The sequence below is a fragment of the Empidonax traillii genome, unplaced genomic scaffold (assembly GCF_003031625.1).
Source record: "Empidonax traillii isolate 1590-97213 ecotype Southwest subspecies unplaced genomic scaffold, ASM303162v1 scaffold844:size270376, whole genome shotgun sequence".
NCBI classification, from domain to species: Eukaryota; Metazoa; Chordata; class Aves; order Passeriformes; family Tyrannidae; genus Empidonax; species Empidonax traillii.
The window spans coordinates 127,566-231,206 of record NW_020956037.1 but is presented as its reverse complement, the minus strand read 5'-3'; the positions used below and the strand labels follow the sequence as shown (position 1 = coordinate 231,206).

The window sequence follows — 103,641 nt, the reverse complement described above, 5'->3', positions numbered from 1 at the left end:
CTGGACCAACATATTCATCGAATACAGTTGGGTTTCTAAAGGCCCACTTTTATCTTCATTCAGAAGCGATTCAACCAGCAGCACTCCACCACCTGATTGAATGAAGAGCAATGAAGAACATGCTGAGCTCTGAGAAGCTGAGCTATTTTGGAGCTGTTACTAGGACAGATCCTAACCTTTAGTTTCAGGAAAGAGCAGCCTCTATGTTGAGTCATATTTCAGCATCACAGAAGACAATGGAAGAACAAAAGCATTGAATCATGTCTCTGCTTGGCTATGTAGGTACTGATGTCCCAGGGCTGAAGGGGATGCTATTGTTGGGATAGATATTTCCCCCCAACTGCAATCCACAGGAGTTTACTGATTTTGCTGAGAATCTGGCTCTGTACGCAGTGCTTTTGAAGCTCTGAGGATTCAATGTAATGCTTAATGGGACTTTTACTATGACGTATACACCTACCAAAACAATACCCAAAATCCTCAGTCCTTACACCCAAATGCCTTGAAAGAGGAGTTCCTGTAGAGAAGACGACAAAAACTGGAAGCCAGAAAAAGAGATCTTAGATCAGGCCCTATTTGGCTCTGTTTCACATGGATGGCTTAGGAAAGCAAAAGACCAAACCAAGAAGCCCTTGCGCTGAAACTCTGCCACCCCAATCGAGAACTAAGACTGGTGTGTTTCCCATTACTGATAGGCAAGAGTCTCTCTACTCTCTACAAGCTTACACCTACCAGGTTTGCAAGCTTTGTAGACTTTTGCCAGCAGCTGTTTGCATTTGTCATCATCCCAATCATGCAGTATCTTGGATAAAATATACAGTTCAGCTTCAGGAATTGAATCATTAAAAAAATCTCCTGTAAAGCAACAACACATAAGCAAATATTTTCAGTTCTGGGCTTGCCATGTCTATCACACATATCAGACAGCAATGGAATTACCAGCTGGAGAGCAATGATGCACAGCATAGGGAACTTTGCTCTTGTTCAATCTCAAGATATGAAACATTTAAAAGCAGCAGCTCATCCTGAAACAGCCTTTGAGGCAAAGGAAAGCATTTGAGTTTAGGTTTTCTCCAGTGATATAAATTCAGATTCATAAAGCACTAAGGAACATGTTTTCATGGTTTCTGTCATGAAAAAAAAGGAAAGAATACTCCCTTATCCAAGAAAATTTTTGAAGACCTTCAGTAATCAGAGAATTACCTAATAAATACATAAGTAAGAATACACACCTCTCACTTCCTAGCACTAGCTTCATCATCATGCTTTTTGTTTAGCACCTGGTATACTGCATTCAGATTTTTCTCTCAGCATTTTACTTTGTCATTTCTTCTCCCACTTTGTTGCATCTTTGTTTTTATACATTCCTTTCTTTCCTCAAGGCTTCTTTTCTCTCTCTGAGCATCAAGTAACAATAAGCCATTCCAACACTTTAAAAGTTTTTGTAAACATTAAAAATAAGATCCCCCTACACTAATTTTTGTCACAGATGGTAAAAAGACGATGAAGGATCAATGGAATGGGCAGAAGGAACATGAGTTAGCTCATTCACTTTTATGATCTGAAATGTATTAGGGCTTGAAAGTCAATCGTGACCAGACAAAGAAAACCTTCTTCCTTGGAGCAGGCGTGGCATCCCTCGCATCTGTCAAAAGGTTTTCACAGGAGGAAAGGGGAGTGCCAGGAAAATTTATAACAAGGCATGGCAGATTTCAAAATCGCAGGATGCTTTTTTTTTTTTTGTTAATGTACCCTTGTACTGAAAAAAAATCAAATAGTTATGTTCAGGAATAAAGAGCTTCTGTGTTGCTGAACAACTGAGTTGTGTCTCTGACAGTTGCAGATGCTTACCTGGGACAGCTGCAGACCTGGGTTCGGGGGGCTGCAGCCTGGGACACAGAGCAACAGCTGCGGAAACGCTACCCCACCTCCACACCCACCTTCATGGAATGCGATCTGACGCTCCTCAGGGGAAACAAATTGCTCTTTGGCCACTTGCACAACTTTTGGTAGGTCATAAATTGTGACTGTGGAATTGGGATACAAAGAAACACACTCCCGGGCCAAAGCTCCTCCACCTCCTTTGGGGAAAGCAAAAGAAGGTTAGTGCTGACACAAAACCAACCTGTTCAGCAACACCCCCATGAAACCATGCAAGCAATGATGGATTCAGCCTAAGGGAACCTGGCAATACACATTTGCTTCTCATGTGCTGCTGAAAGGGAAGAAGGGGGGATGATAGAGGCCACTGTCTCCATTTGTTCTGGGTCAGCCCCACCCCTTAAAGCTCTCCCACACCCTCCCTGCCAGACCCAGCTGTGAGTGCTGGAAAGTGAAAAATGAAAAACAACCACTAAAGCAGGTGCTGAGGAAGAAGTGATGGAGGTGGATCTTGACCCATCCTGGCAGCACTGAGCACTGCTTGGACAGCAGGGTGCTGCAGGATAACAGGCTCTAGACAGTATCTCAATGACAGTGACTGAAGAGGAGGAGGGAAAGAGTCTGGCACTGGAAAAATGTATCAAGCAAGGCATGAAAAATTGCCAAAGCGGAAACATACACAAGGGGATGGCTGACTGCTCACTCTGTAGAGAAAAGCATTTAGCTTCCTTGCTCTCATCACTCTCACTTTTTTTTTTTTTCAACCCAACCAAATCAGGAAAATGTTTCTTTTATTGCTGAAATGTGTCCTGCTTTCCATTGTTTTGCCCATCATATAACATAGAAGTTATTTTTCTTTTCAAAGCTTGTAAAAGACAGTGAGGAGGCTAGTTAAAGAAGATCTACAGACACTCACCTCCCAGGTCATAAATCTGCGTGAAAGAAGAAAGGTCAAATGCAGCAAGAACATCTCTGCCACATATACTCCATATTGAGTTCTGGCCAGCCATGAATTTTGACATTTCTTCTTCTGATCTAGTAATACAAAGAGACATAGCACATAGAGAAGGTTACTTACCACATCCTTGGTGATTCCTATCATATAACTTATTACAAGTTTTAGCATAAATACTAATCTCTGCTTTTACTGACACAGAATATGTTATCTTTGCATATAAAGCTTCCTTGAATATTACTGTATCAGGAGAGTACAGCTATGAATTCATGCATTACAATAGGGAATTAGACTAGTGAAATCCAACATTTAACATGTATTTTGCTTCTAATTCTCAGGCTTCCAAGGGATTTTTTTTTTTCTTCAACTACCATTGCCTCTGTCAGAGATCTGGGATATGTTTTTCAGATTAGGAAATTATATACTTCTTTTCAAAATATCAGAGTGTCTCAGTAATTGATATTGTTGAGAAAGGAAAACACTGCATGACAGTTCTGATGAGAGGGATTCTCAAATCAATATATTTAATTGTCCTGAGCCATAATTAAAAACATTATTTTTACCTACAATAAGAAAAACAAAATTTCTGTAAATATACTAATAGTTACCTGTACATTGCTCCAAAAGGATCTTTAGATGAAATGCCAAAAGTTCTTTCATATTGGTTTCTTCCTTCTCTGAAATAGCAGTCAAAAACGCGTATGAGTGTGGATTTTTTTCTTTTACCCCAAACATACCTCAGGGCTGCAGTTTCATCAAGAGCATCACTGTGGAAGGTACTCAACTTTGTACAGAATATACGTCAGTCTGTTTGCACTGTCTCTAGAGGCACCCTCACTTGCCCCTCCAAAACATGCTGATATATTTCTCAACCTTTCACTAGAACAACTGGTTCTTTTCAAGGTCACACTGGGATGACACTTTGAACAACCTGATCTAGTAAGTGGTATCCCTGTCCATGGTAGGAAAGCTGGAATGAGATGTTCTTTAGAGTCTTTTCCAACACAAAACATTCTAGGAATCTGTGATTTCTGGGAACACAACTCAGGTAAAGGTACAAGACTGGTGCAATCATCATCATACACCCCATTTTTGGTCATCAGTTGCATGGACTGGAACAAGTAAGACTTTAGATCTATATTAAACCAATCCTATTAACCTTTGCAACAAAAGCATACCTAGCCATCATTACTCATAATTTACTTTGTTGATGCCTCCTCAAGTAAGAACCACTGTAATGATAAAGTGTTTTCCTGAGGGTGAAACAGACAGAAATCTGATTTCTGGATTATCTCTATAATCAGAGGGAAAAAGAAAACAAGAACACACACACACACAAAAGGGGTGTGTGTGGGGGGGGTTGGTTGTGGTGAAGAACACATATCAGCCATGTCAACAGCTGAAATTATCTGCTGGTTTTAATTTCTGAGAACCAGCCAGCGTCTTCATTGAGCCCTTTCCCAGAAACACACCACTCAGAGCAGCCATGCAGACACTGCAAAGCAGGCTGCACCGTAGGGCATGCAACACTCCCCCTTACCTCACAGCTTCAGTCAGGTGCTGCCAGCACGAGTAGACTGTATTGGAATAATACATCATCATATGATACTGAGACTTTGGGCTTGATTTTGTAAGGTAGATGTTGGAAATTTCTGTGTTTCTGTAGAGAGCTAAAGGGTGAAACAAGTATATTTACTAGCATATATGATATACAGCCTTGCTAAGTCTATTGTACAGCATGGTATTTTGTTGGAAGTTCACTGCAAGAAATATATTCTTGGTGGAGAAAAATCCTCCACCAAGCCCTCTTCCTATCTGCTGATTGTAACCCCTACGCTCATTGGCCCTGTTAATTAAAATTTATAGCTTTTCCCTGTCCTTCTCACCCATATTAGGATGTGTTTAGCTTAATTTCTCCATATATAGACACTTCCTTGTATGAAACTCCCTAAAATCCTCCCAAATTCCACACATTCCAAGCTCTACCCCATAAAAGCTAGCTGACCCCCTGAAATAAATGCGCTCTCTCGCTCTCTTGTCCATTCTGTCTCGCTGTATGTGATTTCTAGCAGAATGGAACATGATCTTAATATTTTTGGAGGTGTCACAGCTCTTGCCTCTAATAGTATTTATTGCAAGAGGATGCCTAGACACAAAGAAAATGCCAAGGACACAACAACGTTGCTTCTACAATCAAATCCTTCCACTGCAATGAGCAGTGGGTGAGGGCTGCTGAAATCTGTGTCGCCCCATTCAATCTGAGTATCTCCTTACACTCCACTCCAGAACCAAACATTTCTTTCAAGAAGTGCAAAAACAATGCCTTACGAGTGCCATTATCTACCTATAGGCTTTTGTGCTCAGAGGAAGATTTCAGTGTGTTCCATCTAAATAAGAACTCTTTGCAGAGAAGTCTTTTTCTGATAATCAAAGTCAGCAACTGGGAGACAAGTCCCCAAAACAGCATGCCAGCTACACCTACCTTCTCTCAGTTCACTAGGGCAGGACCTTCTGCAGACAGAAGAACGCCTAAAGGACTCTCAGAAATCTCCCGTATCCTCCAATGCATCTGCAATGGTATTGCTCATCCACAGGTTCAGCATACCAAAGGAATATAAAAGATAAATCCTGCTCTCCCTAAACTCACTGGGCAACAGCTATAAGCCCTAACAAAGAGCACAGCAACACAAGCTAGAACAGGGGACACAATTTATAACACTGGGTAGTCCTGACCAGCAGTCCGGTGGCCAGAAATCCCTTCTGTTCAAGTGAAATCAATGATTCTGATGCAAGAACAAACTTATGTTACCTCTCAGTTTTGATGAAAATAGTTCACGTGATGGTTAAAAGCCAAAGAAAACCAAAACCTGTTTTTAAATCATGCTGCTGCCTATCCACCCTGGCATTTTGTTTTAAGGTTTAAAATCATGCCCATACCTCAGAGATTTCTTGAGACTAGCTCTGAATAGATCCTGAATATGCCTCCAAGGTCACATGAGGCTCTTGCACAAAGAAGTTTAGGGATATAGAGCCCTTCACCAGGATTTTACTTTACACCTGTGATCATGCTGACATTTGCCACTTCTCTTTCAGCTGAAGTGTGAATCTCAAATGATTCCCTCCTTCTTCCAGCTACATTAACTGATCTTTGCCCACACATCTTACCTCACTTTCAAAACCATCAGACATTTAAGTCTTTTAGTTTATTCCCCTTCCTCTTCCTCTGCCTTTATTACCTCCTTTTTGTGTCACCTCTACTGCCAAGAGCTTCAGTCCCACACAGGCCTCCAGCAGTCTTTCCATCCCGGTTGTGCTGGTATCCAAGCATGCAGCAATGGAATCTGAAGACAGAGGTTCTCCTGATTCCAGCAGAAGATCAAACACCCCCAACTCACAGGCAGTGAACATAACCTGGGGGTAAGGAAAGGTGGGATTGAGGAATCAGGTGAAATCAGTAAAGCCTACTGAGTTTCTCAAGCTGCATTATTCAAGAAAAGATACACAAAATAATTTTTTTTCCATGTAAAATTTCATTTCATACAAACAAGTCCAGTTATTAAAATGTAGTTGATCTGAGCACTGATATAACATACAGGGCATGAAATGCACTTTTTGTTCATGTTTTTCTTTTCCTTTTTGGCTGAAGCCAGACAATGCTTTTGGCTCACTGAAGTCCACATTTAGAGTTGAGGTTTTGGGTGTAAATATTCCTGCCTCTTCCCTAGTTTTGGAGCACTTTTTTACAGTATCTCTTGCTTTTTGCCTGGAAAGAACAAGGGCAAGACTGGATGGTGGTGACTGTTCTCTGTTTATGTTTTTGTTCTTTAACTAAGGATCTAATGCTAAGCATGCTCCACTGAACCCTGGAGACCTTCCTATGGCTTGCAGTAGGAGGAATATCCCGCTCTATGAACCCTGTTTTCTGGGACTGATGTGAAGGACTCTGGTGGTCTCCCAGAAGGAGGGAATCTCCTCTCAGCCAGAAGAACTGCTTCATTCAGGCCAGCAGAATTGCCCTCTGTTTCCATAGAGAAGGTGTGAAACTTCTCCAGAAACAACCTGCAACTTCCAGACAGACATACATACGAAATAACCTGCAACTTCCAGACAGACATACATAAGAAAAGCATCCTTCTTTAGCTGTACACAGTGAACTTTACAAATATTACTCTGGTCACACAAACACTCCTAAAACAGCAACAAAGGCATTAACTAAGTTGACTGCCTGTATACACAATGATTTGATCTGCAAGGATTCCTATGCAGCAAAGCTCATTTTACCCTGAGTAAAGCGTGGCTTATTCAAAGATGACATTGTTTCTCAAAAACATAGTACTATGTTAATTTGGAAAGCATTGGGTGCTCCTCTTTCTCATAAAGTAAAGTAATTTTTCATTATCTGTTTTTCCTCTCTTTACTGTCAGCTCTATCTTTAATGAGCGTTAAGATGCAACGGTATTTGTACAACCCAAAGAGCGTTCCTTCTCTTACTGTGTTTGCTACAGGTGCAGCAAGGGACAATAAGAAAAGTAACTAAATAGTAAATTTAGGAAAAAAATGTCCATTTCACTATATATTATAGTTTTATGCCCACGCGCTTACACACAGAGAAAGGTAAATAACGTAAACAATACTGAGAATGGAAGTATTAGTTCTACCTTTGTGCCTTAATAAAATGCTGGTTGGAAAAACAATCATTATGCCAGACTCTTTCTTTCACTGCTTCCAAAGATTTCCATTCAGGATCTAAAGTGAAATCTTTGCATGTTTCTCTCTGCATTTTAAGACTGAGTTATATTTCTTACCTTTGAGACTAAAAATCCACTGCTGTATTGCATAATGATTTGAGGATAGTCAAGGTCTTCTGTGCAACCCATCTTCTTTCTGGATTGAGACACAGATTCCCTGGCCCTCTTAATTTAAATAAGCTTCTTTTCACCAGGCACAAAGCATGCCAGCTGATCCACTTAATCCTATTGCTTGTGAGAAACACACTGGTTACAAAATGTGTTAGCTGAGTTATTCGGATTTGATGGGTTTTTCTACCCAGTTCAGCTGTTTCTTTGGATCTTCCATCATCAAGTATAAGTCTAAAGAAGCAGTGTGGATTAAAGCTTGTATTGTCAGTTCATCAGTCAGTTAAGATGCTGGTACTTCAGAAGCACTTGAAAGCTTGTAATAAGCAAAGCAGGAATCGGTACAGAAGAGTATCAAGAACCTGAACTCAGCACGATGAACCAGAGTCCATAAACCAAAGCGAAGTCTTACTTGGGTCTTGAAACTTGCTGTGAAGGGCACAGGTCTAGGGGACCCCGGGCCTGGCAGTAGGGGAGATTCCATCCCTAAATGCAGAAGCAGGCAGTTCAAAGAGAAGCTGGAAGAGCCTGCGTGCTGCTTTGTTTGCTGTGACTAGTTTTCTCTGACAGTGATCACTCAGGTGAAGCCTATGGGGAATTAAATCTACTCTTGTTACTTTTCTGTATTTTCCAGGTCCCTCCCCCCTGTTTCAGCTTAGAAATCAATACCTGTTTGATAGCAACAGAACAGCAGGAGTGTCCTACTTGTGCTTTGCCACGTTTTGGCAGAGCAGGGTGCTGAGGGATGACAAAATGTTCTGCATTTTCCAGCTGGCTGCTACTGTCTTCCTCACCTTCTCTGGAAAACTAACCATGGGCATGCAGAAAGCCCTTGGGAAGAAACTGCCAAGTGCAAGAGGTGGCATAGACTTCAACTTCATGCAGGACATATCTCATAGGTATTTCATAAGAAAATGAAACCTCTGGATTACTTTCCTGAAATCTTTCTGCCCTGTTGTCCATCTCTCCAGTTTGTAAATGCCTAACACCTTGCCCATCTTGCCTTTTTGGGCAGATGTTGCAACTCTCAGATCAGAAAGGATCCTTTCCATCAAGGAAAAGACTTACAGTTTTTATATCACACATTTAGAGATCCTTCAGGCAACAAAGCTAAATGAGACTTGACTTAGGTAATACAGTGATGGCAAAATTTTACAAACTATTATTTTTTCAGTGGCAGCTTTCCTCATGCTTCAGTGATTAAGAGGCAAAACTTCAGCAATACAGAAATCAAGATGCTACTCATTTTTTTATGCATCAACTTAATGTACATTTAAAGACTGCACTTCATGACTTTGTCCCAACACAACATTTTCATATTATCTTCCTTTCCTAGGAAGTAGGCTTGAATTTATATACTGAAGCTGAAGGTTAGTCGTGTGTTTCTCCTTTGAACCTGCCTCATTTGAGAAGAAACAGGCCAGTATAAAGTTGTCACACATTCTTTTTTGATGATTTTGTGGATGCAGTGGAATTTTTTCAACTGAAAGATTCCACGATATAATCCTTCTGTGAATCTGAATTTTCCATTCAGATCCTTGCATTTAAGCCAAAAGAGATTCTATTTCTTTTAGCCAGTAGTGAAGTAGCAACTTAATTTAAGAGTTACTTGTTACAGTTAGCCAAGAAGATTTCAGCTTTTTTCCCCTCTGTACACAAATTCAGCAACAGTACCCTTTCCTCCAGCTCTAACACCTCAGGGTCTCCTGTGTTTCTAGAGTAGTAGGTCTGAACATACAAAAGTTACAGCAAACACCTATCTATAAAAACATGTAGCTCCTCATCCTGGCCAACACAGCCTATAAATATATAGCTACTGTCTTGCTAGTGCACCAGACTTCACTGTTCAGTACAGCTTAGACACTAATTTTCTGTGTATTTTTCACTGTAGAGGCTGGAGATCACAACGCACCTCTCTGCCAGAGTGACTGTGAATCTGTGCAGCTTGCACTTAACAAGACACTGAAGGTTTCAAGAACACAGCTACATTCATAATGAACACTTTCCCCTGCTATCCCTACCTCAAGGAGAGCACATAAGCTCAGTTACTTTTCAGGAACTTCCATCTAAATACCCAAGAAATTAATCTGAAGAGTTCATTCACTGGACAAATCTAGACACTCTCTTGGTGAACACGCTACAAATTTTTCAGTGCCTGGGATTCATTTCAAAGACAGCTCTTCAGGAAAAGAAAGTTTAAAAATTTCTCACTAAGTTTCCATCTGTATGGGTAACCAAATTAACTTTTTTTCCTCAATAGCTTTCCATCTCCTCCAATGAAAACAGAGAAATAAACAGAGGGATTATTCACACATCACTAGCCAAAGATAAACACTGTTAGCCAAAAAGACTAGAAAGTTGTAAGAAAATAAAAAAAAAAAGAAATATTTCTCTGCTAAAGTCAAATTCTGCCTGCTACTGAGAAACAAAATGCAATTCTTGTAATTTCATGTAAGCCTAGAGATTTCCCACTCCTGTGATCATAACAACTATTCAGCCCCAGGCTATCAGCCACACTGGAAGCAAAAGCTCCCCACACATTTCTCTTCTGTTGAGCTAAACGAAACAAGGCTAAGAAGAGCTAGATGTTGCTCACCAGCTTACAGAACACTTTCCTCAAATGACTCAGCCACAGACTGGTAATCAGGTATTTCACTGACATTTAGTACAGCTGCATTAGAGATTCATGAGTACAAAAATGCTCAACCCTTGATTCTTGCAGTTTTGACTAAATAACAGACATGTATGTGCATTATTGCAGACTAGCACATCTTAACTGGCCAAAAACGCATTTCACTTAAGGCAAAGTTAAAGGGTACAAGAGTCTCCAGTAATAAAATGACCACCCAGTTAACTGAACCCACTTGAAGTTCTTTCTCAGTTATGACTAAATCTGTCTGTTGAGAACACCAGACATAATCATCTAATGAGATTACTACTGGTAGCGAGATATAGGGGTGGAGGGTTGCAAATAACCCACACCAGACTGATGCAAAGCCACATGCAGTATGTTGCTGTTTCCAAGTAAATTGTCAGTGAGGCTTAAATTTTAAGCTCCTTTTAGGCTCCTAATGCATTTAGGAAGATGAAATTGTAATGGCTTGCTTTGTCTGAAAACCCCATCAAGGTTTCCCTCATAGGGCTTAGACCATGTGCAGGTTAAAGCCGTTGCTTTACCTCCACAGTTTTATTTCGGTGATAAATTTTGCTTTGCCTAACTGACTCAGTACAGACAAATGCTACACAAAAAAAAAAACAAACAAAAAACCACCACCACCAACAACAACAACAAAAAAACCCAACAAAAAACAAGGGAAAAATCATATAATTTTTGCATAACATTTGAAAGTAAGAAATTGTGTATGAAAAAAGGACAACTGTGCCTCACTATCATTATTAAGCCTCTAAGTATGCCCAGCTTACAAGAGATGGCCTGGAAATACACTAAGATGATACAGTTTGTGGCCTTTTTTTTAACAATCCTAAAAAGCCAAGATGGTCAGTATCATACTTTTAATTTGAAATATAAAGTCCGGTTTTAAAAAAATGTTCATTTTCTTTTTTGCAATCTCACATTTTACAACAGATGTATTTTCCTAGTAACATATCTATTTTTCTATCATTTTTTAACACTAACTAATTTCATTTTTTTTCCTGTTTACAATACTTGGAGTGAGCAGGAAATCCTGTAATTTAGCTCATTCTCCCTTCTATTCAGTTTTACTTTCAGTAAAAACTCTGGCTGAGAATGTCTTTTAAAGTCCATCTTAAGCAATCCAGAGTTGTTCTTGGTTTAACTTGTGATCTGCAAATAATCTCTCAGCAAATAACTCAACCAAATAATCACTGAGATAGATCTCAGTCAGAGGTAGGCGGCACTATATAAGAGGCATAGACTCCCCGGGGATAGCAAAGTTCACTAGCAAAGAATGGTAGATGCTTTAAAGAGAGAGAGAAATGCAAAAAGAAAACTAAGATGGATAGCAGCTAAGGTAGGCTCTGATTTCAGAAATTGCTTGTTCTCTATCAAGCATCACAAAGGAAAACTGTGGACAAGCAATTGCCTTACATAGGCCATTTTAGAGGCTCGGCTTTCCTGGAGATGAGATGAACATCTGCCTGCTTGTGGGAAATGGTGAATGAATTCCTTATTTTGCTTTTGCTTTACTTTAAACTTTCTTTAACTCAACCCATGAGTTTTCTCACTTTTACTCTCCCAATTCTCTCCCCCACCCCACCAAGGGAAGAATGAGTGAGCAGCTGCATGGAGTTGAGTTGCCAGCTGAGGTTAAACCATGGCAGCAAGCCACGGGCAATTGCAGGGAAAATCTAGTCTGAAGGTGATTTATTCTTTTTCAGATACTGTGTTGACAGTGTCTGGGAGTGATATATTCCTTCATACTGTCCTACAAATAGTCCAATTTCACAGACAGCACCCCTGTACATCCCATCCAGAGCAGGTAGAGCTCACTTTGCAGGTGCCACAGTGCACATCCAGCTAGATTAGGTATCAATTAGAGAGCAATTCCAATCAGACTCAGCCCTTCAAAAGTTTTATCACATATTAGTATGGCAAAGCATTAGCTTGAGCTACTCTGTGATATTTTTTTTTTCTTAGTGAGGCAGCAGATGCACTCAAGGCGTGCAGGGGGAATAAAAACCAGAGGCACATTTCCTTTTAACAACAACAATACATGTACAAGTAGGAACATAAGTTACTCCATGAATCTGTTCTGTGCACCCAGTTCTGAAGAATCAACTGCAACTGGATTTCTGCTTTATAGAAACACTAGAGACAGCTTTGCAAATTTATTGTGAAGCAGAAAAAGACACATTCTGCAAGTAACATGTTCATGAGGCTGGGGAAGGGCCAGATCAACAAAATGTGATGTAAGCTTAATGAAATATGTGTTGTATCCAGAAAAATCCAACCTCAAAGGCAGGATACCAGTTCAAAACTCAGAGAATACATATACTTCATCTTTAGTATAATAAAGACAAATTTGCTTTGTACAAGACATCATTGGTCAATTTTGCCCACCCATTTATAAATTAAGGAATTTGTCAAGCTACTAGGTTGGATTGCTGTCTTATATAAAATGTAACAACATCTCTACCTCTGCTGTCAAACATGAGCAGCCACAATAGTCTGTTACGTGATACTGTACAAGTTCAAGAACTGCTCTAAAGCTGACACTACTGTGATGACCAGATAGCCCTGATCAGCAATCAATTCTCATTAGTTTGTGTTTATAGCCTTGTGGCAGTGAATCCTGCTCTCACAATTTTGGAAGCAACTGCAAAAATTCCCATTTTGTCTGTTTGTTTTGAGGATGATGCTTCCAGATAACATATCAAATGTTTTTTATATGCATTCCTAATTATGCCCATTCCCTTATTCTAGGTCACTGAATAGATTACAAAGATAGAGCCAATTAGAAAAAGAATATGGATATGGTCACAGTTTTGGTAATAATTTTTTATTAGTATCAATTACTTCCAACAATTTGACTTGAATGTTATGAAAATTACTTTCCCAGAGCAGGCAGTAAGCAGATGGAAAGCATCACAATAATCATATTAAAGGGCTTGGCCTTGCTCTTGTGACAAAGCTCTAGTTTGAATAAGCTGCTTCCTGAGTCACCTAGTGCAGCCTGAGGCCAGGAGAAAAAACAAAGAAAATTGCAGGCCAAACGGCTTTTAAGTACAGAGGCTCACTGGGCCTCAGATCGATACACGAGGAGACATTTTCCTTTAAGGACAAGAACAGGAATATGTGGTAACACTGTCCATAGCAGGAACCTAGATGTCTTAGCCTCTTGAGACTCCTGTTCCTTGCTTCTCAAGGGCTGGAGGAAAACCACTCCTGGTTGCCACTGCCAACAGCCACAGTGAGACAACCATGTGCAAACCTCCTACCCTCCAGCTCAGACCTTGCTCAAAGCAGTCTATGATAAGCAGGGTTCTCCTCCTCAAACAAGAAGAAATCTCATGCTCCCTTGTATCATTAGATAATTAATACACTCTAGAACCCTACACAACCTCAAGAGCAAGGGGGGTTCCCACTTGATCCTGTTCTCCTGGCACCTCTGCAAGGACAAAAGGGAGACTTGGTGATAGACGTGAAATCTCTCCTGGAGCTGAGTGCAACAAGAGAGGTGCATCCTCACAACTGAGAAAACTCTCCTCGTCTCTCATCATGTGATTTAGGACTCAAGAAAGGAGGCAGAACATGGGAAGAAACCCTGGGCATTTCTTGGGACTCAGTATGTGGAATAGGGCTCAGGTCTCTTTCACAGCTGCCAAGGCTTTCCAGTAGGTGTGAACATACTGCTGGAGCATGAAGTTGCCCAATCCATGGCTTAATGGGATACACACTCTGTATTTATACCACACTAGTCATGCTTATTGGGGAAATTTTTCCACTACTGAAGGAAAAAACATACCAGTTAAGAGTGAACCTGAGCCTTCCCCAGCAACAAAGCCTGATTTTAAAGTAAGCTTAAAGTTGACAGGTATAGGTGCCTGACACAGGGCAAGAATATTTGGGAGAACCCAAGAACATTGGATTCTATTTGAGTTCTTGGCTTTGCAATGGCATAGGAAGAGCTCCAGATTTTGAAAGCAGGACGCAAAAAAAATGAAGTCAAATGCATGGGATAAGCTTAACACTTTCGGAAGAATGAGAAGTACTGAAGTCTTCCACCATTGTCAAGGATTTGACTACCCTATACCCTTGGGGCTTCAACTTTTCAAACAGTAGTCTAATGGAGAAGTAACAAAGACTTACAGTTACAAGAAGAAACACCAACTAATTTTATCTCCTTTTAGACAGGTCCTAAAAGTCAGTTGAGCAAATCCAAGCAGTTAGGTAAGATTTATGCAATTAGCATCTAAAAATGTTGCGACCCACCCCACAAAGGGGAAGGCAACACAGGTTCTTATTAATAAATCCCTTGGGGTGGATTAGAGTGAAACAACACTGAATAATTGGTGTTTGAAAACATACACATGTAGAGTCTATTTTCAAACAATTTTGTTTCAAAGGTAAATAGCATGTTGCCATTTTGGGTGTTATCATCTGTATCTGTCATCTATACCAATATGGAAAAAAAAATAACCTTTAGGGAAAATGCATAAGGGAGAGAAAAGGAAAAACAGGATAAGGGTAAGGGAGAGTAAGGAAAAGAAAGAATAAGGGTGGAAAAATGTATATAGTCACCGCCCTCTGGATGCAGTGACAGAACTTGGTAGTTGTAGAAGTGATGCTCTTGATCCGCTGGGGTTGGGGGAGGGAAGCCCACACCCTCGAAGTTATGAGTTATTATATACTTCCAGAACAACTCGTATCTCCCCGGGATGGGGACTTTTACCATGGAATAGTGTCACAGGCTGTGCCACAAGCCAACCCACTGGGTGAGCAGCTGCCTCTTCCCAGCTTGTAAAAGTCCCCTGGTGATCCTAGACTGTGTAAATCATTAACCTTTTCAGTCTCTGACACAGCAGTCTTCCAAAGTAGGGGAAAACATCAGTAGCTTTGTACTTCAGCTTCTAGCATCCATTATAAAACCTGCTGGCATCTTTGGTTCTTTCATTTGAAACACTAAAGACCCTGAGAAGACACTTGGTAGAAATGGATTGACTGAAAATCAATGCAGAACAAAGAGCAATTTTTTGCTATCAGAAATTATATTCTTTAAATTATTGCATCAGAAGTTTTTGCAGTAGTACAAGCACATACCTCATCCACAATAAAACCCTGAATAAACTATATCAGGCATGACATAATTTATACTTGTGATCTTATTAAGATTACAGTTTCAATTGTTTCTCAAGTTTCCTTGCCATCATCACTGAAGACCACAAGCAGAGTGATGCCCATCAGTGGTCACTATGGAAAGACAAACCCACCCCCCCTCCCTCCCACACCCCATTATTATTGTTGAGCATGATGATATATGGCAAAGGACATCCCTTGGTCAGATGGGGTCAGCTGTGTCCCCTCCCAGCCTCAGCCCACCCATTCAGGGAGGGGTGTGTACAATATGGAAAATGAAGCAGCTTAACTACATCATTGCCAGACCCAGTACAAAGACACACAACAAAATATCCATACCGCACTGAAACAACTCAAATAATGCCTTATTTTGCAAAGCTATCAGTGGTGAACTGAGAGAGGGTGTTATGCTACTTTTTTGTTGAATTATGCTAAAACCAATCTGACTCATCAACCCAAGTTAAACATCCAGATAGCGAGGTGAAGATGTGGCAGACCTGGTAAAGTATTCTTATCTAAAAATGCTAAGCTGACACAGCTGGCCTGGAGTCATATGACTGACAGTCAATCACTTTATACTATAAAAGTTCAGTCCCCCTTTCTAACTTTATGAAGTTCTTCTAACATATCCCTTTCTTGAAGTGTGTGAGAGGAGATTCCTCCCTTGGGTCAGGACGCCCCTCAAGGTTACTCCTCGAAGCCAAGCCTTTTTTTGTATCAACTATCTGTTGGATTCTTCTGACTCCAACACTTTTTGGTAACTACCACTGCTTTAACTGTTTCTACTCCGTGGCAACACTGCATTCATAGCTTTATGACTTACTGAAAGTAGCACTATAACACTTCGCTGATAATCTCGCTGACATTATCAAGACCTCCACCCAAGATATCAATCTGGGCAAGCTTGGTGCTGTGCCCATTTCTCCAGGGAGCCTGTTCCAGTGCCCAACCACCCTCTGGGTGAAGAACCTTTTCCTAAAATCTAACCTAAACCCTTCCCTGACACAACTTCAGGTTATTCCCTCGGGTCCTGTCACTGTTCAACAGAGAGATCAGTGCCTGCCCCTCCAGTTTCCCCCATGAGGAAGTTTTAGACTGTGATGAGGTTTCCCCTCAGTCTCTTCTCAAGTGACCTCAGCTGCTCCTCATACAGCTTCCCCTCAAGGCCCTTCACCCTCTTCATAGCCCTACTTTGGATGGTACTTTGTACTGTGATGCCCAAAACTGTATGCAGCCCTCAAGGTGAGCAGAGTAGAGGACAATCACCTCTCTCAGCTCAGGAGGTGTCCCTCCAACAGCTGGTGATGCTGTGCCTGACACCCCCCAGAACACGGTTGGCCCTCCTGGCTGCCAGGGCACTGCGGACTCATATTCAACTTCACATCAACCACGACCCCCAGATCTCTTTCTGGAGGGCTACTCTCCAGCGTCTCATTCCCCAGTCTGGACACACAACCAAGGTTGCCCAATCCCAGGTGCAGAATCCAGCACTCGTCATTGCTAAACTTCATACAGTTGGTGATTGCCCAGCCCACTAATTTGTCTAAGGCCTCTCTGTCTTCAAAGGACACAACAGCTCCTCACAATTTAGTGTCATAAATGACAACCCTTTCTGTTCACAGCTAGTAATTACAAAGATTTCAGCGGCATGGTCTAGTCCAAAACAAATCCCACGTGAGTTCACTGAAGTTACACAGAAGCTCAGCCAGCCAGGGTTCCAGCTGAGCTGCAGCACCAGTGTGCTCCTCTGACACTCCAGGAAAACGGACACACTTCGACTTCATGCATCAGTGTGAGGAAAATGTTATCTGAAGGCTGTAGATACAGAGCACGTGTCCTGTTGAATTAAAAGCTGACATAGCTGTAACAAAACAGAGCCATCAAGAAGAGTGGCTCAACCTCAATACTCAAATGTGTTGAGTGATATTTTCAACAAACAGGTTCTTATACAGCACTTCTGCAAATTTTAATATACTGACATATGAAAACAGCAACTTCAGTTCACTGGAAAGTTTTCTTTTTAATTTTACCATAAAAATGCAAAATAAACTCTTTCACTGTAATGTTATAGCTTTTAATATTCCTGAGCTGCATTTTAGAAGCAAAAGTATTCTTAAATGGATTGAACAAGAGACACTGCAGCCTTACTTTTAACACCACAAGTAAAAATAATTTAACAAGAAGGCCCCTTTTTCAAGACAATGTATAGCTCTTTATATACCTGAAAAAATGTTTCAAGTAGCTCTATGCCACCTGAAATAATTACAAAGCCAAATATGTCAACAAAATATTGGAACAACTTTCAACAATTTTACCACTGCTTCTTACTTCCTACACCAGTGTGCCTCTCTTACATGGAAAGTATAACTATACAAAGGCATTACATATCAGAATAATTTGGGCCACAAAGCTTGGCATCATAAAGACATATGAAGGAATCACAGCAATTTAAAAGGTATCCTGCATATCTTTATAGTCAGTTTTAAGAAAAATATGAAAGTCCTGCTATCCACCTCAATCAGTAAAAACTCTACTTTGTTAAAACATGTTTTCATTTAATAAACCAGAAAACACTTAAAATCAAATCTGTATGTAATAGCTTGTCACCTCTGTAGTTCCTGTAACTGGCATCCATGTATTTCTCAAGCCAAATTAGGTGATACAGAGATTAAAACTAAACACACTAAAATTAAGGTTTAGAAAACTGGAAGTGAAGAAAACAGACTGGCTTTTAGCACAAGCACAGGTGGTTACACCTACATTGTGGTAGAAACATAGAGACAACAAAGGTCATAAAAATCAGGTATCTATGTTCTTGATTTCAGGGACTTGATGCAACCTAAGCATTGGTGAAACAAACGTGTTTTCTATAGCAGTCACACCGATGAGGTCTGGTTCACAACTTTCTGGCCCTTTTGTCCAACCACAGCCTTCCAAAGGAGTCAAGGCCTCCACTACCCACTCCAAGTGCTCCTTTGCTTACTTCGTGATCACCTCCGGTGCCTTCGTCTCCTGCTCGCACTTCTGCGACTACGACTTCTTTCCCTTCTGTCTCGTCTACGTTCCCTACTGCGAGTTCTCCTGTAACGCGAACGCCTGGGGCTGACACTTCTCCGACGAGGACTGCGGCTTCGTCGAGGGCTGTAACTTCTGCTGGAGCGTCGATAATACCTCCTTTCTTTCCTGTGCTTCTCATTCCGGTAACTCTCATCTCTTCTGTGTCTGCTGCTCTCTCGCTTACCCTTACTCTCATCACTATTTATGCTACTACATGAACGGCTCTTTCTTCTCCTTGGCTCTGTGCTACGTTTGTCCTGCTCACAGTGAGAGCCCTTCCTGTGTGTGTTCTGGTCACAGCTAGAGAGGCTCTTCTGGTCCTGGGGATTGGTGGGAACACATGACAGTACCCCTGAACCTCTTTTCTCAGAACACCTCTCTGAGTTTGTAGTATGAAGATTCTGACCTTCTTTGATGTGAACTTTGTCATGAATGTTGCCATTTAAGTACTTGCATTGAGTGTTTACACCTTCAGGGGATGCTACTTCTACTTGAGAGCCGGGAGCCAGTTTGCCAGAAACGGCCTGTCCTGAGGTAGAAGTGATGCAGCTGGATGACACAGTGTGTGAAACACCACTAGGGTTTTTCAGCATGTCAGACTGAGGTGCTTCAAGTTCTTCTTTGTTTTGATTAACTGCATCCATTTTCTTGCTCAGAAGATTATTCAGTAGTTTCTCCCTCAGTTCCTTTTCTCTTCTCTGCAACCCCAGTGCTCTCTCTTTTTCCTCTTCCACACGTTTAAGCTCAGCCTCCTGGAGCCTTCGTCTCTCCTCTAGCTGCTGAAGACAAATCTTTTCTTCATTCTGTTCTTGCTCCAAAAGCTTTACTGTCTGAAAGACAGTCAAAGGGAAGATAAGAATAAACAAAGGAACATTTATATACCTGCTCAGGCTTCCAAGTTGTACCATAACAGAAAAGCAGCAATATGGCAGGAAAATAAAATCTGACAAACAGAACTTAACCATCCCAAAATAAAACGGAGTTTCCTTAACGGAAAAAAAAAACAAACCAATCAACCAACAAAACCCACTAACACACAACTTTTTAAGATGAAACGTTATTGGTTCATGATTCATGAGTGTTAATTGCTTCTAGCTGTTTCACACAGCAAAAACAAAGCTTGGTCTGTATGCCTCCTTAATATAACAACAGTAACAAGAGCTAGAACAACATGTGAAATCTGCAATACTGAAATACATTTATCAGGGCCAACACTTGAAGGTTTCAGTCAAATTTAAAATTTTAAAAAAAATCAGCCAAATTTAAAATGTTTTAAGTTTCACTGAGAACTGCTCTTAGATTATTGCAATCTGCAGTTTGTAGACGACTTTACAGTGAATTCATAAAAAAACAGCAATTAAACAGACAAATATTACATAGAAACTGATTCCCATTTTGTCAACCAGTTTAGAAACTCACGATACTGAAAAAGACAGTTTAAACATCTTTTTTATACTGACCCAATCAAACAGCTTAGCGTAGACCTTAGAATTCTCCAAGTGACAGAAACACACGCCCTGTTTCATCAGGCAACCTTTCTATTCTGCAACAACAGCCTTTTAAAAGCCTGCAAAAAGCATTTCTCCCTTTTTCCAGTGTATAACTGGCCTGTACACAGCACTGTATGAGTTCAAAAACACTCCTGAGGCACACCGGCATCAAGGAAAAAAAACGTGCTTTGCCACACAGCTTTCATTTCTGCAGAAAATACTTGTCATCCATCACATCCTAACAGGACTTTAACCATGTCTTAAACTTCACTCTTTCAGTGAAAAAATAACACTGTTAGAGATATGAGACCTAACATTTAAATCCTTTGCTGACAGTTCTTTTTCTACAGAAAAATAATTCTTCACATTTTCAAATATTGACTAATGGAAGTTTTAGTTCACTTTATCATGCTCACACATTCATTTATGGGATTTAAGAGCAAGCCTGCCAAGTAATATACAGGTAAAAAATGCTATTCAGAACTACAGGTTCAAGTTCACTCTTCCATTCACTTATATGTGCATAATTTGCCAAGGAAGAACTACTGTTTCACTGTGCCTTTTTGATTTTTTGGTCTAAGGAATAGCATCCAGAGAGGTAGTAAACCTGTTGTTTAATGAACAGTGCTCCCCCCCCCCACCCCAGTCAGGCTTTGTTGTGCTGCTTTCTTCATGAGCTTCTGAAATAAATATTGAAGTTACCTTTACTCTGCTTAGCAGTTCTGCAATTAATCTAATGGACTGAAGATTTCTCTGAGCCAGCAGGAGCTTCCTTTCTTCTAGCTTTATCTTCTCTTGCAGTTTTTTCTGTTCTTCAGCTTGAAGCTTTTCAAGCTGCTTTTTGTTTCGTCGAACCTCACGATCTTTCTGTTTCTGTTCTCTCTTGCGCAACTTCTCTTCTCTTTTTCTCTCTCTCTCATACTCTTCAAGTTCTCTCTGCTTCCTAAAAGGAGATGAATATTTTTACCTTATCTAGGCCAGCTACAGTTTTAGATTCCTATGTAAAAATACCTTTCATATTTAATTTCTTTTTAAGTAACTTGTATTGATTACTGAAGAACAAAAGCAGAAAACTGAACATGTTAACTATTAATTTTTAGAGCAAGCAGTCATCAGCCTGCTGTTTTTTAAAAACAAAGACAAAATATGGCTACAAACCTATTTGACCAGAGACAATAACAAGGCATCAGGCAAGGGGACAGAGAATGATCATGGTGAGAAGTGAAATAATGGCCAGTCTCTTCACGAACGAAGAACCGGGGAAGGTCTTTACACCTTCCAGCCCGCGCATTGGATTTTTTAGGTGAGATACAGTGTGTGTGGAACTGAGCCCACCCTTTAATCCTGAGGTTCATCTGCCGGGGCCAAGCACGCTTGGACGGTGGCAGCGAGGTCCTCAGGACGTAGATGGATTGCCTTACAGGGCTAACGAGCTCCATCTGCCCAGGGAGTGGCCCCGACCGGGAATCGAACCCGGGTCTCTGTGGTGACAGTGCAGCGCCTTTACCCTCTAGACCACCAGGGGCTCCCAAGAAGTGAAATACCAAGCCAATTAATGTGTGCAGGGGTGGTGGTTTTTATTTCAGTCATTAGGACAAAATGGTAGCTTATGCTAAAGGCCAAGGGTTTCTGAGATCAGGTGTCTAACGGCACAATTTTTGGGAAATTGAGTATGTTGCAGGTTTAGAGTTTTGAAATGAACATAAGCACAGGTTATAACCTAAATAACCCCATTCAGCATTAAGTGCTTCACTTTAGCTAAATGAAACTTGTGTTTAGTTATTTTCTGTCATTTGACACTGATATGAAGGAGCAACAATAGTTTTTGATATGCCTGATAGTTAAAAATATAACTGAGCAAGAAGCAATAAATACCTTTCTTCCTCCTTTTGTTTTTCCTCAGCTTCTTTCTCTTTACGCTTTTGTTCTTCCCTTTGTTTTTCAAGCTCTTGAAGCTTTTGCCTTTCAAGCTGACGTTTCTTAATTGATGCATCACTGAGGTGTTTTGTTGAGTCAAAAGAAACCTTTACAGGATATAATTGAAAACAAAGAGACAGAATTAAAAATCTCTGACAACCTACACAATTTTAACCTAGACCTCGGTGTCAGTACAATCAGAAATACAAAATCTTTTTTAAAAGAAAAGAGAACTTCTCCACTACCCAGAGCAAGCACCAGCTACTGTAACTAGGTAACTGAGTACTCAATGCATTTCTACTAGCAAAATCAGATACCACTTTACACTTGTGTGTCTCACAACCAAAAATAAACCCCAGTTGTGGTTTAGGCTGTGGCTGCCCAATGCTTTCAACATGTCAGAATAGGCACACACAGAGCTCTTAATTTATGCATGCTGTGAGGGACTGTACAGCACTAGGTAGAAATTGGTCTAAACACAAATTCTTAAATTTAGTAAATGAAACAGTTCTACAACATTCAGTGCCTGGTTTAAGCAAGTGCCCCACCACCAGTTCCAACACCAAGATTCCCAAACTGAGGTACATTGGGCTGAAGATCCAAAGTTATGAGAACAGAACAGAAAAGGAAGATACACACATCTGAGCAATAAGACCTCAAAAAAACCCCACTAAACTTCCAGGACACATGAACACACCTTGACCATGTCCAGCTGCATGTTGGAACAGGACACCAGTAGACATCACAGCCCTGGTGTCCTTATCTCTCATTCTGAGTGGAGCCAGGTGTTTATAAAACATTCCTGGTCATGAAACATGGGGAAGAGAACAAGGGGCAGATGCTCTGCCATTTAATTTTACCCAGGCTCTAAGTAAAATGATGTTTCACCAACAGGCTGAAAGGACAGATAGGTAGAAACACACAAGGTGTTGTGACCTTGTATGACAGAGATCTGCCCTGACAGGGCAGCTGCCAGGAAGACAGGCTTCCTCTTGCACAGCCGAACTAAATTTGGGAACCCTGATCCTCTGCGTGCAAGTGACAGTTTGAATTTCACTGGGTCAAGGCACAGTTTTTATGCTGCAACAAGATAAAAAATTACAGCATTTTACTTACACTGGCTAAACTTGCATAAATATTTGCATGTTCCCACATTATGCAAAGGAATACTCTAACTTTTTTTTTCCTGAAATGCAGTTTCTGGTTTGATGAATGACTATTGGGCATATTGAAATACACTGACAAACAGTCAACCAACATGTAAATGCTCAAACCACCTCCAGAGTAAGTTTTCTTGCAGCCATGTTTTCATAGATACTACATCTGAACTGTCTTGATCTCTCCTGTCATAGCTGTAATTTCTAAGACAAATAGGTTACAGAAAAATAGTTATAACCTAAAGTTATAACACAGTACATGAAACATTAGAAATATTAATTATATTAATATTATAAATCAAGCATAGTGCGTTCACATGGAACTGTCTAGAGATCACCACTCCCACTTAAATTTTTGTGGGGTCCTTCTGTATGTGAGGTACCCTAATGATTAACTGTGTATTCCCCAGGACATATAAGCCATTAAACTTCAGAGTTCTAACACTTGTCTGGTAGACTTCATTGTCAATACAGGGACAAAATACAGAAGCTGTGAAACTTCCACCCCTCTCCAAGTTCCAATTTGTACTGAACACAAGAAAGAGCAATCAATGCACTTTAAAGTCAACCTTTCGGTGAAATCTGTCTGAACTTGTTCAAAATTAGAATTCTAAGTGAAAACACAGTATTTATGGACACATATTACTTTCTAAAATTATTTAGAAAGTGATGTTTGTAAACTTGATCCTTCCATCAGCAGTTCTCATTTCTGGAACTCTGTTGTTAAGAAAGAAGCTCACACAGTCTAACAACACATTTTTCTGCCAACATTTTCCATCAAATATTGTATTAGGGCTGTTCCATGAAGCTACATCAGTGCTGTCAAGGTAACCTGTTGTCATCACTACAGTTCACAGAGGTAGGTTTCAAGCACTATGGAAATAACATTTATTTGTATTCGGTCTTTCGTAGGGGTTCCCATAAAAAAAACCAAAACTGCAGTTTCTCACCTTGATATTGCAAGCCACTGCTTTGCCATCATCACCTTTGTACATGAGCTTCATCCCTCGCAGGGCGTTCATGGCCTCGATGAAACCCGCGTACTCCCGGTACTGGACATAAGCTTCAAAGTTTAAATGGCCTCCAAAACTGAAAGTGTGGAAATTTCTGCCAGTCATTTCTTCCCTGTAAGGGTCCAGCATGGGTATGTCCACGTTACGGATTTCTCCGAATTTCTGGAAAACTTTTATCAGGACTTCTTCGCTTGGCTTTTCCGAGCCAGTCTCCTTTGCCGCGAACCACTTGCAAGGCAAGCCCTCCAAGTGAATGGTGTCCGGCCTTTCCCCCGGCAAAGTTTCGTTCATGTCCTTCGCATCGCGGAAAAACGAGTCCCAGTCGTGTCTGGTAGGAAAGTCAATCTTATACTCTGCAGCACGCACTTTCAAAATGTCAGAGAAGCCACTCAGCTTTATTGTCTTGCCATCAAGGCACGCCAGGAAAGATTTAACCAAACTTTTGTTCTCAACCTCTCCTTCAAACCGGATGAAATCCATCGTGCTTTTAGAAATCCGCAGAGTGGAAAACTGGTGGGTTTGCACCATCCCCTTCAGTCTTTCCATCACTTCCCAGTTCGAAATGGATTTTCCCGGTTGCTTCAGCTGAGGAAGTGCCACACTGATGGTCATTTTTGTAATGGGCTTAAGGTATAACCCACAGGGAGCACAGAGCTCTACAGCTTCTGATGTATCATGAACTATTGTTGCAGCAGCCATAACAAAGAAAAAGCATAGGATAAAAAAATAAAAGATGCAAGTTTAAGTTGCAGGCCAACAGTATTCAAATAAAATAGCCCTTATCCATAAATAATTTAATTCTTTGGTGATTTAACCATTCCCAAGTTAAAACGATGTCTCTTAATACAGGAGTGAATTAGATAATTAAAACCGAGTAGTACAAACATCTTAAATTACTTTATAACCGCCAGAGCCTATAAGTAATTAAACCTCTGTAAGGCCTCAGAACAGAAAGCAAGAAGCTGATGACAATCTTAGGAATACATGAGGTTGGTATGTGATGGCTCAGAAAGCAGCTACCCTTTCTCAGGAGGGAGGGAAGGGGCTGGCGGCGCGACGATGTCACACCGCTCCCAAGTCTACTTAACAACCAGTGAACCCCAGCAGGCTGGCGCCGAGGCAGATCTCACGTTCTCCGGAAGGAAGACCTGGGGAGTGTCTGCAACGAGAGAAGAGCGCTGCTTTGATTTAAGAGCCCGACGCCGCGCCGCGCCGCCCCGTCCCCGCCGGCAGCGCTGAGCGGGCCCTGCGGGACAGGGCCGCGAGCGCCGCCAGTCCCTCCGCACGGCCCGCCGGCACCTGCCCCGGGGCGGCTCCGCGGGAAGGCCGCCGCCGGTCCCAGGGTCACCCGCAACCCACCCCCCCCGCCGCTGGCTCCCCGGAGCGCTCCGCTCCCCGGCAGTGGATCCCAGCCCCCTCTCCCTCTCCCTGTCCCTCCGTCCCTGTCCCGCTCCCGGACGGGACGCCCCTCCCGCCTCACCCGCGGCTGCCGGGACGGCATCGCTTCCGCTTCCGCCTCCTGGCGGCGCGGGCGGGCCGCGCTCTATGGTAGCGCCTCGGCAGGGCGGGAGCGCCGCCCGGCGGCGGGGAGGGACGGCGGCGGGTCAGGGGGGAGGTGTTTGCACCCCGTGTGGGTGAGAGCTCGGCCCGCGGTTCGTGCTGTGCCACAGGGACACACACTGTGGACAGCTGTGTTTGCCAGTACGGCAGTTTTCCCCTTATCACAGATTCACAGGTTGGAATTAGGTGGGAAACTACTGAGTCCGGCCCATGACTGAACACCACCACGTCAGCTAGACCCTGGCACTAAGTGCCACGTCCGGTCTTTCCTTAAACAGTTCCAAGGACTGTGACTTCCTGGGCAGTCCACTCCCATATCTAATCGCTGGTTTTGTGAAGAAATTCTTCCTAATGTCCAGCCTAAACCTCCCATGGCACAGCTTGCAAGTATGTCCTCTTGTCCTAACTGCTTGGGAGAAGAGGCTGACCCCCTCCCCGCTACAACCTCCTCTCAGGTAGCTGTAGAGAGTCATGAGCTCTCCTCCTCTCCAGCAAAAACAGCCCCTCAGCCACTCCTCACAGGACATGCGCACCATAGGACATGCACTCCATAGGACGTGCGCTCCATAGGACATGTTTCCCTCTGTCAGCTCAGGACACCAAGGGCACAGCCACCTTGCCCAAGGCCACCTAGTCCTGGGAGGGCAGAGCAGGGGTGACTGGGGTCATTGGTGGCTGAGGGAGATAGGCTCTGCCTTGCTACTTACCATATCTTTCCAATACTTTGTGCTGTGTTTGAAAACAAACCCAGACTCTGTATTTGTAAAAAAAGAACAAAAATCGACAAGACATAATGTAGTTCAAGAGCAGGAGTAACTCGTGCTGTTTGAGGTATTGTCAGATATCCAAAATATCCATACAAGGGTCTGGAAAATATGCCATGTGACCCACAAGGAGACTTGACAACTGTGTCATCTGGAAGTTGTGCCGAATAACGTACAGCATCCCCAGTGACAGGGAGCATGTGAGTTAGAAAACTGAATTGAGCCTCCTGGGTCATCTTAGGGGCATGATGTCTAAGTCCTACTGGGCTTTCAGCTGCCACGTTAGCAGGGTGTGAGCCTTCTCAAATCCTGGGTTGAACCTACTGCACCTCAGCTGCCATCTCCAATTTTCTAGAGCATCTCCCTGGACTCCTACAGCGGAAAGCTGAATCCTGGTTACACGTTGGCAGCAAACTTGAGACTTCTACACAACCACTTGTTTGGCATCAAAGATCACCTTTTTTTCTGCAGATTTTATTCAGCATTTCTATGAGAATAGCATAGCAATATGTTGATCCTCAAGTACTGTTTTTAAATGATCTTATACTATTTTGCAGTTAACTCATTGGACCTTCTCACTGCAGCTTTATAATCATCAGATTCCTTATACTTGGGCTTACAGCAAGTGAAAGATGCAGAAGTTGCCACATACATACAGGTGATGGCCTGGCTCCATTAGCTCCAGATATGTGTTCCCATGTTCTCAGAGTACCCAAGTTTCAACACTGTGACTGTAGTTGCATGCCCCCACCTACTTCTTTCAATTTCCTGCTGCTTATCCCTTGCCCTTGCGCTGTTCCTATTGCTGCTGCCAGCCTCCTACCCTCATCCAGCAGCTCAACCACTACAGCACCTTGCTGCCCCTGCTCCAGCATTTTAAAACAGCCACCAGGTTCCACCTGAGATAAACTCCCACCCCTTGAGAAACTGGGACAGCGGTAACCTTCAACAGCAGGCTGGATGGAAATAATGACTTCAGACTCATTCATCTCAGTGCAGGAGGTCACCATCAATCCAGAAGCTGCAGCGAGGCCACAGCTGTTGTGCAGAAGTGCTATTTCACATTGCAGATGCTTGTAACTGCTGGCCCTACTCTGTCTCATTTGTGGTTAAGCAGTAGTGTAAACATAGAATCAGGAACTCCAGCTACCATACAACTGTTAGAAACAGTGTGTGGTTTATGGTCTGAGAGCCCCTGCGTGGTGTGTCGCCTTCTGCTACAAGCTTGCAAGTGCAAGCGCACAAAGCTGACCTGAGTACATTCTGGAGGGTTTAAGCAGCAGCACAGCGAGACGCTGCATATGACAACGGTTTTGAACCCTGTGTATGATAGCCCTACCCCCTGAGACTCTGCCAGAAATCAATATTCTGTATTTTAAACTCAGAGACTAGGACAATGCCCTAAAAAGTTACAAAATACCAGAACTGAGGTTACCCGTGACACAACATCAGCCCCAACCTTGAGAGCTATCAGAGGCTACTTTTTCCAATGTGCTGGAAAGAACTTTATTAATATTCCAATATGCTGGAAAGAACAAGCATTACATTTAATGATATTGTAAAATAAGAAGAGGTAGTGATAATGTACATAACTTTTAAAAGATGTAGTCAAGCATCAATACTGCAGTGCAGCAAGTGTAAACAGTTTATCTGCTGAAATGCAGTCCTTCGCCTTGGGCAGGTGTGTTGTTGGTATTATTATTTTTTCACTGTAGTGAGATAACTAAATGAGTAAATGAAATGTGTCCCTCTGGCTTTCAGAGTTTGAAGTAAACATCAGTAAAAAAAGCATATCACACCTACAGGGAAGAAGGTTGAAAGGTTGAACCAGAAATGTAAACATCAGTATCTGAGTGCAACTGTGTATGTAAATCTGGTTTTTTAATGTAAGACATTGACTCTCCCCAACTCTCTCAAATACATTGTGCTAATGACCTAAAAAAACCTTCTAGTATGTCTAAAAGCTTGTACCTTTTTTTCTGACTTCAAACAGTCTTATAGAAGATCTCACTTCTACCTAAAATCTTTCTCATATGTACCTTCATTAGTTAAAACACCAAATCCCAGAATATCTCACTAGAGGGAGTGCTTGTTATTTATTTTATGTAACAGATCTAGTCATAAACACAATTAAAATAGTCTATAAACAACAGATACTACGTTTTGTATTCACATCATATTCCTTGCTTGGAAGAGGATATAATTCTCCCAACTATGCATGTTCCTATCTGTGTACTTCTGCTCTTCCTGAAATCCACCATTTTCTTGACCTTAATGGTCATTTGTGATAATGCACACAGGATGTTATGTGGGTGTTTACATAAAGTAAAACAACAACCCAGCACAATTCCATTTTCCTTCCTTTCATCTTCTTTCCTCTCCAAAACACACCAAAGAAGATGAAAAACCTACTTTTAGTTTAAAACATAGCTGTATCTGTTGGGGAATAATTTGTCTCCCATGCCCATCCAAATCTTTTCTACTATATAATATCCAGAAATACTCCTGGTACATATCTTCTTAGAAACAGTGTATGTGGCACCCTGTGGTTTCTTTGGATGTGATTATGTTTTCTGTTGTCACTGAACAGGGGACATCTCCTTATTCTCTCCCACACTGAGGGAAAACGAAATGATTCACTGTGCAGTTGAACAGTTTATGAATGGTATTTTGAAATGGAGGCAGCAGCACAGAAAAATCTCTCAAATGAAGAGATAGTGTAACTGTTGAAGAGACATTGCAATGTTGGTTTCAGACTCTAAAATCAAAATTAATCCCACAAAGCAAAATTAATCCCTGAAGTGGGTAGGAACAGAGGAATGAACCTGAAATGCATAGGTTTATTTTCCATGGTAAGAAATGGCTCCACAAATAATGCAATTTCCTTTCATTAGTTCTACTCTTTATTATTTGGAGGCTTATTGTTATTTTTTTTAATCTAACTGAATTCTGTATGTCTTTGAAGTGTGTGGGTGTGACAGATTTTCTGCCCTGGAAAGAATATATAATATTGGAAGTAATACATATGCTGATGTGGGGCAATTTCAATTCACTAGAATTAATCATCACCTCCTGTGGCTGGTTCTCATTAGGTCTAATTATTGTATTCTGTTTAAAGCAATAGATTAGGACAATATACAGAGAGTTTTACTCTATCTAATTCAGCCTTATGGCAGAGAATTACTCTTGTTTGCACAGAGTAGGAGCACACAGTGCAGAGCAGATAAATTTCTAATAATTTACCTCTGTGAACGGGCTCACTGCCATCTATCTTACACTGAACAGAAATTTCTGCATTTTGCTTTCACTGAGGCAGAATTAGCATCTGTTGTGGTACTGGTTTATGAACTGTGTGGTCAAACCATAGTCTGTTGTAGCCTATAAAACAAACAAACAAAAATAGATTTAATTGAAAAACACATTGTACTATGCTCATTAGCAAGACGTGTTTTAAATAGCTTTAGTACCATGCTGTCAGATGCATTACTGATAATTTCGCTTTCTATACTGGCAACCATGAGATTCTTTCACTTCAGAGACAGATTTCAATAGTTATCACTTAAAGTAAGTCAAAGTCTAAAAGATCTGGAGTTTTTTCTACTTTTTTTTTCCATTACATGTTTAGGGGGAAATATTTGAATTTGATTCAAATTAACACTTGAAAATTAAATATTTTCTCCATAGTATTACACATTACAGGTTGATACCAATCATAAAATCATCTCCTGTTTTAATGTACACTTTTTAAATCCAAAAATTTTCTTAGTAATTTATGGAGTGAAAAGCAAGAGCTGATGGCTTTTCTGAAGCAGAAAAGAGCAATGGCTTAATACCACTAACCTTCCTCAATAGTATATTTCTCTCTACAAACTACACAAGATTAAGTATGAGAGCAACTGTTGACACCCCAAAGACTCTTTTTAAAAGAGGTGAAACTGTATTATTGCCACTATAGAACTATACATTCCTGAAGAAGACAAGATCTTTTAAGGACCAAAATCACCTCAGTATGTTCAGCCTGTTCTCCTCACTTATGTTTCATTTAAACCAGAAAGACCAGAGATACTTTGGTAGATCTGGCATAAGTGGCTATGGCATCAGTTCCATGCTTCAGCAGCAATGCCTGTAGCCCAGAAGCCTTGCTTCCCAACATACTCAGCAGAGATGTCAGGGGAATCTGTGGTAGAATGCTATGCTGAGTTTTTGCTATTTTTGCTTTTTGCTCCTGGCAATCCTTCTTCCTCATTTCCCAGGGTCTGATTATGAAATCTGATAAGCTAGACAAAAGAAGGATGACCAAGCCTAGTCACATTTGATTTGCTCATAACTCTGCTCTTTTCATGCATATAGGTACTGCCAATATGTCTCAGAATGTGCTGTCAGGCTCATTCATTTTAAGCTTTACATCTTAAAAAATATCTTCTAGTCATTTCTATTACCAGATAGTGGGTTTATACTAAGATGCAGATTAAGGCAGTTGAAATAATCATCAGATCACCTAAATCACTGACGAAGTTGTATCAAGGTTTGTTTCAGGACTACAATATATATATACTTCTATATCTTTCGCTATATACGAATCTATATAAGCAAACATACATACATGTTTACATACAACAAACTAATTTCCCCCTAAGCTCTTTCTGCAGCTGGCAGAGACACAGGTTTGTGTCGGGAAAGTCCTCAGGTGGTCTGCTGATTCTGTGCTAGAGAATGAAAAATCACACTAGCATTACTTTGTAAATACTCTCCTCCCTTCTCTTCCCAGATATACCAGTAGGTAAAGAGACAGTTTAGATTTAAAAAAAAAAGCTTTGGTAGTCAAAATGGAATTCTAAAGTCATGTAGGTACCACATATTGGACAGCAATCAACTTCCAGCCAGAGAGTGAAAGCCTGAAAAAAAGGTTAAGTTTTTGAACTTACTACAAATGAGCAGATATTCAGGTACTGTTACCTGATGTATTATTAGGAAGTGGTAGAAAATGTAAAAGTAGGAGAAATAATGCTAATAACTCCAGTTTAGTAACATCAACTTCATTTGTAGAGTGGTTTCTCTTGAGCTGCACCACAAAAAATTTTGACACATCATCTGTGTAGGATTTACTTATTCTGTCAATGTCTAGACGCTTATATAAATTCTGGGAGTTTCCAGTATTCTGGCTATCAGATCCATAACAGTGCCAACCCACTGCAGGTGAGCTATTTTTCCTAAGAGTGCAATGGAATAAATTTTTTTCCGTTAGTTTTCTATTTAACCTGCACTTTCCTGTTCTGTTTGCAGTAATATTATTGTCATGATAGAAAGAGGAGACAGAAGGAGAAGGGAGGTTGCCATGTATTTCATATCTTTGGGCAGGAATTATCTTTAATATAATGACAGCCCTGTTTTAAGGATAAAATGACAGTTTGCTGCAAGTGAGGATAGAATGCAATGATTTTTGTCAAGTAATTTTATCTGTAAAAATAATTAATTCTAAGTTAACAGTGTGTTTTCAGCTACTTAAACTATAGCTTAACTGTTGTCTTACTTTTAATGAAATAACCACATGAAGCAAGCTTTGCACCAAAGGAAGAGAAACATTATTTAGGTTAGTGCAAGGGGACCTAACTGTGAGTCATAGGGTTTCATTTAGAAAGGGAAAATGTCATGACTGCAAGATCCTTTGACCTATATGAAGGGGAAGGCCTCATAACAGTCCGATTGTTTTGCTTGAGAGACTGTGTGGGAACTAAATTTGTCTGGGCAAAGCTGCAAAGCCAAAAACCTTTTTGTCTTTAGCTTCAACTGCCCACTTTACCCTTTGTAAAGGGTAAAATAGGTGGTACAAAAAATTAGTATCTCCACTAGATTTCAGTGATATTTCTCTGGCTTCACATGCTTGCTGGTGTTCCAGAGCATTTGCTAATTCTTTTAGAAAGCCTTTGCTTATTGAGCTAAGGGATGGAATTTTTTAATGTTTCTTTCCTTCTGGCCTTGCACCTGGGTTGGAGCAATTCCAAGCACAAATACAGGCTGTGCAGAGAATTGACTGAGAGTAGTCCTGAGAAGACAGACTTGAGGGTGTAGGTGTATGAAAAGCTGAACGTGACCTGTCAATGTGCACTTGCATCCCAGAAAGCCAGCTGCATCCTGGGCTGCATCAAAAACAGCATGGACAGCAGGTCAAGGAAGGGGATTCCGCTCCTCTACTCAGCTCTCATGACACCCCACACAGAGTATTGCACCCAGTTCTGGAGCTCTCAGCACAGGAAAGACATGAACCTATTGGAATGGATGATCAGAGGGCTGGAGCACCTCTCCTATGAAGACTGGCTGAGAGAGTTGGGATTGTTCAGCCTGGAGAAGAGAAGGCTCTGGGGAGACCTTCCAGTACCTAAGGGTGCCTTCAAGAAAACTGGAGAGGGACTTTTTACAAGAGCATGTAGTGATAGGACAAGGGGGAATAGTTTTAAAGTGAAAGAGAATATGTTTCAATTAGATATAAGGAGGAAATTCTTCACTAGACCAGATTGCCCAGAGAAGTTGTGGTGCCCCATCCCTGGGAATGTTCAAGGTCAAGTGGGATGGGGCTTTGAGCAACCTGGTCCAGTGGAAGGTGTCCCTGTCCATTGCAGCAGGTTGGAATTAGACAGTCTTTAAAGTACCTTCCAATCCAAGCCATTCTGTGATTCCACAATGTGTTTAAATATTTTACATATATATGGCACAATGGTCACAATAGTGCATATTGTGGATTATGGTTTTGTAAGAGGACTTGAAGATTTTAAATTCTACAACAATGATTTTCTACGACTTTATCACCCTTCCCTACAGAGCTGAACTACCCCAATTTTCTTCACAAAGATGGATGTCGTTCCTGTGATCTTCACCAGTTTTTTAGGGACCATGACTCTTTTTAAGCAAGTTCTTCTGACCATGAAATTGCATGGAAGAATAGTTTTAGGCAAACATTTGAAGTTGCCCTGACTCTCCTCTCAGCAGTCTTTCACTGACATTCTGACCTGTTCTTACTAAAACAGTGAGTTTAGGGAGATGGCTCATCAGTTTGAAAGTAAAGCAGCATCTTTGTAAGGACAAACTCTGAAGGCCTGCTAAGACTAACTGATAATAACATTGTCCAGTGTGCAGAAGAAAGCAAGTTGATCGTTGATCTGCTTGTCCAACAGACTGAAGTTGAATTTCCTTCCCTGTTAAAACTTTTCTGTAAAGACTTTCCAGCTAAAGGAATTACACACAGTGGTACTTAAAATTTAAGCGTGAAGCTACTGCTTTATATGGGCATACCTGCTCACAGTGGATGGAGGGAGTCAAACAGCTTAGGTGAGGCTCTAAACAGCCAGCTGGGAGGAGCCTAAACTACTCAAGACTGAAGTCAGGTATGGATTTCAGGTTTTCATCTCAGCTCTCTGCAGGAGAAAAGTGCTGAATCTCTCTCTCCCAAGGATCAAACAGTTGATTTTTTGTCCTTAGGATCCTTTTCAGTAGGAAGATTACAGGATCTTCATGATTCATAGGTTTCTTCAGGTGAGGTGGGAAGCCTAAGCTTATTTCCTATTTCAGCCCAGAGGGAAACAAACCCACATCCAAAATTGTCGGGGCACATTTTTACAACATAGTCAAAACAGAATGTTTTTAACACAAAAGCAACTGCTCACTGTTATGAACCTGAGGTATTTGGTTTCTAGCAAGATCTATCTTTCAGCCCAGTCTCTGGGCATCAGAAATGTGGTCATGTTTATTAACTGATGAGTTTAAAAGATAAAGCAAATTTGGTTTAACATCTAAGTTACCCAGAACGCAAAATTTGTTGTGATGCCTTTCTCAAATGTCTGATGTTCAGCCAGCAGTTACTTGTTGGATGTTCCTTGTAAGAGGTATAATGATGGTGGAGAAAAACCTGTGAAGAAGAAGAGAACTGAAGAGAAGACAGCTTTGGAATGCAGCTAAACTGCTGGACAACAGATAACTTCCTACCTCAGAGACTGCTTTTCATGTTATGAAAGTGTTATGTTTATTCAATTTAGTAACAATGTCGTTAGAAAAAAAACTCACTTCATATGTAATCTGCAGTTTCAATTATTGTTAGCCCCGTCCCTATTTGTGGATTGTAACCCCTCTGCTTATTGATCCCTGATAGTTAAAATTGATAACTTTTCCCTTTCTTTCTATCTCCCCTTACCCACATTTGGATGTGATTAGCTCAATTTCTCCATACATAGACAGCGCCTTGCATGAAACTCCCTTAATTCCTCCCAAATTCCACACAGGAATAAACCCACATGATGTTACTTGTAAGGAGTACTTGGGGAGATTTTATTTGCATACACAGTGTTTTTCACTTGGTTTCACATTGGCCTAAACTCTTATTTAGGTATTTTATTTTAGATTATATCCAGGCATCCTCTGCTGAGCTCCTATGCTGGTCAAAGACAACTGTGTCTGGTGATCTGTCAGTGAAGCACGTCCTATGAGCTCTTGTACATGCAGAAGACAAATGCCAGTCAGCCAGCTCCAGCCTAGCTGACATAGCTGATTTTTTCTGTGGTAATGGGGAGTCTTGTCCTGTACCTTCTTCCCCCAGCCGGAGTCAGGCAGAAGTTACTACCTCAGGTTAAGGTGTTATAAGCTGTACCAATCTGTTTTGCCTCTCTGCTGGAGATTAAATACCACAAGCAGAGTTAGGAAAAATCAGTATTGGTTTACACCTCTGCTGCCCTCGTGCACAGCCCAACTTCTGTAACAACATAGTTAAAGGAGCTTGGGCACGTGCCACATTTTAGTCTGCTGCAGCCACCACTTGCAACTCTTGACCCAAAAAGTGCCCTGGTGTATATACTGAGCAATTGAGGTCAATGCTTCTGTGTGTGACTGGGTTCTGCACTGCTGCTAGATTCAAAATAACATTAGTTAAGTTGAGCACTAATTTAAAGCAGATCTGAGAAACACTAGAAAGACAAAACTTACATGGTTCTTTCTCCATCTCCCTCTCACCACTTCTGTTTGCAGGAAACTGGATGCAAACTTTGACCAAAGTTTCACCAAATCAAAGAAAATTTCTTGTATGAAGAACTGGTTTTTAGGAAGGCTTCTGTACACAGACTGTGTTGCTCTCTTTGTTGATTTCCGTCTATAATCTAAAAACCACAAGAGTTCAAGCAGTATGCTTGAGTAACTAGGCTCTCACAGCAACAGGTGAAAAGAACTGTATTTGACTTATGATCAAACAAGAATCATAGAATATCTTTAGTTGGAAGGGACCCCCAAGGATCATCAAAGCCCAATTCCTCCGTAGGCCCCAGGAATCACACCACATGCCTGAGTATTGTCCAAAGGCTTCATGAACTCTGGCAGGCTTGGTGCTGTGACCACTTCCCTGGGGAGCCTGTTCCAGTGCCACATTGAAGAGTAATGTAATACAGACAATACACAAAGAACTCATAGATAACTACAGAATAAAATTTAGCTTATACATGTAATGGCTAAGCAAGAAGACAAATATTAATATTCAAAGCTGAAGTTTCACCTTGAAGATCACTAACAGGAGAACAGCCTAACAGCAGAAAAATTTAATGTAACTTCAACTGAGTGACCAAACCTCAGAGGGGTGAGGAGTGCTAGGCATGAGTGCTGTAGCATAGACTCTAGCCCAATGAAAGAGAGAGGGATGTATCTGGAAGCAAAACACTTCTTTTGTTAATCAGAACTGTATTAGTTAGGGAAAACTATTACCAACACTATTTTTACCAAGAATTTCTAATTGTTATCAAAAGTAACACATCTAAAACTAGCACTGAAGTTTTGATTCTATATTAAGAACTCTGAATATCTACTGACGTTAATCATCAGCCTTTCTGACTTCTGCTTCTTGGAAAGCCCCAGCTTACTTCTCATTTCTGAATATTTTCACCTCTGGTGCTTTCAGGTTGTTGCATTTCTTATAAGCATGAACAAAGACAAGCTGGATATATGTAATTTTTTTTCATTTTCACTAATGCTAAGAAAGCTTCTCTGTATATTAGTACCCCAATCTATTTTGCTGCTATCTTCTACTATTTAATATATGAAGTTTTCTTAGAGGAGCCCATGTTAAATGATCAATCTGCTAAGGAGCAAATGAATAGCTGAGCTAATAATTTCTTTCAGCATCCCTGCTAGATCTTGACATTTGCACTAATCAGGAAGGATTTTTATGTGATCTAATTATCATGGGGCATTGCTGCGAGTGCAAGTTCTCTGGCTTAATGAAAGAGGAAAACAAATGCAAAAGCTATAATTTAGGAAGAAGCCTTAACATAGAATGGATTTTACAAGCACAACAGAGGTCTACTAAGAATCCTGTAGCCATCCTTGGCATTACCTAATATGATGTCTTTGTCAGTTGTCTCTGAAACAGGGTGCTTGTACCTCAAGGAGCGTGTAAGACAATTCACTGGAGTGCAGAAAGAATACATTTTTGTACCATTAGCAAATAAAATTAAAATATGAGTTTTTAAAATAGTGTTTATTTTATCTTTATCTCATCCTTTTAATTTCTATTTTTTGTAGGTTTTATAATGTACATAATATATCAGTTCAATAGTACACCTGTATAACTTTTTTATAAATAAAAATAAATATACTGAGGAGTTGTGCTCAAAGATTTTTTTACTTGAGGTGCATGATCAAAGAAATTTGGAGACCTGTGTGATATTGGAGCCATCTTCCACTGAACATTTGTCTGATCAGCTGAAGAGTATGAGCCTCAGTACAGTTTAGGACTCATCATGTGGCTAACCTCAAGTAGCACTATTGAAACAGGTTACCTGCTTTCTCCACTATGGAAAATTACTCTTATGGATGAATGACAGTGACAGATCAGGCTGCTAATATGCAGACAACATATTGCCTTCCTCTTATTTATATTCATCTTCTGCTTGGATTACACTTAATATTTTTAAAAATTCTTTGCAGCTTCCCTTTCTGTAAAGAGAAGGTGGTTATACATTGGAATTTCAGCATTTCAAATCATTTGTCAATTCTGGGAAAATACCTCTGTTTGTAACTCCAGCATACGTGATGTAAGGTGAGTAAAAAGCTGTACAACACTCCATGAGTAATGGGTTCATCATGCAAAAAACGTTTTTGAATTGGGGAAAAAATATGTATCCTTTTAGGAAATATTCTAAAATAGCTTTGTCGGTGATTAAAAGAAATGACAAGAGGAAGTAGGTGCAGCAGTTTAACATGTTTGTATTGGCATCCTACAGCAGAAATGCATTCAGTGAGAAAAGTCTGAGGAAATCCAAATGTGTGTTAAATTATAAGGTAAGAAAATAATTTACCTATTTAGTATTTATAAAGTCTTTAGGAGCAGAAGTAACTCTTTCCACAGTCTATTTGACTGACAGGAGCATTTGATTTGTGGTTGTATTTGATCAGTCTTTGTAGTTTGAAAAGACTGAGTTTGTTTAGCCTTAAAGAAGAAAAATGTTTGGAGGGCTTATGTAGGAGGGAGCTCATTCTCTGTGCTTAGGGTGGGTAAGACAGGAGTCCTCAGGCTCCAGACTGAGTAAAAAAGAGTCACATCTGGAAGATTTTTTTTTTTCTTATTTATAGCTGACACTTGAACATATGCCTGAAAAAAATTATTCTATTGTTTTTTCTAAAAAGAACGTACATTTATTGTTAGAAATATAACTGAGTCTGCCATAGGGAAAGGATGTGAACAAATAAGACTCCTTTCAGTCCTATTTGTTTTGTGAAACTGTGGCTGCTATTCCTTACATTGTTTTTTTGAGGTATATGAGGCTAAATCTGGGTTTTCATGTTTCAGTGAGACAAATTCCAGGACAATAAACCTCTCAGACAAATATTTGATTTATAAATTGCCTAAAGTCCCATGGATTATAAGTTATGTGGTTTTATTTTGCTATATTGCTCTTATAATTATGTAAAATTATGCTGAACTGAGTACTGTAACAAGCACATTTTCCTGAAAATGTCTGTATGGAATTCGGGTTTGGCCATGGTTAAAAAAAGGTGTGAAAGATTTCTCTGTTTAAGGCAACAGCTCTTTTCTGAAAACAGGATATCAGTGTTATAATTAGCAATCTAGTTAATTTATTTAGCTAATTGAGCTCTTGCTCAGTCTTCTAATTAATTCCACTTGTGTTTTATGATGCCAAGTACTTTACATACATATGTCCTTGTCAGGAAAAGGCTGAAGTGTTCAGAATCTCTTGTAATTTAAGAGCTCAAGTCAGATTTTGTCTTCTGAAGTCACTTAGGCTTCATAAAAAAAACCATTTTCCTCAGCATCTCTTTCCAAACATCTGCTAGTGTGAAAAGTGAGCAAGGTGCCCACAACAGTAGAAGTGAGTAGGACGAGGACTGTGTGACAACGAAAACCAAAAGTCAGACAGCTGTTCCGTTTATTTTGCTTGTGCTTCATGGGTTTGCTGCAGGGAAAAAGGGCTGTCCTTGTCCATCCACGTGCACATGCACTCAACAAGCTGCAGAGAGAGGAAGTAAAACTGGGGTGGTGAGAGAGAGGGAAGGTGGGTGAGATGTGGATGTGAGTTGTAGGAACAGTGGGGTAGAGGGAAGGGACGTGTACTGGTGTTGACACACCATGGCCAGCTGGTTAATGTGGGGAGAAAATGGGCTTTTCTGTGGAAAGCTTTCACTGTTCTGGACAGACACATGTGACTTTAGACATTGTGAAGAAGCATCTGCACATTTGTGCAAAGCTGGAAAAGTCATTATTGAATTCGTACTCACTGCATTCAAGAACTTACGAATACTTAGGCTGACAATATACAGAGCTCTTCAAGTATTTCAGACAAAGAAATCAATTATGATTAGGCAAAAAGGTTCTTTCCACAGAGAAAGTCTAGTGCAGAAGTGACTTTTTTGTAGCTGTTTCTCTTGTGGAACAGTTAGTGTGAAAAACTCTGGGTTTTGTCTTCACTGTTTTCCTAACAGGGCAATTACTTGACAGATTAGGATAAACCCCAGGGAGCCACTGAAAAAGTCCAGTGGTTTTCACTGGGTTTTATATGAGTTTTTTGAGAAGAATAACATTTTATGTAAGGAAATTGATACCATCTGAAAAAACCTATCATTAAAGGATTAAAGCAAAGCCTGAAGTCTTATATATTTTCCTCACCATTTTTGTTTGATATGGTGCCATAGCCAGTGAGTTCATGTCATAGCCTAATACTTGTACCTCTCTGCTGAAAGGATAAGTCCTAATGAGAAATGTCCAAAACACTTCCTTTTTTCTGTTCAGCTGTGCTCTTTGGATCAAGTGCTTGTATCTTCACACATACACAGAGTAGCTGTATTCGATTTTTTTTTTTTCTCGGATTTGTGCCCTACCTTTTACTTATAAAATTTCTGGAACCTGTAAAACCAGGTATGTACAGAAATGTCAGTAGCTGAGAAGTGAGCAGGAGAGTGCCCTTTCTGCTTTACTGTTCTGTAAGGATGTCACAGGGGCTGTGAGTGTGGGCTGCCCCACCAGAACCAAGCCAGGAGCCAAGAGTGGGCATGAGGCTGATGGGGCTATCTATGCCCTCCTCTATGAGGGTCAATGCATCAGCACCTAGCAAGGGAGACAGGGTTGGTGATTATGGCCAGCCCAGAGCCCTGCAACCATCTGGCAAAGCCACAGTGATGGGGCAGGTGCAAATTCCAATGGGTGCAGTAGGTGATGGTCAGCAGGTACAGACTGGGCACAGACTGTGGTGTAGCTCAGGCAAGGGCCACAGCTGAGGTCACAGATGCATTTCCCAAGAAAAGGGGTGACATAAAGCTACCCCAGTGATAATCTTGGTTCTTTCTGCCCTGACTCTTTCCCAGCCATGTGAACCTGGGGTGCAGAGGCAGGAGCAACACTTGCAGTCTAGGAGAATGGGGGCTCAGCAGCAGAGCTGGACTGATTTATTTCTGTGAGTATCACTGAGAAATGCTGTTGTTTTACCTAAAGTGTTTTCTTGGAAGCATATTGCATTATCAGCAAAGCTTCTGCACTCCAAATGGGGCTCCTGAGGTCCTGGAGCAGGGGGCCAGCAGTGTGAAAAAGCTTTAGGGTCTATCAGGGGCCAGCATGACCATGATCTGAGGAGACTGTACAGGGAGTGGAGGTTTCAAGTGTTAGTCTGTGCAGCAGGCAATGAGCAGCGGCTCAGTAAAACTCAGCAGCTCATTAAAAATCTTGAGGGTTCACTACACCAAATAAACATGAAACTTCAACCTCCTGGAACAAGAGCAGCACCAAGATATGTTTCATCTGTGGAAACTTCATAATTTCTTGAAATCTTTGGTTTGTGAAAAATCCTTGGTTTGTGAGAAATTAAGAAAAACAAATATCTATGTGCGCGTAGGGTTTTGTTCTGACTCAGACAAAACCAAGTTTTAACAGTGCCTGAACTTCCCAGAAACCTCAGAATTCTTTCTCATCATCTCTGGAAGGAGAGATGCCACTCACCATTTTTTTCCTTAGAATAAAAAAGTTGAGTTCTACACACGTCCTTTTTAGGAAGCACATTGTTCTTTTGTGGCTGTGGCTGAACTTTTCAGAACAAAATGTAAAACAAAAAAAGACTTCCATAGTAGAGAAGAGAGAGTAGTCTAAAGCTGTAATGCAGCAGCATAGATGGGAGCAGGTAAAAGAGTTGAATGTTGAGAACATCTCCCTTATTTGCATTTACTTCATACAGCCACAAAGATAGTGACTTTTAGCATTGTGGTATGGACTTCCTGCTCCCAGGAGAGGATAAAGGCAGACAGTTTTAAAATATCTCTCTCCAGACAGTGGTTAGACCAAGAGGATGGGCAGGCACTGATCTCCTCTCTGTGTTGAACAGTGAGAGGGAATGACCTGAAGTTGTGTCAGGGGAGGTTTAGGTTGGATATTAGAAAAAGGTTCTTCACACAGAGGGTGGTTGGACACTGGAACAGGCTCCCCAGGGAAGTGGTCACAGCACCAAGCCTGACATAGTTGAAGAAGCGTTTAAACAATGTTCTCAGGCAGAGGGTGTTTCAGGTGCTTTATTACTGTCACTAGAACAGTAATATGGGAGTGAGCTTTCAGTTAGAACCCTCTGCTTGGGGGTCAGAAACCCCCCATATCAAAGCTATGGCATTATGTCCTTCCTGCCCTGTCTTGGGAGCAATTCCCTGGAAATGAGCAACAGAATTTTCAGCAGGTGCCCCTTCCTCGGCTTCAGGAATCCAAAACTGACTCAGCAGCATCTCTTGCTATGACCCTGCTCAACCTGAGTAGCTAAGATGGGGGCACTTGCCCCTCTGTCCTCAAGTCTCAGGCACCTTCATCCCAGGATCTCCTCTGACATGAAGCCAAGCACTGAGCCCTGGGCCTGGTACTGTGTCCCTGGAGCTCTGAGGTAGGTACAAGTGTTTTACTTTCAACATCTGGAAACTCTGTCACCCTTTAGCTGGAAATTTAGGATCCTACTTCACAAAGGCTATATTCATGTTATCCCAATGACTTGCATGCGTGCTGACCCCTTGCAGCATTTGTAAATTGGACTGGCTCCCTTTGAAGTTGTTCATTGGACAGTACTGAACTTTGAAAGCTTTATTGTGGGCCATTTCTTCTTGGGTTTTAAGACTTTTCACTTTTTTTTTTTAAGCTTTTTGAGTTATACTTCAGGGCTATCTGGGTGAAACTATAAGTATTCAACCGTTTTTTCCTAACTCACTTCCTCTCATTTGCATCAAATCTCCAAACAGCCCAAAGAGCCCCCCAAAGGTGACAGGTATTGAAAATCCCTTCTCATCCTCTACCTCTACTCCACTATTTATCTCCTGCCTCCAGAAGTGCCAGATTTTCCTGCTGCTTGTGGCACCTCAGCCCTAAGGATCAGCTGTATCCGGAATGGGAAATCAGAGACAGTGGATACCTTAGGAAGAATGAGTCAAATGGAAAAGGGGCAAAAGGAAGTCAAATGCTTGGTATAGATGAGTAAACAGTCCTCTTTGGGATGTTCAGAAGGGAGATGGAAGACCAAGGATTGAAGATAACTTTTTGGTTTTTAAAAATGGTTTTTAAGAGGGGAGAGCGGGAAGGAGTGGAAGAAGGGCAGGGCATGGCAGTAAAAATAATTGTGAGGACAAGTGGAAGGAAGAGAGAGTATTACTGGATGTCAGAGGCCACTTCCCGTTCTGGGACGGCATTTATACATTTCTATCCCAAGCTATGTTCTGTCAGTCTTGATACCTGCTGACCAAACCCCAAATTTTTTCATTATTGTAACAGCAGTTTTTCTGCGCATGGGTGATAAGCATAAGCTTTTCAACTCTGAAACATCAACTGAAACTTTTATCTCAGAACTGAATACATGTCTCTTCAATGCTGAAAGAAAAGTATGTAGAGATAGTGTCAAAAAATTATTAATCATATCAATATTTTCTTTCATGTTTTTTTCTTTGTGATTATTTTATATTTTTTCTTGAATAATAAAATAAAGCTCTAAAGAGCAGGGTAGAAACAGAGTTGCAGAGTTGCAAGAATTATTTCTTAGGCTGATTTCTGCTAAAGAAGGCTTATCTGTGGAATAACTCACATTTCTACTGAGTCTGGAGGAGCACAAGGTCCTGGCTAGAAGTACCACAGTAAACCAGTGACAGTAATTCTTATGCTTCCATGGCACCACCTGGTGGGTAGCTGCTCATCACTGCGTGTTTCAAGCCCTACAAGTGTGATGGCAGCTCCTGGGCAATTTTTTTGCATTTTGGCTACAACTGGACTTGCACTCAAGCCCAGATGCACCCATACACCAGTCCACGGTCAGCCACAGGTGTAGTTCAGTCTCTAAACCTATCTCAGTGTCCCTCCCTTCTCCAGGTTTCAGAAGGTTGGGGCAGAGGTGAGGTCGAGTGTACCCCAGGCTGGTCCCCTTGCAAATGTTTGAGTCGGTTTATCTATAGATATAGAGCCAGAGCAGCGCCTAGTTTTGTGTGCAGGTACAAAAGGAATTGTGTTCTAGGGCTGGGAGTGCATAAATGCAGCTCCTGCTTCAATGAGCATTATCAACAAAACTTGATTTTATAGCATGTATGCTTGGCATTAGAAGTCCTTTACATGCATACAAGCAAGTAGAGCTGAGGTAGCCTCAAAACACCACCCTCTGACTGAGGCAGATAGAGGAGTGAAAAGGGGGAATATGGTTCTGTACTTAAAAAGCAAACTTCCTCACCATGTTTGTGCAGGGGGGGAGTGGTTTTCATGCTATTATCTCCTGGTTTCCACAATTTGACATTCCAAACTACTTTTTAAAATGTCATTTTACATTTAATGAATGTTCAGTTTCCTTTGGCTTTTTCTGGAAATATTTAGCTATCAGCCTGTATCTCCATGCTGCAGCTGCAACAATATCCTTCAGAGAAGGATTCACCTTCATCTTGCTCAAGCAGCATGATGTGGCAGTTTAGCTGCCTGAGATTCTTCCACCTGGTCATACTCAAAATAGCTGATGGTGTTGGTTTTTTCTCTTTTCCCTGGAGGGAATTTTTTTACGGTTAAATGAAGCTGGTTTTCATTCAATTCCAGGTCGCCCTAGATCCTTTTTTTTGTTATATTAATTGTTTCCTTTTAACTAGAACTTGAACTTTCTTCTTCACCTTTTCTTGCTCTTAAGAGAAAGCTTTTTATCCCCATAATAGCAAAAAAAGATTTGAAGATAGGAATCTCAGTGAATGGCAACCCATTATTTAAGATATAATGTGATGTTTAAAACAATATCTTAGTTCTTATCACATTTAGGATTTCTAGATGCATTAGACTGGCAGTTGGACTTCAAGGTAAAATTGTGAAGGAATAAAAGTACTATGTTAGTTTCTGGTCCCATTCTCTAATTCTCCCACATTTAATTTGAAAGATCCGTATGCATAGATATCAATATTCTAGTTTACAGTTTGAGCTCTGCCAGGGGAGGTTAAGTTGAATATTAGGAAGAAATTTTTTACAGAGGTAGTAATCAGACATTGGAATGGGCTGCCCAGGGAGATGGTGGATTCACTGTCCTTGGAGGATTTTAAAACGAGACTGGATGTGGCACTTAGTGCCGTGGTCTAGTAACCATGGCAGTGATGGAGGAAGGGTTGGACTTGATGATCTCAGAGGTCTTTTCCAAGTCGGTTGGTTCTATGATTCTGTGATTCTAGACTTAATCTGCTAGAGCATCAGTTGCACCAGTTGATACTAATTCAGACTCATGTTTCAATTGTTCTAACCTGTACACCCACAGCAATATCACTTTATGAGAAATGGGGGGAGGGGGAGATAATCACTTTGATCCTCATCTGTTATCAGATTTTATCCAAGCTTCACTCTAAAATAGTTTATTTTCCTATACTTAGTATACCAAGCCCTGTTTTGGGAAGCTACATGTTGGATATATGCTCAGCAATGGCAGCAATGAGTTTAACTCATTAAAATACCTATGATTTAAAACTTGCCTTTCTGGAGTAAGTCACAGAGATGGGATTCAGCTCATGTAAATTAAACAGTCTAAAATGTGTCTGGGTTAATCTTGTCAACTGGGGAGTGATAGGCACTTCTCGTAAAGAGATTTAATTTTTTGCCAAGGGGTGTCAGGTCCCAGATGATGATCAAAGTTTTCTAGTTTCTGTTGCATAAGAGAGTCAAAGCAGGGAGGGGACAGGTCCTTGAAGACCTCTCAGGCTCCCCAGGTTGCAGTCTCAGCTGCTCTGAGAGAGGCACCCTTCAGTTTGGCATTGGTCCAGGAGTCAGTGTGTGCCCTGTAGCAGTTTGAAAATGTATTTCAAGGGACAGAGCCTCACATTGCATCCAGTTAGAGCCTGCTGAAGGGAAGGAAGCTTGTGAGAGTGGGATAAAAAGCAAAAACTTTGAAGTCATCTTATTTGATTTTTCTGAAGCTGAACAACAACAAAGCAGCATTGGAATAGTGTCTGGGTTGGCTGTACCTCCTGCCGTGTCTCTTCCCTTTCCTTGTGTAGTAATTGTTTGCTCCTGCCTTGTTCTGGCAGGAGCAGGAGGATGTTTGTGGTGCCAGCTGTTGCTGTAGGGAAAAGACAACAGAGCTCTTCTCAAAAGTGGAAAGCCAGGGAGTTCTTCAGGGAAGGAGGATCTTGGGGCAGATAGGAGCAGGGTTTCAGGGTTTCATGCTCCTGAAGGTACATGTTTTCCTATGAGGAAGGAAGGTGGTGTCAATCAAGTCTTATACATTTGTGATAAAGAAAATTAGCCTAATAAACAATTAAATTTACTTTCATTCAGTGTAGCTCAGTGAGCAGCAATTAGTGATGTACTGACTTTATTTTTTTATCCTATTTGCTCATATTCTTTCTCCTTTTTAAGTTTTAATGCTTTCTCATTAGGGAATGCAAACTAAATGTGTCATAAAATTGCTGACTTCAAAAACACATTTCATTTTTCTCCATTGTTACAAAAAACAATAGATGAAGTTGAAACTTGCAGGAAGTATTCCTTATCATCCACAGCCATGGGTTCATTAAAGACTCAGACTCTCACAATTGCAGCTAAGTTTCTAGAATCAGAGACTAAAAACAGATCACTACATATTAATAAAAGCTGATGCAGCACCTCATCTCTGTATGCGGAAGTTGAGAAGAAGGTGAATAACATCCTCCAATATCTGAGGTGGAGCAGAAGGAATCTGCAGGATAGAAAATCCAGTATAAACTAGTGCATCCTGGGGGAACTGGGGAAACAAAATATTTTGGTCTTCTGGAAGCTTACATGTGCTCAGAGATTTGAAAATCTACCTGCTGTCTAGCATCTACTGTAAGTTCATAAACCAAAATTCTTGAATTTCCCATCAAGGTCTTAAATTAAGATTAAAGATACTTCAACAATGAATGTGGAAAAAGAAATCAAACCCAGAGAAAAGTTTGCTTCAGGTCCTTGAAGAGGTCTTTTCTTTTCACAAAGCCGTAGTGCCCAACTACATAGGAAACAAAGAATTCCTGGAAAATAATATTTTTTATCTCCCTTTTTCTTGTTTGGCTTCTGCCTGCTTCTCTGGAGTTTGTTCAGTTCTGAATTGGTCATTGAGGACCAAGGAAAATGCTGCTGCAAATGCTTTTGGACTAAAGTTTTTCTCCCAGTCAGCCAAGCAGGCTTGTTTCTCTGCCACTGGATCCAGCTTCCCCAAAGAAGTCCTTGCCTAGTAGGAGAAGAAGCAGCTTATAGGGGCCCAGCAGGTTGGCTGCCTTAATTGGGATAGCTGTTGCTGCTTTCATGTCTCCATTACAGCTACAAAAAATATGCTGGGGCCTTCCTGCCAGGGTCATCAGAAAAATTTCCTCATTCAAAGCGTATTTTACTGCAGCTGTAGTAAAAGCCCCCACACTTTCTGCTGTCAAGGAGCTGTCAGACCCACTCAAGTGAGTTGCTTCCTCACCTTCAATCTGGTGTTTAGCTGCTGCCATCAGGTCAGTAATGTTTGCCTGTGACAGCACATGGCCTGCAGGAGAATTTTGGTGCCCATCAAATCATAGAATCACAGTATCACGGAATATCCTGAATTGGAAAGTGCCCACAAGAATCACTGAAGTCCAACTCCTGGCCTTGCACAGCGCAGGCCCTGGAATCACACCATGTGCCTGAGAGCATTGTTGAAACACTTCTTGAACTCTGGCAGGTTTCATGCTGTGACCACTTCTCTGGGGAGCCCGTTCCAGGGCCCAACCACCCTCTGGGTGCAGAGCCTTTTCCTAATATCTAACATAATCTCTCCCGACACAGCTTCATGCAGTTCCCTTGGGTCCTATCACTGGTCACCAGAGAGAAGAGATTAGTGCCTGCCCCTCCACTGTCCCTCATGAGGAAGTTGTAGACTGAATGAGGTCTCTCCAGAGTCTCCTATTCTCCAGACTGAACAAGCCAAGCGACGTCAGCTGCTCCTCATGCAGCTTCCCATCTGGACCCTTCACTGTCTTCAAAGCTGGATGCTTTATAATGGCTTTATATCTTTCTTGTACTGTGGTGCCCAATAGTTAGTTGAGGACGCCTGCAAGAATGGCATCAGGAGCTCAGAATCATGGCAGAAATCACCGGGAAGCACTGTGACCTGTCTTGTCTCATGTTAGCCCAAGAGTTGCTGCACGTCTCACTAACTTTGCAGCAGCAGGAGCTGTGGCAGGTGAAAATTGGAATTTCTGAGGTGGAGCGTGGGTCCTCTTTGGAGGATGGATGAAAGAATTGAAACCCCACATAACGCACAGGGAGGATGGAGGGACCTTCACTGCATTACAAAGGGATGGTGCTTTTCAACCTCCAAATTCCTCTCACCTCTCTCCTCCAGTTGCTGTTGTAGCAAAGTGTGAGTTAAGGAGCAGCGAGTGAGCCCCGTGCACTTTCATGGTGATAGGAATCACAGGAAATGAGCGGCTGGGTGATGTAAAAGCAGAGGTTGTCTTTAGGCTGATTGTCCATCTCTAATCTTGAGAATAACACTTGTAGCACAGAGCAAGGCAGACGCTGCAAAAGGTGTTCCCAGAACCCGTGTTGGTGCTTCCCCACCAGAGAGTGCAATAATATTTGAATGGGGGTAAAAACATTAATGGAAACATTTATTTGTTGGAACGTCTATTAAGAGTGACTAAGACCCCTTCATGATTCATTATGTACAAATATCTAAATTGCTATTACAACTAAGAGACATAATAAATACTGTAGAAAAAAACTTTAAAAAATTATTTATGGATGCAAATGCATATTATTTTCTGAGATGAAAATATAAAAGTTAAAAAGTTTCTGATCTGCAAGAGAACTTGCTTCTTAAAAATATATATTATATACATTTCAAAAAGAAATACAATGGGTTTATTGTATACACATCTGACCTTCTTTCATATAAAAAAGAGGGCTTCTATTCTTACCTAGAAAAGCAGTTTGAGTATAGGTCACCAAATCCCTCCTACCACTGTGGTAGCAACAGTTATCAAGACAGGAGAGATGCCCAAGAGCGAAAGCCACTCACTGCCCTGGCAGCCCTCTGCTTGCTCATTCCCCTGCCAGCCCAGGGTTCTGACAGGTCCCCTGTAGCTTCTGGATACCTCGGGTTCTCTCTGTGAAACTCCCCCTTAAAATGACCAGCAGCCCTTCACTTCATGCTGCCTGCTGTTCCCAGCAAAGGGTTGGCTCCTTGGCTCCTCTCTTTGTCACCATATGAGTGTTGCCTTCTGCAGAAGGAGGTGATACTTCAGCTGAGACCACACAGAGCAGCATCAGGCTCTGCCCAGGAACTGGTAATTTGATGTTACAGCCATTTGAGATGTTCAGAACTGCTCCTCTGGTGTGTGTTTTCTTCAACTCTTTTCTTTCATTTAGGAAGACACATTGCACTTTTCAGTGCAGCAATGACCGACAGCAAATCACTTTGATGTATTTGTTAACCTGAACTAGGTTTTTCTTGAGAAACACTGCTTATATTAGACGTGCTGCTTTAGCTCACAGGTCTCTGGGCTCTCTCCCAGCTCACTAGCAATGGCATCACAGTTATTCAAAAACTTCAGGTCCAGAGAAGAGCAACCAGGCTGGTGAAGGAACTTGAACACAAGCCCTGTGAGGGCAGACTGAGGGAGCTGGGATTGTTTAGCCTGGAGAAGAGGAGGCTCAGGGGAGACCTCATCACTCTCTACAACTCCCTGAAAGGAGGCTGTAGCCAGGTGGGGTTTGGTCTCTTTTCCCAGGCAGCTATCAGTAAGACAAGAGGGCATGGTATGAAGCTCTGCCAGGGGAGGTTTAGGTCGGATATTAGGAAGAAATTCTTTACAGAGAGGGTAATCAGGCACTGGAATGGGCTACCCAGGGAAGTGGTGGAAGAGGTTTTTAAGCTGAGACTGGATATGGCACTTAGTGCCATGGTCTAGTAATCACAGTGGCAGTGGATCAAGGGTTGGACCTGATGATCTCAGAGGTCCTCTCCTCTCCAACCTGGCTGATTCTACGATTCTATGTTTTTTTACTGAAAACTTTTCACTTCTCCTTGTACACAATTTGGGAAACCAAAAAGCGCACTGGTGCTTTCAACTTTGTTTTGTGTAAGATTTTTATTATGTGCTATATGCCTGAAACGGTAATAACAGTAATCTAGTTAGCCTACATTGCCAAATTGAGGAGTCTGTTTGGGGTTATATAAGCTTTTGTTGGTATTAAACAGTTCCTGCTTTGATCCCATTGTTCTTATTATTGTGCTGCAAAGAGTTTCAACAAAAGGCACAAATGAAGATCTGCAGATACATTCCTGAGACATGCAATGGAAATGAAGGTATGCCAAGAACTTCCTGAGAGAAGAACTGCAGAACTGACAATATATTTAATCTGGAATAGATACATATTACAGTTTTATTTGGGAGCTGAAAAGATTGCTACTTTAGAACTCAGATTTCAAAAACCACATCAGAGTATAAACTGCTCTCTACCAAAATACGATTGCAACTCATTGGGACACAATAATTGGCACTAAATACAGCTCAGTGTAAATAGTAACAAAGGAACTGTCTTCCCTGGCATCGGCATACTCCAGCATATGAATGTTTCTGAATTAGAAATGCAAGGTGTACATTAGCAAGGGGGCCCAGCACCCTGCTGGACTACATTTCTTGGTCTTTAAAAGCTTCTTCTAAAGATTCTTTCCCTTTTGAATTGCTAAAGGAAATGACTGAAGACAATACAATAAACATTCAGTCATGCAGCAAAGAAATATCTGGACTGAGAACAAAATTCATTGTTGCCTGGGTCAAGGGTAAGTGCAGATGAGTTGACAGAGCTTGCAGTTAAAAACTGAATGGCAAACCCCTACAGATTAACTTTAATCTATCTACATAAATTTAGCTTCCTCTTTGCAATCAGTCTTTGCATTGTTGATACACACAATGTTAACATATAGTATGTACATTTGCTAATGGTCTCAGCGCTTTTATCAGCCATTTCCGGGCATAGCTCCTCATGTTATACAGCCCCCAATATCTGAAGTGTATGGCAAAGCGTGACAGAGTGGAAAATCAGCCTGGTGCTTTGTACCTCTTCTCCCACCAGGCACTGGCCTAATCCCTTGCCTGCTGCCCCAAGTTTGGTCCTATGTCAAGGTCTGCTGCCAGAGAACATCAGCCACAAAAACAGTGCAATGGGCCTCAGTTGTACCCTGTGGGAGCCCAAGTTGAGCCCATTGAGAATTGTGGGCACCCAAGACAGGAGGTGTGCGTATGAGGCTGCCACTCCATTGGAAACCTGCACCTAAGAGGACAGCTGTCACAACTCTTCCCCAGCTGCCTGGGCACTCCTATAAAGCCTCCCAAACCATTCTGCTTACTTGCTTGCTTCTATCCCCTCCCCACTGCCCTTCCATCCCAAAAGCTATATGTGAGCAGTTTTAAGGCTGAGTCGCCTCAAAGTACATACCCTGCCCTGAGTGGGAGCATTTTGCATGCACAGCTTTGCAAGCAAAGGTAGTGAGGATGTCAGAAGGAAAGCTGTAGTGCTGTGAGGATGTCAGGAAGACTGGACTCATTCCAGGAGCTGCCATGGTTTTACTTGCACCTTAGCAGAGCTGGAAACACAATTTGACCCTCACTCTTTTTATCTGATGGTCCACATGAATCATTAAAGACTAAAAGTACTGACTGATGCTCCTATTATAGGAATAGAGTCCAGGTTCCTGATTTGAGCTGTGATACAGAGCCCTTTGGAAATATGCATGCACCCCATTCCCTTTCTTCAAGAAACACCACTAAACATTTTATATCTTGCTGCAAAGATTTCTTAGCAAATGTGCATCTGGAAAAATCAAAAGCTTTTCTGGGTGTAACAGGCACACAATAAATAATTAATTAATATATTAATAAATAATTAATGAGCAGCAAGATCATCTGCTTTTTTTTATTTTTCTCTTTTCTTTTCCTTAAAAAGAAGGGGTGAAACCAGATTTCTGTTGAGACACAGATGACACCTTTAAGCAATGGTGCATGATAAATTAAGAAACTGGGTGGAGTGTTTCCTTCCTGTAATCCGTTCGTAATCAGAGAAGTTAGAGACAAATAGGACGTCTTATATAACATCTGAAAAACAACCTTTTAACAGTTAAAAAAGAAAAAAAAAAAAAAAAGGAAGGCTCCTCCCAGCTCTCTGGTGGGCCTAATCCTGAGTCCTCTTAAAGGCCTGGATAACAAACCCCCCACCTCAGTTGGTGGAATTGCTGGTGGTGGCCTGCTGGTAACTCTTCATCCTGTTTTTTTCTCTTCTTGTTCAGTAAGCAGGCTGGTGTCTTGTACACCTTTTCTTGGGGTATAAGCAGATGTGTCTTCAAGGAATTTATGGTGGCAGTCAAGACTTGACAGCATTTGCTTACCCAAACTTGGGTGAATACGTTTTCCAGGCAGATGTGGGATGTAAGAAGGGGACAGAGGGGAAAAAAAAAAAACAACCAAAACCTACAGGGATCCCACCACCCTGTATGAGACAGCCACAGCCTCATTTTTCAGCTCCCTGTCCAGAGCAGATGTTTGCTCTGAAGCATCTACCAGGCATATTTCAATTTGTCACATTCTACATCTGGGCAACAAACCCCAAAAAACCCACTTTTCAAACAGCTGCAAAACAAAACTGAAACACTTTAGTTGATAGAGGAAAATTCAAAAAGGAACACAAAGCATGAATTTTTTTTTTTTTTTTTTAACCATAAGAAATACTTTGCTTCCCTAAGTACTGCCTTTTGCAGGAGCTCACCATTTTCATGCCTGTTTTGTTCAAGAGTTAGATGCAGTGGTTACAAGGATCAAGAAAACTGGGAAGTTTAAAGAAAAACTTTCCCACTTGCATGACCTTGCATGACACAATCTGGAGTTGGACTAGGTGTTCTTTAAAGGTCCCTTCCAACTCCAACCATTTTGTGTTATATTCATGAGGTTGCTTAATCAGGGAACAGGAAGACAGGAAGCATTGGTTTCCTGCCAGTCTGCTCACCAGGCACTGACGTGTCTGGGTTGGCTACTGAGGTGTGGAAGGAAACAAGTCTTGTGACTGGATAACAGTTATCTTGTGACTGAGGTACCCAAACAACCTTGATGACTGAGAACTAGGGGAGCAAAGTGCTTCCCACTGTAAGAAATCAGGTTTGCAACCAGTTGAGGAACCTGACTGTATGCCTATGGGATGTGATGAGATGAATTCCAGAGCCCTGACGGTGATATAGTTGCCAAGCCACTCTCCATGATATTTGCAAAGTCATAACAGTCAGGTGCATTCCCTGGAAAATGGAAAAAGGGAAAACATTGTACCCATCTTTAAAATGGAAGAAAGGAGGACCTCAGGAACTACCAGCCTGTCACCCTCACCTCTGTGCCTGGGAAGATCATGGAACAGATCATCCCAGCAGCTATGCTAAGGCACATGGAGGACAGGGAGGTGGTTCAGGACAGCCACCACAACTTCAGCAAGGGAAAATCCCACCTGACTAAACCAAGTGGCCTTCAAAAATGGACTGACTATATCAGTGGACAAGGTTAAGGCCTTGTAAGGCCTTTGATTTGGTCCTTCCTCACATCCTTTGTCTCTTCGTTGGAGAGAGATGGATTCAATGGGTCAGCTGCTTGGTGGAAGATGAAGTAGTCAGATGGTCCCATACAGAGGATAGTGGTCAATGGCTCTAAGTCCCAAGGGACATCAGTGACAAGTGGTGTCCATCAGTGGCCTGTATTGGGACCCTATTTAATATCTTCATTAATGACATGGACAAAGGGATTGAGTGCACCCTCAGCAAATTTACAGAAGACACCAAGCTGAGTGGTCCAGTTGACACAACAGAAGGATGGGATGCCATCCAAAAGGGCCTGGACAAGCTCAAGAAATCAGCCCATGGAAATGTTATCACGTTCAACAACACTCAACAATTCAAGGTGCTGCACCTGGGTCAGGGCAACCCCCAGTATCAATCCAGGCTGGGGGATGAAGGAATTGAGAGAAGACCTGCAGAGAAGGACTTGGGCTTCTGATGAATGACAAGCTGGACATGAGCTGGCAATGTGTGCTTCCAGAACAGAAAGCCGATTGTATTCTGGGTTGCATCAAAAGCAGAGTGGCCAGCAGGAGAAGTGAGGTGATTCTAGCTCTCTACTCTTCTCTCATGAAAACCCATCTACAGTAGTGCTTCCACCTCTGGAGCCCCTCACAAAGGAAAGATGTGGGGCTATTGGAATGTGTCCAAAGATGGGCCATGAAGATGATTAGAGGGCTAAAGCACCTCTCCTATGGAGAAAGGCTGAGAGAGTTGGGGTTGTTCAGCCTGGAGAAGAGAAGACATGCTTCCAGAAACCAAGAACCAATAATATGTCTACCTTGGGAAAAATTTGGTTGAATTGGTTTTACTAGCATGTCCTAGGAACTAGGAGTTCAGTTCTGGGGTGACACTCAGTTGTTTCAATCATAAGACTGGAGAGGGACCACTGCTTCCTGCAGAACCACACAGATTTCTCTTTTGAGCTGACCCACTCTTTGGAAGGACTTCAGAGAGATGGGTGTTTGGCCATGTCTGTCTAATCTTGGAGGCCCAGGTCAAGCAGAGGTTGCCTGGAGAATGGCAACAACTGATAGCCTTTTCTCCCAACCCAAATTGCCTGTGCTTTTAATCACTCTTCTTGTCTCTGTCTGGGACAAAGCTTCCCCTGCAAAATGCAGTAACCCGATAGACCAAGGTCTGGATTCTGCCTCCTCCCAACACTTGTCCCACAGAAATTCTGATCCCTGCGCTATTTTTTTTTTCTTTGCTACTATTAATGGTCCCTTTACACTGACTGAAAAATGAGGGGAAACACACTTATGTGGGGACCATACCCTGAAATAAAAATAGCAAACGGAAGTCACTTTTAAAGTCTGACTATCAGGATTATCAAACTGAAATCTGCCTTGTAGGGGTTAGTCAGACCAACAGTCAGCAAACATGCAGTTTTCTAAACAATTTCAAAAGTAGTTATTGGTTTCCTCAAAGCTGAGTCAATTCAAGCTAAAGCACTGGCTGTTTCATGCCGTGCAGGTGGATTTATTCAGAGTGAGATTGTGAACTGCTGCAATGGAGGCAGTGATCAAAATGGCAACGACAGAGTGATTAAAACCTTAAAAACTCCAACATGCTGAGGATCACAGATGTAAATTTCAATAGTTTTCAGTGAATAAAGAAATATATACTTTATTTTGTGACAATGAAATCTTTAGTTTTAGCCCAAGTACATGGGATTATTTTTTTCTAAAAATGTCGGTACTAGGTTCACAGGGGATGCTGTAGGTGGCATCCATAGACCTGGAAGCAGAGCTCTGGTGCTTCACAAAGTGGGTTTTAGTTTCAGCTGCAGGAATCTGGGGCACCTTTTCGTTCTCAATCCAAGCATCCTCACCCTCCCAGGAACAGCAACTAATCACTAGACTGCAGATTCATTCTGCACAGAGGGTAGTTCAGTATTTTGTACAACATAGAATAGGAAAGACAAGTGCTTCACCTGAACTTGCACTCTGATGCATGCCACAGTGCATCTGTTGAGCCCCGTTATTCCTGATTTACAGGATTCATCCTACTTAAGGGCTCCTTCCCCTTTTCCCTACTCTCTTGCTTCTCCGTCCCCCTTGTACATCAAGAATATTAACTCCTCTCTGCCACCTGCCATCACTCTCCCTCCCTTCCTTCCTAGACTACTTCTCACCCCATGCTTGCAATAAGTTCTCACCTGTTCCTACTTTGCCTTCCTACAGCACAGGAGTCCTTGCTCAGGCTGCAAGAAAAACACATGCCAGGAGTCTGTTTTGCAGAATGCCTCCAGTTTTGCATAGAAACCAAGGGGCATGTGTGAATATGTTTGGAGGGAGAGGAGATGTTAAAAGGCTGAAGGTCTTGAAAACAGTTCTGTTCTGGGGTGTAACCAGGACACACTCACCTCAGTGAAACTAGGAAGTTTCCCTAGATGTGGTACAACAGATCTAGCTGGAGAGATCTCGACCCCCAGCTACACTGCAATCCAATGACTGAAATCTCCCCTAGGAGACGGAAGGCCCACCTCAAAAAAATCAAAGATCCAAATCGTGTGCAACTATCATTGCCTCTGAATTAGACAGCAACACTCATTTCCTGTGACTGAAATTTCCTATGATGAAATGAAAATTCATGTCAGTTTGAAAACACTGAGATGAATCCTTTTGGCTTTGAAGTTTGTTTTTCCCCTCACTTGCTCTTGGACAAAACCTTATGAATGTACATTTTAGAGGATAAATCACTACAATCCAAAATGTTTTGAACCTTGAAGGCTGTGACATTGGACAATGAGGAATCAGGCCACACCTTCTATGCAAAAAAACCTTGTTAGGTAGGTTTTCTTTCTCACTGTACCACCCCTTCATGGAACTAGAATATCTGGATTATGAGTTTGACTTTAGAAATAATTGGCCAACATCACCTGCTTATTCCCTGAAGAGTTAATAGAAACGTCTTCTTTCTGGAGAGCTCCACAGATGATTACATGTTATCACTGAAATGGACAACCAATCACAACTGAGGGCTGGAATTTCTTCAGATATGTTATGGCTTCATAGGACACACGTAAATGCCATCAGGCAAAAAATGAGTTTTGCCACCTGGATGATGAACACCAAAGTTATGTGCTCTGTCATGTATTGTGTCTGTCCTGTCACTGCTGGCATCACAGCTCGGTTCTGAGGTCTGGAGGTGGGTGGGTGTTAGAGAGCTTGGAGATAATAAGGTTGATTGAGAGGCAGGGGTCTCTCCTTTCTTTTCACTGGTTGCCTGCCTTCCACTCATCCCTCAAAAAAGCTCACCTTGCTGTGGAATAGTTCATGCCATGGTGATCTTGCCTGCCTAGAATGGACTAATTGCATGAGGCCTGGAGACCTGTTGAAGACCTCTTGGCTCTGGATGACAGAGAAGCAAAAGTCTTTCAGAATACTCTTCTCCCTTCCTTCCCCTTTGCTATGATATAGAAGGGATGTCATCAGAGCCTCTCTCTTCCCATTCTGTTCTGCTTGCTCTCCTTCCACCATTCAGGGCCTTCTTCTCTTAGCCTCCCTTGCTCCTGCCACTCTCCCTCACTTCCATGTAGATTTACCCCTCCATCTTCTCACTCCCAAAGCACAGGACTTTCTTGAGGTTGCCCACCCTCTACCACTCTTTTCATGCTCCCATATCACTGTACTTACAGACCTCTCCACCACCACCTGTGCAAGCTTTCTTTGTTTCCCAGTGTATCTCAAGCTGAGATGAAGAGCCCTTTGGGAAGGTGCAATGACATCTTGCCTCTCACTTGTTTTCATGTTGCAGCTAACATTGTGCCATGCCCTCCCATGGTTAGACCTTCCTTTTTTCATGGTCTGCCAGGCTGGGTCCATCAGAGGCACCCAAAGCAGGTCCTGTATTTAAGCAATTGTGTGTTACGCCAGACCCCCCTTAGCTGCAGAAGAGAAGCCAGTGTTATCTTCTCTGGGAATAAGATTGCTGTTAAAGAATAACGGCATTTAGCCTTAGTGCAACTCCCCAAGACTGTTTATTTTTCCTCTACTTTTATGCAAAGGGGTTGGTATGTCCTGAGGCTGGGGTGCCCTCAGGGCCTTGTGCAAATCAAATCCCCATCTGCATCTGCTTCCTCTGGGCTCCAGGAACCAGAGCCACATTCAGGTCACCCTCAAGACTAGTGCAGATTGACCCTAGAGGAAGATCTCTGCACTGGAGAGATATTGAGGAGCTTTCTAACATCACTTTAAAAAAAAAAAAAAAAAAAAAGTCTAAAATATCACCAGACTAGTCTAAAATGTCTTAAACAAAAGTCATGTCCCTGTCCCCCAGGAGAACACAGTCATGCAGATTCTTACCAGCAAAAGCAGTAACCTAAATACTCATAGACTGCTTGAGGCAGCTCCAGGGAAGACTCTAAAGGTGAACACCTGTCCCTACTGAGCTCAGTAAGTAGCTAAGTATGGACTTACAGAGGGCTAAAATTTCACCCAAAGGAAACTCATCTGTAAAAATTCACACCACTGCTCACAGTCATTCTGAAAGACATGACTAGTCTTCAGAGGGATGTTTTCTTAGCATCTAAATGCTTTCTAAAGAAATTTTTACATGAACAACTGAGTGCCATCAAATTGATTACCATGTAGTAGTAATTATTATTTTTAATTACTAAATTATTTTATTTTAATTATAATATGATATAGAACAGTATATTCTACCACAGCATTAATTACTGCATATAGTCACTATATTATATAATACTCCAGGACTTTAAAATTTCATGTTTTTTTACCAAAAGTATATGCTATTTTTTTCATTCTGAAAGTTTCTTTCTCCAGTTTTAGAGGTAAAAGCTTCTTTAAAATGGTAGTGAATTAAAAGTTGTGAAAATTTAACTATTTGTAGCCTTAAGGATCAAAAAAATGAAAAAAAAAAAGCACTCTATTTCTAATTTTCCATATTTAAACTGAAGGAAGATTGTTGTTAAAAAAAAAGAACAAACTAGGAAGCAAAATAAATCTCATTAGGTTTTAGGATCTGATTCAATATATTTTGCACTCTTTGAGACTGTGAAACTGAAACTCTTTCCTGTTTACCTGTGGGCTCATGGTGATAAGCCTGACAGTTGGTTCAATTTTCTATGTGGAAGTGAGAGGTTTCAATGCAAGAATAACTTGAGTCTCTGTCCTGCAAAAATGCTTAATATAAAACGTCCTGATGTTTCTGCATATGAAGCTATATCATAAATAGCTGTAGCTTGAGGAATCATCTCAATGTTTTGGCTCCTGTTCCAAAAAAGCAACTAAGCACCTGCTTAAACCAAGGATCTTGAGTATCCTCGTTATTTTGTGGTAAACTGTGAAAGGATGAAGTTCAAGTGTGGACCACTCTCATCAGTGTCTCGCAGACCCAGAGCTAAGTGAGACATCCCTGTCACTGTCTCAGAAAACCCAAACACAAGGTCTCTCACAGGCTCAAAAGCCCTGGTACCACCTTGGGTTCAGTGTGGCAGTGCCCACTCCCAAAGGACAGACTGTGCTCCTGCCTGTGCTCTGGTAGGGAACTGGATTTTAATAGCTTTCAGGTGAACGGTTTTATATAATGATCAGCCTCATAAGTGCCTTTTAGTTGAACAGGTACATTCATGCAAGAGAAACAGATTTTTAGGCACAGAAGGGGTTTTATGCACAGAAAACCTAACTCCTGATGCTCCAGGACTCCTGACTTTCACCTAGACACCCCCGTCTATAAAAGTATCATATCCCATATGTAATCAAATACCTGTCCAGATTGCAATAGATACCCCTCTTTTAAATAGTCTGTTGTTTTGGTTTTTTTTTTTACCTTGCTCTGTTGGGCACCACAACTCTGAAATCATGTTGACAATACTGGTCTAAGACTCTTCTATAAATGAGAGCTCAAGCCGTTACCCAGTCATTTCTACACTTCATTGCATAAGCGTCACTCAGCAGTAAAATGTACTTGGTCACAGTTATGCAGAAGACACTGCAATTTTTTCTCTTCCATGGCCACCTGCATATTCTTAGTGTGAAACAGAAATCATGTGTATGGCATGGCATTAGACGGATTTTTTTTTTTACTGTACTTGAAAAAGCGAAGACTTAGAAGCAAGGGAGGAGCTAATCATTGCAAAATACACAGTCATTTCCTGAGCCCTCTGGTTGGATGAGTACAAACTTTCAACTATTTCTAATTCTTCTCTGTCATTTAAGAGGCTTTCAAGGTGCACTGTACATCCCAGACCAGGTAAGGAGTACAGCTTTCCACTTCTTCACTGTTTATTCAAGATTGTTTTTCAGCAGAGTCAGATTCAGTCAGGACTGATTTTTTCCTTCCTCCTATTATTTACATCTGAAGGGAGAACAAAGTTCATTGCAACCCAAGAAATACATATGTGTCTTTGTACGAGATGACTGTGAGCTGTAGGAATAAAGGAAGAACTGTTTGGCTTAATAATAGAGCAGGCAATTAGGAAATGATGTTGCACATATTTAGAAGTCAGAATTATTACAGCAAATACTGCAGTATAAGAGAAAGAAAACTCTTACCAACAGTTTTAAGGAGTTCATTGTGCACAAACCACTATCAAAATAAAGCGGTTTAAGTACACAATTAGCTTTAGTGAGGGGGTACTAAAAATCATACTGTGTCTTCAACAGTGTTTTTTAAAGGAGGAAGAATGAGCTTTTATGTATGGAGGGAGGAAAAAAGTTAGAAAAAAAAAAACCAGATAATTTAGGACCAGTTTTATTCATAAATCTGAACCTGATATCTATCTTTAGCTATTGTAGGGTCATGTACATGTACTCATCCTGAGACTGTTCCTGAGGTTTGCAGTAACCAAATATACACTCAGAAGTGACTGTGGAACCATATCATAAAGCGATATAATTTCACTGGGTCTTTGGACGCATAACAACTGAATTCAGACAGACAGGCACCAGAAGGAAGTCTCGTAACAGTGCACTCTTGCATACTGCATTTGTTGTCTCTTAATAGATAGGGAATGAGACCATTTGTGTGAAGTTTTGTTTTCTAATAGATGAGAAACAAGCATAAAATATCCATCTGTGGGGCCGTTACTGTAATAATGTTTTGTCAGCAGGTCACCATACAGAGACTGAAATTATACATGCTGTGCTGATCCATGGTTGAAGTCATACCGTGGATACTCAAATCTTTGGCATTTTTGGTTTTTTTAAGTCTTTGCTTATAATCAGTTTTAGTGGGTCCTTGAATGTTTGGTATAAACACTTTCTGGATTTTATACATAGTGGTTGGGAGAATCTAGTTAGGATTTTTTAAAGCATTTGTTTGATTCAGACACATAATTTTCATCCGCGTTTCCATTCATTCCTAAATCACTTCCACTGTACTTGTGAGATTGCTGGTAGCACTTGGACCTCTCCAATGAATTTCACCCTTAACAGACTCAGTGAGCCACTGGAAGTTTTGTTACTGCTTTTACAGGTGGGGAACTCAGATGAATCCCAGTTGACACCATATTTGTGCCCTGGTATTCACAGCTCTCTAGTGCAGGCAATCTGATCAAGAAACCCGGGTCTTCCCTTGCAAACGGCTGTATTTCAGTTCAGACACAACTAGAGAGCATGTCACTGTTCTGCTAGGGAAGAGACTACGATATGGATAGAAGCGTTTGCATCAGCCTTTGTCGTCTCAGTTTGAACACTGATGCTAAGCAATTAGCTGTTCCTTTCGGGTATTTATGGCCTTAGCTGCTAAAGATTTGCAGCCTATGTTGTACCTTGCTAGAGTAAAGCTGGCTGAGGTGTGCCTACCCATCTTGCAGTCACATTTCCGAATTACTGCATAGGCACGGCTCAACAGCTTTGTGTGGGAAGAGAAAACTGAACCCAGGCATCCCCTGTCACGAAACAGCAGCTTACCCACTGCTTCTGCCTTCAGTTTTTAGCATTCCTTCAGGTACACTTATTGAAAATGTGTATTCACCTACTGTCTTTTAGTGTGGGTTTGTGTTAAACTCAGATGCATCTATGTGGATAAATTTGCTCTCACTGATGGCTGTAAGCAGAGAAAAGGCCAACTTATGTGATTTAAAATGTTTGCTCTCAGTGCTCTCTTTCAGCATCAGTATCTTTGATGTGGGAAGAGAGTGCGCTCCTCATGTCTCTGTCAGAGGGAGGCATATGTTATGTGTACGAGTTATGTGTAACAGAGTTGAAAATAAACAAATACTAGAAAGGTCATTCCTTGTATGGCAAGTTTGGTCTCCCACAGTAACCGCTGTATTCTGGTCAAGTGGCTAGAGGGGAGAAACCCCAATGGCACAACCAGCCTCAAGAACTTATCTTGTGGTAGCCTCCTCTGTCCTACTCAAAAATAAAGACACATCAAGACTATGTCCCAGTGCATTTAAAAGATGTACTGATGTTTTGCACATGCACTGCTGCCTAATAAAATTACTTCATATTGACACAGTTTCCAGAAAAATAAGAATTTCGAAGCAGAAGTTTAGGGGCTTCACTGCTGAAAACTAATGTTTACAAAGACTTCAGATGTACAGAAGGATGGTTTTCTTATCAGGCATATTTATTGACACCGTTTTCATGTTCCTCGTAGTGTGCAAAAGGAGCTTGAAAATGTTGCTTTCCTCTGAAAAATGACTTTACAGAAAGGAGGGTGTTAGGCCCTTGACTACTGCCTCCAAAATTCCTGAATTAAATGAGTTTACTTCATAAATAAATGTCTTTGTTATTGTTTTTTGGGCTTGATTATTCTTACTGTCAGCTCTCAAATGGGAAGGTCAAGTTGGTGTTTCTCCTGGGCTTGCTATTTATACACAGGAAACCCGAGAGGGACTCAGCTTTAGAGTTAAGGTTGTTATTATAAAATAGGCTTAAAGTGGGTAATATAATCCAATTTTTGTCTAAATTTAGGTGCTAATCAAACAGAAATATTCCAGGATTCATTTTCTACATCTTTGAATGTCAGTTTTCTGACATCTTTAATGTCAGTTTGATCCAGTCTCTTTTCACATATTTTGATTGGAAGCCTTGTGTCTTTATGGAAATTTTCCATCGAAAGTCTTATTTTTCAGTGTTGCTGAGTTACTCAAACACACAGAGAGAGATGTATGTATGCCTCTTGCAACAGCTCAATTTTTAAATGCTGGGTTTTAGATCTCATTGATATCCTAAGAAAGAGATTCTGTCTTTTTGCGCAGAGACAAATGAAGGTCCAAGAGCTGTTCAGACAGGGGCAAGGGATCTATAAACTTGGTCATCAAGAGCCACCCATTTTTGTCACATTTTTGCACTTCTGCATGAGAAATTCAGGCTCGGAAGGTGGTGAACTGAAAATCCTTGCTCTCCCAACTGCTCATTAAGTCTTGAAATAAGAACAGAAATTATGCACCAGTATTGTCATGAATAGATAGGGTTACTTACTACCAGATACACTGCACCTGATTCACATCTACAAAAGTAATATGGAAAATATCTAGATAACAAAAATATGTACTCTTTTATCTTCACCTTCAGATGTGTATACTCTGAATCTTGAGTAGTCCCACTCAGGTATGTTTTACAGCTAGTGAACTATATATTTAAAGCTATGAAAGACAGTGTTATCAGTGCTTGTCAGTGCTCATAATTATCTTTAAATATGTTCCATTTATCTATTTATTTATTTATTTATTTATCTATTTTAACAACTGATTCTTAAAAGACTTCTTTTCTGTTCTGTTTTTTAGCTCTTACTCAGAGAGGAAATCTGATCTGCTGCAGCACGGAAACATCAGCAATGGCATGATGAGAAAAATTCCTTAGGGAGCTGCCTGTAAGTCTGATCAACATTTAAGATGAAAAGTTTTGCATTTTCTTTGGCAGGATGTTACCCATAGAGTTTAGCTGTATGAGGCAATTGCTGAGGCAATAAGAGAATATTCAGGAACACAAGCTTCTGCTTGAGTAGGTGAGTGAGGACAAAGAAAGGAATAATCCTTTTAAGACTTTTTCTTTTCCTGCCTTTCCCCTCCCTCCCCCAACTTCTCAAAAATACAATTGGTCTTTGAGACTTTCTAAATTGTGCCCGATTGAAGTCCTGTTCTCTCAGGATCCTGGATGCACTGAGTGGACCTGATTTCAGAGCTACAGTGGTTCAGTAGCTGAAAGCTGTGAGAATAAGCCTTTTTTTGCACTTTTGTCACTTCACCTTCTGACAGTCAAGCAGTACAGGGGTCAAAGGGATATCCTCCTGGAATAGCAGCAGTGTTGAGAGGTAGGATAGGAAACTCTGGATATGTAAGCACAGAAATGGTGAGAAAAAGGAAAAAAAAAAAAAAAGAGAGGAGGAAACCTGGTAGTACAAACTTGGGGTAGATGAAGACTGAGGGTGATTTCTGGAGAGCAGTTAAGACAAACTTTGGGTTACATGTTACCGATATTGAAACAGGTTTGCAGAGGATATCAAGGTGTGATCCTTTCAGCTCTTTTCCTCAAATACCTGGGAGAAAACCCTGAAATCTCCAGCTCTCAGTAACCTAAAAAAAAAAAAATCCAAAGGCAGAGCAGGTATGTCTGAATTCTCTAGAGGTCTAGACAGAAAATGTTTTTAACCAGCAGTAATTTTGCACTACAACCATTTACTGGGACCAGTCATATCCTGATCTTTACCTTATTTGACACAACTGTAATAGCTGTTTTCAGCCTCTGAAACAATGGCTGTATCCAAATTCTTTTCGGGGAATGGTCTTTTGCCTAAGTCCTAAACTATGCAAGAAGTTGTGCATGGCCCAGAGCTATCTGAGGGAACATTAGCTGGGTGAGACAAAACTGTGCCAGAACTGTAACAGCCCAAACAATTGAATTCCATGGCCTAGGCCCTTGTTCTGACAGTGTTTAATTTACTAATATTGACACACTTTTCATGTAGTAAAATCACCCTTCTTCATGTGGTATATTCCTGAGAGTCTGAAGTCTAAATATAACAGAATAATACTTCAGCACAAAAAAATCAATGAACAGCCCATTTAGAGGGAGACCATTGCCCATCTCCTTGTTCAGCTCTCATTTCCTTGCTGCTGGAGGACACATTCTGACTCAGATATAGGGCTACAGGAAAAGGCAAAGTAGCCTTGTGGTTTTAGTAACCAGGAGATGTTCTAGGAAATAAGATTCTGCCACTGATTCTACCTAAAAGTAGATGCTGAGAAAAATGTGTGTGATGCTGAGAAAAGGTCACCATCAGAAGAAAATAATACATGAAAAATGACTGAAATGGAGCTGGGATGGAACTTCAGAGCTTCAACTACAAAGAGGGAAAATTCTAATGCAGCCTCTGACTGTTGGGGAATTATACCATAATAGCTGCTTCTTATAATATAACATAGCAGTACTTAAGATACTTAAGTAAAAGGATGGAGTAGATATCCATTTGCCATAGTAGAACAATTGGATTTTGACAGGACTGAGAGAGCTCTCCTGGTGCCAGTGAGAAGCATGCTTAAAGCACATCAGTAAGACTATATTTCTTCTTTACAAATCCAAGTACTTTATTTTCAAGAGGTCAAGGAGTAGGGAACAGTGTAACTCCTCCTCTAGAACACTCTCCCAGGAGAAAGAACATGTACCTTTAGCACTGTCTTTGAAAAGTGTTTAAAGGCTTATCCACTATCTTCCTTGCTAGCTTGGTAGTATGCTAGCAGGTATGGTCTGGGCTGAATTGCATCTGGCCAGTAGAAGCTGGAAGAGCAAGAAGAAGGGGACAAAAGAGGAGCAGACACCTGAAATACCATTCAGCCAGAAGGACAAAGACCTCATGTCTAGTCTTGTCTTCAAAGACAGCATTTCACAGTATTTGCTGGATAACTCCAAGGGTCAATCTAAAGAGTAGATTCCAGGCCATGTCTACTACTTTATATTTGTTGACTGCCTCTGTAACTAGGCTAGAGAATCACTTGTCCTCATGCATGCCATTTTCATCTTCCCCTGAGTTGTTGTATTGATAATTTTTTCTTGCGCATCTTTGATGTGAAATTTTGGCAGTACCCAGAAGCTTTGTGGTTAATCTCCCTCTCAGATAATAAGTCGCATGGTCAGACTTGGGAGGCAGTTTAGGGCATCTATTTCCTTACATTAACCGCTACTTTATCATTCAGAGAGGGAAGGGAAGTGTTTGTCTTGTATCAACCATCTTAAAACATTGTGGCAAATCATATTTAGTCCCCAGAAAGAAAGGTAACACAGAATTTTATTAAAAGGAAGTTTTACAAAGAGATTCAAGGCTCAGGTCTTCCAGTAGCTTTTCTGTGAGAGAGAGGATGTTCTGTGAAACTCACTAAGTTTTTTTTTTCCCTCAAGTTTTCATGTTTTCAAGGCTCATCCATCACCTGCTCTGGATCATTTATGTGTGCAGCATGTGAATACTGCTGACTTCACACTGTTTCTTATAATTTTTCTGACTATTTCAGATCCCATTCTGAGACACTTAAGCCTTCATTGGTGCCTTAATCCTTCCATTCATGTGATGCTCATCTTACAGAGTTTGAAATTCTGTTTCAAGTCTGACTTCAAGGGGTTAAGTTTTCAGAAACAGGCACCAGCTCAGAGTTCCTAATTTTCAAGTGTTTATGAAAAGACACCTGTATCTGACTTGCAGAAATATTGAGTACTCACAAATCCAGATATGGTCAATAGAAATGTGGCATTGAATCAGTAACATTTTATGTAATGACAAATGTGCTTAGAAATCAGGTCCTAGGCAACTCAGGGTCTTCATTCCTCACTTTTCTCTTTGTAATATGGGGTTAAATAAACTTCATGTTAGAGGAAGGCTGTAAAGAAAAATTTTGCAGGTCTTTCTGAATCACTTTCAGGCTACAACACTGGATGCCGGAAAAATGTCCACAAAACAGTTATTTATTTAGTATTTAGGTCAAGAGTTTGAACAGTGCACTGTACATAGAGCACACTGTCACTCACTGAACAATGAGAAAAAAGTCTAAATTTTTCTAATGGAGTATTTTGCCATTGCAAAATTGCTGTGAGGGCATTGGTTCCAGAAAAGATAAAGTAGAAAAGCTTAAATCTTGTACATTTTCCAGAGTTACTCTACTCTAACTTGTAGAATTTCTTGACAGCTGGGCTGATCTGTTGTGTTCAGCTTGTTGACTCCAACCATTTCACTAGTAGGATCACTAAACTGCAAAGCAACCAGGGGAAACTGATGATGAAATTCTGGATCCTAGGCTCTTCAACTTTTTATTTGTTCAGGCTGCTAGAATAGTAACCTTTCTGAGGTGTATGAGCATTGTGAGTATTTCAAAAAGAAAGGAAAAGACATTTTTATAAGGGACACCTTCCACTCCCCTCAATCCTGAGTCTCTGAAGAGCTTGTGATCTCAGTTACATAGTGCTGAAATACTCAGTACACTGATCAGAACTGCTTGAGTCTTTAGAAATACCTAGTTATTCAAAAAAATTGCTGCCTATCCATGATTGCAGCTAACAGAAATTGGCTGCTAGCACATAAATGTGAGGTTGAGTTAAGCAGAAGCAAGATCAAACCCTTAAGCTGAACTAAACATTGCTTCGCATATTGTATACAACACCTCTTTCATCAGCCCAGTTAGTGACCTAAATCTGCACAACCTTGTCAAAGAGAATATCTAGAACCCACTTTTTCACATGAAGATGTGCCTTCTTAGTCACCCATTTATCCCATAGGGCAAAAAGATATCTTTAACACCTCTAAGAGGATGAAGAATGAAGTTTCCTGCTACATCTGAGGTTTGCAACCTCAGCAATTCTCAGCAGTGCAGATACATAATCTTAAAATCTGGTCTCTGGTCTTAAAATCTAGCCTCACAAACTCATTACTTAGGTGTTTCAGGTTCAATTTATGTTTTAAACATTTGAGATTTATAATCATATATACTTGTCAAAGCTTTTTTTCCAGCTTTTTAAGTGGTAAGTTTTCCATCAAGAGCACTTTGAGAAACTAACAGCACACGGCAGAGTTCTACATGTTACAGTAGGCTGATAGGTCTGCTCAACTCACATGTCTATTCCTGCTAATGTTTGTGGTCTGAATACATGATTACCCCCAAATGAGAGAGAGGCAGAGATCATAACCAGTACGGGTATCAGTAATGTAGATGGTTGGTCTGCGCTGGGCTTGTAAATATGTGAGTTGGGTGGATTCTCAGCACCTACCATTTTTTGCTGCTGCAGCAACAAAGTTTGCAAAAACAAAGTTTTCAGCCTCTCACAGCAGTGCATGGAAATCACTTTGTTATATGAGAAGCACCAGCATGTGTAAAGGTTATTCCTATGCCATTTAGAAGAAGGAAAGCAGAGAGACACAAATTTTACTACGGAAATATTAGCTCCTTTAGTTGTGCCTACTCTTCTGACTGCTCTAACTTGTCTTTGGGACTAGTTTTGTAACGAGTGTAGAAGGAAAAATAAACAGTCAGAAACACAGAATAATAGAATTTTTTTGGTTGGAAAAGACACTTAAGTCATTAAGTCCAACCTTTAACCCAGCACTGCCAAGTCGGCCACTAAACCATGTCCCCCAGGTGCCACATCTAACTTTTGAATAACTTCCGAGGATGGTGATTCAGCCACTTTCCTGAGCAGTCTGTTCCAGTGCCAGACAATCCTTTCAGTATCCAATCTAAACCTTCCCTGGTACAACTTGAGGCCATTTCCTCTTGTCCTAGCACTCATTACCTGGGAGAAGAGGTGGACTCTCATCTCGCTACAACCTCATTTCAGGTAGCTGTAGAGAGTGATGAGGTCTCTCCTGAGCCCTCTTTCTCCAGAGTTAACAACCCAGCTCCCTCAGCTGCTCCTAATAAGACTTGTGCTCCAGACTCCTCATCAGCTTTGTTGCCCTTTTCTGGACATTCTACAGCACAGGGAGCCCCTGGTGGTCTAGAGGGTAAAGGCGCTGCGCTGTCACTGCAGAGACCCGGGTTCGATTCCCAGTCGGGGCCACTCCCCGGGCAGATGGAGCTCGTTAGCCCTGTAAGGCAATCCATCTATGTCCTGAGGACCTCGCTGCCACCGTCCAAGCGTGCTTGGCCCCGGCAGATGAACCTCAGGATTAAAGGGTGGGCTCAGTTCCGCGCACACTGTGTCTCACCTAAAAAATCCAATGCGCAGGCTGGAAGGTGTAAAGACCTTCCCCGGTTCTTCGTTTGCGAAGACTGGCCATTACTTACAGCACCTCAATGTCTTTCTTGTGGTAAGGGGCCCAGAACTGAATATCTTTGCCTACTTCAGAAAAGCATGTGAACACTTGGAGATTTGACTTCCTCAAGTTTGAAGTAAAAGACATAATGTTGCAGCTTGGCATTGCCAACCATTTCATTGTTCGCACTAACATGCCAGAGGAGTTGTAAATGCTCCCCTACCCACACCTGTCCCACCAAAGTAAAAAAGTTCTCACCTTCCATACATCAGCAGCTTAAACTTTTCTAGTAATTCTGAAGAAAATAAGTAGGATTGTGTTCACAAGGCCAGAAATTTAAAGTGCCAAGTGTTAGAAATAAAGCTATGTTTCTTTATCAAAGATATTTTGTATCCACCTGTGGGCCCAAGAGAGCTGAATGCTAAATGCTCTCACTTCCTGTTCCCTTCAGTGGAAGATAAATGTATTCACAGTGTGTTGGTCCATTCATAAATTGGGTCTGTCACATGTTGAGTCAACAAGGACTTGGTATAGGATTTGCAGACAGATATTTGTAACCACATGAAATGCTCTGCCTTCTATTCTGAGCTACATCTTCATTGCTTTGATGCTGGCTGAAAAAGGGATGAGTGAAAGGTGTTTTGACCAATTAGGATCAGACTCACAGTGTCACTCTTCCATAAAGGGAGATCATACCAACAAGTGTGGCTCTGGTGGCTCTGTGGGCAGTAGAAAACACTAATCTATTTTCTCACTACAGATCTGTGACTTGCAATAGATTACTATATGATAAAGATTATCATTATTGCCTTTGTACACATCTACAACTTTTTTCTGAGTTATTATGGCCATGACATACAGAAACCTACATGCAGTTGCAGTAATCAGGGAAAAGAATTCAAAAACATTAGGTGGAATGATAAATGTCCGCATTCCAGCCTTTCATCCAGTTGGCCAAATGATTTATGCAGTGCCCAGAAACTTAGCTAATCTTGTGACCTTCATCCTTTATCAGCCAATTCACATTTCTTGAGGGAGAAAGGGGAATTACATACCTGTAAATATAGACTGGAGATCCTTTTCAAACAAAGCTTGTGGGTTCAGTAGTTCTTTGGATTTTGTTTATATTCTTGCTCCAAAATTAATGATAAAGTGAACAAGTGAAAGTGTTTGATACCTCTTCTGGGTTACAGTCACCCAGGATTTCCACACCTACTTCTGGATTCTCCCATATCACATCTTTCCCCTACAGATGAGGCCACATGCTCACCCACAGATTTCATTTCTCTAGTGAGAAGATGTACTGAAATACTGGAGTCTTTCACTTTTCAGCCAAGAAGCCTATGCTGTTTCTTTGAAAAGTATTTGTTTACTGGCTCATGGAAAGCAATTGCCTAGCCCAGCATCTTGATGCACATTGTCCCCACCATGCTCCACCAAGTCCTGGTCCTTGCCTTCCATTTCTGCAGCCCAGGGCCATTACTTTCTTCTGTGAAGAAGACCAACAAGTCTTACCTGAAATGGACTTAGGCTGTGCTTTCTGTGTCAACATTAATGCCTCAGTGGTCTCCTCCTCCTCCTCCAGAGAAATGTGCTATAGAAACTTGTAGGTGATTATTTCCTTTTTTGAGATCTGTGCTGTAGCTTAAGTCTCTTGATATGCAGCCATCAAAGACATTGAAAATAGATAACTCACAGTGAGGCTGGTAAACAAATATATATATATATAAATAAATAAACCCTAAACCATCCCTAATCTAAATCCTTTCCACAACCACTCACATTGGTAAAAAAATGGTGCCATAGATTTTGGCAATGTCCTAAATATGGACAGTTACAAATGGCAGTACTTTTTTGAACACATCTGCAAGACACAGTGACTCTAGCGTTAGATTATTTTTTTTACATATATATTAGGGCTACAAAGATTGTACTGCTGCTGAATCACTAATGTCAGTGGTGACAAACGACAACAGTATTTCTCCAATGGAGAGACAGCAAAATATAGTATAATTTATTAAAAGCCACCGTTGCACTCTCAGATCAGAATTATATAGTATGGAAACGTTCTTTGCAAATAATTTTGTGTTTATTTCTTCAGTTCATCTGTCTCATGTGGAAAAACCCAATGTAAATTACTTTCATGTGCCTGCTCTGTTTTATATACTTTATCTAATTGATCTCAAATTAAATAACTGGGTTAAAAAATGGTGTTATCCTACACTGGAAAGGTTTGGAAACCAGCCTCTTTTCTCCTTATTAGAAATAATCCCTTCACTTAATGTTTCATTCTGGGAGGATGTGTTGTGCTTGTGTTTTTTTGCTAAAGGTGCAGTATTTCCACTTCTGAAGTTCTCGTTATAGTTTCCACTAGTCTTGAACACCTCCACCCCCAAGAATAAAAGCACACACCTAGTTTGGGGCTCTTCTGTGTTGTTTATACACTCTGTTTAAAATGTTATCAAGTTTTTTAAACTTTTTTTCTGTGCTTAAAAGCAGACTGTTTCAACCACGACTTCCTTATTTCTCCTCCCTTCCTCTTAACTCTTTAATACAGAACCTCTACTTGTGCTTTTCTTCTTTGTTTACAGTCTGTGATTAAGTAGATCTATGCATCTTCCCAACCAACTGGGAGTATAAAAGCCAAGCAAATTTTCAGGCAGCTTTTAATCAGAAAAGCAAGACAGGGTTAAAGTGTTGACAACAAGTTGGTAGGAAGGGGGAGAGAGAGGGTGTCAGGCTGTTACCACTGAGAACCTTATAGTCTTCTCATTTATCCTTCTAAGAGATTTATTTTGACAAGCCTACCTCACAGATTGCATCAGATTTCCACCACACAACACTAAAAATGACCTAATCATCTGCTGCAAAAACAACCCAAGAAATCAAGCGTACTTATGCAACAAGAAACAGCCCTACTTCACTCCTTTCTGTCCAGGGGGAAAGACACATGAGCACTCAGCCAGGTGATGTGCAGTGAAGGCATCATATCCACCTGCCAGACTCAACCTCATTCATTCCCACAGGTCCTTATATCCAGACTACTCTGTTTGGGAGAGTGGCAAAAATGCAGAGTTGAGCCAGGTAGCTTTTCTCTGCTGAATGCCTTTCCTAGTCTACTGGGACAGGATCTTTGTTCTCAAGGAGTTTGGCAAGGAAAAAGTTAAAATGTCTGCAGACATTTTCACTCCATGATCTGGAAGACTGATTAGCTGATTGAGTGGTAGTACATTATGGAAGACCTGCAGATTTCTGACCTAGAGAAAAATCACTGAGATTGCTGTAAAAGCAGGTAAGCACTTTTGCTTGACTGCCACTGAGTCTCAAAATAGACAGTGTAGGCAATCCATTCAGGGTGGAACTACACTCACCAAGGGGTGATTTAGCTAGAAGAAAAGGAGATTCTTCATCCCAGCCTCACACACTAAAGGAGAAAAGTTTTCATCACAGGCACAATTTTCAACATCAGACCTTAATGCTGCATTTAAAAAGGCCTTTAGGAGCCTAAAAACTCTCTTGTCTCCACTGTAAGTGCTGAAACTCAAGGCTGAGGTCTTGAACTGCTCAGATTTTGCTAAGATTGATCAGTATCAAAGCTATGAATCAGAATCACTAAGCGCTCAGAAGCCCATGTATCTTAATACCCAAGTGAGACCGAAGGCCTGAAATGATTCACAGCTGGGGAGTGGAGGGGAGGGCAGGGAAAGACTGTTCTTCATGCTGTGTCAACCTGAGGACCAAGTACATCATAAATAGTCAAACCCCTTACTGGAGACTTACTGGAGTATATCCTTCATGGGATAAAGCCAGAAGAAAGGTGGTGATGGCATGTGCCCTTTAATCCTGTGGATACTTAGGGCACTCCTTACAGACTAGAGATGTTTACCTAACCTGATTGGAACCGACAATTCTTGCAGCAAGGCATTAACCGCCAAGTTAAGGCTATTTGTCTACAACTTGTCTTTACTCTTGCACCTGAATTTGTTCCAATTTTCATGGTGCAACTGGAACATAAAGTCCATGGGTGAGAAACATAGACTGTAGTATTCTGTTCAGTACCTGAGAGGACAAGACATCCAAACTGCATTACCTATTTCTATGCAATTATATGCTTTATATGAAGTGACTAATAGAAAACCTTATTGCTTGGTGGAGAGTGTAGATTTAAATCTCATTAGTCTGAAGATAGTAGTAAATTCATATGTCCCCCATCCCCACTGAGAATGATTTGGGAAGTATGAACAGTACTGTTGTTGCTGGTTCAGATCTATCCATTTTTTATGAGACAAGACTGATGCAAGCATCTCACTGCAGAAGAAATTTAATTTGAAATACACGGTTGTATCTAGAGGTCTCCTTGAAACTCTCAACAAAGTGTTAAAAGCTGAAGCTTTCTCAGGGACCAAGGCATTTCCTGTTGTCTAGCTTGTTTGCTGCTCAGAGTCCTGGTTCTCTGGATGTCATGATAAAATGCCTAATTGTGAGCCACTGAGGTATGAGGCGTCTCAGCTGGGGCCATGGAGACTCCTGGGCAGGCAGGTGCCTCAGTCTACTTATGTTTCTACAACCTTGGGCAGAGGAGGTGTGGATGGTGGGTGCCCTGGGCGGTCTCTGTGGGTTTACATTCTGTATTAACTGCCTCTAGCTATTTGCTGCTCTCCTGTGCCTGTATTTTTTTGTGATCGAGCAAAACTAACCACAATCTCTTTCTACACCCAATTTCTTAAGAAACTCTTTTAACTGGTTTTCTGCTGAACTGCGGCTTCACTAGTGACAAGAACAAGATATCAGAAATCTAGCATGTAAAGTAGTACCCTCATTTAGTCATTTTTTGGTAAGTCATTTGAGAACCAGAAAATCTTTTTTTTTACCTCGCAGTTTATGGAGATTTTTCCTCTTAGGATATTGTTGCACTATTCTGATTCATGCAGAAAAAAAAATCCACTACCTAAAAAGAAACAAATTTTTATTTTGATAATCCATTTGTGAAGTTTCATTGTTTGGGTAACACAATTAAAGGTACAAGGAACTGCCCAATTTTAAAAAGAAAAATATCTGAACACAATTTTGACATATACAGTTGCCTGAATATCAACATTCAAGGATATGGCACAAAAACTTATTCAAGAACTTTCTGACATAATTTTTGAACAACTTCATAAAGTTTACTGCATTGTTTTAAGAAGTCATTGAAATTTTTGCAGAAACTGTAGCATAAGAGATCTTGGTGACTTGTCTGGGAAAAACGTTGTTATGAACCATGAGAACAAGTCCATTGATTTCAGGGAATTAACATTAGTTAATTGGATTAATACTTTCTGTAAAACTGGATACAGAACATATCTAACTTCCTGAGGCATTCTAGAAAGGAACAAAAAGCCTTCTAAGTAAATGGGTAGTGTATTACAGAGACAGTTTTCATCGTAAGCATGCATGTATGGTTTCTACAGATTGCTTCTTCAGGTTAAGAACAGCAGGTGCTGTGCCTGAAATTTCAAAAGCCACTTCTAATGCTCTCCGTATAACTCTTGAAGCATTACAAAGCAAGACACTAGTATTTCTTGAGCCATCATCAGCAAGGTAACTAAGCAGTGCAAACTAACTAGTATTATTTTTAAAAAAAATTATGTCAGAGTAGCAAAGTTACTGTTCAACAGGTGTCGAGAAAGTGAAAGGAGAGTACTGGCATGCTTAAGAGCCTGCATGTTCTTAAGAACATATGCTTATCATCCTTGAGAACACACCTAAAGTCTTATCAACTCTCAAAAGCATCCTGATTCTTAATCATCTACCTCTTGTAATTGCAAGGAGGCTTTTTCACAAAGAGATACAAAGAAGTTGATAACATTTTCATCTCCTTATTGACGTGGCTTTCATCAGGAGTGACAATGAGAAAACTCATTGTGGGTGTTCTCAGTCCACTTCATCCCAGCATTTTCGAATTGCTCTTGGAGTGCCAGAGCCATCCTTTTACACAGACATTTTCAATAAGGTGTCTCCTTACTCTAGTGAAGAAAATCACAGTGCTTTGGCTATCTGCCATTGCAGAGTGGTCGCTGACATACTGATCTCCTGGTCAAAATACTGTTGCATCCTTTACACCTACAGTTTTGGCAGCAGGAGACAAGCTTGCTTTTGCTTTTGCTTTTGCAGAAGGGTGCCCAGAAAACAGTCAGGAATGCTACTGCTAATGGCTGATTTCTAAAAAATATTTGGATGTCTAATTCCTTTTGGGGACTTAAGCCAAAATTAGCATATTTTCCAAATGTTGTTCTGCACCAGGTGTGTAAAGAAAGTGGAAATAAAAGAGCAATAACTACCATTAATACAAATGGCTACGCAAAGACTTGGCATGTGATATGATCTAAAAATAGGAGACTAGTATAAATACATGCTCATGCTAAAAAGTAGTCTGTCTTGTGATTAGTGTGACCATTTCAAAATATTTCCTGTTGTAACTGTACAACCCTTAAAAAGAATGGATAGGTTTGAGCTGGTGAATTACTAGATGTCTTTCTACTTGTGCTGGTAAAAAAAAAAAAAAAAAAAAGAAAGAAAAAAAAGAAAAAAGAATAGATAAATTGCTTTTACATTAAAGAAACAGGTAAACAAAACTAAATAAACTAAATAACAAGCCTTGGGGTTTTTGTGTAGGTTAGCTCATATCATGCTGTAACAGAATTCTCTAAAAACTATCAGCCTGTGCAGTACAAACACAAGAAACTTTTATGTGTCATTTATAGAACATCTTAGAAGCATCTACAGAGATGGTGTGGGAGTACAGGGAGGTTTGAACTGAGGAAATTGCTTTTGAAATTTGTTTTTTTGTGTTTGATTTTTTTTTTAAGAGTTTCAGAGAATTGAAAGAGGAACCTGCACTTAGCAGCTAGTCCTAACTTGTACAAAACTTTCCCCACATCATGTGATGAAACATTTTATCACTGCACTCTTATCTTTAAGTATCTGAGATGTTAGGGCACTATGGTTTGCTCATCTGCATGGATGGATGGGGCTAGAAGGGATTTGGAGAATTTATTTTGCCTTTCCAACCTCTTTCAAGGAAAGGTAGTATGCGACCTTTATTTAACCACAATCCTCAAGAAAATGGATTTATTTTAAAGCTTAAAACTCTGTTTTCCTTTTCTTCCCCTCTCTCTCTACATGTTGTATGATGATCTGGCAAAGTGAGACAGAGAAACACACAGAGAAAAAGAAAGGATTCTAAAGCTGCTGTCTGAAGTGTACATTGCCTTTATGTCTTTTATAAAACTCTTGCTGAGATGTTAAAATAAAAAAGGACTCAGGCCTGTTTCCTTCATATCCCTGAGTGAGTTTCAAAACATTGGCCTTCTGTGTAATTTGCTTGCCAAACCACATTCCAACCCCTGTGGGCTGTAATGCTGAGTGACTGTCACAGCCAGGGGTGTGACTCCATCTCGCATGCCCCAGTGGGCCTCTCCACTGCCACGCTGATGCCACATGGAGATGCTTCCTGGCCACCACGTGCACATGCAGAAAGTGTGCCCAGGTACCAGGTGATTTTAGCAGCGCTAGGGAAAGAATAGCCTCCGCAACTCTGTGGAAAACCCTAAGATGTAAGATGGCTCTGAGCCCCTGAACTTCCCGAGAGCAAGCACAAGCAATGAGTTCCAAAACAGAGCTGGGAACTAAGTAATAACAAAAATTAAATAACCTCCACTATTCTCAGAAAGAGAAGTGAGAAAGTAGTTGGTGCTGATCTTCCTTCACAACGGGCAGGGGAGCAGCTTGCATTTTCAAAAGCACCATCCCATCCCTACTCCCAGGAAGCTGAGGGCATGCTTGAGGTTTTTTCTCTTTTGAGAAGAGAAGGTGGCTGCTGTGGTGGCTGCAATCTCATTTCAGGCATTGCCAAAGATTCAGGTGCCTACCAGTGAAGGAGTCCCCAGCAGCATTTCTCCTTTGATATCTATGGCACTAAGAGAGTAAAAAGGGGAACCAAAACCTTACAATAGGGAAACCCTCAAGAGAGCCCAGTATTCAAGCTTGCCATTTTCTGCCAAGTCTCTCTCATCAGATATTTTCACATATTACGCTTGATTTACTCGGGGCCAACAAGTTGCATTTTTATGTTATATTGATGCTAATAGATTAATCAGCTCCACAGAAAGTTTTGGATCACTGGAAAGTGTTTCTCTGCACTATTAGCTTACAATAAGTTTTTTCAGTGCAGATTTGGTTTGTGATAGCTGATTTCTCCCCATCAGTTCTCATGAAGGGTTCAGGGTTCTTTTAGTTAAGCAGCTGAAGATGTAGAAATTTATTTGCAATAGACTAAAAGCCAAAGCTCTTCCCTGTCCTGATGGGAAAGCAGGAGACCTCAGGTCAGACTTCCTGCTGCTGCAGAGACTTAGGATGAAAAAGGTCTGAGTCAAGAGCTTATAATCTTCATGTTGTGACGATCTTGAATGCTTGGCTTCCACAAGGAATCACATTTCTGATGCCTGAACACATACATCATATCAGAGTATATTTTCTCAGTTTGGTTAGGGGTACTTCAAGGGTTTTGTTATTTCTGTATTGTTTGCTCTGACAGCTGATTTTTCTATCCTGAGCACATCACTGCCACATTTACCATCCTCATTATGTGATTGATGATGCAGTCCTCCAGTCACATCGTTCAGCCCATAGAAATTCTGTTTCATTCATTGATGCAGCTGAATTTTTCACTGGATGTGACACAAAGCTTCCCGTAATGCAACAGTTCTGATCCTCCAGTGACACAGTCCATTTTGGCAGGGCTGTATCAGTGTGTGCCCTGGTCATACCATTCTTAACAGCCACTTTCTTTCATCAGACTTCTCAGATACCTAAACTAGGTCAAATTCCCAGCTGAAAACCAGAGCAATCAGCCTCAGCATTTTTACTCCTTTTATGTAACTGAGTTTTTATGTACCTGGGGTTTTTTTGTGGCTGACTGCTTTACGTGATGTGCTTCATACACTTCACACGTAGACACTGTTTGTCTGGTTCCTTCCTGGATTTAATACCTTTTCCTGTCCATTTTTTTTAAGACCATAGAGGATTTAATAACATTCTCACTGCTAAGTATGTGTCATCATTAACTGTATGCATTCCTGTGCCAGTTACCTCTCTCTACTTTTTAGTTTAAAAAGTATAACCTTAATTTTTCGTAACAGAAGCCTGGCTTGTTTCAATTTAGGTCACGCCATATTTTCCTGAATAGGTGCCATTTGCACTAAAAATTTCCTTTATTCTTAAATGCATTTATGTCATTTTCCTATGCGTCTATTGTCAAGTTACATGCTAAAACTGCAGGAATGTGGTAATATTTCAGAGCACATCACTTAGAGATCTCTAGCACTCATAACAACTCAAATTTTTTTCCAAAGAACTGTCTCCTACTGCTCAATTGTTATTCATATCTTATCAGAGCATAACTGTACCAGTCATCAGAATTGCCTCAGAAGAGAACTAGTTGGAGGACTGCAGCTAGGGGTGTTCCCCCAGGGTCAGTACTGGATACAGTCTTGTCCAACTTCAAGCTGCCAAGTGCACATCAGTTTAGCTCCTACAAAGAGCTCCATGTCTCATATTTTTCAGTCAAGACTGTTTTCGTTACTGCTGATGTGAGAATCCTTGCTACACAAACAATTTTATGATTATGTAAAACTGACTGTAGGTTTTGACACACAGATGGAAGAAGACAGGTACAGGTAAAACAGTGCATGTGGTCCTATTTTGTGCCAGTTTGTTTTCACACAGAAGCTGACCTAGTCATTTCAAAGTAGCAGCTGAGTGGTCCAAGTGTGAAAGGGGTCAATCATACCTCAGGGGACTAGTTCAGATTTGGACAGAATTCAGGCAATTATGGCCCTCCAGGAAACCAGGATCTGAATCAACAGGATGTTTAAAATGGGCTGGATTCAGCTTCAAACACCTGCATTTACTGTGGAAGGGACTATGTATGAGAATGTTACAGTCACCAGAGATCTGCCTAGTACAGTCAGTGGTATTCCCACTTTACAACTCACTCTAAAATAGATACTTAGATTTCTATGGATGATAAATCCATGGCTGTAGAATAGACCAGGCAGGAAAGGTGCCAGCTATACCCAAATCTTTCAACTTAGTACTACTGATGTGGAAAAAGGTTTTGGATATTCATATAGATCTTATTTAACAAGAGAGTGTCCCTGGTGGTGCAGTGGCTAAACCGCAGCGCTGTCAACGCTGAGATCGGGGTTCGATTCCCGGTTAGGACACTCCCTGGGCAGATGGAGCTCGCTAGCCCTGTAAGGCAATCCATCTACGTCCTGAGGACCTCGCTGCCACCGTCCAAGCGTGCTTGGCCCCGGCAGATGAATCTCAGGATTAAAGGGTGGGCTCAGTTCCGCGCACACTGTGTCTCACCTAAAAAATCCAATGCGCAGGCTGGAAGGTGGAAAGACCTTCCCCGGTTCTTCGTTCGCGAAGAGACTGGCCATTATCTTATTTAACAAGAGGAACAATAATTCATCTTGTATTTACAAGTCAACAGTTGTTATGGATCCAGCACAGGCTTTTTTGGGTAAGTCTATTTATTTAAGAAGTGGACAGAGATTCCGAATGTTCTAATAGTGGACGTAGTAGAAGAAGGCTCATCTGAAGACAGCTTACATGCTCAACCAAGTTATTCGATACACCCCTAAAAATACTGTTTCCAGTCTCTGGCCACAGTATTTTATACAGATGTTAGAATTACCCTACATTCTTTGCTCAAAATATTTCCCAAATACCATGCCAAATTATCCTTTGAACTACACCTGCAAAACTTGATTGCCCATTCTGTTTGTGGACTCTATCATATGTTAAATCAATCAACAGCTACAGACTGTCATATCCTTAGTGCAAATGTGAGAAAAAGCAACATCTGAGGTATTTTTCTTTTAATCTCAAAAGATAATCTTCAAGAGCACACATGCAGCTCTACCTCAATTCCTTTGTGGACTGAACAGGAGAGAAAACATTCAACCAATATTTCACAGAAAAGAGAGATGAAAAGATATAAAGTACAGATTTCAAATAGGATATATAGATATATATATATACTCGTGTGTTTTGATATATATATTCTTTATTGTAAAATGCCTGTTGGACCATGCAGATTCAATGTAAGACCACTAAGTTTTCTGAAGATTGAGGGATTCTCTCTTAGGAATCTGTCAAATTGTCTACCACAAGCACCTTGTACCAATACACCTAAACTCTTTTCCTGGAATTTGAGGTCAAAAAGGAAGTGGGCAACTACATGTTTTCCTCTGACTTTCACAACAGCTATGTGAGGCAATTACTTGTAGTGGGAAGTAAATGCTGACCAGAAGCCCCTGTCTATCAATCCTGGGCATAGTAAATATCTAAAAATTTAAAGTTGTAAAGGAAATCAGTTAATATGTTATTTAAATTTCAACTTGATCTGGCCATTTCCGTGGTCAAAGTTCTATAAAAACATAAATCTTCATCATCATACTATAACTCAAGGGCAAGGTACCTGCAGGAGGGTCCTCTGGCACAGGATAACTCAACATCACACAGGATGTCTGCCAGAGTAGTTAAAAGCAGCTTTGCAAGCTGTTTGTCTACCATCTGACAAAAACTGTGGTCCACTGAAGTAAAGGTTCCCTGCCAGGCATCAGAAATATTTCAGGAACTGTTTGCATACTCTTCCTCCACGATATGTGCAAGATAGCATTGTTTCACCAAGAGGCAAGCTACGCTGTGCTGCTGGGATATGAGTATGCACAGGAGCAATGATCACAGAGGACTGCAAGTCCTATAGAATGAATTTTTGAGCTCTTACATTGAACTCTCATGTTGCCTTAGATTTGCTAATCCTTTCTAAAATATCAGCAGTGAAAAAATCAAGCTTACAACATCTGTGTATGTAGGAAAGACCAACAACATATATATAATATTTTAGCTAGTAGCCCATAAATTGGAACTGCTTTAAACCCAGTTTAGGATGCTTACTCTGAAATTTAAACCAGCTTAGAAAATCTATCAGTGGAGTTTTTGGTTTCAATTGGCCTAAGGTTTTGCTCACAGAATGTTTAAAAACTCTCTTGGACACTGATAAAGAAAAGTGCAAACTGCTTCATTTTGTAATGTAACTAGCACTTGAGTCACAAAACCACACTTTAGATGTAGAGATTGCAGTATTTGTCAATACTGGCCCACAAACTTACCATTCTCAAAAACCTGACTGCTGCAGAAATGAACTTTTTAAACACCACATTGACGAGTTTCACACTGAACTGGCATATTAACATAGACAATAGTGGCTGTATTTATGCAAATCTTAGCTAAAATAGGGTGAACATTGCTAACACCAGCATAGAATCCTGACATTGCTGATTTATGGTTAGAAAAGGTGAAGGTTTGAGTGAACTAAAATTCAACTATTAGCAAAACTGCACAGTCCAGGACTGACACTGCACAGTTCAGGAAATTCAAAGGTAGTTATGTACAGTTAATTTTACTGCTTTAGATAGTTCTGAAGATTTAGTGCATATTTCCTTCGGGGAGTTTCTTTGCCTGTCATCTGTATATTTAGTCTTAAATACTTTTTTGATTCAATCTTGGAAACTGCCCACCTGCACTCTCTCAAGATGGAGAATAGAAGCACTCTCTAGCAGCCAGAAATGTTAGGATTATTTTCCTTCACTTTTTAATAAAGTTGCTTTTGTCTGGACTGATACAGATAACAGATGGAGGCAGGTACCCCCCCCACTACATGAAAACTGGTAATGTCTTGATATTTTCTTGCTGAAAAAATAGAGGGTTTTTTACCTCTCAATGTGAAATTTTTGTGGAGAGAAGACACTCTTGTTTTACCTTGTCCTGACCATTTGAGGTTAGAGCTGTAACCACCATAGGGTTTACTTTGACTGGGTATACTAAGATAAAGACCGAAGTTTGTCTCCACAAGAGCTTTTGATTAATATAGTAGTTATTACGTAAGTCTCTCATTGTAAAAAATATGTTATCTTTTGCAGTGAAGGCATACATATGGTTTTCTTATGTCCTTTTCCTGAATAATCTTTGATGAAAAATAAGAAATAGAGAACACTTCTATTTTTCTAAAGCTAAATGACACAGAAGGTCAGGACTATTGCAGCTAGTTATATGTTTTCAGATTCATTTAGTTTGCTCAGAAATGCTTGCACACACAAGTGCACTGAGGGTAGAAGTCGTATTTCCAAAATATATTTATTCTTAAAAGAAGGTAAGGTAAAGCCTAGCATCAAATAATGCCTTTGAGACAATATAATTACAGGCTCTTCAACAGTATCTTTGCAATAATGTTACTCAGAACAAAACAATAGGAAGAAAAAAAAATCATCAAAAAGGACAGGGAAGCCCAACTACAAAGAAGTTTCTTAGAAGACTTACGTTCACATCTTGATTGAGTGAACCAAACTCGTGGCTGTTAGAGATGTGGTCATCTAATCCTACAAGCTAAAATTTGCATGAAAGTTCATTGCAAGGATAAGAAAGAATCATCGAGGCAAAACCTGCAGTCTTTTTTGGTAAGGCCCAAGTTCAGTTTAAGAAACACACAACTGGAGATGAACTCATTTACATTCCTCAGTTTGGTGAACTTGAACATTCGCTGAAGTGTTTCTCTGAAAAGCACCAACAACGTTTTAGGAACAATAACTGAGATGTGTTACAGAAGGGCACTTTTCCTTCTTGTTCCTCATATTGAAACCCCTTATTCTATCTAAATATCAAAGTGTTTTTCACTTTTCCCTTTAATAGTATTAAACTGAGTAAATGAGAAATAAAATAAATTTTAAAAATTCTAAAAAGAGCTCTTTTGAGAAAAAACAAAATACATTCTTCAGCCCCACTTGCATCGATTAAAAACTATTAATATCATTTTCTAAGTGCTTACAGTAAAATCTGTGCTTTCACTTTGCTTCATTATGAATCTGTTTGCAGTTGAATTGAAATTGCATTTCAGTTTGTTTTTTCTGTAATCTGAAACAGGCCATCCTACACTCTTCAGCTAGAAGGGTGTCTTTCCAGAAGTGTAAAAATATAAAAGAATTTATGAAATAAGACCATTTTCCCCTATGCAATTGCACTTTAACAGGTAGTGAACCAAACATTATGGAACAGAATAAGTTTGGAAAGGCTTTCTGCTTCGTGATACATTTTGACATTTATTTTTTCCATCTCAAATCACAAAACAAATCACAAAACTTTTTATAAATTGGCAATTCTTGTTTTCATTTGGGTCACAGGCTTTTCAGTGTTTTTCACAGGTGCACTTGACATTGAAAACAGGAAGATAACAGATGTAAGAGAGAAAACATACCAGTTTTATTTAGTAGTTCTCTTAAAAAAACTAGACACATCTTTATTGTTACTCTTCCATAGCAAAGAAATAACACAGTTGTCCTTCAATTTTTTACTGTGTGATTTTCAGTATACCTTTTAATGTTTTATTTATCATCTTTTGACAATAGAAGGGAAAAGAATCACTATTCCAGTCAAAAAAGCACTAAGCATCTCTCACCTTTGTTTACAGTTACAGATTGGGTGAAAACCTGATGCTACTGAGTTTCCAAGTGAGCTCTCTACGCAGAGTGCCATGACCGGTGAGTATAAAGAGCAGCAAAAAAATCCTGCATGGATTTCGTGTGTGTTACTCCAGAGGCTGTAGGTGCTTAGTACCTAATATGAAACTAAAATACACCCATTCGCTAAATGATTCTGACATGAAGCCAGCAGAAAAGCTTAAGATTTCTCTTTCTACATCAGGAGCTTGAGGACTGCTGTAACTGTCCTTAAGACTGGATCATGTCACTTGAAGAATCCTTATTGAGCTTTTGTTTCAGTCTACCTGTATGTTCACTTGTCTATTGTAGTTTAAATATAGCTCTCCCAAAAAACAAAAGTAATGTATAAAAAGTATTTCTAACAGGGATATTCATGTAACAGAGCTATATTTTTATATGTTATGCATGTGAAATCTGAGCTGGAGGTAGATCTTTAAATAATCCTGCAGCAGAGTTGCTCTTGAAGAAAATCTATGCAAGCTTCAGTGATTTGAATTGTGTTGGAAACCTGAAATTGAAAGGAAAAAAAACTCATAAAACATAAGGAGACTTAAAATCTCTAAAGTGATATTGCTTTCTGTCTTGATGTATGACATTTTCAAATTAAACCACAAGAGACAGACAGAGACTGTGGTTGCAGTAAGGGAAAGACATAAAGTTACCCTGAACAAAATGTAAATATAGCATTAACTAAAGCCCAAAAAACACATTAGTGGGAGAGGTAAAGTACATTGAAATGGTACATTGTGGTTCCAGCAGCTCAACCTGGTGTTTTGAGTCAACCCCAACCGGCAGCCAAGCCCCACACAGCAGCTCAGTCACTCCTCCACCAGCAGGATCGGGGAGAAAATCAGAAGGGTAAAAGCCAGAAAACTCATGGGTTGAGAGTTTAACAGGGAAATCAAAGGCTGTGCACACAAGCAAAGCGAAGTAAGGAATTAATTCACTTCTTCCCGTGGGCAGGCAGGTGTTCAGCCATCTCCAGCAGAGCAGTAATGGTGACTTAAGAAGACAAACACCATCACTCCAAATGTCCCCTCCTTCCTCCTTCTTCCTCCCACTGAGCATGATATCATAAGGGCTGGAATACCTTTGTGCCCTTCTGTAACACATCTCAGTTAATGTTCCTAAAGCATTGCTGGTGCTTTTCAGAGAAACACTTCAGTGAATGTTCAAGTTCAGCAAATCCCTTTGATCAGTTTGGGTTATCTGTGCCAGCTGTGACTCCTCCCAATCTCAATGCATCTCCAGTCCCCTCGCCAGAGTTGCAGTATGAAAAGAAGAAAAGGCCTTGGCTCTGTGTAAGCACAACTTCTCTACGTTATCAACCTTAGGCTCAGCAAAAATCCAAAACATAATCCCAAACCAGCCACGGTGAAGAAAATTAACTCTACTCCAGCCAAAACCAGCACATTGTGGACATTTAAAAAGCAAATCATCACAAGTAAGGGTGAATCAGAGCAGGAATTTCTTCTAGCCCAGGCTTTCCTGAGCAAGGAATTCAGGATTAGAGCCTGAGAGAATATGGCAAAAGGAAAGACAAAGTTGGAAGGAGGATTTTCTGTGCTCCACATTTCCCCAGGAGGCTATTGGCCCTAAAGAATGAATTGCTTCATCAGTCTTGAATGCTTTTCATGCCTTCTTCTCCCCTGTAGAAGACTCTAAAGGAATCACCACAACATTCTTCTTTTGCTCCTTGTGATGGGCATCTTTATCAGCGAAAACCATGCCAAGGTTTTTGATTTTTTGGAGAGCTCTTGTAGACATCTAACCACAAAGTCTTGTGTCTTTTAACTCCAATTCAAGAAGTGCTTACATTTGGAGGTATTTAGTTTTGACCAACAGTCAAGTGCATAAAACTTGCCTTTAGCCAGGCCATGAATGCTGACACTGTTTTGTATTCTGCAGCATCTATGTGTGAATCTTTTATCTCCTTCTTATCAAGATGTATTCTCAGAAAAAGCAAATATAGATGAAAATTTATTTGTGATTAGGCCTAACACAAAACAAAATGTAAGACTTATACAATAGCTTTATTACCAGTGAGACAGATATAATGGAAATTTTCACCTATGTTCCTACTTCCCCAAGTATCTACAATTTCTATAGGAATAGGAATTAGGGGTCTGTGATAGCACATAACTTTCACTTGCAAAGGCATATTATTAGAGCTGTGTACATACTCTGATATAGATATTTTTTTCTGATTGTTTCAAGAAGTTTTTGGTTCTTAGGCACAAAGAGGTGCCATTTGAAAAGGATTTTTGAGGCTATAGAGTTCATGAACAGGTATTTGCTATGGGAAATTGAAATAGAGAGCATTAAAGATTTTTTTCCAAGAGTTATATGACAGCTAGTGCTTTTTCAAGTTCTCCTGAAAAAATGAATTAGTTTCATTCTTGATATAGCTCCCCTGACAAGAACTGAATCTCCTTTGCAAATGATTTGGCTCAGAGGGCTTTTTGCAGTTGTGAACATCTGATGATCACTTCATTACTGAGACCAAGTTTGCTTGGTGTCATATGCGTGATATATTAGTAGTACATCTCCGGCTTCTTTGCAATCCTCTTTTCATGTTCCTTTTTTCTAGGCTTTCAACAGCTCAGCTAGAAGCTCCTGAAAGACTGGCAACATTAGTTACCATCATTTGCTTGATACAGACTTTCACCACTTCTGAATATTTTTAGCTGACTCTTGAAGCACTATGTTAACTTGATCAGATAAAGAAAGAACACCAATAGGCCACCACTGAGCTGCTTGCTGCTGCACTGTGATTTTCTGGATCTGTGCTAGGGTGTTTTTTAGTAGAGTATCTCCCTACTGCACTACAGCCTTCACTAGAGACTTCACATTTACTAAATCTCAGGAATCATCAACAATTCCTTTGTGAAAGGTCTAAGCAAGTTACTCAATAAGAACCTCTGTCAGAAAAAAAACAAGTTTTATCAGAATGGTTATTTCCAGCTGTAGAGTTTGCCAGCACCAAGGGCTGACCTCTTTGCGGACTGACCTATTATACTATTCATGACCCATGACCACACAAATTAAAGGTCTTTTTTAAGTAGATCTGAGGTTAAGTGACACCAATAAACTGGCACCTTTGTTTTTTAATCTGACCTCCTACAGCAGGTCTGTCTTGTAATCAGATACTTGTGTTAAACAGTCCAGGTGATCAGAGTCCACAAGCAGGATTGTGTGTCTGAACCTTCTCTCTGCCAGTATTAAACATAATAGATTTGCCCATAGTTATCAGTTGACTTGGCCTGGCACCTCTTCAGATGCCTATGTCACTCTTCACAAAACTTACTCTAGATCTAGACATTCATTGCCATTTCTTCACTTTTTCAATCCTGTACTTTTGTGAAACTGCATCCCTGCACTTGCAGCTTAATGAAAGTAGGCATACATGTAGCACACTGAGGCACCGGTTCTTGCCTGCAGCTGCTGAATGCTACTATGCTGCTTAAAATAAATAAGCTAAACCATAAGCTATTACAACGGTCAAGAAAGGTCTATACAAGCCAGACAGTGAAAGCACGGGTTTGCTTTGCAGGCTGCAAAGCTGAAAATAATTTTGGAGGATTACAGGTGGTGCAAATAAGACAGCTGCAAATAGAACTTTTTTAAAAAACTTACGTCGCAGAAACTGAAACTCAGTAGCTTTTCTTTTTACTAGAAGATGGCTTGTTCTTTCTTAAGCCTGGTCCTTTTAGCCTGTAAACCAGTCCAAACTGCAATCTGTCCCTTGTTCTCATGTTTGTTTGTTTGTTTTTATTTATATTGTTTATATTATAAATATACCAAAAACAATGGATTACATGTTCCTGTCGTGTGAAGAGGGGAGATTCTCTTGCCCTTGAGTGTGGGGAAATGTCCTCGACCTGTAGTATTTTATTTGTCTGTCAATGCCCCAGGAAAATGGAGACCCTTGTGCCTGAACAGTCAGTGAGTGTCGTCTTATGGGTACGCTTGACTGATCAGTCCTGCTGGATCGGAGAGTGGTTCAACTGACTTACTCAGGGACACACAACAACAGCAGATCTTTGTGCTTCATTTGAGTGTGTTACTTGCAGCTGGCAACTTCTGGGCCTGTGAAAGGCTCACACTAACACTAACACTAGTTCATAGAATAACACACTTTATTAGTATAAAATTGTGACAGGTTAAGGTTTAAAGATTACTGGTGAAGGCATCTGACTGCAAAAACATATTTAAAGCAATACACAGACAACCTCTAGTCCCAAATAAAGTATTCATCACACACAGAATATGGCCTTTACCCAGTGCATGTGCCTATGGGGAAGAAGACAGGTTCAGCCCTTCAACTGATCCCAGCAGTTACAATGGAGTCTTTCCATTATAGTCTTTCCATTGCCTGGCTGTGGGGTCTACCCTGTGCTTCACCCTCTGTTCCATCCCCCTTAGCAGATGCTTACTGTTGTATGGGGAATCATAGTGGAGCTGCCAACTGCATTCCATCCAGGGAGCAGCAGCTGCATTTTACCCTATAATTTCTGTACCATTATAACTTCTGTTAGGACATGAATATAACTTCTCATTTTCCTATAATTTTTATCCCCAGCCGTCTTCCCACAGTTCTCCTTTCCCTAAGCTGAAAATAAAACAACAAAGAGAAAACTTCAGCACTTGAAATTGATCACTGTTTAGTTGGGGAGAAAAAGTCAGAAAAATCCACAAAAATCAAGGTCATAACATCTAGAGTGGATAGGATGGACTTAGCTCATGGAAAATCTATGGCCTAGTGTTCTCATGCAGACATCAATTTAATTTCAGTTTGTGATAGGTGATTTTCTTTATGTTACAGTAACGTAAGAGGTGTGATAATGAATAGACTGCAAAGGGATCTGGACAGCCGGGATTGATGGGCTGAGGTCAATGGTACGAGGTTCAATATGGTGAAATGCCGAGTCTTGCACTTGGGTCACAACAACCCCATCCAGCACTATGGGCTTGGGGCAGAGTGACTGGGAACCTGCCCACTGGAAAAGGACCTGGGAATGCTGCTGGTCAACAGCTGGAAGGACATGACCCAGCAGTGTGCCCAGGTGGCCAAGAAGGCCAATGGCATCCTGGCTTGTAACAGGAATAGTGTTGCCAGCAGGACCAGGGCAGTGATCATGCCCCTGTACTCAGCACTGTTACGGCTGCACCTTGAGTACTGTGTCTAGTTTTGAGCCCCTCAGTACAAAAAAGACACGGAGGTGCCGGAGTCCGTCCAGAGAAGGGCCACAAAGCTGGTGAAGGGTATGGAGCACAAGTCTTATGAGGAGTGACTGAGGGAACTGGGGTTGTTGAGTCTGGAGAAGAGAAAGCTCACTTATCACTCTCTACAACTACCTGAAAGGAGGTTGTTGTGAGATGAGTTTCAGTCTCTTCTAAGTAACAAGTGACAGGATAAGAGGTAATGACCTTAAGCTGCACCAGTGGAAGTTCAGGTTGGCATCAGGATGAATTTCTTCACTGAAAGGGTGGTCAAGCATTGGAACAGGCTGCCCAGGGAGGCAGTGGAGTCACCATTCCTGGAAGTGTCCAAGAAATGACTGGACTTAGCACTTAGTGTTATGTGTATAAAGGTTGGACTTGATGATCTTGGTTGTCTTTTCCAGCCTTAATGATTCTACGATTCTATAATTCTAAGTATTAGAAAGCCATTTAGCAGGGAAAAAGTAGCTATTTAAAGATAGGAAGAGGTGAGACTGGCAAAACACCACTGTGATTTGGAGGGAGGAGAAAGTTTTCAGAAGGTAATTTTAGTAGATTCAGTACATTCAGAGAAAATCTGACAAACGACTTAGTTCATTACTAGAAGGACTATATTCTTAATTTCTGTGTTGATGTATTGCTTTTCTCACTTAACATTTCTCCTTCAGGTTTTGAAGCCAAGTGTTCATGACATGATCCAGCTGACTTACAGGGATCAACAACCCACTTGTGAATAATGGTTAAAAACGGATCCCACCTGGACGCTTTGACGCTGGCAATGCTCCAGAATAAAACTGTCTCCATCACCCTCCCAGTTGTGTATACAGTGGTGGCTCTGATCAGCATCCCTGGCAACTTGTTCTCCCTTTGGGTGCTCTGCTGGCACATCAAACCCAAAACACCTTCTGTTATCTTCATGATCAACCTAAGCATCACGGACCTCATGCTGGCCAGCTGCTTTCCCTTCCAGATTTCTTATCACTTCCAAAGCAATCACTGGACCTTTGGCAAGACTCTTTGCAGCCTTGTGACTGTGATGTTCTACTCCAACATGTATTCTTCCATACTGACCATGACCTTCATCAGCATTGAGCGGTACATGGGTGTGGTATACCCGATGAAGTTGATCAAGTGGAGAAGAAAAAGATATGCCTTTGCTGCCTGTCTAGCTATGTGGATTTTCTTGCTACTAGCCTTCTACCCATTAGAAAGCACAGATTTGACCTATGAAGTGAAAGAATTGGGGATTATAACCTGTTTTGATGTCCTAAAATGGGATATGCTGCCCAACTTTGCAGCCTGGGTAGCTTTTCTCCTCACCCTATTTGTCCTGCTCTTCCTGATCCCTTTCATTGTAACAGTTGGATGCTATATTGGCATCATTCGGAAGCTAATTCAGACATCAAACAGATATGGTAACAGGCAGAAGACTAGATCCATCTACCTGGCGACAATTGTCCTACTGGTGTTCATCACTTGCTTTGCCCCCAACAACTTTATCCTAATTGCACATGTGATCATCCGCCTATTTTACAAGAGCAGTTTGTATCCTGCCTACAAGCTCACCTTGTGCCTCAGTTGCTTCAACAACTGCATAGATCCCTTCATTTATTATTTTGCATCCAAAGAATTTTACCAGAAATTCATGCAATTGTTTTGCCCTAAGGTACTGCTCAGCGACAGCTTAGAAAACAGAAGAGAAAGTTTATTCTCCGGCAGGACCATGTCAGCCAGGTCAATGTCAAGTGGACCTCTGGACGGGTTAGAGGGAGTAAAAGTCTATTTGCAAAGGCAGGAAAGTGTTTTTTAGTTTTAGACATCCCTGGAAGAAAGACACCTGTGAGATTCATGAGTTAACAAAGAAGATTGGCTACTCTCAAAATACCTGGCTTTTGTGACAGAACTCAATCTATACTTATATTGCACATCCTACTTCAGTATTTTCTGGTAAGAAATGGAAGCGTTAAAGGAACTGAGTTTATTCAAAAAGGCACTGAAGCAAACCCAACATTAATAATTAGGGGTTGGCTTGGACGTAGCCCTACCACAAGAGACCAAGGGATAAGTTTAGGATAAAAGTTACTTTCAAGTTGTATGATAGTGTTTAACCAAAGACTCATGATTCTCAGTGACTGTGAACTATTGCTGTACATGAATTGGAGCATACACTGAAGCTGAGTTTGGGGCAAGGGGGTTGTTTTTTTAAGCAACACGCTCGGCTTTGGGTTTGTTGGGGGTTTTTTTGCTTGTTTTGGTTTTTGGGGTTTTTTATGTATTGCTTTCTCTCTTGTTGTATTTCTATAAAAGAATGAATAAAAGTAGCATGTCATTTTACCGTTAATTCATAATGCATAGCCACTGTGAATTCACCACAACACTCACCCAACAGTTTATCAGAACCAAACCACACTGACATTTGAAAAGGTTAGGTTGACGCATACTATTTATTTCAATTTTATACAGCAATATATCTCATGCAATAGAAGGAAAGCTAGAACTAATAATGTTTGCAACTACTTCAGCTGCTGAGTGGATTATATTTTAATTTATTGAAGTTATTAATTTCTCAAGACTGCAGGGAGCAGTTTTAAAAAACAAACAAACAAACAAACAAAAAAAAAAAAAAAAAAACCACAAAAAAACCCCACAGATTTTCTCACATTAACATGTACTCTGGGCTATATGTAGAAGAGCCATCCCTCTTAGCAGAGAATTTAGCTTTATATAATGCATGGGCAATGATTTTATCTTCCTTACAGTGATGGTGTGGATTAATAACCAGATTTTCAGCTGGATGATTGAGAATTCAGCCATAGACTGGAGAGTGATTCTGTGCCAGCAGAAACCAGTTGAAAACCCATCCCTATGGCCAGATGTCAGAAACAGATATCTTTCAGGCAGGCAAACAGAAAGAAGAAGAGAAAAAGGAAAGTAAGGCATGAAAATGAAAGTTGTACCAAATACCCTGATAATAGGTTACAGTAGGTGGATTGTGCAGTCCTATGTTTGGAATGCTTCTCTGAAACAGCCTTCTCCAGCTTGTTTGCACATACCATGCCATGTTTTTCTTTTAATTCTTCTCACTTCTCTGTGTGCTTGGAAAGACAACAGCAGACCATACACTGGGGAAAGAAAAAGGCAAAGTTTTTCCTGCAGTATTTACAGCTTTTTGCCTACCTCTAGCCCTCACTGATAGTGGAGAGCCAAAATACATCTGAGAGTGCTAGACAAGTTTTCCCTCACAAGCGAGACAAAGCTATACAGTATCCTTTTGTGGCACTGCAACACCCAAGGTCCTTAAAGTCTGTCATTTTTCTTTCAGTATAACATAACTGAACACAATTTTCCACCACTGCTCACCATGAATGTGTTCATGATAGATGCTGGAAAACCACAAAATGCACCATGAAATATTTATGTGTCCTACCTTCTGCTAAACTATCATCAGTTTTTGGAGAAGAATAAACACGAGTGGAACTAGTACTACTTTACCAGACCTAGTAAAGCCAATGGGAACATTCAATTTCTGTGACATTTCAAGTGTTAGTTTTAATTGATCTTCACATTTTCTGCCTACAAGGCCAACCTCAGTGATATGTGAGGTGCTTAAACCTTCCCATCAATTTGCCTGAAAGATACTCTTCAGCATCTGCTTTCACAGAATTCAAGCTTTCTCACTGTCAAAATTGTTTAACTGTTTTCAGCATTTTTGCTGCAGGAGAAACTTTTTTGGAGGTTATACTGAAATATATCTCTTTTTTTTAATATGCAAATATTTTTACAATGAAAACCATTACCTCTCCTATCTCTAATGCAGGCTCTGTTTGATCTTGAACCTGACCTGTGAGTGTATAGTCCCTCCTAAAATGTTCTTCAATGTGCCTGAAGTGTAACTGACACCAAAAAGATCTAAAAGGAAGAAACCTTCCACTTTGGACCTCAACTGTTATATTTTGAAAAATATTGAAATGCTCCTTTTGCAAGAGAAAAGGATGCTCACAACTAATTGAAAATGTTCTTTTTTCCATCCCTCCATCCTCACACAGCTCAACGTAGCCCTTCAGGTCTCTTCTGAAAATGATTAAAAATAAATAGGGAGAATGCCTCAGGTACAGATTCGGGTACAACTTCATATTAAGTAGCCTCTGGTTAGCTCAGATTAGGTGACATTCCCATTTAGGTCAGTGGGACTGTTCCTCGAGAAAGGAATATAAAAATGAACTGAACAACAGCAATCTTTTGAGTCTGATGGTGTATACTGGGAAGGCTTGGAGAGTTTTTGATTAGAGAGGAAGAGAATAAATTATTTTTAAAAGTGGCCCAATATATTGTTCTTTGATCCTGGAAACACATTCCTCTGGGGCATCACGAGAATAATGACTTCTACCTTCCTTGGACAGTGGGTGTGAGTTGACATTCACACACACACACACACACATAGATATATACATATATATACACACATAAATGTAGATTGCAATTTGTGAGGTTATTGAGAAGTTCATGTCTATGTTAGCTTCACTTTGGAGAATATGAGCCCTGGGAAACATGCTTACTCTGTAGTTAGTGTAATTTTACAGAGAAGACAAGAATGCTTCTGTTTGTTTTGGAGGTTGGAGGGTTTATTGTGTTGTGGTTTTTTTTAATTATTGTATAGAAATGTAATCTATGAATGTGCTTGAACTTTTGTGTACATAATAATAATAATAATAATAAAAAATAAAAAGGATGTGATTTATGATTCATTCCCTTGTTTTCACCTGCCATGTGTGAAAAACTTCCAAACATAGAAGAGGGCAGGGAACCTGAGTTATGGAATAAAATTACTCTGTTTCACATTGTTATTGTGCTTTTTTTTAGATTTCTAGATTGTTTTCAGTCTCTTATTTTCCCCATGGAATTTGAAGATTGATTTTTTTCTTTGCATACCTGTCGAGGTTTTTTGTTTTGTTGTTGTTGTTGTTGTTTTGTTTGTTTGGGGTTTTGTTTGGGGTTTTTGTTTGTTTGTTTGTTTTGTTTTGGGTTTTTTTGTTTTTTTTTAATGTATATCTTAAAACTTGATATTGTCATGGCCACACCAAGTGACTTCAGTCTCTCCCCATAAGGCTTCCCCTCAAGGTCCTTTACCATCTTCGTTGCCTCCTTTGGATGCTCTCTAAGAGCATAGTATCTTTCTTATACTGCGGTGCCCAAAACTGCACACAATATTCAATATTGTCACAGATAGCACCTACAGGGACTGGAAAAGACCAAGATAAGGGCATATGGGATGATCTAGGAAATTATTATAAAATCTTACAAGTTAATTGTTTAAGACTGTTCATCTCAGAAAAGAGACAATGTAATGTAGGTAGGAAAGAATTCTGCAAAATCCTCAGAGAAGTGGAAAAGCTAATTTGAGAGAGATTCACTGCCTTTGGCCAAGCAATAACTTGGGAATAACATATTAACTAATGAGATCCAGTCTTCTTGCTAGTCTTCTAATATTTTTCCTTAAAGTCTAAGCAGCTGGAATATATTATCAAATGAAAAGACTTTCAAACCTCTTTAGTTTTAAAACAAGACGTTTGGAGCTGCCAGACAGACTATCTTCTAACTTTTAGCATAAATACCTCAACTCCCTTCTTGATTGTCTTAGCTCATGATGATGGCCTGCAGTCAGACTTTTTCTTTTCCTTCTGCAGAAATTTTCAGCACATGGACACTCATGGTTCTCTTTCCCCGGTTTCTTCACCACATGAACTGGCTCTGGCATGTCACAATTACTCATATGCAGAAAGTCAAGTGCACATGGTGTCCTGCTGGGAGCTACCAGGGCTAATTGTCCTTTGAAGCTTTATCCATTATGTTCCCAAACCTTAACTGCTGTTGTTGGATATGGTCAAGTACCAGAAAAATGGAGAAGTGTTTTGTTGAGGCCCTTAAATCAGTAGAAATGGGAAGGTTTTGCTGCTCTGCTGAGGAGCTTTGTCAAAGGAGAAAGGACAACAGACTTAAGGGAGGTATAATCAGATTCAAGCAAGAGATGGGAGAGGGGATACAGAAATAACCTCTGGGGTAGCTGGACAGAGAAATACTGTAACCAACAGTCCGCAAAGAGACACAGAAAGTCTGCATTAGTCTCTCTGCAGTTAGAGAATATCTGTAAATAGTTTTCTTCATAAACAGCCAGTTTAGTTTTAGAAACATGGAGCCTTTTCAACATTAAAAAAAAAAAAAGAGCAAATCTCCAGATCTCTGCTGCAAGGAAAGGAATGTGATTAACAGACAAATAAACCACTACCTAGATACAGAGCAAACATCTCGCAGAGGGACTCAGATCTCTGGAAACATGGGCTTGCCATGCACAAAAGGTGCAACTTATCGATCAAAATAGATACCCAAGTGTTGCCCTAAGCATCTTATTGCTTGGCAGCTTTCAGCTTGACTTCTTCCTCTGTTCCCTAAATTTACCTGATACCTGCTCTGTTTATTGGTTGCAAGCAGACATCCAGGTGTTGGTAGATCTCTGTGCTACCATGGACCCACAACACAAAAGCAGTGTTGGTATCCCAGGACTGTTACCACTTGTTTTTTTGACAGTTATCTTGTATTTTGCCATCTTCATGTTTGTAACAGCAGGTTGCTTATCTGATGTAGGCTCATTACCTGGGTAATAATATTCCTGGGGACCTCAGCAAACATTTCAATAGCCTTCAGGTCTTTCTCACCTCCCTAGACTCACATGGCTTCAGAAAATAAAGGATAATATATAAGTTCAATGACTGGAAGCCTCTTCCCCTCAATTACCTCTACAAAGAGTCTGTCCACCTTCTCAATTAGAAGCTCTATATGGAGTGCAGTGGCTTTTTCTCCCTCAAAAAGTTTCAGCACTGCAACACTGATGGTTTGGTTTCTCCAGTTCCTCATTATTATCAACAGGTTGATATTTTTATCTTCCCCTATTTCATCTGCATTTCATAGTAAATGCAGAATGCATCAGTATCTCACCCTATTTGCATGGGTAATGCAAACTACTCTGTACACTTACGAACAAAATGTCCATCTTAAAAATTGTTCAGCTTCCTGTCAATCTAAACTCCCAGGTCCCTTTCTGCCTGGCTGCTCTCCAGTCACTCTGTGCCCAGCCTGTAGCTCTGCAGGGGATTGTTGTGGCCAAAGTGCAGGACTCGGTACATACATGTACATACATGTACATAGATGCACGGATAGACAGTAATATAATGTAATCTTTATAATTAAAACTAGGAATGTGAGCGTTTGTGGTGTGTGGCCTTTAGTTCTTAAAAGTTACAGCTTTTTAGAGCTGCTTGGAAGTTAGTGATCAAATGCGCAGGAAAATGACGGGATGCCCTGCCCTCTGGTGGAGATTTGGATAATAAACATAAAAGCTCCACAAACGTTCTCTGCTTTAGAGCCTCGGAAGTTACTTTCCAGAAGAGTTGGGATTCAAGTTGAGACAATAAATATTCGCTTCTCTGCATCTTATTTTCATTTCCCCTAGCTTTATACCGTTATCTTTGCAGTTATCGTTATACTGTACAAGCAGAAGGAAGAATTGGTTTTCACACTTAGGCAACTACATATTTGCATCTTATATCATTCACCTGTACATACAACTGTTATAAACACACACACATATATAGGATGTGCATGCTACATAATATATACATATGTACATGCACGTTTTCCCCAAAAATATTTTATGAGCTTTTAAACATGTTTTTCAAATATAAACAATTCACCAACAGTGGTCTGCTATGTTATTTCTTTTTGTCTAGAGATTATGTGAGTGTTAATGGGAGAGAGACCTGGGCAATGCTGTGGTTAGAGGTGAAACTGCCTGCAGAGCACAAATCAGCCCTGTGACTTATTTAAGAGAAGCTCATGGATTCAATTAATCCACTGCCCCTCAAACACACAAACACACAGATACCTAGAGATGTTGTGAGCAAACACTTAGCCTCCTGTCCCACTGATTACAGGCTTATTAGCCACTGCCCAGTCTTCCCCTCTGAGGCTGCTCGTTGGCCCCATGCTAACAACATAGAGAAAGCAAGCTGCAGATCAGAAGTTGCTCTCAGCAGCAGACATTGGCTGTAGCAGCAGCTGGGAACGTCAGCACTAGAAGCATATATAATGTATGTAATGTTGCTGCTATGTCATGTAAATCGGGATGTGCTTCCAGCACAAGATTTTATCCTGGGAGAGGCTATAGCACACATTTGATATCAGGTGTAAACCAGCAGCAAGTGTTCTTTTTTTTTTCTTCTACGCTACGTTGCTGCTGGGGACCTGGCAGCTTGTCCTCTTGGAGAACAACCCTGTCATTCTGTGCTCCTCTTGCTAGGATTTAGTTGTCTTCACAGTGAGATTTTTTCAAGGTTCTAGGCTTTTCCTCTTTGCAATACCTTTCCTGTGGCAGAGGCCATGGAATCTGAGCTCTTTGAATTAATGAGGCTGTCCTAGCAAAGACAAGCTGCCCTGTGGAAGGTGAAATGCTCATTCCCTTCATAGCAACTTTATATCTAAGTCCCTAGGATTCACTAATTTCTTCACAATGGAAAGGCATTGTTCCCCAAACAAGGTGATCCTGTGCATGCACAGGTGGCTCAGACAAATAATACACCCCAGTCGAAATACATGCACTCATTGCAATACATATAAAAGTTGGGATAAGAATTTGATGATCGTGGTGTTTTTCTCATGCTTGAAGGTGTTACTGTGATGGCCACAGAGTAAATGCATAGGCAGAAAAGCAGAGAAGCCCAGAATAAAAATACTGAGGAGAGGTCTCTGCAGTTCAGAGCTCTAACTGCTATTCTGCTTTTGTTCAAAATACCTTGGATATTTGAAAAAGTCAACAATTTCATAACCAACCTTGGACAAGCTAATCTTTGACTAGCACAGTCAGCCACGACAGAAATTTCACCGATAACTGCTGGTGTCACTGATCTTCACCTCGGTCATCTCACTGCAGCCTCACACTTGCTGTGCCTGACTCTTGCAAGGCTACTATGGAGCAGTTAGTAATCACTGCTTGTCAAACCTCTCCCACCCAGGGCAGTTTACGGGATGTGGTTTAGCTTTCCCACACAAGGTTGCTTGGTTTGACATTTAGACCAGCGTAAATAAGATGTAAGCAATGTAAATGAAAACATGTATTTCCATAGCTTAGTGGTTTTGTCTTTTAAATAAACATAATCACTACTTGGCTTGTAAGTTTAACAGAATAACAAATTTGGTAATTATCACGCCTTAAAAATAATAATCAAAGAGTCATACCTCATTTTCTCACATGAAAAACCTCCTTTATTGGTTTCCATTTTCAGGCATTGTCTGAACTTTCATGGAAAATTGTTGATGAACTTTTTATATTTGAAAAACAAATTTAAAAGTTCATAAAATATTTTGGGGAAACGTGTGTGTACATATTTTTTCTTCCATTTATTTATTGGTTTATTTATTTATTTTACTTTCAGAAAGTCTTTTGTGCAAAGCAGAGGAGCAGCATCCAAACAGAATTCAACCAAGGGAAACAAATCTTGCTTGTCTTACTCTTCAGTTAATTGGACACCGCACCTAAGACAGGGGTTATGTTGCATCTCTAAAGGCTGTACAGGTGACTGGAGACAGATCTGTGTTTGTTCCTGTCTGTCAAAATAAGTTGACAGGAACAGGTGTTCTTTCATGTCAAGTCCCTTGTTTATATACTTACATAGGTTGGGATGGAGTCACAGTTTCATTGCTTTGTTACAGCTTCATGCCAGTGAAACTATCCTGGAAGACTGAACAAAATGAGGAAAAGGAGAAGACTGAGCCCGTTGGTTTGAGATGGAAAACTTTGCACTATCGTCTTATTTCTCTGGAGTGTCTGATTTCAGTTTATCATGCTTGTTTATATCTGACACAAAGCAAGCTGTAGTATAGAGAGATGACTCTAGATAAGAAATGTGTCCCAAATTCTAGGAACATCCACACAGTTGCAACTTCCCATTCTCAGGAAAGAGTCACTATTGCAGTCACAATGAAGGTGTACATGGATTAGGATTTACAATTAAGTTAAACTTGTAGGATTGCAATATTTTTTCAAGAGGAATAACTCCAAATCTTTGCCTTATGTGTGCCAGGAAACACGTTTCTGTTACCTGATGAGATCCTTGTCCTTTTATTCCATTAACAATTACATTAGTACCATATGAAAGATACTCTGGTTTTCATTTCTGTAGCATCTTTCAGGCGTCAGAAGATTCCATTATTCAATGCAAACTTTTGTTTTAATGACTGGATATATTTTTAATGCTAGAGGACACACTTCACTTTTTTCCTAGCCAACTGAGAAAATATGCACCATCACATTATTTGTAAGTTACTGGAAATAAATCTGAGTTTTTATATTCTTTTTCTACTACTTTTTCTATTCAATAAAAAGAGCATAATTGCTCAAAAGGGTATCATTAAAATTTTATAATAATATGACAGGTGATGATAATAATAGAATCATAGAATATTAAGGGTTGGAAGGAATCTTAAAGATCATCTAGTCCCACCCACCCCCCCATGCCATGGCCAGGGTCACTTCCCACTACACCACATAGTTCAAGGCCTTATTCAACCCGGCCTTGAACAGTGCCAGCGTTGGGGCATCTACAACCTACCTGGGCAACTTGTTCCAGCATCTTACCACCCTCATAGGAAAAAGACTTCCTTCTAATATCTAGTCTAAATCTCCTCTCTTTTAGTTTGTACCCATTACTCCTTGTCCTGTCACTACACACCCTTGTGAAAAGTCCCTCTCTGGCTTCCCTGCAGGCCCCCTTCAGATACGGAAGGCTGCTGCGAGGTCTCCACGCAACCTTCCCTTCTCCAGGCTGAACAACCCCAACTTTCTCAGCCTGTCTTTGTAGGGGAGGTGCTCCAGCCCCCTGATCAACTTCATGGCTTCCTTTGGACTTGCTCAAACATTTCCATGTCCTTCTTATGTTGGGGTTCTTTCTGACCTAAGAAATGCATGATAACACCTCTTCACAAAATACTTCATGCCAGCATTAGTAGAAAGAAGGAGATGGGATGTTAAACATGGCTTCTGTGGTGGGCCCTGTACAGGTGTGCACTGGTGAGCCACACCTTGAGTACTGTGTTCAGTTCTGGGCCCCTCAATTGAGGTTCTGGAGCAGGGCAGTGAAGGTAGTGAATGGTCTGGAGCACATGTCCTGTAAGGAGAGGCTGAGGGAGCTGGAGTTGTTTAGCCTGGAGGAGGCTCAGGGGTGACCTCATCACTCTCTACAAATACCTGAAAGGAGGCTGTACCCAGGTGGGGGTTGGCCTCTTCTCCCAGGCAACAGTAGAGAGGACAAGAGAACATAATCTTACGCTGTGCCCGGGTAGGTTTAGGTTGGACATCGGGAAGAATTTCTTCCCAGAAAAAGTGACTAGAAATTGGAATGGGCTGCCCAGAAAGGTGGTGGAGTCACCGCCTGGGACGTATTTAAGGAAAGAAAGGTATTTAATTTAAAGAAAGGTGGTGTTATGCTCTAGTTGACATGGTAGTGTTCGTTCACAGGTTGGCCTGGATGTCCTCAGAGGTATTTTCCAAACAGTTGTTCCCGTGATTCTGTGGTTTAGGCCCACGCCAGCGGGTGCGCAGCTGATGACAGGCGCAGCTGCAGCTTCCCAGGAGAACACCCTTCCTCTCACGGCGGGGCGGCCGCCGAGGTAGCTCTTTCCCAGCGGCGAACACCCACAGCCGCCAAGGACATGGCCCCAAGCCTCCCCTTTCGCCTTCGCTCCCCGGCCCGGCTCCGCCCCGCGGCTCCGCCGCCACATAAGGCCGCCGCCACCTCCCCGCCCCTGCCCAGCGCGCAGCGGGAGGCCGAGGAGCGGCGGCAGCCATGGTGTTGAACCCGGTGCTGGGGAAGCTGGTCAGCAAGCGGGTGGTGCTGGCCAGCGCCTCGCCGCGCCGCCGGGAGATCCTCACCAACGTGGTGAGTGCAGCGCGGCCGGGCGGCGCTCGCCTCGCCCGGGCCGCGGTGTGCGGGCAGCGGCCGCCTCCGGCCGCCGGGCCGGGCCTGCGGGGCCCGCCCGCTCCCTGCTCCGTGGGATCGGGGGGAGCGGGCCGGGGGGAGCATGGTGGCCGTGTCCTTTCCGTAAAGCACCCGTGGAACGCAAAGGAGGTCGTAACTCGTCGTTTCACACACCATTCAGCCCCTGCGGAGGAACGTGTCACCCTCGCAGGGCAGGCTGCGGGAGGCTTTTGAATAGCGCTGGGGTATTACCCATCGCATTTAGATTGCTCGGTGTTATTTTTCTTAATAATTCTACCGAGAAATTGAATTAAAATGAGAAAAGTAACTTCAAAGTAGGAATATTTGGAGAAGTGCTGAGGTTCAGGCATGTACTAAGTTATTAGAAACCTAAGGTGCCTGCTGAGTGTAGTAAATTTGCAAGTGTAACCTGGAAACAAAAAGTAGATTTTTATTTTTTTTTTTACAAAAGCATACAGAAACTGGCTCGTTTTGCGTTCTCTTTATCACATGTATAAGGACACGTGAAGTGTGGTAAAGCTCCTGTAAGACTGTACTGCTGTTGCACAAGTAAAGTTGTGTAGATAGACTCAATTTACAAAAAAAAATCCACTCGTAGAATACTCTGTTTGTGAAGCACATAAGTTTTATACTGTTAGTTCTTACAGGAAAAGACTGATGAAATTACTAATGCAATTAGGTTCTGATAAGTAAGAGTAAGATCAAATAAGCACGCCAGTTTAGAAGTCTCTCTGACAGGTTTTTTGTTTGCTTTGGTTTAGGCTGTTTGCACATAATATGTGTGTACTAAACACCGTGGTAGAAACACTGTGTTATTCCCCTAGAGGTTTGCCGGGGGAGGCAAGTTAAAGGGGAAAGAGCAAGAAGTTAAATTTGCCACTTGGTTAATTATGCCTTGTGAGCAATGTTTAATAACGAGACCAGATTGATTGCATCACTTTCCTCGGTTACAGGGCCTGCGTTTTGAGGTGGTTCCATCCTGGTTTAAGGAGACGCTTGAAAAGTCATCTTTTGCAGCCCCTTTTGAGTATGCTGTGGAAACAGCAAGACAGAAAGCTCTTGAAGTAGCAAACAGAATGCATGTAGTAAGTAACTAACTATTCTGGCAAGAAGATTTTTGTCTTTAGGTGGTGTATGTTCCTGTGACTCATTTTGCATGCACTGCTTAAGTGATCTGAATCCTTTTTTCCTCCACTGAAGGTGAATGGTTATTTTCCTGACATTTGTGAAATTATGTGTCTAATCAAAATTCTCATGCCTGCAGTTCAGGCTTTCTACAAACTGCAGTAGCCTGCATCCTTTGTTAGCAGCACACCTACTCTTGTTTGGAAGATAGTTCCTTTGAAAAGGTGTGTGGTTGACCTAATTCCAGGTGTTTGTTGATTGTGAAGACAGACTATGGAAAAACCCTGATGTGAATCCAGTGCTTTGCTGTAGCTTTCACTGAACAGTAGTGACAAGCTTAGAGTTTGTGAGTATAGAGGTACCAGAAGAAAGCAGAAAAAAAGGACAAATTTTATTCTGGACAAAGAAATACTGTTTCATTTTAAGAAAGGAGAAGTTGATGTGCTTTCAGGTTCTGTAGACAAGAGCATAATTTTGTACCCTAAATTTTATCAAAACCAGTGATGCAACTTAAGCTGTCAGTGGTGTATTTGACTGATGATCTTGACTGTGATCACTGTGTTTGAGCCATAAGGCTGTTCTGTACCAGAACCTATTTTGAAGTCTAGCTGATTGAATCCCCCAAAATTCACCATAATAATTTCTTAATAATAAAGCTTTGAAAGAGAGGGGTGTGTTTGGTGCTAGACTGGTGGCAGGAAAGGAATATTGAACACTTTAAACTAACTGTATTGCCAGAGGTCACCATTCTTCAAAGCAAATATTGCATGATCTCCAAAGTAAATCGTTACCCAGTTTTCTGTCAACTACTTTTCAGACAATGATACAGCATTAGGAGAGTGGATTTTAAACCCAACTTCATTAAATGACTTACTTTGGGCTTTCACTGCAAAACACTGTGCTGGGGATAATGCTGGTTCAGTGGATTTCAAAATACTTCTTCATACAGGAATTAGTACCTCTAATTCCAGACATCATTAAACAATTCAAAGCCCATCAACAGCCTTTCTGTTGAAGAATTGTCTCCCTGTTTCAATGTGATGGTCACAGTTATAGATAGTTTTCTTATCATGATCTGTATAACTATGTATCTTATAACATGCAAGCAAATCAAAACTCAGCTGTAAGGACAAGTGCAATTTCAAGTCAAGAAAAAGCTACAACAATTTTTTATATTACCCTACCTCTCATTACCAAAAAGTGGACTGTATGTGTTCCCTTTTGAAAGAGATAAGTGAAGTGTAGCTGGAGAAAATGGTTTTCGTTTTTCAACAGAGCTTGGCTTGGAAATACAATCCTAGAGGGCTGTATTCTTTGGCTTCCATACCCTTCCATAACCTGGCCTCCACAAAGGCACTTCCTTTAAAGGACTTGTCTTGAGGATCAGGTTGACTTTTGAGAATGCCTTTATTTCCTGAATGCAGTTGTTCATTAGCAATGTATTTGAGCAAATCTGTGATGCGAGAATGAGCTGCTCCAGCTTCACTTTTATGGCAATATAAGTGATTGCTGTTTTGTACGCAATGCAAAAGAAGAAACTGTCTTGTTTTCAAGTCAGTGTAGAGACCTCCTTGTAAACCAAGAAACTGATGTTTTCTTACTGTAAGTTTAAAAGGTTTCTACCTATTCTGACAAATTATTATCTTCTTTCTTTATGCCTTTGCAGAAGCACATGAGAACACCTGATGTTGTCATAGGAGCAGACACTATTGTGGTAAGAAGTTTTCTGTGGTTTAGCATTATTTTATGACAAGTCTAGAAAATACTGGTATCTTTAAAGTTTGAAAGCTGCCTTCACTGTGAAGTTATACCTGCATTATGTTATGTATTGGTGTTTGCGGATCTATCTTTTTTCCCAACAAGGTAATTTTTGAAATCTCAAGAGCCAGAGGCCTTGCTCCTGGTTTTGCACACACTAGTATGGCATAAGTATTGCCTTGGATCCTCTAGTATGTAATGGAAATCCTGTTCTCAGGCAATTGGTGGCTGTCAAAGTCCAGATCATGTGAACTGTTCAGTGTTGTGCCTTATAGAAGGCATCTCCATATTTGTCATCTCCACAGAGATGGTGCATGGTTAAGAACAGAAAAAGTTGAATTGACCTTTTGTTGAGAGCTGCCGCCACTGGAGGGGGTAGAGTGTGACACTCATTATGTCCTTGACCCTAAGTTACCTGTTCTACCAAAATATCTGTGCTTCTTGCTCTACTCAGTAGACTCATTTTTGAAGCCCTGACTGAAACCATGGTTTAAACATAATTTCTGACCTCAGTTTCTGAAAAGTAGTAAAAAGCAGCACACTCACTGTCTTTCTGTTTTAGTCTGTGGATGAGCAGATCCTGGAGAAACCTGTTGATAAGCAAGATGCCTATAGGATGCTGTCAAGGTCTGTAGTTTTAACTAAGATTCCAAATGTGTATATTAAACTGTTTTCAAAGGAACTGTACTGATTCCTTGATGTATATGAGAATCTCCATGGACCAGATTTTTCAGT

General features: G+C 40.8%; 4 protein-coding genes across 12 annotated transcripts in view; 2 read left to right on the top strand and 2 right to left on the bottom strand.

Moving 5' to 3' along the window:
* Nucleotides 1-8,294, bottom strand: part of ASMT (acetylserotonin O-methyltransferase) — a 9,233-nt gene extending 939 nt beyond the window's left edge. The window contains exons 1-7 of the mRNA XM_027902136.1: nt 7,642-8,294; nt 6,073-6,247; nt 4,377-4,506; nt 3,445-3,513; nt 2,798-2,916; nt 1,941-2,081; nt 733-855 (exon numbers count right to left, since the gene is read on the bottom strand). Of these exons, the coding sequence (XP_027757937.1) occupies nt 733-855; nt 1,941-2,081; nt 2,798-2,916; nt 3,445-3,513; nt 4,377-4,506; nt 6,073-6,247; nt 7,642-7,713 (829 nt within the window). The 5' untranslated portion in view covers nt 7,714-8,294. The remainder of the gene's footprint in view (nt 1-732; nt 856-1,940; nt 2,082-2,797; nt 2,917-3,444; nt 3,514-4,376; nt 4,507-6,072; nt 6,248-7,641) is intronic.
* Nucleotides 8,295-17,469: 9,175 nt separating this feature from the next.
* AKAP17A (A-kinase anchoring protein 17A) lies at nt 17,470-25,318 on the bottom strand. Of its 4 annotated transcripts, none has more exons than XM_027902131.1 (5): nt 25,124-25,318; nt 24,041-24,783; nt 21,892-22,040; nt 20,719-20,959; nt 17,470-19,356 (listed from the first exon to the last, which is right to left on the bottom strand). In XM_027902131.1, exons 2-5 carry the CDS (start codon nt 24,713-24,715, stop codon nt 18,460-18,462), a joined length of 1,962 nt encoding a protein of 653 aa, XP_027757932.1. In that variant the 5' UTR covers nt 24,716-24,783; nt 25,124-25,318; the 3' UTR covers nt 17,470-18,459. The 4 variants fall into 4 exon arrangements, with proteins under 4 accessions (XP_027757932.1, XP_027757934.1, XP_027757933.1 ...); XM_027902133.1 differs by having other exon boundaries at nt 25,187-25,317; XM_027902132.1 differs by having other exon boundaries at nt 25,234-25,297.
* Nucleotides 25,319-37,145: 11,827 nt separating this feature from the next.
* Nucleotides 37,146-90,235, top strand: P2RY8 (P2Y receptor family member 8). Of its 3 annotated transcripts, XM_027902125.1 has the most exons (4): nt 37,146-37,227; nt 37,680-37,734; nt 62,704-62,789; nt 88,648-90,235. In XM_027902125.1, the coding sequence occupies exon 4, from the start codon at nt 88,716-88,718 to the stop codon at nt 89,787-89,789; it is 1,074 nt and encodes a 357-aa protein (XP_027757926.1). In that variant the 5' UTR covers nt 37,146-37,227; nt 37,680-37,734; nt 62,704-62,789; nt 88,648-88,715; the 3' UTR covers nt 89,790-90,235. The 3 variants fall into 3 exon arrangements, with proteins under 3 accessions (XP_027757926.1, XP_027757925.1, XP_027757924.1); XM_027902124.1 differs by lacking the exon at nt 37,146-37,227 and having other exon boundaries at nt 37,653-37,734; XM_027902123.1 differs by lacking the exons at nt 37,146-37,227; nt 37,680-37,734 and adding an exon at nt 59,175-59,216.
* A 9,581-nt stretch (nt 90,236-99,816) lies between these two features.
* The window catches only part of ASMTL (acetylserotonin O-methyltransferase like), a 26,816-nt gene continuing 22,991 nt past the window's right edge, over nt 99,817-103,641 (top strand). Inside the window, exons 1-4 of one of the 4 annotated variants that reach the window (XM_027902119.1) lie at nt 99,817-99,963; nt 100,977-101,108; nt 102,815-102,862; nt 103,469-103,533. In XM_027902119.1, the coding sequence (XP_027757920.1) occupies nt 99,871-99,963; nt 100,977-101,108; nt 102,815-102,862; nt 103,469-103,533 (338 nt within the window). In that variant the 5' untranslated portion in view covers nt 99,817-99,870. Of the gene's footprint in view, nt 99,964-100,085; nt 100,109-100,976; nt 101,109-102,814; nt 102,863-103,468; nt 103,534-103,641 lie in introns of those variants that run through there. The other 3 variants (XM_027902121.1, XM_027902122.1, XM_027902120.1) reach the window with 3 other exon arrangements.

Excerpts from the sequence above, each read along its gene's own strand:
- P2RY8 (XM_027902125.1), top strand. The coding sequence starts at position 88,716 with ATGGTTAAAAACGGATCCCACCTGGACGCTTTGACGCTGGCAATGCTC.
- AKAP17A (XM_027902130.1), bottom strand. The coding sequence starts at position 24,802 with ATGGCTGCTGCAACAATAGTTCATGATACATCAGAAGCTGTAGAGCTC. Across the intron at positions 22,041-24,040 it reads CAGTGGCTTGCAATATCAAG|GTTTCTTTTGACTCAACAAA; the intron begins GTGAGAAACTGC and ends TATCCTGTAAAG. Across the intron at positions 19,357-20,718 it reads AACTGCTAAGCAGAGTAAAG|ACAGTAAAGCTTTTGGAGCA; the intron begins GTAACTTCAATA and ends ACTGTCTTTCAG.